Raw genomic sequence first — 128,203 nt, forward strand, 5'->3', positions numbered from 1 at the left:
ATTTCAGCAGAGGGGCCAGCTCCCTCCCTGCCCCACGCTCTGCAGCACCCTAATGCCCTTGGGGGGGGGGGGACAGCCACCCCTCACTGCAGAGGCAACTGGGAAGCTCATCAGATGCATTCACTCAGGCCGCGTAAGGCCACAGCTGAGTTACAACTGGGAGTTGGACTGGGGCTAGAGTGACACAGCAATAAACAGGCCCCTGTCCTGTGACTGGGGGGTGGGTCAGCGGAGGGAGGGCAGCCAGCATGGAACCTGATTGCTAAGTCAAATCCCTCCCATCCTCAGAGCGAGGGCTGCCATCCGTGGTGAAACGAAGGGGTCCTGCTCTGTGGCCTCGTGGCTGGATGCCTAGGGAGAACACCAGGTCTCTGGAGGGGCTTCCGTGGCTTCCACGCGGCAGCATTATCCCAGGGGAGACTCCGCAGGCTCTTCCTGTACCAGCCAGCTGGCTGCCGTGGGGATTGGCCGCCACCTTGATCACCTTTCGCTCCTGCTGTCTGGAGTCAGATTTTTGTTTCTAGTTGGTACATCAGAGACCCTTCCGCCCTGCAGCTCCTACAGGTGGCAAAGTCCTGGTGTGCACTGTTGGTGACAGGCCCATGTGCACACACCTGGGAATGCACACGTCCTCGCAGGGCTGCATCCACGCACAGTGCTCAGCGTGGCGGACCGGGGCCCCGAGACCATCAGCAGGCTTTCCTTTGCTAAGCTACTCAAACTCTGGTAACAAAACTTGCAAAAGGTTCTCCAGCCAGGGCAGCTGGTTCCCGAGGCAGAGAAAGAGGATTTGTGGGGGACAAGGCTAGACATCCATTTTGGGTGCATTCCTCACAAATAACCTTATGCCACAGCCTTTAAAGTCCAGTCGACGTGTTCTGTGAAGACAGAGGCAGATGCAGATGTGACGTGTTCAGGAAGCAATATCCGTGTTGGCACAGCTACAGGGAATGCAGTCTCTAGAACAGGCGAAGTGCAAAACTAGATTGTGAACTAGCTCTTGGATTCATTTCAGCAAGCAGGTCCTGAAGAGTCCCTTTAACCCCTTCCTCTCCCTTCTCGAGTTCTGCCAATGCCTCAGCTCTGGCCTCTCCCTTTGCCCTACACACCCCCCTTTCTCCTTCCATCCCCCAAGGACTCCGGAGACCCCCAGAGCCTTTGCTCAGCTTTCCCCTGGTCCGGCAAAGCCAGGGGACTGAGGGAAGTGAGAGGGTGGTGGCAGTGCTGGCACTGGCCACAGGACAGTCCCAACAGAGAAACTGTCTAAGCTGCCAACACGACCTGTCAGGCCGCCACCTGTGGACCGCGGGGCCAGGCCCTGCCCTGGTTCTTAATGCCCTCAATAACCTGAATCCGGGTAAGCCCTCCACTGTGGGAAAAGGAAAGCCAGGAAAACTGAGACCGTCCTTGTGGGCCGTGCTGGGGGGTGTCGTCCACTGTCCCCGTTGCTCCTGCTGGGGCAGCAGCGCTGGTGCATGGCGGGGGTGGAAGGGGTTACACGTCTGTACTAATAGCCCTTGGATTGGTGAAGGCCTCACGGCCAGAGCCTGGCCACGTCACCGGGTAACTCTGGGGCGCTGCCAGTTGGAGGGATGGGGGTCCCCCCTCCTTGTAGTATGTGGGAGCAAAGGAGAGCCTCTCGCCTCCGCCCCCGTTGGGCAGCATGTCAGCCGTCCGTATGTAAAAGGGAGAGCTGTATAGGGAGCAGGCAGTGCAGTGGCTGGCCGCCACCCCGCACGGCTGGCCGCAGGGCTCTCTGGTGGGAGGCGCCAGGCCGCCTCGGCCGTCCAGGGCCTGGGAGCTGCAGGCATTGCAGGTGGGGCCTCTGCGGTGCGCGGGCAGGTCATGATCCTCCTCCTCCTCCTCGCGTGCATCCTCGGCTCTGCTCCTCTTGCAGCAGTAATACTGAGGGGAGAGTGGGGAGGGCTGCCTGAGGGCTGAATGCCCCCCTCTGGCTGGGCACAGGTGCCCACGGCCCTGCTCTGCTGAGGACCCCACGCCAGGCGCTTGGTTGGCCCCGGAGAGAAAACTCAACACCAGAGGCCCACGGTCCACAGCGATGTCCTCCCAGCCCTGCAAGACCAGTTCCTTCCCTCTTCCTCCCCCTACTTCCTAGTGCATTGACTTCAGGTGGAGGCTGAGAGAGCGGGGAGGCAGAGAGGGAGGGACATACAGATCCTACTAAGCACAGGCTGGGGTGCGGAGAGCTGCTTTCAGAGTCTCCCCACATGGTGCCCTTCCCAGCACTCCAGAAATCTCAGACGCGCGGGAGACACAACACAGTGACCCGGTATTTTCCCAGCTCACTCTCTTGGGTGCCCGAAGTGTGCAGGGCGTGAGGGGAACATAGCTCCCTTCTGACAGCCCCCCAACTCCCAGCCCCCTTGACTTACGCCTCCCACATTCCACGGCTTTGGGCCTTGTCCCGCCCGCAGTGGGCCTCCAGGTTCTGCCCCCATGTTGGGGACGTGGTTTGCTGGTGGCCTCTGGCCACAGGCCCAGGGGACTGACCTGGAGCCTACAGTAGCACAGGACGGCGATGATGCAGAGGAGAATGACCGTAGCTAGGATTCCGCCAGTGATCACAACCGTTCCCGCTGTCATCCGCCCGACGCCCCATCAAACTCTGCAAAGATGTGTGCGGAGAGGTGAGGGGCAGCTGCCCTCCTGGGCATGGGGCCGGGAGCCCTCCTGGAACTTTCTCAGCTGAAGGCATGGGGGACCCGAGAGCAGGGAGGGCCCTGGGCACTGGAACACCAGGGGCTTCCTGAAGACAGAGTGTAGCTGTGGCCTGGGCCAGCCTAACCTGGGGGGCTTATAGCTGCGGAAGGGAAGAGAGGCGGCACAGAGCTAACTGAAGGTGTGATTCTGCTCCCTGTTTCCATCCAGTTTCAAAGGTTCTTGCTGTCTTTCTGCTTTAATTCTCTTCTCCCTCTCCTCTCCCCTCTCCCCTCTGTTCACACCAGGCTTAACCCTCACCCCTTCCCCTACCCCACGGGGCCAAGACACAGAGAATAAAAACTTCTGTTCACGGAGGCCTTAGTCTGTGTGAGGCACTGTGTTAATAAGTACTCCCCTGGTTATCTCAGTTAACCCTCAAAATAACCTTTTGAAAAAAAAATAACCTTTTGAGATAGTTCTTGATTATCCTTATTTCACTCACGATGAACTGGGGCTTTGACTGATGTGGCTGGGAGTCCACCCAGCCTGGTTCACCCCGGTGGCCATGCTCTTAACCACTGCCCTCTGGGGCACAAGAGCTGACGGTCCCTGAGCCCTTGACCCAGGTGGAGGGGACAGGGTTTGAACCTCAGAAGTTCCACCCTGGCTCTAACTCATTTGAGGGGCGTATCTCCTCTCTTTCCAATTCTTGGGGAAAACAAGGGCAAGGCGAGCTCAGAGGGAGACGGCAGGCACATTCTGGCCCCTGGAAGGTTGGGGCGAGGCTGGCCAGACGGGTCCTGCTAATGGGGGCTAACAGGTGGAGGCGCGCTCAGGACATGAGGCTGTCTGAGGGCTGAATCCCCTTTCAGGCCACTGAACGGGGATTCCCGACCCCCAAGGCACACGGGGACCAAGGTGGGCTGTGTCAACGGAGCAGGAACGTGTGAGGAGACTTGGCATCTTGAGGACAGAATGACCGTAAGCACTTACGTTCATAAAGGGAACGGTGACCTGCAAGACAATGAAAGGGACGGAGATGTTGTTAGAAGAGTGTTAGCCTGAAAAAGGCCCCAAGGATTAGATTAATCCCTGAGCTCCACCTCACCTCACCCTGCTCTCTCACCATGGGCTCTATCATCAACAGGCCTAGAGGTCCCAAATCTGCAGCTCCAGCTGTGTCTCCAACTGCTTAGTGGACAGACTTGTCCCTCAGATGCCCACACTGGCACCTTGAACCCAATCATGACAGGCTGTCATCGCCCTCTCTCCAAGTGGGCTCCCCGTCTCCAACCCCTCTGTTAGTGGTTCCACCAGGGCTGCCACAAAGGGTTTTGCAGGCTGTTGGTTACTCGAAGGGTAAGTGAGGGCTGGAACGCCAGCTGCTCAGGAAGCCGGGCGCCCTGCTGCGCTCACCTGGGGAAGGGGCACCTGTCTTCACCCAGACACCATCTGCTCCTCACCATTGTGCTCCTGGAGCCCTGTGTGCACCTGGCTCCGCTTCTAAATCACTCAAAGTGCTCACAGGGCGGTCTGTGGACCACAGCCTGGCAGCACCTGGAAGCTGGTTAGAAATGTAGCATCTCAGGCCCCACCACAGGCCTAATGAGTCAGAACCTGCGTTTTAACAAGGTCCCGGGTGATTATTTGCATATTAGAGTTTGACAAAGCTGTGGCGTGTTCCCCTAGATGCCCAGACTTTCAAATCCTCAAATTCTTCTTTGGTTTCTTCCAGTCTTCTGTTCTTCACACCAATTATGACTCTGCACCGCATACCTGCACTGGTGCAAAGGTTTCCTAACAGATCTCGCTGGTTTTGTCTCTGAGCACCCTTCACATCACCCACAGTTAGCCCTTCGTCATGCCCCTGCACCCCTCTTCCTCTGGAGACTTTGTGGCACCACACTGCCTGCAGGACACATTTATCTGGGCGCAGACTTTTAGACTGAGCTTCAGAGGCTTTGCCCTCTCCCACTTCCCTGCATGCTCACCACCAATTATCTTTTCTTCCTCACCGCCCACTGTCCCCCCTGCATGAATCCTCTGCCCATCAGGTAGTCTCAGTTCTTAAGAAGTTTATAGCCAAGTGATGAAAAGACACTTAATATACCTTATGAACCAGAGATGCACAGACCAGGGGCTGTGGGAACACAGAGGAGGGGGCAGCTAACCACTTGGGGAAAAGTTCCATGGAACATGTTATATTTGAGCTGACTCCTAAAGGCTGAATGGGGGCTTGTCCAGTAGACCAGGTAGAGAGGACGGAATGCACGGTCCAGGAGTGTGAAAGAACACAGAGGCTCCGGGAACTGTAAGGAAGGTGGGAAGGCTGGGGGTAGGAATGAAGCTGGAGAGGCTGTAAGGCAGGCAAGGAATTAGGATTTAACTCTCTTGAAGACAGTGGGGGTTCCTGAAGGGTTTCGGTAGGGGAGAGCATGCTCTCACTGTCTCCATCTATTTAAATTCTGCCCATCCTTCAAGGCTCTGAGAAGCCTTCCCTGACTGCCTCATGGTGATGCACTCTCTCTGGCTGGAATTCTACTGTAAAACGCCTTTCCAGGTGCCACTTTTCAAATCCTGTCTTGGTATGATGCTTGTCAACTTTCATGTGGGAACATCTTGACTCCTGTGCTAAATTATGAGTCCTCTGGGATCAGGAGTTGCATCTTATACTGTAGCCTATCCTCCTGCAGCATAGCGGGTACTTAAAAGTTTGGTAATCATCTCACCATACAGCGTTTCTTTCACAGGCCTGGCAGTAATGACTAGGATCTGCCACCAGAGGGCAGCAAGTTGTATCTCTCCGCTCACATCTGATATGCAGACCAGAGCATCCTTGTTCAAGACCAATTTGACTTTGCCCAAATGCACGGTGAGCCATGCTTCAGGGTTCACTGGGGTATTTGCTGGGGGCGGGCAGGTGAACCTCAGCCTTGGGAGGACTTACACACCATCACAGCCACACCACTCCACCCTCCCCTGCTTCCCCCTGCATGCTCACCCCTGAGGGCTGCTCAGGAGACACAGAGGCCTATGACCTGAAGTTGGAGGAGGCAGCAGTGGTCCACTCTACTGAAAGTCTTGGCCTAGTCCCCTGGGATGTGTCCAGGCTGTTTTAGAGAACGGGGAATTATGAAGCCATACAAGAACAGTGCCCTCCCTTCTTTGCCTTCCATGCCTGGCCTCCCTCTTTCAGTACCATGAAGACTGCACAGCAGAAGTGGTCTGGAAATGGGGAGCACTGAAGTGCAGGCAGAGCCACAGGGCTGAAGGCCCATTCAGGGCCCAACTGTGCCGCTTAGCGGACATCCGATCTTGGAAACTGACCTTCTTTCTCATGGTAAAAGAGAGATTAGCAAAAAACTCAGGAAAAAGATTCGTGTATGTGAGGGCCCCTTGTAACCTCTAAGATATCCTTCAAACATGGCTATTTGTGGGGAGAAGGAAGGCCCAGACATTCTGTGATCACTTAAGTCTGGCCTGACAGTCATAAACCAAGAAGGCACATGTGAAGTGCATGTGGTCAACTAGCCAGGTCCCAGCCAGCTTCCCAGAGGGCCCAGTCCTGGTGGTGCAACTTAGCATTTAAATTCCCACACCCAGTGGCTCTCTATGGTTTCAGGGGTGCTTATTTTCTCTTTGCAACTAGATGCAAATGATCACAATAACTCCCTGAATCTAAACAGCATTCGCCGTACAGTTTACAACGTGTTTCCATTTCTGTCCCCATTTATGATGGGCAGGTGCTAAGATGGCCCCAAATGAGCCTCTCCCCTGGCAGTCATGCCTTGTGTACTCCCCTCCCCTTGAGGACGGGTGCCACCTGTGACCTGCCTCTAACAGAATACAGCAAAGGGGACGGGATGTCACTCTGTGAGTAGATTCTCAAAGATTCTGACTTCCCTCTTGTGAGCCAGCTCTCGCCCTGGCTGGTTTTGATGCAGCAAGTTGGATTCTGGTGAGGCCCATGTTGTAGCAAGGAACTGAGGATGGCCTCTGGCCCTCAGTCCAATGGACAGCAGGGTGTTAAAGCTATCAATCCAATGGCCCAAAAGGAACCGAACGACCACTTACGTGAGAGTGGAAGTGAATCCCTCCCCAGCTGAGCTTTCAGATTAAACTGTAATCCCAGTGGACACCTTGAATGCAGCCTCATGACCAACCCTGAAACGGTGAACCAGCTGGCGATGCTTGGATTCCTAACTCACAGAAACTGTGAGATAATCGACGTGTGTTCTTGCAAGCTGCTAAATTGTGGTAGTTTGTTATACAGCGAAAGGTAACTAACACACCTCCTTTGAACCATACAAAAACGCCACTCACAGGAGGGAAAGCCAGACCTTTATACGATTTGCCTAAAGTCATACAATAGCAAGTGTCTGAGTCAGGACCCAAGGGCCAGTGCTGTGGAGTTTCTGTCACACCAGTTGCCTGATTAATTTCCTGAGGCCTTGAGAACAAGGTCCCTACGTTCCCTCACAGGGCCTAGGAGCTCTGGACAGAATGGATTCAGTAGCGACTAACTCAGGGGCTGAGGACAGCCAACAAGGACAAACCTGTTGCCAACTGCAGACCCCCGGGGCCCGCCCTCTGTGACCAGGACTTTCTGGAGCTCCCTCTCCACCAACACCTCTCTCTACCCAGCATCCGGGCACCTTCTCCTGTGCCTCACACTTACGTGAAACAGCTGGAGCAGCGACGGCCCAGTCACGCAGGCTGTGCCTGAGCAGACAGCAGCTGGGGGCACGTCATGGCCAAGGGTGTCAGTCCCTGACAGAGAAGAGAGGGGAAGGTCAGTGAGAGCTGGAAAGGGAGGCTGAGAGGACAGACGGGCACACGCTGGCACCTGGTTGTGACCCCAAGACTCTGGAGTGGACATCCCCAAGGGGGCTTGTTTCCTGACCTCCACGGCTGCCTTGGTCTGAGGTCCCTGAGCCTAAGAACCTGAGGTCAGGCCTCTAAGGCCACATCGTATCCCGTCCTTGTTTCCCTCCCTCAGTGTCGCTGTCCGGAACGCTTGCCCAATGCACCATCAGGACAAGAGCCTCTCCCTGCTCTGGGAAGCAAGGCTCAATGGCGGAAGGGGGTCCAGCTGCCTCTTTCATACTCCACTGGAGAATGCTGACCTGTTCCCTGGCGGACGTGTCCTTGTTGGCTGCATGGCCGATCCCCCTCTCTCTGGCCCCACACACCTCTTTCCCATCTCCTTCCCCATTCTTTCCTGGGCCCGTCCGTATTCCCAGTGCCCAGAGCTGATCACTCCTTTCTCTTACTCCAATATCCCGACTTCCTCAGGCCAACCCACCAACCAGACAGTTGGATGGGTAAGTTCACGCCGATGTGCTGATGGAGGAGGGGGAGGTGAGACCCTATTGAGGAACCCAGTATAGTCTAATTACTGGGGGGGTCCCTTCAAGCCAAAATTCTTTACCCACTCAACATGGAGCGTCTAGGCCTTACACTGAGAAAGGGGTGAGGGTGGGGTGGAGGAGGGAAGGACACCCCCTGGTGGTGACGCCGGGCCCCTGCTCACTGTCCTGAGAAGGACGTGCCCCACTGGGTGTATTTGTACTGGGGAGGGAACTCAACCATTAACGGGATGCACTGAGCCACCTTCCACAAGGACAGGGCCAACCACTTCCAGGCTCTCTGCCTCAGCCAGAAGCTGGAGGTCAAAGGACAGACATTTTCACGCCTCAAGGACTGGCACCACAACTACTGAACCTGTGCTCTACAGCCCGCGAGCCACAACTACTGAGCCCACGAGCCATAACTACTGAGCCCATGAGCCACAACTACTGAAGCCTGTGTGCCTAGAGCCCGTGCTCTGCAACAAAGAAGCCACCGCAATGAGAAGCCCACACACTGCAACGAAGAGTAGTCCCTGCTCGCCGCAACTAGAGAAAGCCCACATGCAGCAACGAAGACCCAATGCAGCCAAAAATAAATAAATTTTTTAAAAAGCAATGCGGCTGGCACAAGTTTTAATCTAGGGGCAGGGGCAGATTTCTCTCACTAAATACATTTTAAAGTAAAGGGATACTTGGATCATACATCATGATCAAGTGGGATTTATCCCAGGGATGCAAGGATTCTTCAATATATGTAAATCAATCAATGTGATACACCACATTAACAAATTGAAGAATAAAAACCATATGATCATCTCAATAGATTCAGAAAAAGCTTTCGACAAAATTCAACACCCATTTATGATAAAAACTCTCCAGAAAGTGGGCATAGAGGGAACATATCTCAACATAATAAAGGCCATATATGACAAACCCACAGCAAACATCATTCTCAATGGTGAAAAACTGAAAGCATTTCCTCTAAGATCAGGAACAAGACAAGGATGTCCACCCTCGCCGCTTTTATTCAACATAGTTTTGGAAGCCCTAGCCATGGCAATCAGAGAAGAAAAAGAAATAAAAGGAGTCCTAACTGGAAAAGAAGAAGTAAAACTGTCACTGATTGCAAATGACATGATACTATACTTAGAAAATCCTAAAAATGCTAGCAGAAAACTACTAGAGCTCATCAATAAATTCGGTAAAGTTGCAGGATACAAAATTAATACACAGAAATCTCTCGCATTCCTATACACTAACAACAAAAGATCAGAAAGAGAAATTAAGGAAACAATCCCATTTACCATTGCCTCAAAAAGAATAAAATACCTAGGAATAAACCTACCTAAGGAGACAAAAGACCTGTACTTAGAAAACTGTAGGATACTGATGAAAGAAATAAAAGATGACAAAAACACATGGAGAGATATACCATGTCCTTGATTGGAAGAACCAATATTGTGAAAATGACTATACTACCCAAGCAATCTACAGACTGAATGCAATCCCTATCAAATTACCAATAGCATTTTTCACAGAATTAGAACAAAAAATTTTACAATTTGTATGGAAACATGAAAGACCCCAAACAGCCAAAGCAATCTTGAGGAAGAAAAATGGAGCTGGAGGAATCAGGCGCCCTGACTTCAGACTATACTACAAAGCTACAGTAATCAAAACAGTATGGTACTTGCACAAAAACAGAAATATAGATCAATGGAACAGGATAGAAAGTCCAGAGATAAACCCATGCACCTATGGTCATCTAATCTATGACAAAGGAGTCAAGACTATACGGTGGAGAAAAAACAGTCTCTTCAATAAGTGGTGCTGGGAAAACTGGACAGCCACATGTAAAAGAATGAAATTAAAACACTCCCTAACACCATACACAAAAATAAACTCAAAACGGATTAAAGATCTAAATGTAAGGCTGGCTACTATAAAACTCTTAGAGGAAAACATAGGCAGAACACTCTTTGACATAAAGTGCAGAAAGATCTTTTTTGATCCACCTCCTACAGTAATGAAAATAAAAACAAAAATAAACAAATGGGACCTAAGTAAAAGCTTTTGCACAGCAAAGCAAAACATAAACAAAATGAAAAGACAACCCACAGAATGGGAGAAAATATTTGCAAATGAATTGACCAACAAGGGATTAATCTCCAAAATATACAAACAGCTAATGCAGCTCAATATATATTAAAAAAAACCCAATAAAAAAATGGGTGGAAGATCTAAATAGACATTTCTCCAAAGAAGACATACAGATGGCCAAAAAGCACATGATAAGATGCTCAACATCACTAATTATTAGAGAAATGCAAATCAAAACTACAATGAGATATCACCTCACACCGGTCAGAATAGCCATCATCAAAAAATTTACAAACAATAAATGCTGGAGATGGTGCTGAGAAAAGGAAACCCTCCTACACTGTTGGTAGAATGTAAATTGGTACAGCCACTATGGAGAACAGTATGGAGGTTCCTTAAAACATTAAAAACAGAACTACCATATGACCCAGCAATCCCACTCCTGGGCATATACCTGGAGAAAACCATAATTCAAAAAGATACATGCACCCCAATATTCACTGCAGCACTATTTACAATAGCCAGGTCATGGAAGCAACCTAAATGTCCATCAACACAGGAATGGATAAAGAAGATGTGGTACATACATACAATGGAATATTACTCAGCCATAAAAAAGAACAAAATAATGCCATTTGCAGCAACATGGATGAACATAGAGATTGTCATATTGAGTGAAGTCAGTCAGACATAGAAAGACAAATATCATATGATATCACTTATATGTGGAATCTTAAAAAAAAATGGTACAAATGAACTTATTTATAAAACAGAAGTAGAGTCACAAATGTAGAAAACAAACTTATGGTCACCAGGGGATGGGGGGGAGGATAAATTGGGAGATTTGGGATTGACATATACACATTACTATATATAAAATAGGTGACTAATAAGGACCTACTGTATAGCACAGGGAACTTTCCTCCATACTCTGTAATGACCTATATGGGAAAAGAATCTAAAAAAGAGTGGACAGGACTTCCCTGGTGGCACAGTGGTTAAGAATCCGCCTGCCAATGCAGGGGACACAGGTTTGAGCCCCGGTCCGGGAAGATCCCACATGCCGTGGAGCAACTGCGCCCGTGTGCCACAACTACTGAAGCCCACATGCCTAGAGCCCATGCTCTACAACAAGAGAAGCCACCGCAATGAGAAGCCCGCGCACCGCAATGTAGAGTAGCCCCCGCTCGCCGCAACTAGAGAAAGCCTGCACCCAGCAACAAAACCCAACGCAGCCAAAATAAATAAATTTATTTTTTAAAAAAAAGAGTGGATATGTGTGTATGTATAACTTTGGTGTACAGCAGAAGCTAACACAACATTGTAAATCAACTATATGTCAATAAAAAATTTTTAAAAATAAAGTGATAGACCTTCAGTGAAATTCTGATCAATAAAAGTGAGGGAAAACACAACTACAGACTAGGAGAAATGAAAATGGATATTACCACATATGCTGCAAACATAAGGAAACTAAAGGGTATTAAAAACAACCTTATGCCAATAATCTAAAAATACAGATGAAATGAATGCATTTATGGAATAATGTAACCTACTAACACCTCCTCAAGAAGTAAATTACTTGAAACATAATGTGAAGAATCAAATCATCAAAAATTGACTTTCAAAAAAGAAGAAGAAAAAGAGAAAAGAAAACACCTAGGCCCAGAGGGCTTCACCAGAAACACCTACCAAACATTTAATAAAGAAATCATTCTATCTTACACAAAGCATTCCAATAACAGAAAAAGAAGAAATATTCTAAGTCATCTTATTATCATTTTTCACTAGCAAAAAACAGTAAGAAAATGTAATTTTAAAGACATATAAAATGATGATAAAATTATTAGGTCCTAGGTATATACATAACACAAGCTATACAGAGACTTTATGTAGAAATCTATAAAATTTTATTTTTATAAAGACTTTTTTTTTTAACACCTTTATTGGGGTATAATTGCTTTACAATGGTGTGCTAGTTTCTGCTTTATAACAAAGTGAATCAGTTATACATACACATATGTTCCCATATCTCTTCCTTCTTGCGTCTCCCTCCCTCCCACGCTCCCTATCCCACCCCTCCAGGCGGTCACAAAGCACCGAGCCTATAAAGACTTTTAAAGGTTACTAAATAAATGGAGGGGTATACTAAAAAAAATTAAAATTAAAAAATAAAGGGATACTAGAAGAAAAAAAAATCAAAGTTGCTTTTTGAGCATAAACCATGCAATATGCTTGTTTAACAAACCAGTTACTTACACAAAAATGGTCCATGGAAATAGAAGGACTCTAAGAGATCTGGCCCAATATCTTTACTTTTCTAGATGAAGAAACCAAGTTCAGAGAGGACAAGTGACTTGCTTAACCACACACAGCAAGATAGAGATGGAGCTGGAGAGGTGCTGGGAGCAAAGCCTCCTGGCCCCAGTCCAGGGCCTTGCCATTAGGATGCTGTCTCTCCTCCTAGAACATCTGCACTTGTCTCCCCAGGAGCTAAGGTGTCCCCTGAAATAGGGTTTCTCAAATTGGCTTGATGGTAACAATCACCTGAGCCACATGTTAAAGCAGAGACTCCAGACCTACTGAAGCAGCATCTCCAGGGGAGGGGCCCAGAATCTGTGTCTTTAACAGGTTTGAGTCTTACTATCTGGCCCTTTCGGGAAATGATGCAGGAATGAAGGTCTTTGGGAGGATTTCAGGCTGGAGGCAGCAGGGGAGGCGGGTGACCCTGCAGAGTTTGTGGCATCCTCTGCTGCCCATAACAAGGCTGGCTCTGGATTCTGTGTCCTCGGGCCAAGCAGGCCAGAAGGAGGAGGAAGGGAGTGCAAGGAGAACCAAAAGTACATGGTGTGTCTGGGTGGGTTGGAGCCAATAAAGAGGTCAGGATGCGGAACCTTAAGGCCATTCTTCTAGGGGAAGAATGGGGCTGGGGGAGCATTAAAATCCACCCTGATAGAATGTGTTGGAAATGGGTTTCCCATTCCCCATAAGACCAGGGGTCTATGTTCTCTCTGAAGGGCCCCTGCCCTCAGTGACTTCAGCGCCCAGAGGCAGGGTCACCTCCCTCACTGCCTGGACCAACAGTGGCAGAACGCCTGCTGTAGCTGGCCCTAGCACATGTAATTAACGATTGGCTGCCCCCTGCACCCTGCTTGGCCCCCTTAGGAGCACAAGTTAATTGAGTGGGGCCTAAGCACCGGCTGATCTCAATTTCTTCCGATGCAATTAAGCCTTCTCCAGTCATTTATTAACTCATGAAATTGACACAGCAGGTTAGCAGCCCCGGAGAAGAGGAACAGTTTTTTTCCTTGTTCCCTGTCTCGTGGGACATCAATGCTCAGGCATGGCTGGCAGAGGGAATCAGAGGAAGGGGCTCTTTTCACTCTGACTGTACCTATGGCCATCACCAAGCCCTGACCCCGGGGATGAGGGTGGGAAGAGTTGGTGGTCAGATCGGTTCCTTTGCTCCAGATGAGGTACTACAGCAGCAAAGAGAGGCCCGTGCTGTTTGAGAAGAGGCCTAAGAGATACAAGGAACCTCTGCAAATCATCAAGGGAAAAAAAGAGACCCTCAATATAATAATGGGTAATAGACAGGTGGTTTATAAAAAAGGTAATCCAAAAAGCTAACAAGAAAATGAAGAGATGCCCAAACTCATTAGTAATCTGGGAAACGCAAATTGAAACCACAGTGAGCTATCACTCTACACTGGTAGACTGGCAAAAATTAGGATGCTGGATAATGTCACGTGTTGGAGCAGATGTGGGAATTTAAGGGCACTGCTGGTGGAGTGTAGTTACGACAACTGTTGAGGGAGAGACCTGGCACTACTTGGTCACGTTAAGTTCAGACCCCATGAAGCAGCAACTCTGCTCCTGGGTCTGTATCCCCCAAATTTCTCAATATATTCATAAGGGGCCATGTGTGGAGACGTTCATCACTGTGTTTTATGGTGGCAGGGAATTAGAAGCAGGCTCAGTGATCATCACTAGAGAGTGGAGGGGTAAAGTCAGGTAGAGGCACACCTCAGAGGATAATGCAACTGCTGAAAGCCATGGACCAAGTGGACCACAGTAACACAGAGCAACAAGGATAAATCTTAGCAGAAGGCTAAGTGAAAAAAAAACACCCCAGAATTAGATGTATAAAACTGCTTATATAAATTTAAAATACAGGCACACAGACCAACAATTTACATTTTCAAGAACACATACCAAAACAAAAACAACAAAGACAAAAACCCCCCAAGTGCATAGATACAGAGAACAGGTTGGTGGTTGCCAGAGGTAGGGGTGGGGGTGGGAGTGGAGGTGGGAGAAATGGGCGAAGGGGGTCAAAAGATGCAAACTTCCAGTTATAAAATAAGTAAGTCATGGAGAAGTAATGTACAGCATGGCGACTATAGTTAACAATACTCTATTGTATATTTGAAAGTTGCTGCAAGAGTAGATCTGAAAAGTTATCATCACAAGAAAAACATTTTTTGGCAACTACGTGTGGTGACGGATGATAACTAGACTTACTGTGACGATCATTTTGCAATGTATACAAATACGGAACCACTATGTGGTACACCTGAAATTAATACACTGTTATATGTCAATTATACCTCGATAAACAAAACAAAACCGAAAACACATACCCCAAAATGTATACACATTAAATATGCTAGAATGGCTGACTGTGGAAGGAGGAAAATGAGAACAGGAATAAGAATAAAAGAGAAAAAAATAAATAATAGAGGAGAGGGGCCTTGCCAAGACCAACGATGATAAATAATGTGGACTATCTGAGAAGTAACACTGAGGAGTATAATTAACTTAACCTTCTATGTCTGAGGTCCAACTCAAAAAAGAAAGAAGGGGTCTCTCACCACCCCCAGGAGGCCTTCCATGATTGACTTAATGCTGCGCATTTCTATTTGACCTTCCTATTTGTTCTCAGGTAACTGTATTGTTGACACACTGGTGTCAAGTGGCTGTATTTTGCTTTCTTCTTAAATTCCAGACCATTTGAGGGCACAGACTTGGAATCCTGTGTCTTCATAAAGCCCCATTCCCAATGCCTGGTGTTCTGCACATTCTAGACAGTGGGATGGCAGGTCAAATGGGGAAGCTGCTTTGCATGCAGAGTGCTGTCCCAACACACAGCCTTCCATTCTGGTCTCACCTGCTGCATGTAGTGGAAAGAGCACAAGGCTAAGAGTCCCGAGATTTTGGTTTAAATTCTGTTTTCTACGCTCATTGCTTGGGCGATTTTGGACAATGAATGATCTCCTTGACGTTCATCTACAAAATGAAGGTAAATGATATATCTTCCCTTACGGGGTGAGGATTATGGGAAAGGGTGTGGTTATTTAAAATGCTGCAGCCTTATAAGGAGGGTGGGTGTTGTTCCAAGGACTCAGGGTCCCTGAAGTCCTCTGTGCTGCTAACAGGAGAGATGGCCCTTTGTGCTCATTCATCCCTTGATGAATTGGCTATGCCAAGTTTGGGGAGCAGACTCTGGTAAGAGCCGGACCACTCGGTGTAAGAGAGTGAGAAGAATTTATTGGGGTGTAGGGTGGCAGGAAGAGCAGGGAGGGCAGCGTGAGGAAGAGAGAGGAGCCAGAAAGAATGGCCCAGACTGGGGGACCCTGCTGAGCCTCTTGGCCAGATAAAACCCCAGCAGTTAGTTTGAGAGAAAGCCTTGTAAGATTTGGGAGGTCTCTAAGTTTTTTGTATTGTCTTCGCAAACTGTTGGTAACTCACAAATGTGAGGGATATTTTTCTTGTCTGTGGCAATCCAGTGAAGGCACTGAGCTCAGACCTGGGTGCATATCCGTGGAACGCAGATGACACAGGAACTAATTCGGTGTGTGCAGTTTAGACCCAGAGGTCACCGTGAGAACGATGGCCCTTGGGACAGATTCTGGCTTCCTATGAGCCCTGGAACAGGGGTTAGAGCAAGTCCGATCTAGATCCTTAGAACACATGATCCCAGCTGATATATGAGTTATGCCTGAGGTATTGCATGTGAAAATAGATGGTCATGCCTCTTTTGTTCTAGCCTAGACCTAGCTCTCAGATTAAATGTGTCCCTAAGGCCCCTGATCATGACCGTGACTAGCGTTCTGGCTGGGACCTTGTTGTCTCAGCATGATACTCGTGGAAACTGTGCTATTCCCCTCACTTACTCTTTATCTGCTATTTACTGAGCACTAAGTAAGTGCCTGGCGTTGAGCTCTGCTCCAGGGACACAAAGATGAACAGGCAGAGCGCTCTCAAGGAGCTCACAGGTTGGGAGACTAGTAAACAGTAGTGGGCACAGTCTGTCCTCCGGTCCCAGGACCCCCAGATGGAAGGCCTGGGGGTGACTCTGCAGTCCCCATCAGCCTAACACAGTGCGTGAGCCTGCAAACTCCCTGGGGCAGGAAGAGCTGCTCATCCAGTGCTCGGAGTTATCAGCGAGTATCTGCTGCAGAGAAACAGCAAAGAGGAGACAGCCCTGCTCCTCAAAGCCCAGCGTCACCCCAGAGGTGCTGCCTGTGTCCTTGATGCCTCTGTCAGAGGTGAGGCTGAGCTCACCTCCTCCCTGACAAGGGTGTCCCAAAGATGGGCTGCCCTGTGTGGTCCCCCAATAAAAACCATGCCGATCATGGAAGAACAGTGGGTGCATGTGTGTAGGAGCCCTCAAACCTTCAGAGCCTAAGAACCTGGCTATGGGCCCCTCAGGCTGGGGAGGGGGTGTGACTTTGATCTAAAACCCAGTAAGCACGCTGCTTTGTGTCTGCCAGCGAATCCCCAGCCCTAGAATGTAGTAGATGCTCAATACATGCTTGTCAAACAAAGAGACTAGTGAATAGACACATGCCAGGTTTGTGGGAGGTCTTCCTCGCCACTCCCCCCGCTCATCCCCACTGCCCACTGCCCACCGCCCCTGCCACAGAGCATCTCACGGCACCTCCAGCCCCACCTGCCCCACCTCTCAGCCTTCCCTGAGCTCTCTGCCTGCCAACTCCCACTGTGCTAATAGTCTAGAGGGCCCGGAGGGACTTAATTATGCGTCATTTTAGATGGTGTGGGCTATTTTCTGCAGATGACACTTGTCCCTGCAGCTCTTGGGGTCAGGGTTCCTGATCATGGATCTGTTCTCTCTGCTTCAGAAAGACGGGTGCAGAAGCCAGTAAAAGTATCAAGGGCTTTGTTCACCTTGGACTTGGCTCTCTTTCCGTTTTGGCCTTTCAAAACAACGTTCATTACTGCTGATAGTTTTCTTATGTTCATCTTGTTTGATGTTCAGGCATGGCAGTTTTTTGATTTCTCTTATTTCACAGAAAGCAAAAAGTTCAGAAAGGCCAAGTGGCTTGGCCAAGGTCACACAGCTATTTTGGGAAGAGCTGGGCCACCCTGCGCACACCATTCTTCCATGACTAGCATAGTTCTAGCTCTGCAGGGAATATGTGCCCTGTGCCATGGGTCCCATCTCTGTTCCACCCCAGTTCTGACTCCACGTTCTATTTCCTGACCTGACCATTTGCAGGAGGCTCAGGGGCACCATGGCCTGTGTGTTGGGAAGGGGTTCACTTTTCCTTTCCACAAGGTGCATTGCTCTGCACCACACGCTTGGATTTCTCTCCATTTGATCTCTACTATTGTTTGGAAGGTGTTCCAAGATCCCCAGGCAGCAGGCCTCCAGCCTGATGACTACTGAACGGGCTTGTTAGGAAAGGCAGAAGCATCTATGGGGTTTGTTTCTCCTTGCTGGCAAGATGTCAGGATACTGGAAGAGATACAAATAAGAGAACCCAGGCCACTGAAGGGACAGAGAGTTTGATTTCTGAGGCCAGATGGAGATAAGGAAGGGCAAGGCATTAGGCTAATGAGTGGGCCAGAGGGAGCTAGCCTGTGAGGGACTGGTCACAGGACCCTAGAGTCATCTAACTCAGAGTAGCAGGAAGGGAGAGGCTTGCTCAATGTGCTCCAAGGGGACAGGATTTGAAGTAATGGGATAAAAGTAGACCAAGGAAAATTTAGACCAAATCTAAGGCAAATCTCACAGGACACAAACAAATGTAGCAGGAAGATTGGAAAACTGTCAACCCATGTGGTACAGGGAGGTGTGGGAAGCACTACTGAGCTGCCTCCTCTCCTGTCCTCCAGCCCAGAGACCTGGTCCATTCATCCTGCCAGTCGGGTCTGATGGAACCAGGCTGAGGGCAGGATGAGGGTGTGACGAGGCAGCTACAGGGTTTGGGGGCCTTAACAATTGCACCAGGATTTATTCAAGATCCTTAGTCACTTCAATGAAAACATTCTAAAATGGGCAAGAGGGCCCTGAGGAGGACTCTCAAAAGTCCATTTGCAGGTGATGAAGTGATGCAGGCAGCAGACCTTTTGCTACTTGTGCAGGTGGGCGCGGGACTCCACGAAAACCACGGGAGAGCTCCTGGCAGAACCCCATGGGCTTAGTGAGCAGAATGGGAAATTCACATCCAAATATGCCTCCTATTCTTAATAGTTGACGCACACACACACACACTCAAGTCAACTGCATCCCACAATATATATGGTTCCTATTCCACATCCTGGGTTTGCTAATTCTCAACTAATCCCTTGGGTGTCTTCATGAAGTTCCAAGTTAAACTTTTCTAAAAACTGACCTACTTGACTTATCAACATATTGTCGTCCAGAGGGAGCAAAACTAAGCCAACAGTAGTTGTATCTCCATGAATCGTAATTCTCTCTGAATTACATGCTCTATTTTCTCTGGCCATGGGAGGGGCCTGTGATGGCTCTTCCAGCTGAATCTCTCACTTTGCACCCTGTAGATGCGGTGGGGAGGCTTGTGCTGATTCTAAATTGAGCTTCCAACTGCCCCCCAGAAGCGAAGATGGAGACAGGAGTCCCATTTCATCCACTGGCCCCTGAGGGCTGAAGTGGGTGAAAACTGCATGTGGCCAGATTACCCATCAGGGAAGCCTCCACTATTAGGCTGATCCAGATAAGCCATGCTTTCTCAAAAAACAGGTTAAAAAAGCAACTTTACACTTTTTGGTGCAATAGGAAAACATATTGTGTAATAGGGAAACATATAATGTTTATATCCTCTGCTTTCTGCTAAACTCTGCCTACCAGCTCATGTCCTGGACTGGGGAGAATAAAAGATAAGTTGGGAGATACCATGCTGTTTGAACTGATATGACCTGACCTGAATACACTTAGACAATGAAAGGAGAAAAGGAGAAGTTCAAGAGCTGGCATGAAAGGTACTTGAAAAACATTCTGGAGAGACTGCAGGGAGGAGTAGACTCGAGGTGGCTGTTGTGTGCGTGAGATATTGGGAGAGATGGAAATGGGAAAGAGACTTTTTAAGTTTTTTTGTATATTATGAATGAAATTTATCCCATTGGGACTTCCCCAAAATCTTCAATAAAGGTTTAAATTGCTTTCCACATATGTTTTGCATATTGGATTTGAGTTTCTTTAAATAAGACACCTTGAAGAGACTGAGCCCACAGGCAACTTTTCCTGTTCTTTCAAGGGTTATCATCATAAAGGAGGATGACTTGTCCAAAGAAAAATGATTGGTAGGAATTGCCAGTAATTCTCAGAGATGGGAGGATGCCAATTTAGGTAAAGTTGAAAAGAGAGAGATTAGCATTTATGAACTTCCTAAACAGAAAGACACAAAGAAGATAGGGATTTGGTAGGAAACATAAATGATAAACAGTTTCTCAAAATGTTCCTAGTAAGTAGCCCCTCTGGGACCAGCCAACATAAGCCCCAGCCTAGGCCAAGGCACAGCCTGCACCTGGGTCTCTGACCCAGGGGGATCAGGAGGATTTTTTTTTTTTTTTTTTTTTGCGGTACACGGGCCTCTCACTGTTGTGGCCTCTCCCGTTGCAGAGCACAGGCTCCGGACGTGCAGGCTCAGTGGCCATGGCTCACAGGCCCAGCCACTCCGCGGCACGTGGGATCTTCCCGGACCAGGGCACGAACCCATGTCCTCTGCATCGGCAGGCGGACTCTCAACCACTGCACCACCAGGGAAGCCCCCATATAAATTTTAAGATTGTTCTATTTCTGTGAAAAATGCTGCTGGAATTTTGATAGGGATTGCACTGAATCTGTAGATTACTTTGGGTAGTATGGACATATTAACAATATTAATTCTTCCATTCTATGAGCATGAAATATCTTTCCATTTATTTGTGTCTTCAATTTTTTCATTAATGTCTTGTAGTTTTTAATATACAGGTCTTTCACCTCCTTGGTTAAATTTATTTCTAAGTATTTTATTCTTTTTGAAGCAATTATAAATGAGATTGTTTTCTTCATATCTCTTTCGGATAGTTTGTTATTAGTGTACAGAAGCACAACAGATTTTTGTGTATTGATTTTGCCTCCTACAACTTTACTGAATTCATGTATTAGTTCTAACAGTTTTTTTTTATTGATGGAATCTTTAGGGTTTTCTATATATAATATCATGTCATCTGCAGACAGTGAGAGCTTTACTTCTTCCCTTCCAATTTGGATGCCTTATATTTCTTTTTCTTACCAAATTGGTCTGGCTAGGACTTCCAATACTATGTTGAATAAAAGTGGCAAGAATGGGCATTCTTATCTTGTTCCTGATCTTAGAGGAAAGGATTTCAACTTTACACCATTGAGTATGATGTTAGCTGTGGGCTTGCCATATATGGCCTTTTATTATGTTCAGGTATGTGCCCTCTGTACTTGCTTTGTTGAGAGTTTTAAATCATAAATGGATGGTGAAGACTGTCAGATGTTCTGCACCTATTGAGATCGTGATCATATGATTTTTATCCTTAATTTTGTTAATCCTTAATTGACTGATTTGCAGATGTTGGAACTATCCTTGCATCTCTGAAATCCCACTTGATCATGGTGTATAATCCTTTTAATGTACTTTAATTAAATCCTTTAAATGTTGAATTCAGTCTGTCAATATTTTGTTGAGGACATCTATATTCATTAGGGATAGGGCCTGTAATTTTTTTTCTCGTGGCATTCTTGTCTGGTTTGGGTATACGGGTAATGATGGCCTCATAAAATGAGTTCGGGAGAGTTCCTTCCTCTTTTTTTTTTTTTTGGAAGAGTTTGAAGAGGATTGGTACCAATTCTTCTTTGACTGGAAGAATTCACCAATGAAGCTGTCTGGTCTGGGCTTTTGTTTGTTTGGAGGTTTTTGATTACTGGTTCAATCTTCTTACTAGCAATTAGTCTGTTCAGATTCTCTATTTCATCATGATTCAGTCTTGGTAGGTTGTATGTTTCTAGGAATTTATCCATTTCTTCTAGGTCATCTAATTTGTTGGCATATAATTTCACAGTGGTCTCTTACGATCCTTTGTATTTCTGTGGTATCAGTTGTAACATCTCCTCTTTCATTTCTGATTTTATTTATTTGAGTCCTCTCTCTTTTTTTCTTTGTGAATCTAGCTAAAGGTTTGTCAATTTTCTTGATTTCTTTCAAAGAACCAACTCTCAGTTTCATTGATCTTTTCTATTACCTCTTTAGTCACTGTTTCATTTATTTTTGCTCTAATCTTTGTTATTTCCCCCCTTCTACTAACTTTAGGCTTTATTTGTTCCTTTTTTTAGGTCCTTGAGGTGTAAGCCTTCACTGTTTGAGACTTTTCTTGTTTCTTGAGGTAGGCATTTATTGCTATAAACTTCCCTCTTAGAACTGCTTTTGCTGCATCCCACAAATTTGGGTATGTTACATTTACATTTTCATTTGTGTCAAGGTAATTTTTTAATTTATCTTTTGGTTTCTTCTTTGACCCATTGGTTGTTCAGTAGCATGCTGTCTAAATGCCATATATTTATGAGTTTTCCAGTTTTACTTCTGTAATTAATCTCTCATTTCATACCATTGTGGTAGGAAAATATGCTTGATATGATTTCAATCATCTTAAATTTATTAAGACTTGTTTTGTAGTCTAACATGACCTATCTTGGAAAATGTTCCATGTGCACTTGAGAAGAATGTGTATTCTATTGCTTTTGGGTGGAATGTTCTGTAAATATCTGTTAAGTCCCAACTGTTCTAACATGTTGTTTAAAGCTGATGTTTTCGTAGTGATTTTCTGTCTGGATGATCTATCCATTGATGTAAGTCGGGGTATTAAAGTCCCCGACTCCTATTGTATTGCTGTCTATTTCTCCCTTTAGGTCAGTTAATACCTGCTTTATATATCAGTTATTCCTATGTTGGGTGTATAAATATTTACAAATGTTATACCAACCTGTTGGATTGACCCTACATCATTATGTCTGTCATAAATGCCCTTCTTTGTCTCTTATTATAGTCTTGTTTTAAAGTCTATTTTGTCTGATATAAGTATAGCTACTGCAGCTTTCTTTGGTTTCCCAGTTGCATGGAATATCTTTTTCCATTCCTTCACTTTAAGTCTGTGTGTGTCCTCACATCTAAAGTGAGGTAGCATATAGATGAGTCTTGTTTTTAAAAAATTATTCAGCCATTCCATGTCTTTTGAGTGGAGAATTTAGTCCATTTACATTTAAAGTAATTATTGATAAATATGTACTTGTTGCCATTTTGTTAATTGTCTTCTGGCTGTTTTTATAGTTTCTTTCTGTTTCTACTCGCTTTTACCTCACTATGAGAATTTCTTAAAGCATGCGACAGAAACACTGAGTATGCTAGCTTAAAATCCAGATTCCTGGTAACCCCTAGACCTAGTAAACCAGACTCTCTGTGGGTGAGGTCTGGTTATCTGAATTTAAGTAGGGTGATTGTTCAATTTATGGCCCAAACTGGAACGCTTCTGAGTAAAAGGGGGCACTATTAATAACTATGCTGGGACAACTGGCATAAACCAGGATAGTCACACTCATTTCAAGTATTTCCTTTTACAGTGAAGTGTGAGAACCACTGCCCAAGGCTCTAATTCTTTCATGATGGAAACCAGGTGTCTTCCCTCCTTTAATTCCCTAGTAGGCCACAGCAAGGACAAGGCCCCGAACTGACAGGCTGAGCAGGCAGTTACAGTACTACCATTGGGGTAGGCAGAAGCAGAAGACGGCTGAGAGTGTGAGCAAGGACAGCTAGTTTCCTAGGTAGATCTTGTCCCGCAATGGCCTCCTGCTACCTTGAGAGATGCTGGCTGTGGCCACCGTGAATGAAACGGACAGGACTGGTGCCAGTGTACCCCTCCAGCTATCCTTCAAGGACCAGGCTCTTTTCACCCAGAGATGGGGCTTTAAAGGGGACTTCATTTACACAAATAATGCCCCATATTCAACAGTGAGAATGAACACCCATGTTAAGTCAGACAGCCTGGGGCCAACAAGAGCCACCTAGCTTGTGGTGGGGCTCTGTCATCTGCCCGATGCCCAGTGTGATATTTAAGACAGCAGCAGGGCCTCCAGCTCCTGTGGCTGGGCTGTTGTTTCCTTCCAGGGGAACTTTCCTTCTGTTCATTTTGCTTTTCCTTTTAAGTTACAATCATGGAAAAGCACCCAGTTCCATCAAAGCCAATTCTGAGACCTTTGAGCCTAAGAGAGTTTAAAAATGACACCTGACCTAGTCTCTGACCTATTCCACCAAGATCCCTTGAGATTTAATAAGACACCATCTAGAACTGAGGTTTTCATTGTCTCCTAATAGCATTAAGCCAGCAGTCCACATAATCTCTGCATGAGCATGTACACATTCTTTTCCTCTTTTCTATATGCCTTATACTCTCTTCACACACATACTTTTTCTATGTCCATCAATATACCACTATGTGAATAGATGATGAACCTCCTGATTTGTAGTGTAGCTTACAGACTCCTGGAATTTTGGAAAGTATAAATGGCTTTAAAATAAGGTTTTAATTGTTCTGTAGCTAATAAACTGGTTATGGTGATTATGTGATATATGTAGACCTTTAAGTATTCCCTGCCATTGGAGCATATAGGGAATGGACCACGTTCACAGCCAATCAAGTGAACAATGGTTGAAGAAACTGGGCTTGTTGAGCTTGTGTAAGAGAAGATGTTGGAGAAAGGATGGGAGGAGAGGCTATGATAACTTTTGTCAAATATCTGAAGACCTGTCTCATAAAAGAAAGACTTATTTTTGTGCTGTATTTCTGCTCCATTAAATGATGTGACTCCATGCTTTCTTTTTCATAATATTCCCCTCCCCACTGCCTCCACCTCTTTCAAGCGCAACTTCCTCCATGAAACCTTGCCGAGACAGAGCCAATTGTCCCCTCCATCAGGCTGCCAGCATTTATCACACTGTATTCTTTTTTAAAAAATTATTATTATCTCTTTGTCTCATTCACTAGAGTGTAGGGCCCTTGAGGGCAGCAGCTGGGGCACACTTTCCTATTTCAGCACCTAATACAGAGTAGACCTTTCATGCATGTTTACAGAATGAAAAACTGAAAAATGACTGGGTAGGAGCTTTTTAATATAAGAGCTCTGTGAGGTGATGGAGTCATCATCAACTCCATTTCGTTGATGAGGTAAATGAGGCTCAGAGAGAACAGGTGACTCATCTAAGGTCACACAACTAGTAAGTGGTGTTGCAGACTGCTTCTCTGGCCTTCTAGGTCGAATGCCAATTTCTTACCCATGAGGAAAAGTATAAGAGCACCTAGGCAACAATAACAAGCAAGCCACTATTTATTGGCACTAACTATGTCCCTCCTCACTGGGACTGGACCTTCTATTAAGATACCAAGGCTGGATACTGAACAGACTGGTGGTTGCCAGTGGCAGGGGGTTGGGGGGTGGGAGAAATGAGGAAAGGTGGTTAAAAGGTACATACTTCCAGTTACAAAATAAATAAGTTGTGGGGATGTAACATACAGCATGGTGACTACCAGTTAATAATACTGTATTGCATATTCAAAAGTTGCTAAGAGAGAGTGGATTTTTTTTTTAATTGGGGTATAGTTGCTTTACAATGTTGTGTTAGTTTCTGCTGTACAACGAAGTGAATCAGCTATATGTATACATATATCCCCTCCCTCTTGGACTTCCCTCCCACCTTCCCCCATCCCACCCATCTAGGCCACCAGAGAGCACCGAGCTGAGCCCCCTGAGCTGTACAGCAGGTTCCCACTAGCTATGTGTGGTAACGGATGTTAACCAGACTTATTGTGGTGATCATTTCACAATGTATAAAGACATGGAATCATTATGTTGTACACCTGAAACTAATATAATGTTATATGTCAATTTTACCTTAAAAAAAGGAATGAATAGTGTCGATCATAGATATTTATTAACCATGACGATCCTTTGAAGTGGGAATTATTATTTCCATTTCACAAATGAAGGAACTGAACGTGAGAGAGATTAAGAAACTTGCCCGAAGCACACATCTAGTAAGCGGCAGAGTCAGGACTTGGATCCTGGTCTATGTGACACCAAAGCTCATTGACCTCAGCACCCTATTACTTGGCAGAGTAAGCCTTCAGTTAGTACTACTAAATGTTATTTCCGGAACAGGAAGATGGACTTTCACTCAAAAGAAAGGAGCACTTTTTAGAAGTGAGAAGCTGCTGAGACAGAGTAGTCTAGTGACTCGGGGCAGTGAGACCAACGCCAATCATAACTGGAGGTGTTTAAGCATTTAATGGGATCCCAAGCTTGGCTGGGTGATTGAAGCAGATGACTTTTATGGTTGCTTTTATCCAAGTTCTTCCTCCTAACATCTGTGGGGCCCAGGGCAAGATGACAAATGGAGGCCACAGACCGTATGTCTAAATATCTCAAAGTTAAAAATCAAGCTAGCACCCGTAAGATAAAAAGTGTTCTACCCTCCTGCCTTGATAAATATACTTGGACACCTGGACATCCAGTTTCAATTTTAGAATGCCAAGACTACTTGGAGCTCCATGCTGAAATGAGGCAGCATGGGGATAGCTGGCCCAGTTGTTAGCCTGCAGCTCACCCCCCTCCTCTTTCCACTCCAGACTTGCTCCTGTACCCATGAGGGACCTCATGTGCACAGAGTGTGGACACTCCAGCCTAAAAGTCCAGACTCCATTCACTGTCCCCAAAGAATTGCCTCTTGGCCACCCTGCACAGATGTATGCGTACCCGTGGAAGGACAGACAGAGGTCTGAACAGGTCCTGGAAGCAGCTCAGGGCTGTTTGGACAGGGGAAAGGAATGGTTTAAAAGAGAAGGCACAGACACGTGCTTTTGACCCCACAGACTTGTCCTCACAGAGCAGGGGTGTGGCCAAGGAGACCCAGGGCAGAGGCCTCTCTTGCCTGGGTCTAAGGGCTACTTCCAATATGAGAGTCCTATGATGTTAACTTCCTTGGGTCTTTCCTTTCTTTTGGATGTTTATATGATCTGAGTTTAAGAGCAAAATCCTCTGTCTGGGACAAAGACATCTACGGTGGATAATTCTGAGCTGGGCATTAGGGAAGCTTTGCTAGGCTGTCAGACTTTGGGTGCAGTGGCCTAAAAGGGAATATTGCTGGAGAAACCCAGATAAAATAACTGGTGGAAATGAATTCATTTCCTTTTGTTTTTGCTCTTTTCTCCCTGCCTGGCTGCCCATACAAAGCCCTTTACTTAAAAGAATGTTTTGGGCTTTGGGGAATTTTCCTCCTCTATCCCACAACTTTCTTCCACTGATCTCTTCTCTCTCCTTATTCTTTTTTTCTTTTTTTTATTATTGAAGTATAGTTGATTTACAATGCTGTGCCAATCTCTGCTGTACAGCAAAGTGACTCAGTTATACACATATATAGATTCTTCTTTATATTCTTTTCCATTATGGTTTATCACAGGATATTGAATATAGTTCCCTGTGATATACATTAGGACCTTGTTGTTTATCCATCCTATATATAATAGTTTGCATCTACCAACCCCAAACTCCCAGTACATCCCTCCCCCTCGTCCTCTCCCCTTTGGCAACCACAAGTCTGTTCTCCATGTCCACGAGTCTGTTTCTGTTTTGTAGAAAGGTTCATTTGTGCAATATTTTAGATTCCACATGTAAGTGATATCATACGGTATTTGTCTTTCTCTTTCTGACTTACTTCACTTAGTATGATAATCTCTAGCTCCATCCTCTCCTTATTCTCTGATGTTCCAAAGGCCATTATCTTCCCAAGTCTGTCCAGAACCTGAACTGAAGTTGCCTTCTCCCCTCACACCCCCCACCCCCAGTCTACAGTACACCTTTTCTTTAGCAAATATCTTAAACAGAAATCCCAATTTCCATGAGAACTGACTGCCATCTACCCAGGTCAGTGGAAGGGTGAGCTTGGTCTCTTAGGGGTGACAGCAGCTACAGAGGCCAGGTTTGCCTAGCTCACCAAACCAACTCTCCCTTTATCCCAGCTTATATCTGCAGGTGGGTTGAAAGTGCTGTTCAGTGCTGGGTTAAGAATGTGGATTCTAGAGACTGTGAGCCAGACTTGGGTTGAAATACTGGTCCATAGCTCACGAGCTTTGTAATCTTAAGCAAATCATGTAATCACTTTGGGTCTCAATTTTCTACCTCTAAAATCTCTAAAATGGGGATGATAATTTTAGCTATGTTACAGGGCCAATAGGAGGACTTAATGAAAAGATTCACAAAAAGCTCTTAATTTTGCAGTGGCTAGGACATTACAGCTTCTCCAAAAAAAAGTCAGCTGTTATTAATAATACTTCCTACCTCTGTTGTTGTTATTCCTTCCATCCCAAGGCTTGGAGCCTTGGTACTATCTCTGACATCCTTTACTTGTCTCCTGCATTTAATCTGTCTCTTCCTTTCTATGCCTACTGCCACCATCTGCGTTGAGGGTCACATTTCAAATAGTTTGTCCCCATTTGCAGCAACATGGATGGACCTACAGATTATCATACTAAGCAAAGTAAGTCAGAAAGAGAAAGACAAATACCGTATGATATCACTTATATGTGGAATCTAAAATACTCCACAAAGGAACATATCTACGAAACATAAACAGACTCACAGACATACAGAACAGACTTGTGGTTGCCAAGGGGGAGGGAACGGGGGAGGGAAGGATTGGGAGTTTGGGATTAGCAGATGCAAAGTATTATATATAGGATGGATAAACAACAAGGTCTTACTGTATAGCACAGGGAACTATATTCAATATCCTGTGATAAACCATAATGGAAAAGAATATGAAGAAGAATACATATGTGTGTAACTGAGTCACTTTGCTGAACAGCAGAAATTAACACATTGTAAATCAACTATACTTCAATAAATTTTTTTAAAAATAAAGAAATCAAATAGTTTGTCCCTTTCCTACTAATCTCTTCTTTCCAACTTTTTTGTGTGCTGCCTACATTCACCTTCCTAAATCATTTTTTGGTCATGTTCCTTCCCTCCTCTAACACATTCTGGGACTCACCATTGTCCACTGCATAAACACAAACTTGGCTCTTCAGCCCTGCAAAATGTAATCCTCGTCCTCCTTTTCACCACCATTTGAAATGAGTCTTCAGTTCAAGCCAGATTGGTCTATTTGTGAATCCTGCCAGTCAGATATCTTGGGGTGAAATCCAGTATGTGCCATTTATTCGTTGTGTGACCCTGGACAGGGCTCTTAATTGTTTTCAAGTCTGTGTTCTCATCCTGCAGAATGGGGGTGGTAATACTACTTTATTACAGAATGACTTTACCTTCCTCCTAGGGCAGTTGTGTGGACCAACTAAGATAATGTGACAGCACTTTGCAAGCTTAAATCACTCTGCAAATATTAAATTTTTAGTCCTTGCAGGTCTGGTCCAGGATACTCTTTGTCCTTCTCTTTTAAGGGACACCTCAAAGCAAACTTCCTCCTGGCTAGATGATCAAAGCCAGGACTTAACAACATTTTAAAATGAGATAAAGAAGGAGAAAGAAAAAAGAGGATGGTAGAAGAAGAGGAGAGAGAAGAATTTGATCTCTTCTAGGAATGCACTGGAAGATTCTGAGATGAAATAACCAGAAATTTTCACTTATTTTAAATTGATTTGATGACTGACCAGAACCATCTTTGGGCTCACAGAAGGGGGTCTGGTGACAGATGTGTCCACATGGAGACCATACTGTCTGCATGAGCACGGGGCTGGAGGTAGGAGGCTGATATGTACTAACTAAGGAGACTGTTTTAGGGAACATGGGAGGGCAACAAGGCCTGAGGCCTGAACATAGTACCCAGAGAGGGGCAGTTCTCTGTGCCAGGTGAGCACACAGCCTGCTAAGTGAGGCAGGCTGGAGGGTTAGGCCTTGCATGGGAAAGCACTCACAGAGCCAGAGTGCCTTGTTCACAGACTTCTTGAGCCCTTTCACTTTTTGTGACATTTCTCCTCCCAAAAGCTGCAGCTCTGCAACTCAGTATTCTTGCACAATGCCATACCCTGCACATGACATGCATCATTTCATTGCAATCTTATAAGATCCCTGGGATGTAGGTCTTATTTCCCCCATTCTAGAGGTTGTGAAACTGAGGCTCAGAAATTTAAATTACCTGTCCAAACCCATGCAACTGGTAAGAGGCAGAACCAAGGTCAGCACTTAAATGTGCATGCCCCAAAGCATCACACACCACGAGTTTATCTGGACTCAGCCCATTGGAGATCTTGCAAGCTTTGGCCAGTACAAGACGGTAATAGGGTCAGTGTAAGAGCAGGTCTTGGCCAGAGCAGGCTTTGCCTGTGAGGCTGAGGTCGAGGAAGCCCCCCGGGAGGAGGTAAATGGACTCTGGACGGTTAACAAGAGCAGTCTGCGAATAAAATGGTCTTATTTAAAACCAGAGGAATATCATTTGGATTTCCCAAATATATGAACAGGTGAGTGAGTGGTGGGAAAGAGAGAGGATTATTTACTGTCAAAATTATCCCCTTTTTGTTTCCCTTGGCTGAAGAATAATTCTGTTTTGCCTGGACTGTTAGAGGCTGGAGGACCAGAGAAACAGATGCAGAGTGTCAGAGACTGAAGGTCAAGCCTGCCACTGATTACACACTGAGAGAAGTGATCAGGTGGTGTTTGGTAAAATTACTTTCACCCAGAAAATCCTGAGAAACATATCACTCATGTTTGCATAACATTTTACAGCTTACAAAGCCTATATATTAACTCGTCTCCTAGAATATCCAAGCTGGAGGACACATGGGCCAGTAGTTCCCAAGCTGGCACTAGCGTCATCTGGGGAGCTGTGTTACCATGCAGGTCCCCAGATTCCACCCAGACCAATGGAATCAGAATTCTGCAGGTGGAAGCTGTATGGTTAAATGCTCCCATGGGGCTTCCCATGGGGAGCTGGGTTTGAGCCCTGCTGCTCTCAGCCAGGCCAGTGTCCACTGCCACCCATCACTCTCACCTGGGCCCTGCAGTGGGCTCCTCGCTGGGCTCCTGTCCCCAGTAATTTCCCTCCCACTCCCTTCTCCACTCTGCCACCAGACCGAGTTCCCCAACACACATCTGATCCCTCCCCTGCCTCCCTCAGGCTACAGCCTGGAGCTTTGGCGGAGCTATAGAGTGGTGTGCCTAGACCCCACTCTCACCTCCACCCGACTCCTGCAAAGCTCCTCTGGGAAGTGTTTCCTGATTTCGCCCCAGGCCTGTAGCAGGTGCTGTGTGTCTTCTATTAGCACTGCTCTCAGGGATTACAGACCCATTTAACTGCACAAGAATTTGGGGGAGGGAGCCCTCGGTGCAGGGGGCTGTGCCTTTTCATTTCCAAATCCCGCATGCCTGGTTAGGGACCGGCACATGGTAGGGACTCTATAAACGCCAGCTGAATGAATGAATGCATACATGCATGCAGGTACCTCGAGCTGCCATTTATGTTCACTTTAGATCAAGCATGTTTCAAGAATAGATATGTTTATGAGCTCTCCTTGCTCAAAGACCTAATCGCACAGCTAAATAGCTTGGTGTATTTACTACAAATTAAGAGGAGCCTTGGACTAAAGAGATTGCTTAGGAACTGGAAGACTCTGCTTTGGGCTTGATACCACTTGTTCCATGACCACTTAATGTTTCTGATATAATCTCATTTCAAACATTATTAATAATATTGCTTTGTAAGTCAAAGGATGTCAAGGTTTGCCTAATGGACTTTAATCCTACCACAGCCCTGATGGTTAAGGAGATCTCACTCCCTTTTCCTGGCAGCAGGCCTGATGTGGCCGGGATGCAGGCAGAACTGGCAGGGAACGGGGTGCCAGCGACGGCTCAGGCACCCTGCTTTCCCAGCCAGCATGTTCCACAGCCGGACCTTCGAGAAGGAGTTCCTGGGTCCTGAAACTCACACAAGTACGTAAGGATGAGGACAGTACTCCTGGGCTGAGAAATGCCAGGGGCCAGATATGTTACAGGTCACCCTGGAAATGCTTAGTATTGGGGGTCTGAAGTCTAGATTTAAATCCTCGTTTTCCTTCCAACCCTGGGAAAATCACTCAATCTTTCTGAATCTTGATATTTTCATTTGTAAATGGGGATAATATTTGTATCTTCCTTCCTGGGTTGTCTTGAGGATTAAATGACACAATTATGTCAAAGGGCTTAGCAGGTGGTTATGTGCTGCACACACATGTGGCTGAAGAGACTGAGCCCCAAGACCCCTCTTTGTTGCTGAACTGAAGGCTCTGGTAGGGAAGCAGAAAAGCCAGGCCCTGGGCCTGAGCCCACAGTCTAGGTAAGGTTCCCATCCAAATTTGTGCTTCACTTTATACGTGACTCTCAGGCCTGCAGCCCAGGTTGGTGGCTGGCCCTGAAGTGTCCTTCTTCTTTGGGATGATCAGGACTGGGGCCGTTGTGCTGGCTCTGGATCTGTCCTGGGGGAACCTGGGGCCCCAGTGCCGTCACTGCCACCCTCCTGAGGGTGAGGACCTCAGAAGGCCTAGCCAAGGGTGGGAGGAAGGGGCATCCACTCCAGGTCAAGTTCCTGGTGGTTCTGGGAGCCTCTGTGATGTGCTAGTAGATGCTAAGTGGCTTTTAGATTAAAACCATATGAGCTCTTTTTTTCAACCCAACAAAGTGGTCAAGATTTAAAAAAATAAATAACAAGGGTCAGTTTTTGGCAAGGGTGTGGGGAAATGGTCACAAGCATACACTGGTGAACCGGAAATAGGTTCAACCTTTCTAGAAGGCAACTTGGCAACATGTACCAGTCTTAAAAATAAAGGGGTCCAGCAATTCCACTTCACATATATACCCAAAAGAAGTAATTATGGCTATATGCAAACTCTAAGTCAGTAATGTTCACTGCAGCATTATATATGAGAGACAATCTAGAAGCAATTTAAATGCTTAACAGCAGAAGAAGGTTAAATACATTTTGGTACATAGAGAATACTATGGAAAAATAACATTAACATAAATATTGCTGAGTAAGCAGGCTCCAAACAGTATCACTAAATGATACTCTTTAAGCATGTTTTTGTAAAGAAAAACAAATATGGATATATATATATATATATATATATATATATATATATATATAGCCTAGGGAGAAAAAAGCCTGGAATAATATATCCTAAAATGTTACATTTGTTTTAAGGGGTGGAATTATGGGTTCTTATTTCCCCATTATGCTTTGCAGTGTTTTCTAAGTTTTTACCTTGAACTCATATATCTTTTATGCATTGTGAAGAAATGATTGTTATGAAGAAAAACAAAATAAAACGTGGAGTCCGGCTGGGGTGCCCAGGGCCTACAGTCCCACCAGAGTTCAGAATTCGCAGGTACACTATAAACAGCAGGCTGCAGAATGAAAACCCAGGGAATGCCTTTCTGATCCCGGGCTGGGTGTGCTCTCCGTTTATCAAAGGAAAGCCTCAGCTGGAAGACGTGGGTGTGGAGAAGAGAATGGGCTTCAGATAGACTTCCACTCACAGTTTAGAAACGCCTGTATTTATAGCCTGTTTAGTGACCTTTCGAGTCCACCACAATGTATGGTTTTTCAATTGGTTTTCTTGAAACAAGCTGTAGTAACTTACATCCCAGGCAAGGGAGGAGCAAATCTGGTCAGAGGTGGGGGTGAGGGCTGGGGGTGAGTGGAGGGGGATGTGGACGGGGGGGACAGCAGGAGAGGGTGAATCTGTTCTCTTCCCAGCCTCCCTGACACACTGAATTACGGCATCTTGAATTGATCTGGTGAATCACAGCAGGGAGATGTTCGAGGAGCTGGGCTCTAAATGAATAATCCCTTCATGTTCTATATTTATTTGTGCTCCCGCAGTGACGTCCATGGCCAATTTCTAAGGTTGGGCAGCCTTTTTTTCCCACATTTGAGACCACCTGCCTGGTAGCCAAGCAACAGAAGAGTCCAGCTTGCTTGGCAGAATTGAAAGGACAGGAATGGGGAGGATTCAAGTCACTTAAGTCAGTGAAATACAATAATCACAAGGAAAGGTGACTGGAAGGAAGGTCCTAAACCCCTAGCATCTAGCTCTCATACACTGTGAGTATCTCAGTTCTGGGCTATCTTCTATATCAAAGCAATGCAGTATCTTTTTTCTTTCTCTGCATATAACAGGAATTCAGCAAACGTTAGCCTACTTTTCTTTCCAAGTTTCATATGTGCAGGGTTTTTGCCTTCACAAGATGATAAGCCCCTCAAGGGACGATGCCATGTCATGTTTTCTCTGGTTTGGGTATGTAGGTATTTGGGGCAATGCTGGACACAGAACAGGAAGGGAACTGCGGAAGGTTACAGCAGAGGGATAGCCTCGATGTGCCAGGCACTGCGGTAACTGTAAATTTAGCTCATCCTCACCACAAATTCTATAATGCGAAATTGTCTTTATTTTCAGACATTTCAGAGAGATTAAAGTAACTTTTAGCCCAGGTCACTCCACTGGGAAGCGAGCTGGGCTGTGAACTTAGCAGTGTGGCTTGGATCCCACACTCACCTCTTCCACCACTGCTCTCAAAGAGGAGGCACTGGCCCAAGAGGAGGACAGGGACAAGTAAGTGTAGTTGTGGCCAGGTCATTCTTGGAGAGGACAGGAGGTTCTGGAAGGCCCAAGGTTCTGGTAGGTATAGAGCGGGCTTGTCTTCAATTATGACCAACTCTGCCCAACCCTGATCTGTCCCAGCCTTCCAGGAATCCTCCAGCCTGGTCACTGCAGACCAGAGCCAACCTCCGGCTCCTACATAGATGGACAGGCCTTAGTAAGCCCAGAGAAGGAAGGAAGCTCACTTGCACATCTCTCCTTAGGGACTTTTATTCCCAATGTGTCCTTGAGGGTGAAAATGGCCAATGTTTGAGCAAATTCTGGAGTCGGGAGGTATAATCAGAGGGATGTTCCTTACAGCCACCCAGCCTAGCCCATCAGGAAGTACAATTAGGTTTTTTATATGCTCGATTGTAAAAAATCTGGAAAGCATAAAAAAGTACAAAGCATGTGGCAGTCCCTCACAGTGGTTGAGGGTTCATATAGACTTACGATCAGATTCTAGATTTGCTACTTATATTAATACTTAATACCTATGTGACCTTGGGCAAGTTTTAAAACCTTTCTGTGCCCTGCTTTTCTCATATATAAAATAGGATTATCTCTTCCTATTTCTTCTATTATTTCAATGGAATGTTGGGGGATAGGAAAGATAGACTTAGGGAGGCCTGAATTGCAACCCTCCACTGCCTCTGATAGACTAGGTGGCCTCAGGCAAGTTCCTAAACTTCTCTAGGAAACAGTTTCCTCCTCTGCAAAAGGAAGGTGTGGATTCAGGATCTTTAAGGATCTGAATGGTGCTCATGTTCCTTGTTCTCAAAACAGGAGGCTGCCTGACGGGGTGGCCTAGAACTGGAGGTTCTGGAAGGGGGAGGAGGCGGTAGCAGCTGCAGGTCCCTGGGGAGGCAGATGGGCACAAGACACTGTCCTGAACCCTGGCAATGGCCTTTGAGAATCCAGTTCCCCACAAGCAGAGCGCTCCCAGGCAGCTCTATCGGTACCAGAAGAGGCTCCACCCCACACCTGGTTGCAAAGCTTCCTCGCCAAATGAGGAGGCATGGAAAGGCAGCCCCCTGACCACATGGCCAGGCCTTACTTGTGTGTCCCTGCTGACTCACCCTTCGGGTCCCCATCGTCCCTTCCCCGTCTCTGCTCCAGCATCCCTCACACCAGCGCCCGTCTCATCCCCTCTCCACTGGCTAATTCAATGAGTGCGGGTCTGTTAAATTAAGCCCACTGCTGCCCCTGCCAGAATCCTCTAACAATCCTAATTGGAAAAATGCCTCAGCCTCTGCCCATCAAAGCTGATTATATCTGCGAGCAGAGGGGCCTGGTCCTTGTCCGTGATGCCCGCTCGACCCAGAACCGTGAGATCATCCCGCCAGGTTCCCTGGGGCTGTCTGCGGCTGGCAGGAGTCAGCCCAGGAGAGGCGCCTTCTCCACATCAAGGATCAGCAGCTGGCCTCCCAAGCTTTGCCTCTGATGGCATAAACAGATTTGTGCTCATCACAGGGAACTGGAAACAACTTGCTCTCAAAGCAAGAAGTCATCCTTCTCTAACCTGCATTCACTTTTCCCCTCCATGATCCCAGTGGAATCTCTCGAACCAGAGGTGAGGATTTTATTCCAAGAAAAGGTACGCTTGCCTCAGGGACCGCAGTCCAACCATGTTAATCCCCAGGTGCCTGTTCATTTGAACCCCCTTCTCAGGGGTCAGAGCAGTCAGCCAACTAACAGAGAGCTCTAGAGCCCGCATGCCACAACTACTGAAGCCCGTGAGCCTAGAGGCTGTGCTCTGCAACAAGAGAAGCCACCGCAATGAGAAGCCTGTGCACCCCAACAAAGAGTAGCCCCTGCTCACCGCAACTAGAGAAAAGCCCATGCAGCAACAAAGACCCAACGCAGCCAAAAATAAATTTAAAAAAAAAACACTTTTTGAGATAAAATTCCCATAACAAAACTCAAATTTTAACCATTTTAAACTATACAATTCAGCGGTGTTTTAGCATAGTTACAATGTTGTGCAACCATCACTACTTTCTAATTCTAGAACGTTTTCGTCACCCCAAAAAGTAACCCCATACCATTCTCTTCTCTTCCCCTGGCCCTGGAAAACCACTAATCTACTTTCTGTATCAGTTAAATCACTGGATTTAAGAGCCATCCTACACACCTACTTCTCCCCTCCCCAGCTCTACATTTTTTCATAGCTGGGTACCAAGAGACCTTTGCATGAGACACATCAGGTGCTTTTACTCCTGAGATCTCAAAACACTTAAATGCTGCAGGTTCCTGGGTTCCTGCCACACATTGTGATTGACAAGTGCCCTCTGTTCCCACACTACTGCACTCCTGGTTCTTTGGTTTAAGCCTGGGAATATAATTCTAGTCTAGCTGATATAAGTAGTTAGCGTTAGAAGTTTAACCAATGTCAAGAACCTTATTTTAGCATTTAGAATAAGGCATTTTAAGCAAACATGAGAAACCACAAAGATAATTAATGCCATCTGTTTGGGGGGCAAGTACCTGTACAGGAATCATGCAACCTTTAGCCAACATGAGAATCCCCTGGACAGCTTGTTAAAATGCATTGCCGGCCCAGCCCCCGAGTTTCTGATTCAGCAAGCCTGGGGTGGGGCTTGAGACCCTGCATTTCTAATTAGTTCCCAGGTGATGCTGATGCTGCTGGTCCAGGACCACACTTGGAGAACCACTGACACAGTACATGCATGGTTACCAGCCCTGTATTGACTAATGGCCAGAGAAAAGAAGAAGAGTCACCCACCTCATGTATTTGGCTTATTTAGATGTCACTCCTTCAAGCTAATTAAGTTGACATCTTGTCTTGAATATAGTCATTGGTAAATAACATTGCTTGTATCTTCATAAGTGTGTTTTATGGTCAAAGTTTTCCATTTCACACTAGGCATCCAAGGTCAGCAACTCCTTAATGTGCTTGCAAAGGGCATGATCAAATAGTAAATAATTTCTTTCTGAACACAAGCGTGACTGTGAATTTACAGATTATATACTCCTACTAGTTACGGTCACCTTTGAGATGTCTACCCATAACATAAATATACATTCGCGTAGTCCTAGGCCCTTTTGTTCCATCATCTACAGGGTTCTCCTTTGAACATGTGTGTCATGGCTTGTATCATAATATCCATATGAACCTGCTTGGCCCCAGCCCCTCATGTGTTTTGCTTCAGAGATGGAGCCAACATGAGACTTTGGGTCATGGCCAGGCATTCTTAGGGGCATGTACTCTTTGTAAAAACAACCATATCTCTTCCGGGAAGAAACAGTAATATTCATACAGTGACCACACACACACACACACACACACACACACACACACACACACGGCTCTTTATACTTTATATAGTATGTTCACATCATCTACTATAAAGCTCAAGCAACACTATGACACAAGGAATGGCATTATTATTCTATTTAACACACAAATAAACTGCAACTCAGTTTACTGAGGTGATTTTCCCGAGATCCCCAGCCAGAGGTGAAGCCAGCCCTCTAACCAAGGCCATGGCCACATATTACCATTTTATCATTCCCATGGATTCCTAGAGTTAAAAACCCCACCTGTCATTATGAAGGCCTTGGGACCTCCACTTGAAAACAACATAAATTTGTTTATCTACAGGTGGACAGCAAAAACCAATGGGAACAGATAAGCAGGAAATGTGAATGCATATTAGTATTCAGTTTTTAGTCTCAAATGCCCGGAATGAATGACCATGTTCCCTGGAACATTTCAGTCTATTCATTTAGCTGAAACATCATCTCTTCACTGCCTGGGCTTCTTCTCTGAGACCCACTAACCAAGACCCACTGGGGCTTTTAAGGCCTTTGGGAGGAAGCAGCTCTCTGTGTCAGCTAAGAGCCACCACAGTCCCCAACCTCACTAATTCTCATTAAAGTAGCAGGGGAGCAGGGACACTGACGGGCCAGGGGGGCACTTGGGCTCTCCAGGGGCTGCTTGACCACAAAGGAAAGCGTGATCCTGACTGCTCCAGCCCATGTTGAACCCTTTCCTCTCTCTCTCTCTCTGCCTAGGCTAACTCCCACTTCAAAAAAGGCTCACGTTCACCCACGTCTTTCTACCAATGTCCTGGTTACCAATGTCCTGGCTCAGAGCTTTATGACCCCTCGCAGATTACTATCCATATAAAATATTAAATGTTTATTTTGCTATAACTTTTATTGACTCCATTTCTAATCATATAAACATGAGTAAAGACAAAAAGTATAAGGAAAATAAAAACCACCCAGATTCTTAATATCTAGGATAATCACTGTTAATATTTTCTATCATTTTCAACACATGAGTGTATACTGAGAGCACTGTTTTCTTTTTTAAATTTTTATTTATTTATTTTTATACAGCAGGTTCTTATTAGTTATCTGTTTTATACACATTAGTGTATATATGTCAATCCCAATCTCCCAATTCATCCTACCACCCCCGGCCCCTGCTGCGTTCCCCCCTTGGTGTCCATACGTTTGTTCTCTACACCTGTGTCTCTATTTATGCCCTGCAAACTGGTTCATCTATACCATTTTTCTAGATTCCACATATATGTGTTAACATACGATATTTGTTTTCTTTCTTTATGATTTACTTCACTCTGTATGACAGTCTCGAGGTCCATCCATGTCTCTACAAATACCCAATTTCGTTCCTTTTTATGGCTGAGTGTGAGTTACTTTCTAAAATACAACTATATCGTTCTCCTGCCTAAATATTTTGAAGGCTCCTCCTGCTTCTAAGATAAAACCTAAACATTCCCTGAATTCCTGGGTCTATCTAATCTCTCCTTATGAACCTCCTTCCTAAACCCTGTGATCCTAGCCTGCAGCCTGAGTCATGCAGCCATCAGACATGTGTCTGACGGGCTGGTTCATTATGCCCCATAGCGTTTGAAAGGACAGTGTTACAGGTGGGGTGGGTGGTACCTGGCTCCACTACAAGCCTCTTGGCACTTACTACCACACACACACACACACACACACACACGCACACGCACACACACACGCACACACACCCCTTATACATGTATGTTAACTGCACACCCCATGCAGGCCTTTGAGTTTATAGCCTGTGTGTCTAGCTACACTAATCTATGTACCTCCCCCCACATCTGCCTATAAGTCTTTGTTCAAGTGACTCCTGCTGTCTGAAATGCTATTATTCTTCCTACCACCACTTGTCCGAAAACTCAGAACAAATCTTCATTTTTTCAGATCCCATGGTCAGAAAAGTCTCTTTCTCCCCTTGCTCCTGGGGCATGCACTCCACTTCTATGTACTAACCACAGTCATTAATGCCCACACTGTCCTGCCCTCTAGAATCCCTAGTGGCCTGAGATCATCCTTATGTTGTCTTTTATTCCATAAAGTGCTGCTCACAAGCAGGTGCACAGGGGTGGTTGAACTGAAACTGATGATATAAGGCCTTGGGCCCACCCACCTTCACCTGATTTGTCCCAGGGGGCATCTCCTCCTTGGAGTCAGGGCCAGCAGGGTGTGAGGGGGCTGCTCTGGCCGCCTCATGATCTAACCTAGGCCACCTGGGGTTCTAATGATGGGAGGACATTTATACTCATGACTACCAAGATGAAAAAAATGATTCCTTACATCTTACCTTAACCCAAAAAGGACTGGTGCTTCAGAAATGCATACCATCCAGTAGAATAAAAATTGAATAAAGACAGCAAGGAGGGTAGCATAACAATGCCAGGCCAGTCAAAAAGTTGATACACAGAATTGCTGGGTATGTGTGGGCTGCAAGTTTAACTCTAAGCTTCTTAGCAACCAAAGCAAGAAGGGAAATAGGGTCAGTTAAAACAAATCAGAGTTTAGGAGGAGTTCAGCTTTTGTTTCCACTAAGCCTTAAGAGGAGTTTCTTCCAAGGACCCTCTTAAAGGGGAGGATGAGATCTATAGGGGAAACTTGTTACTACATCATTACATATATAAAAAAGCAGCTTCTTACTCTATCTCCCAGGACAGTCTAAGGGCCTAACACCCAGGGACAACTCTCTAAAAGGGAGTGTACCTGAAGGTGGCCGCGTTTAAATCTGCAGCTCTCTGACAGGGCAGCTTGATCTGGGGCTTAGGGTTTTTGGAGCAGAGGTTCTGACGGCTGCTGCCCAGAGCCTAGGAGGTTTGGGGAGCTTCCTCGGGTCTTGGGCAGTGGATGAGGGGGGTGGTGTTGTATGAAGGCTGATCTCACAGGGCTTCTGACCTCCTCACCTGCCTCACCCAGAGCATCTCTGCTTTTCTGTTTTATTAGAGTTGGGGTCAGCTGTTTGACAAAAGGATTTTCCATCAAAAAACTGAGGCTTAAAAACCTGTCACGAGTAATATTTCTCTTCACTGAGCTTTTGATAAGCAATTGCCAGCAGAATTTAAATTCATTTTTAAATTTTGGGGTAAAAACGTAGAGGGTTTCCTTTACTAGGTATATACCCAGAAGAAATAAAAGCAGGTACTCAAACAAATACAAGCGCACGTGTGTTCACAGCAGCACTACTCACAACGGCCAAAAAGTGGAAACAGCCCAAATGTTCATCAACAGATGAATGGATAAAAAACTGTGGTCTATACACAACATGGAATATTATTCAGCCATAAAAAGGAAGGACATTCTGATACATGCTACAATATGGGTGAACCTCAAAAACACTGTAAAGTGAACGAAGCCCGACACAAAAGTTCACATAGCGCATGATTCCATTTATATCAAATTTCCCAAATAGGCAAATCCACAGAGACAGGGTGCAGACTGGGGAGAAACTGCTTAGTGGGTTATTGGGTATTACTTGCTTGATGGAAATGTGGAAGTAGACAGAAGTGGCGATTGCACAATACTGTGAATGTACTAGATGCCACTGAATTTTATACTGCAAAATGGTTATTTTGTGTTAGGTGAATTTCACTCCAGTAAATTAAACAGAAAAGCTTGAAGGGTAGATCATCAGCATTGCCAATTAAAGGCCATTTCACAACCTGACAATTGACTGGGCAGAGGGCAGGGCTGACATCCTTGTGGAAATGAGAGAGCTTCACCAAGGCCAACACTCACCTCCTTATAGGGCAGAGCTGAGGTGACAGTGAATGTGAGGGTGGTAAAGTTGTAGGTTCCTTCTCTTCCACGTTGAGTCCTGCCTCCGGTTTATACTGCTTTTATCTCTTCAGCACCCGGCCCACAATGAGTACTCCTAAAATGCAGACTGCTTAACTAGACCACAAATAAGTAGGCTTTTGTTTTGAATCCATGACTCGCCTATTCCACTCACCCTCAAATGTAACTATTTCCCTAATGTCTCCCCACCCCAGCCTCATCTGCTTTTGAATTTACAGCAAAGAATTAATGAAAATAAATCTTTCCTGCCAAGGACCCCATGGGGTATATCTTGTAGGTAGAATTAGGCTTTACCTCGATGGAGTTACTTCACAAAGTCAGACTCATCTTTCTCCCGTTCTTCCCTGCTGGATTAAAGGTCAGCCTCTGCTGTTTTTCTGAGGGGCCTCAAACTATTCCCTGGGTGTCATGTCCTCACCCGTAAGGCAACATACTCTTTTATATTTTTATCCATCCATCCATCCAATTAATATTTATTGAATATTGAATGTCTATCATATGCCAGGCACCGGGCCAGCCTATTGCAGAGGCTACAGCTGTGAATAAGAGAGGAGGGCCCTACAGACGGAACGACAGACACTGGCCACAGTTACAAGTGCTGGGGCTTGGATGGGGAAACGCAGTGGGGGTTAGGGAGTGTCTTTCAGTGGAACAGACAGGTCTGGGGGATCAAGGAAGTTCTCCCGGAGCCTGAGGGCTTCACTAAGCTGAGACAAAGGATTAGATCAGGTGGAGCCAGCATAGAGAGGGGCTTCCCAGGGCCTGGGAGTGGAAGCAGGCTGTCCTGCTGCCCTGGCCATGACTTCTGCCTGGACTGAGCACAGGTCAGGACATCTGTCCTCACAGGGAACTGGATGTTGCCTGTACCAGCTTGGCCTACAAGCCACAGCTTAGTACTTTCTCACAGGCTTTTCTACTTCCCTGTTCCACCTGGCCCTTACCTACAACTCCCTCACCACTCCTCCCGCCAAAGCTCCCTTCCTTTACATTACTGAGTAGTATTCTCAGCTTTGAGGGGCATATGGAGCTTTCTGAGAGTCTGATGTAAGCCATGGACACTCTTTCTAAAGGAAAAAGCATATACTCACAGAATTCTGCCTACCAGTTCAGGGAATTCATGGGACAGCCAAAGCCCATCCCTGAACCCCCTTGCGAGTCCGTGGCTCAGGGTTGGGAAGCCCTGACCTATAGCCCAGTAGGCCTCTCCATAGCGGGCAGCCTCTGCCACATACTGTGCTTGCCCCTCAGGGCCGAGGACAGCTCTGCCAGGCAGGCCTCCAGGTCCTCATTCCGGGCCCCTTAATGCTGGCTCTGCCTGACTCCATCCTTCCTCCTCGTTCTCCCAGGTCTGTACCTACATCCCTTTATTCTTTCTTCAGATGTCTGTCCCTTCTCTCTCTTCAGCATCTTTCTGCCACCGAGGCACCATTTTTCCATGGTGTGGCTCCATTCCAGGTCCTGTACCCTCCTCCTTCACTCCCTCCTCAGCACCTTCTTTGCCCCTTTTGGAGCAGCTCAGAAAACTGTTGGGAGAAGCCTCTGGGCAGGATTCTGGTTGAGCAGAAGCTCCTAACAAGCAGCTTAATTCCTTTCCGTGGGGGCACAGTCAAGTTCAGCAAAGCTGCCCAGCGGTGAGAAAGCAGCTGGTGCTGGGTAATGCCTTCAGGAAATAGCATCAGAACAGGGAGAAAGATGACAGGATGGAATTCTTTAAAAGTCATTTTAAAATATGCTGCAGTTCTTCCTGCTCTCACTATAGTCACTACAGCAACATATGGATCTAAAACAAAAGTCCCTCTTTGCTCACTGCCCCTTTTGATTGGAAAACAGCCATTTTCATTCTCTTTTAGGTTGGCAACACACCTAGGAATCTTGGTACTTTCTCAGAATGGAAGCTCCTGAAGGGGAGAAAAGTATCTGTTTCATTGGCTCTATTCAGGACCTTGTAAGTGAAAAGATAAATGCTTCATAAATGCCCTTGGAGCCTGCCTTCTAGAGGTTTATGCTTTAACACAAACAACACAGACATGGTGACGGAGTTCAGGACATGTCACCCCAAAATATGCCACTTTGCAAAGCTACAGTCATCAAAACAGTACGGTACCGACCCCAAAACAGACACATAGATCAACGGAACAGAAATAAACCCAAGCACTTACAGTCAATGAATCTATGACAAAGGAGGCAAGAATATACAAGGGAGAAAAGACAGTCTCTTCAATAAGTGATGCTGGGAAAAATGGACAGCTACATGTAAAAGAATGGAATTAGAACATTTCCTCACACCATATACAAAAATAAACTCAAAATGGATTAAAAACCTAAATGCAAGGTCAGAAACCATAAAACTTCTAAAAGAAAACATAGGCGGAACACTCTTTGACATAAATTGTAGCAGTATTATTTCGGCTTGGTCTCCTCAGGCAAAGGAAACAAAAGCAAAAATAAACAAATGGGACTTAATTAAACTTAAAAGCTTTTGCACAGCAAAAGAAACCATCAACAAAATGAGAAGACAAGCTACTGAATGGGAGAAAAATGTTTGCAAATGATATGTCCAATGAAGGTTTAATATCCAAAATATATAAACAGCTCATACAATTCAATATGAAAAAAAAAACACCAAACAACCTGGCTATATTATAGGCAGAAGACCCAAACAGACAATTTTCCAAAGAAGACATACAGGTGGCCAACAGGCACATGAAAAGATGCTCAACATCACATCACTAATCATTAGGGAAATGGAAATCAAGACCCAATGAGATACCACCTCAAACCTGTCCTGTCAGAATGGCTACTGTCAAAAAGACCACAAATAACAAATGCTGGCAAGGATGCAGAGAAAACAGAACCCAAGTACACTGTTGGTGGGAATGTAAACTATGGAAAACATTATGAAGGTTCCTCAAAAAACTAAAAATAGAACTGACATGTGATCCAGCAATTCCACCCCTGGGCATATATCTGAAGAAGAAAAAAAAACACTAATTTGAAAAGGTACATGCAACCCAATGTTCACAGCAGCATTATTTACAACAGCCAAGATATGGAAGCAACCTAAGTGTCCATCAAGAGATAAATCGATAGAGATGTGGTGTATATATACAATGAAATATTAGCCATAAAAAAGAATGAAATTTTGCCATTTGCAACAATATAGATGAACCTGGAGGGTATTATGCTTACTGAAATAAGACAAAGACAAATACTGTATGTTTTCACTTATATGTGGAATCTAAAAAATAAAACAAAGGAATAAATATAACAAAAAAGAAAGAGACTCACAGATATCAAGAACAAACTAGTGGTTACCAGAGGGGAGAGGGAAGGAGAGAAGGGCAAGGTAGGGATAGGGAATTAACAGGTAGAAACTACCATGCATAAAATAAATAAGCTACAAGGATATGTTGTACATCACAGGAACCATAGCCAATATTTTATAATAACTTTAAATGGAATACAATCTATAAAAATACTGAATCACTATGTTGTAAACCTGAAACTGATATATTGTAAATCAACTATAATTTTTTAAAATGCCATTTAAAAAAATGCCACTTTGGCATATTGATTATTTTGAGTTGAAGGCACTTGAAAAACAGTAAATGCATGGAGAGGCTTTCTCTTAACTCCCCTTATCTGCCTAAGGACAGTTCCTCCAAAAGGAACTCAATGGTCATAAATCCCCAGAGAGTTTCTTCACAGAGACTGACTCCTATCACAAGAGAGGAAACTAGAAGTCAATACCACATGCAGACAAACTTTGTCACAAACTGTCATATCTTCCATCTATTCTCCTAAGGGCCCATTCATCCTTCCTAAAAATCATTTACTGTCCCCTAAGTTCCTACATTCCCTCTCCCCTTCCCCTGTTAAGACCATATACAAGCTCTTAAATCTCACGACCTTTTTTTTTTTCTAATTTATTTATTTATTTATTTATTTTTGGCTGTGTTGGGTCTTCATTGCTGCGTGCAGGCCTTCTCTAGTTGCAGTGAGCAGGGGCTACTCTTCATTGCGGTGCGTGGGCTTCTCATTGCGGTGGCTTCTCTTTGTTGCGGAGCACAGGCTCTAGGCACGTGGGCTCAGTAGTTGAGACTCGCGGGCTCTAGAGCACAGGCTCAGTAGTTGTGGCGCACGGGCTTAGTTGCTCCGTGGCATGTGGGATTTTCCCGGACCAGGGCTCGAACCCGTGTCCCCTGCATTGGCAGGCAGATTCTTAACCACTGCGCCACCAGGGAAGTCCCTCACTGCTTTTTTGGATAGTCATCTTTTTTCCCCTGTGATGCCCCCATACACATAATATTAAAAATTAATAAATTTGTATGTGTTTTATCCTGTTAATCTGAATATTGTCAATTTATTTCATAGACCCAGATATTGAACCTAGGACTGTACAGGGAGTTTTCCCTCCCCTACAGTGATAAGGTATGGGCTGCTTGGGAGGTTCCTTACTGCTAGATTATAAAGGTCTTGATTATGCTAACAAGCTTGCACTGATTACAACGGGAGAATGGGTGAGGTTTATGGCAGAAACTGCTAGTTGCTTATAGCATCTCCCCTTTCTCATCAGAAACAGAACCTCAATTTTTTTTGTTTCTTCAATTTTTAATTTTGAGATAATTGTGATTTATATACAGTTTACAATAAATAATAAAGAGATATCCCATATGCCCTTCACCTAGTTTCCACCAATGATCACTGCAAAACTATAGTGAAGCATCACACCAGGAAATTGACACTGATACAGATTTCACCAGCTTTATATGAACACATGCATGTCTGCACATGTATATTTAGCTCTATACAATTTTATCACACGTATAGATTCGTGTGACCACCACCACAGTCAGGACACAGAACTGCTCCATCACAAGGACGGGCTCTTGTGGCCCTTTGATAGCTAGAGTCAACTCCCTTCCTCCCCATTCTCCAACCCCTGGCAACCATTAATCTGTTATCCACTTCTATAATTCGGCCATTTTGAGAATTTATATAAATTGAATCATACAGTATGTAACTTTTTGAGAGAACCTCAATTTTTAGCTGGGCATTTTGCCGCCCAGAACAAAAACTGTATTTCCCAGCTTCTTTTGTATCCAATACGGCCATGTGACCAAATTCTGACCAACTGGATTTAAGTGGAAGTGTTACTTGGGTCTTTTGAGGTGGCTGCTTAAAGGGACTCATCTGGAAGAGTCCATCTTTTGGCTCTTTTGCTTAACCTCTTGGTCTGTATTAGGATGTGAGATACTGAGGTATTTATAATAAGAAATACATAATTGTCCCATTCCTGGCACAGAGCTCCTAAAACCCTTGGGATTTCCTAAGTGATGAGAGCATAAATGTGTCTTTGGTTCTGTTAATTGGGTGGCTTTTGGAAAACCCCTACGTAACCAAACCAAAAACCCCCAGGATGGGGGCTGGTTGCCAGGGGTACCAACCCTGTGATTAGAGGATTGGAACTTTCAGTCCCACCCTCCAACTTCCTGGGAAGGGAGAGAGGCCGAAGATTGACTTCAGTCGTCAATGGCCAATGATTTAATCAATCGTGCCTATGAAATGAAGCCTCCATTAAAAACCCAAAAAGAGAGAGTTAGGAGTGCTTCTGGGTTGAGGAACATGTGGCGATTGGGGGAGTGTGGCGCACTTGGAGAGGGCATGGAAGCTCTATGCCCTTTCCCCATACACTGCCTTAGGCATCTCTTACATCTGGCTTTCCTGAGTTATATTCTTTTATGATAAACTGGTGATCTAGTAAGCAAAACATTTCTCTGAGCTCTGTGAGCCACTGTAGCAAATTAATTGAACCCAAGGAAGGGGGTCATTGGAACCTCTAACCTACAGCCAATCAGTCAGAAGTACAGGTAACAACCTGGACTTGCTATTGGCATCTGAAGAATGGGGGGGTGGCGGCAGTCTTGTGAGACTAAGCCCTTACCCTGTGGGATCTGATGCTATCTCTGGACAGACAGTGTCAGAGCTGGGTCGAATTGCAGGACACCTAGCTGGTGTCTGAGAATTGCTTGGTGTGGCAAAAAAAAAAAAAACCAAAACAAACAAATCCTAAATGTTGGAATTGGAGCAAAAATGACAGATGTGATAGCTAGAGCTCTAGCAGCCATCTTGGACCACTGCAGCCATGCTCCAGGAGTTGAAATAGAAAGCTAGGTTCTTGGTGATACCATGGAGCTGCTATATCCCTGCACTATCTATGGCCTGACATTTTTTAAGTGAGAGAGATATAAATTTCTATCTTGTTTAAGCCACTTTTTAAAGTTATATCCAGCTGAACTGAGTCCTAACTAAACAAAATGTTTAGGTTCTTCAGCAGAGGAGAAATTTACTTATTGCTATGTTTTAGGTCAGTGGTTCTCCAACTTTTGTATACATCAGAATCACCCCACACAGATTTCTGGGCCCCTCTCAGAGAGTTTCTGAACCAGTAGAAACTGGACTGGAGCCTGAGAGTATGCGATGCTGAAGCTGCTGGTCCAGGGACCGCACCTTGAGAACGACTTCTTCAAGCGCATGGACTTGGCAGCATGGTGTACAATGGACTGGAGGCATAAAGGCCAGAATAAAAGGATCTAGGGGAGGAGGAAAGAGGGCAAACGGTTTCTGCCAGTGGCAGTGAGACCTAAACTAAGGGTGGGGTAGGAAAAACTCAAAGGAGATAGATGTGAGAACCTTGGGGAGAGCATAAGTGACAGACCTAGAGGCTGAGTGGATGTGGCCAGAGGAAGGTGCCAAAGGTGGCTGTGGGTTTTGAGCCTGGAGGAGCAGAGAATGACAGTACTGCCGACAGAAAGAGAAAGTCCAGAAGAGTTGCCATTTAGAGGAGAGCAGTTTGAGTTTAGCCTTATTCAGCAAAGTTGAAATGCAAAACAAGAGCAGGAGAGATGCTTGGCCTGGATACTGTGTCCACTTAGAGGGGTCTTTCGGAGCAGCTGGGTAGCTGGTGTAGGCAGAGGTCAGAATCTCAACAAAACTTATATTCAGAGGTTGGTAAGATGGGGATGTGCCAGCAGATGAGTCAGAAAGTGTGGACAAGGACAGAAGCCAAGGCAGGCTTGTGCTGTGCCAGGGAACCTGAAGAGAGTGCCCGAGAGAAGAGGATGTCATTGGCATCCAAGGCAGCAGAGAGGTCACGGAGACCACTTAGGATTTGAGACTAAATGGGCACGGGTGGCTTTGGTGACAGTGGTGGGGCAATATGGGGTGAGGAGCTGTGATGACAGAGGTGGCGAGATGCCTCTGGTGAGAAGAGGGAGCAGAGAGCCAGGATGTTCACTTATGGGGGTCAGAAGGGTGGGGGGGGGGATTTTATAAGAGATGGATGTCCAAGCACAGGTGTAGACAGAAGGAAAGAACACAGGGAAGAGGGGGACAGATTAGATACTAGAAAAAAGGGGGCAATGATGGCACAAGGTCCTGAATGAGGAAGGGGAGGATGGGGTTGGAAGTACAGGTCAGAGGGACACTTCAGAGACAAGATGAGAGAAGGAGGGAAGGACAGAAACTTTGCAAAGGGGAGATTAACAGTGATAGCAGCTCTCACAGAAGCAGCACAGAAAGGCCCAGAGATTAGAGAGTGAAGGCTGATGGATTCTGAGCATCTACAGGGCAGGAGAGGACCCACTGCTGGGTAAGGCTCTGTGGGTGCAGAGGTGGCAGGGCTGCAAGCACAGGAGATGCATCTGGGCAGGAACGTCCACTAGCTGGGAATGCCCAGCTCCCCTGATGAAAGGGGGCGTGGCCAGAGGGTGTTGTGCTGGTCCTGCATGGTGGTGGGGTGGAAGTGAGGGGAGTGACAAGTTCAGTAGAATGAATGTCAGAAGAGGGTGAGATCACACCATGAGCAAGCAGGTTCCTACAGCAGGGGGCGGCACAACTGACTCAGCAGCAATTGGAAAACTTCTTTCAGTGACCAGGGAATATTTGTGGGCTGATTGACAGATCAGGGGGTATCTGGGGACTGAGATGCTGTAAACCTGCTTGTTGGAATATACATTTTTATATTTTCCCTTTCTTTCAAACCAAATTTACTCTGTCAATTCAAAAAATATTTACAGAACACCTCCGAATGGGTGTAAGTGCTGTGATGGGAGAATTACGTGATGAGCTCAGAGCAGGAACACCAAGTGACTGGGTCAAGGAACACTTCTAGGAGGCAGTGAGGTTTCGCTGACACCTGTGGGATGAGAAAGAGTTACCCAGAGAAGGGGGTGGGGAGGGAGAGTATCCCAGGCAGAAAGAACAGCTTGTGCAAAGACCTGGAAATGAGAACGTGCATGGTGTCTTGAGGAGCTGAAAGAATTTCAGGGAGGCTGGGGCACTGGGAACGACGGGGTGGAAATGAGAAATGAGACTGGAGAGGCAATTAGAGTCAGGTTCCCAAGGACTCTGTAAGGCACCGCCAGAGTTTGGACTTCATCACAAGGGCAGTAGGAAGATCTTCTGGGTTTTAATTAAGCAGGGATGAGTGAAAAGATCAGAAGAATGGATGGAAAGGAGTAGAAGAGAGTAAGAGTGGTGATAAGGAGAGCAATTAGGAGGTGTTAGAATAACAGAGCTAAGGATGACAGTGGGGTGGACTAGGGTAGCGGCCACGGCTATGGGTTAAAGTGAGCAGATACAAGATATTTAGAAGCCGAATTCAATCACAGATAGTGTTGCTTGGATGTGGGTGGTTAGAAAATGGGATGAATTGGGCATGGGCAGATGAATGAATATGTAAACAAATGAACAACAAACTGACATATTTGCTTCGCACTGTGGCCAAATATTTGAAAGCTGGGAAGCTGGTGACTGCTGACAGGAGGGTCTGGTGGAGAAGCTCCCCAGGTTCAGGATGAAAGAACTGAACCCAGAGCCTGTGATGCTCCAGTAGAGAAATCTGAGCCCTTCATGCCACTGACCCTCTGCCAAAGGGATGCTGGTGTCATCCCCACAACCTGCAGGGGTTTTTTTGTTTGTTTGCTTGTTTTTACACTATTTGCCCATTGGTGGCAGTATTTTATTCTCTATAATATACCATTGATAACTGTCAAAAGTGCTCCAATTTCAGCAAGAATTTAAGTTCCTGGAAAGTGGGCATGTGTCACCCTAACCAAATGTAAGGTTAAGAAAATTTTTTTAAAGAATAAAATCTTGGGCTTCCCTGGTGGCGCAGTGGTTGAAAGTCCGCCTGCCGATGCAGGGGACACGGGTTCGTGCCCTGGTCCAGGAAGATCCCACATGCCGCAGAGCGGCTAGGCCCGTGAGCCATGGCCGCTGAGCCTGCGCGTCCGGAGCCTGTGCTCTGCAACGGGAGGGGCCACAACAGTGAGAGGCCCACGTACCGCAAAAAAAAAAAAAGACTAAAATCTTTTTACTAGATAAAACTTTAAACATACATATACAAAAGTAGAGAGAATGGTATAATGAGCCCCCAGCCTGTTCCATCCATACCTTCTGCTGATTATTTTGCAGCACACCCGAAGGCACCACACATTTAATTTATAAACATTTTGGTATGTATTTCTAAAAGTGGTTCTTTTTAAAACATATAACACAATACCATTAGCACCCCTAAACAAATGAATAATAATTGCCTAATATCATAAAAATCCAGTGTCCATACACATAGGGCATTTGACCACACCAAAGCCGAAGCTGGATGTTCTCACAGGCTCATAGTCATCAGGACTTGCCTGGATGCCACCATTTGCCTCTGAAGCCTGCAAAAATCCTGGAGGGCCTATCCCAATAACTTCAGGTTGAACCAGATCTCCCCAAATGCTGATGCCGGAACCCAGGAGACAACAATAAAATCCTAAAAAAACTGACATCTGATTGGCTGTGTGGTCTTAGACAAGTCATTTAGTTTAAGTGGGTGACCAGTTGCAAATTAAGGGGTTAAAAACCTGAGGAAGAAGCTCAAATGTCTATCAACAGATGAACAGATAAAGTATGGTGGATACACCCAATGGAATATTTTGTAGCCTTAGAAATCATTCACATACCACAACATGGATGAACCTCAAGGAAATTATGCTAAGAGAATTAAGCCAGTCACAAAAGGGCAAATACTGCATGATTCCACTCTTATGAAGTATCCAAAGGAGTCAAAATCATAGAAAGTAGAAAGGTGGTCGTCAAGGGCTGGGGGTAGGGAGAAGGGGAATTAGTGTTTAGTGGGTATAGAATTTGAGTCTTGCAAGATGAAAAAGCTCTACAGAGATCTGTTGCACAACAATGTGAATATACTCAACACTACTGAACTGTACACTTAAAACCGGCTAAGACGGTAAATTTTATGTTATGTTTTTTACCACAATAAAAAACAACAAAAAAAACCAACTTCCGAGGTCCATTCTGCTTGCAGGAAATGGAGGCGCGTAATACAGTTCTAGGATGCTGTTAGTTTGATCTGTGTTGGGAGGCGCCTCAGAACACCACTACCTCAGAGAGCCACTCAGGAAAATGGGGCGCGAAGGAAGCTGTATGCGGAACCTTCTCAACTTCCGCCAAATCCATCGGGAGGCAGGCTGCCGGTAGGGGGCGCCAGGGGGCTGGGCAGGTCCTGTATGGCTGGAGTTGGGGGCTGGGGTTCAGCAAAGTAAGAGAAACAAAAGAAAGTGGAAGCCTTTATCACGGGCTGGGCTGTCCTCGGGGAACATTATGGGAATAAAGGAGAAAGCCCAGCTGGCCGGGAGCAGCCATGCGGGGGGGGGGGGGGGGATCTGAAGTGACAGATACAAATGTGTAGTACACTCGGCAGACGTGTGGGAGATGAAACGTGCGCTGAGAGCGGGCTGTGCAGGGAAGGGAGCTGGGAAGACTGAGTCCCCCAGTCTCTTCCCAGGGTACCAGGGTCTGCAGAGTGCTTTTAGCGCTCAATATCATAAGGCCATTTTTCAAATTAGCACAAGTCTGGCCTCAGGGAATCCAGGAAGCAGCAGGCAGAATTGGTCTTCCAGCTCCTTTTCTTTGACCTCTCTTGCAAAGTTTCCTCCCGCATCTGTACAGGCCAGAGAGCAGAGAACAGATTCACTGCACTAGACGGTGATATTATCTTGGTGCCTGATAGGGTCTTGGAGGGAAGACGGATGGCAAGAGAACTCCTGTTCAAGGTTTTGGAAAAGAAGTAAAGACTCCTCAAATGTGAGGAGTCTGCTCTTTATGCTTATTTTGGTACTCAGATTGTTTGGGAGAATTGGGTCCATAGATCCAGAGCAGAGGTATAAGATCTGGACTCATGTTCTGAGGTGGCTGAGGAAGTGTTAGACGTCTCCCACCGGCAAGGTCACTGAGGGAGTATGGGGTGGGACACCAGAGTCCTAGGTTTGGGGGCTCCTGTCTCTTCAGGCCAGTAGCTCTGAACCTTCCTGCAGCCCTACTCACCATGTGTGATTCCTGGGCACTGGTGGGGCACTGCACCCCTCTGTGTACCATTCAAGAGAGCAAAGCCATGGACAGAAGCAAGCTAGGAGGTCGGATTAAAGCAATAGTCTTGAACCAGCTCTGAGGCTGAAAATAAGCAAAAATTCCTACCCCAGCCCCCAGGACTAATTCTCTAATCTCAGGAACTTGTTGGGCATGAATTTCACAGGCTTTTGCTCAGACCCACACAGGCTGACATACGATGTGGCCTTGGTCTCACAGTGTGGGCCTTGGACCGGCAACATCACCTGGGACCTTGTTAGAAATACAGAATCTTGGGACTTCCCTGGCAGTCCAGTGGTTAAGACTTCACCTTCCAATGCAGGGGGTGCGGGTTCGATCCCTGGTCAGGGAGCTAAGATCCCACATGCCTCGTGGCCAAAAAACCAAAACATAAAACAGAAGCAATATTGTAACAAATTCAACAAAGACTTTAAAAATGGTCCACATCAAAATAATCTTTAAAAAAAAAAAACAGAATCTTGCACCTCACCCACAACCTGCTGAATCAGAATTCACATTTAACAAGCTTTAACAAGATCCCTAGGTCATTTGTGTACACGTTCACGTCTGAGAGGTACCACACTTAGCCATCACACCCCACTCCCCTGCCACCAGGTGAAGTGGAGTAGCATCCACACAGGGGCCAATCAGACTAACCTCCACCAGCCGCAGACGTCACCACTGTGGGGAGACACAGAAAAGGGGGAAGGTAGACACAGAAGGGGTTCACTACAATGTGTGAACTGCATTTAATAACAGATGAAATCTAAGAAGGCATCCCATCAATTCTGAGATCCTGCGATCTTTGTAATTTATTAACAAAATAATAACTATAGCTAACAGTCACTTTTAAAAGTGCTTTACAAGTATTGATTTACATGATTTCACATAGCAACGTCTTGAGATACAGATTATCATTATCCCCATTTTACAGATGAGGCAACTGAGGCACAGAGAGGTCAAGTGACTTGCCCCAGGTCTGGCAGGGACGCCTGCCAGAGCCAGGATGTGCACCCTAGCCATGTGCCCAGAGCCCATACTTTAGCTACCATGTGCGACCACCTCCAGAAAAAACTTGGGGAAACAATCTCACTCCACAGGAGTTTCTTTTGAAGCAGTGACATACCTTTAGAGTGACCAACCATCTGGGTTTGCCCGGGACTGAGAGGGTTCCCTGGATGTGAGACTTTCAGTGCTAAAACTGGGAGTCTTGGGCAAGTTGGTTGCCATACTGATACCTGATACCTCACCTCCCACAGAAGAGTAACAGAAGAGAAATAGAAGGAAAGGAAATTAAATGTAATAGGAAATACTTGAGATTATAGAATTCGAGCTGTTAGAGCACTGAATCAGAGTGTGTGTAACCTGTTTCTAGTTGAGGAACCCGAAATCCTGTCCACAGGAATTTAAACAAGGCTCGTTCTCCATCTATGGCTCAGTTTCGCTACTCCTCCCTACTCCGCACATGAGTATACGCTGTCTTCCCCATCCCTTCTGCCCAGATGTTCTGAGAACAAACAGGAGTTTGTTACTGGTGCATTCAGTAGTGTCAGTGTCCTGAGAAAAAGAAGGCAGATAAAAATACCAGCTAGTACTTTCCTTGTCAAGGTCACCCCACACCCACATGGGGGTCTCCATCAGCTCTATTTTCTGCAGTACTGCCAGCCAGTTCTGTGAATCTTGTTTCTTTTGAGCCCCTGGGAAACTCATTTGATTGGTTCAGGTTTCTATTTAGCCTGAGAGCCATTTATGATTTCCCGAATAAAATACAAAGCAAGAGCTCACTCAGTGTGTATGTGTGTGTGTGATCGTTTAGAAATAACTTTGAAAAGCTGTTCCCCAATCCAAATTGGATGGGGCTGGTGAGGAAGCACCAGGGAAAAAGTGTGCAGGAAGATCAAGGAGAGGAATTCAGACCCCTCCACACACCTGGCTGAGGCCTCTGGGAAAGTACCTCTTCTTCTCATACAAGGGAAAGCATTTGTTCTGCAGCCATTGCACAAGTCCAAGCATTAGGATTTCTCTGCCACTTTCAGGGGGTATGGGGGATGTCTGGTCTTCAGCTTCCACATCTGTAAAGTGGGACTTGCCACAGCCTACCACCAGAGACCATGTGTCTCCTCCCAGGATGAGATGCAGTTCTCCAAGTGTCCCATGCCCTTTCTCAGAAGTTAACTTCTTCAGGTCTTCCCTGATTAACCTCATTAGGCTTGTGATTAAAGAAGTACACATTCTTGGGCTTCCCTGGTGGCGCAGTGGTTGGGAGTCTGCCTGCCGATGCAGGGGACACGGGTTCGTGCCCCGGTCCGGGAAAATCCCACATGCCGCGGAGCGGCTGGGCCTGTGAGCCATGGCCGCTGAGCCTGTGCGTCCAGAGCCTGTGCTCTGCAGCAGGAGAGGCCACAACAGTGAGAGGCCCGCGTACGGAAAAAAAAAAAAAAAAAAAAAAAAAAAGAAGTACACATTCTTAAAGCAGAAAGAGAATAGGAAAAAGTAGAGTCCATCCAAACTGCCCTCATTTTTTCATAAGAAGAAACTGGTCAGTCCAGTGTTCTGCAGCCCCTTCACTCAGAGACTTTTCATCATTGCTTCAGTGGCATTGCTCTGTGATCTAAAGTTGGTGTACACTCTCTTTTCAAGGAAGCTATGAACCCCTAGAAGACAAGGACCATCACGTCGCCCGAAGTATTTCTCTTCTAGGCTCCCACAGTGGTCTGGACACAATGGCCTTCATTCCTGTTGCTGGCTGACTAAGGCAGAGCTGGAAAAAGGAATATGTGAACCTCTTGTATGCAGAGCAAGGAAGATGACTCAGGAGATAACAGATGTGAACCAACGCTTCCTTCATTTTCTACTTGCTGACCCAATAACCAATCTCCTGCATTCCTAAAGTTGACAGCACACACGTAGAAAAACAGCTCTTCATTTGAGCCAACAGAAAGCTGTCAGTTTGATACAACCTTCAAAAATAAAATGAAATAAAGCATTTCTCTCACAAGTAGCCCAGGAAGCAGCACTGTTTAGGTCTCCTTGCTACTTTGTGTCCCAGGACCACGAGAATAGAGCAATGCAGGCAAACTGGTAGGACCTGGTAGGACCTTGGTAACCAGTTTGCAAAGAACAGGAGACATCTAAGCTTTGTGCATGGGAACTCCACCAAGCTAACATCTCTCCTCCCCAGACCGTGATAGAACTGATTGACCCACATACCCCACATGATCCCAATTCTCTCCAGCACTCGAAAAATGACTCTCCTGATGTTTACTCCCATTACAGGCACACACTTGTCAGTCTTTGGTAGGGAACAATCCTGCCCACATCCATTTGTAGGACTGTCTATGAGACACGTTTATAATGTGATTATTTCTCTGTGCCTTTGTATGATTGTAAGACATTTTTGGGGGGGGCTGTGTTGGGTCTTCGTTGAGGTGCGCAGGCTTCTCACTGTGGTGGCTTCTCTTGTCGCGGAGCATGGGCTCTAGGTACGCGGGCTTCAGTAGTTGTGACGCGCAGGCTCTAGATCACAGGCTCAGTAGCTGTGGCGCACGGGCTTACTAAGCTCCGCGGCATGTGGGGTCTTCCCGGACCAGGGCTTGAACCCGTGTCCCCTGCATTGGCAGGCAGATTCTTAACCACTGCACCACCAGGGAAGCCCTATAAGGGCTTTTAAAAATCATTCTTGGGCTTCCCTGGTGGCGCAGTGGTTGGGAGTCCGTCTGCCAATGCAGGGGACACGGGTTCGTGCCCCGTTCCGGGAAGATCCCACATGCCGTGGAGCGGCTGGGCCCGTGAGCTATGGACGCTGAGCCTGCGCGTCCAGAGCCTGTGCTCCGCAGCGGGAGAGGCCACAGCAGGGAGAGGCCCGTGTACCGCAAAAAAAAAAAAAAATCATTCTTTCTTTGTTCATCCATCCATCCATCCAACCAGTCATTCAACAAGAGCATTTGGCATCTACTCCATGCTGAGTAACTTCTAGGCCAAAATCAATAGGGCATTTTCCAAGCCTTAAAATTCCCTTCCTTTAGGCCACATCCATTAAGTAGGGAGGGGTATGTGTGGGGAGGTATGTTTCGTTGAAGAAACAGCTGTGTTAAAACCTAAGCTCTTATTAACTAATTCTTCATCCTCTCTGAGTCTCAGTTTCAACAGCTCTAAAATGGGAGTAATTCCTCACAGAACTGTTGCAAAGTTTAAAGGGAGAGAAGTGTATACAGAACTACACTCGATGCCTGCCATGATAAAGGCATTCAATAATTGTTAGCTTAAAGAAAGTGACCCAAGAATCCAGTTTGCTCCTCAACATGCTATTCTCCTAACACCTCACCAGCCCTAGTCAAAATCTTGCAAGTTCATTTTGCTTCCTAGGACCGTGTTCTTGTTGTTTTAATTCTCTGGTGAGCCGGCCTTGTCTTTCTTCTGACTGGATGGGCTGTACCATTTTGAGAATGTGATCTGTATCAAAGTCAGCTGTGAAGCTCCTGGAACTGGTGGGAGGATGGATACATAAAGTCCTGTTAATAAATAAACACACAGACATCAAGGCTACCAGCTGTCGTAGTAACAAGACTTTATGCTTTCCTGGCTCCTGTCATCTTCAGGACTGAAAGAACTTAATGAATTAGTCTTGCTTGCAGTCCTCCTGGAGAAAAATACTGCTGTGTCTACAACGAGCAGTCAGGGTAGCCAGCCAGAGGTCAGTCACTCTTGGGAACTTTGCCAGCCAGATCTCTAGAGCAGCTTTGTTCGTTGTTTGTTTCTCATCATGAAAGTAATAATTGTGTATTAGAAAAATTTTAAAATACGTAAGTCAAAAGATAAAAATTAAAATCACCTGTAACTGTTCACTTGGAGATAAGCCCTGTTAATGTTTTATTATACTCTCATACACATACCCACATATACACACATGCTTATTACTGGATTACACTATGTAGATGTACTGGATTACACTATGTAGATGTACTGGATTACACTATGTAGATGCCACTTTATAATTTAGCTACAGATCATGTAAGTCTTTTCATGTAAGGTGTGTTTCTACATCATTTTAAGTGGCTGCTAGTTTACTAAAGAAATCCCTGAGCAGTAAACATTTCCATCGATACTAGTTATCTTAAGTGTGAGAACAATCTTGTGCCTTCTCTTTCTGTTTTTTTTGGGGGGGAGTTAGGGAGCCGCATGAGAGAGGGCACACGGCATGGAAGAGAGTGGCGGGTTTGTAAAGGTAAATGTCACTCGGTGTGGCAGGAGCTGAGTGCGATGGGGACAACTGTGAGCCATTGTGGGGAACTCTGTGGGACATACAAGATGAGGGGAACCCTGAGAGGCCTTAAGTAGTTCTAGACCTTAGACAGAACCCTCTGGTAGCAAGAGGGGGATGCACTGGAGGAGACCAGACTGGGAGCTGGAGACCCCACACCTCTCATCTGCTCCTGTTTTCCCCTCGCTGTCAGTTGCCCCTTGAGACCCAAAGGTTGCATTTGCCATCATGGTCAGGCCCTTGCCGACCCCTGCAGCCTCCTCTCTCATCTGCCCATGCCCTGGTTTTTATGCTTCTGCCCTGCTATGCTCTTTGTATCCTCTGGGTCTCCACTGGGTTGTGCTAGGCCTGGCATGCCCGTTCTCCTCCACTTCACTTGGTTAACTTTTTTATAAATCAGTTTAAGTGCCACCTCCTCCAGTCCTCCCCTGACTCTTCTCCTCCCCCCAGGCTGGGTTAGCTTCCCCTCCACAGACTTCCACAACACTTCATGCTTACAGAGTCATGGCACCTCCACGCTCTGGCATCATATCGTATTTGTTCCCCTACTAGACTTTGAGCCGCCTGGATCAGTGTCTTACTCATTGGGCATGCAGTGGGCACTCAATAAATGCTACTGAATAAAGTAAAGGTAGTCCCCAAACCAGTACTGCCAACCCTTGGATATGACCAAAATGTGTGAGGCATCAGGAACAAGCAAGGCAAATCCCAAATCCATCCATATCGCTCCATCTCCACTGCCCTGACCCAGGCTACCCTCAATCTCTTGCCTGGACCACTGTAATCATTTCCCAACTGGCTGCCACTCAGCAGACAGATGTTCTTCTTCCAACATCAACCTGTGCATATTGCTTGCCTACTTAAAACACTGTATTTGGATTACTCTTAGAATACCATGGTTTACAAGGCCCTGCATAATCTAGCCCCTCTCTACCTCTCCACACTCATCTTGCACCACGTTCTTCCCTTTGGTCCCTAGGCCCCAGTAGTCTTTTTTTCTGTCCTCAAACAGCAAAAGCCCTTTGTTCAGCCCCTCATTCCTCATGTGACTGGCTCCTTCTCTTCCCCTGGGCCTCTGCTTAAGTGTTACTTCATCAATGAGGCCTTGCTTCATAATCAAACCTAAAGTAAGTCTCCTTTCACTTTATCATGGTATCTGCTCATTTTTTTTCAGAGCATCTTTATACTTGGTCCTTGTATTTTTATCTTTGTGATCAATTGTTTGATAATACTTTTTATCCTTTCAATGGGGAAGGGGCGGTATTTTGCCCTCAAGGGGACATTTGGCAATGTCTGGACATATTTTTGGTTGTCACGATGGGGGGGCGGGGGGCGGGGAGAGGTTGCTACGAGCCATCTAGTAGGTAGAGGCCAGGGATGCTGCTAAACAACCTACAATGCACAGGACAGCCCCACAACAAAGGATTATCAGGCCTAAGTTTGTCAAGTGATGAGACTGAGAAACACTGGTCTAGACTATGGGTTTCACAAAGGCAGGGGCCTTGCCTGCCTTGTTTACTGTTGTATCTCCAGCACCTGGCCCGGTATCTGATACACAGTAAGCCTCAGTATGGAAAAATAACTGGTAGGGCCCATCATGACCAGTCAGTACTGATGTCCACCACAGCACTGGGGCTATGAAGAGGAGGCCCCCCACTGTGCCAGGCATTAATTACCCTTTTGGTTGCTGGACAATGGGGAAATCTGGGAGTCTTAAGCAAGGGGCTAGAGCAGCCCCAGGGGTAGGAGACTCAAAGAACTCCAGAAAGTGACCATTTACCATCCAACAGGAAAGTATATAAAAATTGTAATAACCTGCATGGCCCTACCAATACATAACTGCTAAAAGTCAGATGGATGGGTGGACAAAAGGCCAGGAACACCAGTGAAGTAGCTAGTGAGCTGAAGAAAGGAAAGGGACTAGAGGAACTATTTATAGCATCTACATAGTCATACCTTCCTGTACCCTTCACACTTACTCGAGCTCACCCAGTAAGAGGAGGCATGCAGACTGGTGGAAGCATGAGCAGACAGGAAGACGGGGTGGAGAGAAGGGGTGATAGGGTTAGGGGAAACATTAGCTTTTTTTTCTTCTGTTGTTTTTCTCCTAAACCATTAAAAGCCTGTTTTGGAGAAACAGCAGCCTTTTGTCCTCAAATATTGTACGTAGTAAAATACCTTCTTTTAGATTCTGAAAGATCCAGAAGATACAGTTACCATTTGTCTGCCAGTAGGGAATCATTTGGGAAGATGATCTGGATTGAGGAACGCTCTGGCATCCAGATAAGCATTTTCTCCCAAGGCAGAACTGCATGTTCTCTGATTCAGACTTTGTTGATAGAGACAGAAGAAAAGAAAAAGCTACAAGAAGAGTTCTCGCCCAACCTATCTTTCCCCACATGACCTTTCAATTAACAAGGCATCAAGAATCCAATAACAATACCAACATCTATGAGCCCATATCACTTGGTGCTCAGAGACGCTCTCATAGCATGTTACTGAACATCTCACTGGTTTCATCACTTCCTCTGTCTGAGGGGAGATTCTGTGCAGCGGCTGGGCTAAACAGCTCTGTTAGCAGAGCCTGGAGGCTGGAGAGGATGCTGCTGGCTTTTAGTAGTCATGTACCCTGAGATAGTCTCATCTCCCGTAGGACTTGTTCTTGTGGATTTCCTGCCACCACCCTGAATTTAACATGCTCAGAAGACCCTTAGCATTCTCCTCCCCATTTTCCCTTGAACAACTCCAATTTCTGTCAACGTGATCATCATTGTTCAGTTGTCTGGGCTTAATAACCGGAAGCCTTTACTCCATAGTACTTCCATTCCCCTTAGGGATTGTTCTAAACCTTCACCCTCCTTCTCATGCTCCCACCAGACCCCCATTCTCTTCACCCTCAGCACACAACCCTGTCTCCATCATGGAGGGTACTGACTCCATCATGGGTGAACTACTTGCTCTTGTTTTCCCCATCCCTAGCCTAACACAAAATCTTACCCAGGCTGACCCCAACCTTCATCCTCTTTCCTGACTCTACAAAGACTGAAAGACTCCTCCTGTTGGTCAGCCCAGCCTCCTACCTGTGATCTAGATCCCACCTCCTCCCTCTCCTCCCAGTCCAGGCTCCACTGAATACCCTCTCTGACTGGACCTTCCCCTTTTCTCCTCTTGGCTTTATCCCCTCAGCCCATGGGCCTGATCAAGTTTCTTCCACTCTTAAAAACAACCCATTGCTTCTTCTCATATCCCCCTGTAGTTACTGTCCCAACAATCTTGCTTCTTCCCAACAAAGCTACTAGGAATAAAAATCTACACTTGCTGTCTCTACATCCTCATAATATTCATCCAGCTACTGCTGCCTGGCTCTGCCTGTTTGCAGCAAAACTTCTCAAATATTTGTTTCTCTACTTTCTCACAACAAGTTCCTTCTGAACTCACTGGTTCCCAACTCCCACCACTACTCTGAAATTGCTCTGACATAGGTCATCAATGACCCCATTTGCCCCTCCCAAGCAATCTACTGTTGGCTACTCACTGCTACTTGAAAGTACTCCTACTCCTCACTCTTTAGCCCTTAACTTTTCTCCTCTTCAACCATCATGATCCTACCTCTCCTGGTTCAACTCACACCATCCAGACTATTCCTTCCTTGACTGTCTCCTCTAGACCAGCGGTCCCCAACCTTTTTAGCACCAGGGACCAGTTTCGGGAAGACAATTTTTCCATGGGAGTGGGGGGCGAAGGGGGAATGGTGCGGGCGGTAATGCAGGCGATGGGGAGCAATGGGGAGCCACAGATGAAGTTTCACCCACTCGCCTGCTGCTCACCTCCTGCTGTGCGGCCCCGTTCCTAGCAGGCCACAGACCGCTACCGGTCTGAGGCCCGGGGGTTGGGGACCCCTCTCTAGACCATTCCCCTCATAAACATGAGTATTTCCCAAGGTTCCCTCCTTACTCCACCATGCCTGCCTCAGGTACTCACCTGTTTATGGATGATTCCCAAAGCTATGTATCTGGGCTGAATACTCCTTGAGTTTCAGACTTGCACCACCAAGTGGCTCCTAGACACTGTATACTTAGTTATCCCACAGTAATGTCCGATTCGAATGTTCCAAAACAGGCCTTATTATTTTACCTGCTCTTCTCTGCAAAGTGCTTTCCCTCTTCTTAATTAGTGGTACCACCATCCACCCAGTCCCCATGCCCAGTAACTTGGAGTCATCCCAGTCTCTCCCCTCACATCTGATCAATTACCAAATCTTACCCATTTTTCTCATGACTGTTTCTAGAATATGTGCTTTCTCCATCCTTTTACTACCATTGTCTTCATCTGGCTCCTCATTAACTCTTTTTTCCTTTTGTTAAGACATTTAGTCTTAATGCACGCTCAGAACTTTCCATTGCATCAACATAGAAAAATGAGTCCCACATCCACCTAAATAAGCCTACAAACTCTCCATTTCCAAATCAGAGGTCTTCACCTCCCCTCCAAGTACCTCTTCTATTGTACTTCCTGTCTCTCCAAATGGCACCACCACTTCCCACGCCTCCTCCCCCCATCCAAGAATCTGAAGGTCTTTTCAGATTCCTTACGCTCTCTCTTCCATCTCCCTGAACTCTTGACTTAGATAGTAGGAATACACGTACCTCCTTTCCTGACTGTCTGTACCCAACACCTACCCCTTAAACTGGACAAGGCCTCTTACTATTGCCTCTTACTATTCCAGGTGTACCAGTCTAGCTTTTCTAATTAGACAATGTGATCCTTGAGGGCATGGACCATGTCTGGTAGTTTTCTGAATCCTCCAGTGTGCCCAGAACAGCACTGGGTACAGAGTGGATGACCAACAGAGAAGTGAGTCGGCAATGAGACACATCTGCCAAGAGAAGACAGGTGTTGAACAGCCAGTGCCCTGAGATGATGGCTGCTGTTTGCCCAACTCCTTTGCCATAGTGAGAGGACAAGACCTCAGCAAAGAAGCTGGAAATGGTTCTTTGACGGACTGGGAAAAGGACTCCACCAAGGACAACATCATGGCTTGTGGAGTTATCATGACGACTCAGCTGAATCTTGAATCTGTGGGTACCCATCTGTCATGTTGTAGGGTGTCCTCAAGCAGTACTCAGTGGCCTGAGATCTTGGAAATATGTGCTGTTTTATGGTGGCTGCCTCACCTTGGACATAAGCAACAGTTAAAGTCTTTCATGTGTCTATTCTGCTTTCCAGAAGTCGAGTCTAGAGTGTTTTATTTCCATTATCTAGCAGAAATCCTTAGTCCTTTGAGGTCCATGCTATTTGAGTATTCTTCACTCTACCTCTTGCCCCACAACTGTTGCTCCCTCGCTCACTGAGGATTTAGCAATTGTCTCCCCATCACCTAAGCTTCTGCCATCATCCCAGAAAGTTTCAACATGTACAAAGATGACCTCTCTAACAGCCTAGCCTCAAACTTCCACGACTTCCTTAACACCAATGGCTTTTAATTTCATTTTACTCATCTACTACCATGGCCATGCTTCGACCCACATCACTGAAACTGTGCTCTGGTCAACCCTCACTTAGACTAACACCACTGTCTTCTGACCCATCACTCTGCCTCTATTCAAAAGTCTGCAGTGGCTCCATATCTCCTACAGGGTCAAGTCAGGGTCCTTAGCCAGGGAGGCAGCATGCCACGCTCTGCCCAGTCTCTCATTTCTTCTCCATAATCTAACATTTCCTATTCTGACATTACTGATTATATGCAGTTTCCAGTTCCTCCTGCCATTTCTTGAGCCTCCTAGGCCTCCCTCTGACTGCAAGATCCAGGAGACTTCCCTCCTTGTCTGCAAAGATGTTCCCTTCTTGTCTGCAAAGACTTTCATCTTCACGTTCCAGCTCAAACACTACCTGCTCTGGAAAGCCTTCCCTGCCTTGTCTGGGCACAGCCAGGGGCTCTTTCTCCCGTGCTACTAGCATGTGATACAGTCATTACAACATTTATCTGATCAGATTAATACCACGAGAGTAGGAACCATTCCTACTCATCTCTGTATCTCAGCCCCGGATGCAGGCCTGGTGCTAAGTTGGCTTCAACTAACATGAAAGGAATGAAGAAATGAGTTCCTCTGTATATGAATGAGGTCAGAGGAGATCGGGCTCTCGAATTAATTGAACCTCTTCTCTTTTCACCCTGGCCCAGTGCCCTGCCCGTATGATTAAATCCCCTAATAGAATCTGCCCTGGCTAAGCACCATGTACAAATCCCTCAGCACTAAGTAGTAGAAAAGCTTCCAAGCGCTTGGAGAAAAAAGAGATTGGTGCTTCAGAGATGGGACATGAGACAAGTGGCAGATGGAGAGTTAGCTACTAACTTCCGGGGAGTATTGATGACTATTTCATACTAAAACCAATTATGTGTTCAACAGCTAGCCACTGACGGTGACGATAAAAGTTAAAAGAGGAGCCTGCATTTGTTGATCACTTTCTATGTGCCAGGCATAACTCTTTAGAGTAGGCATCATGGGTATTATTCTCATCTTACAGGTAAGAAAACGGGCTCAACGTCACACACCTAATAACTGCCTCAAAATCATCTTTCTCTAGCTTCTTCACTCTTTCTCTCCTCACTGTCCTCACCACGCCCATTCTAAGATAATGCCCTTCCTCCTGTCTCCCCTCTATTCACCCTTCCTTTTCTTCATCAATGGCAACACCCTCATCTTGCCACCACCGCTTACAAGCATCACTTACAAGCATACTGACATCCGCCCTAACCCTACCCTCCTCCTCTCCAGTTAGCCCCACGAGTGGTCCCTCTCCACCCTAAGGCCAGTCCCTCCACCTGCACGTTTGATGCTGTCCTCCCATCTTCTTAGGAATCTCACATTGTGAATTATCCTTCCTTTAACCTATAACTTCGCCATTCAACTGGATCCTTTCCATTGGCATTTAAATGTGCTCAGCTGTCTCCCATTAAAACAATTAAACCACCCTATCTCTCTATCACAGCCAAACCTCTGGAAAGATTTATACATGCAGTGTCCATTTCCTCACTTTCCACTTTCTCCTCCACCGACTACAATCTGACTTTTGCCTATCACATCGCTGAAGCTTTTGCTTAAATCACTTGTGATCTCCATGTTGTGAAAGCCAATGGACTTTTATTGGTCCTTGTTTTCACTGACCTCTCAGCAGCACCTATGCTCTCTCTTCTCTTCTTCAGGAAACCCTCTGCTCTTGGCTTTCATGAAGTTTTCGCCTTCTGGTTTTTCTCTTATCTCCCTGGATCATCCTTCTCTGGTTACTTTTCATCCTCCTCTACTTGAAGTTAGTGCCAGGCCTTCTCTTCTAAGCCCATCCTTGCTCCATAGGCAGCCTCATCCATGTCATGGCTTCAATTACCCCTAGATGTTGATGACTTACAGTGGTATATTTCCTGCCCAGACTTCTCAAAACTCCTGCCTTTTTTTCCACCGGCCCTCCTGATCTCCCCATTCAGATGGCTCAAAGGCTCCTCAAGTACAACATGGCTGAGGTTGAACTCATGATGTTTGCCCTAAAGTCTTTTTTTTTTTGCGGTACGCGGGCCTCTCACTGCTGTGGCCTCTCCCGTTGCAGAGCACAGGCTCCGGACGCGCAGGCTCAGTGGCCATGGCTCACGGGCCCAACCGCTCCGCGGCATGTGGGATCCTCCCGGACCGGGGCACAAACCCGTGTCCCCTGCATCGGCAGGCGGACCCCCAACCACTGCGCCACCAGGGAAGCCCCTGCCCTAAAGTCTTGTTCTCCCTATTTCCTGCCTCAGGGAATGGTACCACCATCCACCACACAAAGCTGGAAGCCTAGGACTTATCCTCAATACTTCCTTCTCAACTCTCACATCCAAGCCATCACATCCTGTCCATTTTATCCTCTAAACCTCTCAAATCTGCCTACTTCTTTCCATCTCCACTATACACGTCCAAGCCTAAACAACTGTCATCTTTCACCTGGACTCACTTGAAGTATCAAGTGAGTCTCCTAACAGGTCTCCCTGGATATACTCTTGACCACCTCAAATAGACCGTCCACACTATACGACCAGAGTGATCTCTTTGAAATGGAAAATTTGACTATGTCACTCTCCTGCTTAATACTTTAGTGGCTACCCACTGCTTTAGAATCAACATCAGATCCTTACTGTGGCTGATAAGACTCTGCACGTTCTAACTCCTTTCTACCTCTCCTGCTCATCTCGTGTGTTTCTCCCTCTCACTCTCTGCACCCCAGTCCACTGCGAGGCCTTTGGCATCTCAAAATGCCATGCTCCCTGTAGCCAGGGACTTTCCCCATTCCTGGAATATCCTCTTCCAGCTCCCCAAGTCCCCTCACCTCCTTAGCTCCTGCTCACTCTTCAGGTTTCAGCTCAATCATCACTCCCTCAGGATGACTTCCCAAGTCCTCCCTGGATGGCCCCAGACCTCCCATTAAACCCTCTTATAATGTACCACATTCTCCACTTTAGAGCTTTTTTTCACAGTGTCACTTTACATTTCCCTCGCGTCAAATTTGTTTCCCGCAAGCGACTTCAAGCTCCATGAAGGCTGCGGCTTTGACTGTTTTGGTTTTTGTCCCCCTCAGCATTGTATCCCCTGTGATACTCAATAAGTACTTGTTGACATGTTGAAAATGCAATCCTCACTTTTCAACCCGACTCTAACTAGCTTCTGGCCTCGTTACTTCTCTGAAATTGCCCTTCTTAAAGTCAACAACCTTCAACCTGCCAAAACTGTACTCCTGTGGAGTCCTGATGTTCTACCAGCTGGACTGAGGGTTTCCTGCACTAAAACAGACACCTGGCAGTCTTTCCCAATGCTTAGGGGAAAAAATGAGCTGACAGATCATTCTCAATTTAAAGATTTTGTTTCAGAAAGTTTTCTTAATACGTGACACCTACTCTTCTATGTCTGTGGTAGAATCTGGCACAGGATGCTCTCTGATTTAGTTCAAAATTATAATTCATCCATTTTAATATATAAATATATCATGGTGTTCTCCAAAGAACACCATGATTCCCATGGGTTTCATGACATGGACAAGTGTTTGAGACTTACTGGCCAAATCCAAAGAAAAGTTTTTAGTTTTCTGATTTGTTCTCTTGGTGGTGTCTCATACAATTTATCATATTGGTTATTCATAGCAACCGGCATTTTTAAAAAATTATTTTTAATATTATTTATTTATTAAAAATTTTTTTTGCTGAGTTGGGTCTTCATTGCTGCATGCAGGCTTTCTCTAGTTGCAGCAAGCAGGGGCTCTAGGTGTGCGGGCTTCTGTAGTTGTGGCACACGGGCTCAGTAGTTGTGGCTCGTAGGCTCTAGAGCGCAGGCTCAGTAGTTGTGGCACATGGGCTTAGTTGCTCCAAGGCATGTGGGATCCTCCCAGACCAGGGCTCGAACCTGTGTCCCCTGAATTGGCAGGCGGATTCTTAACCACTGCGCCACCAGGTAACTCCCTAGCAACCAGCATTTATTGAGAAAATATTACGTTTTCCCATTGCCCTTTGTCCCTATTTTTACTATAGCATTTAACACCTTCTCCTGTGATCTCTTTCATGTACTGCAAGTTCCTGGAGGGTACGGGGACTGTGGCTTTTCCTTCTCTCCCTCTCCCTCTCCCTAGTGAGCACAGCACATGGCCCAGGCACATGGATCACGTTTGTTGAATGCAGGAATAAATGTATGAGTGAATAAAAGACCGAATAAAATAGGAAGACAGAACGTAAATCCTCAGGCTCAGTACTCTTCCTCCTATTCTCTGCTGCCTCCCAACTGGAAAACTCAGCGACACAGTGGTTTGATACAACAGAAACGTAGATTTTACATATGAAAATACCATCCACTGTTTTTTTGGTTTTTTTTTTTTGCGGTACGCGGGCCTCTCACTGTTGTGGCTTCTCCCGTTGCGGAGCACAGGCTCTGGATGCGCAGGCTCAGCAGCCATGGCTCACGGGCCCAGCCGCTCCGCGGCATGTGGGATCTTCCCAGATCGGAGCACGAACCCGCGTCCCCTGCATCGGCAGGCGGACTCTCAACCACTGCGCCACCAGGGGAGCCCCACTGTTATTTTTTAAAGTAAAATGAATCCAATATAAACCTATTATAACTTTACAGGTCTAGCCCTTGTGAGCTTCACTTCTAATATCTAATCCATTATTAAGCCCTGTTGATTTTACCACACAAAAAAAAAATCATAGTGACTGCCTACTTAATGGGGAGAGAAAGTTTTATTCTGCATCTAAAAATGCTATGTATTATGTCTGTAGCTGAAGTTGGGTAAATCATGACATTTTACTGATACAAGTATATCTTTAAACACTCCATATTCTCTCGTAACCCTGTGCCTTTGCCCAAGCTGTTCTCTTAGCCACCTCTGCCCTTTCTCCTGAGCTTGTCTAACAAAATCGTACTTAACCTTCAAGGCTCAGTTCAAAAATCACCTCCTCCAAAAATACCTTCATGAACTACCAGAATTACTGGGGCCAGCCTGATTCACTTTAGCCCCTCTGCATGTGACAGCACGTTGCCTGTTCCTCTACTTGGCATTTACTTCTTTAGTCTGCAGAGTCCTGCTGATGTTATGACTGTTCCTCTCCCACACCACCTTGCAGGCAACTCAAACCCAGGGACCAGGCCTTGCTCATCTTTCTGTCTTTCCAGTGCCTTGGACAATAGGCATTTTCTGAATTGAAGTGTGTTAGGCTGATCATCCACTACTAGCATATATGTAAATACCATTTGTGTGTGTGTCATAAGGTGACTTTTTAAAAAATAGCTGTGGTATCTGGCTTTCCCCCTTCTGGCTAGGTTCTGACAGCCTTAGCTGAGAGCCCAGTCCAGCTTCTTGCTCTCACCCCTACTGGCAACAGAGCATATAGAAGGAGCAGCTGCCTGTGTGCTCCAGAATCTATTTGGAGAAAAATTCAAGCTGTTTTTTTCTGAAGTGGAATGGGAGTCAGAGGTGAGTCCTAGCCAGTGAGCTGCATGGGAGAAGAAAGGTTTGCAGTGAGCAAGGCTCTCAGTTCTCAGGATGTTTTGTTTCAAACAGCAGACAGACTCCCAGCACAGACCTGGCGTTCAGGGACCACCCTGCTCATCTTCCCCCTTGGCGGCAGACATTGGGCCTCCCGAGCACATCCTCACAGCCCTCCACACCACTGGCGTCTGGACCAAAGCAGAGACAACCCCTCCTCCCTCTGTCCCTGGGGAACATCACACTTGCAGTCCACTCAACCCAGCCCTAATGCACACACAGAGGCAGAAGCAAGAGAGATGGAAATCCAAGCCAAAAGCACTGACTGCTTTGTCCCTGAACCATGCCTTATACAAACCTATCCAGCCTGCAAAGATTCCAGCTCAGCCACATGCTGTTATAACCCAAACTGAGTATGCGAGCACCTCTGTGATGCTGCTGTGGCTGTGTTGCAGGTTACTGTGCAGAGATTGGAAAAGTCATTGAAAGGAGAGCATAAAGGTGTCGTTGCTTGCTGGCAAAGAGCCTGGGTTTTCACATGTACCTGATCAAGTGGTTAAATGAGATAATGTAGGCAGAGTGCTTAGCAGAGTAATGGGAACAGAGAAAGCTCTCAGTGAAGGCTTCCTACCTAACAGTGCTGGAGGACCCCTTCTCGTGTGATTAGAAGCAAGTCCTTCTTCCACTGCTTCTGCTATTCAACAGCTGCCCTACATGAAGCAGGGAAGGCAGTGCCTAATACCTGTCCCCACACCCTTCGTGCATCTGGTGGCTTCCAAGCTGCACGGGGGGAAAAAACTGAACTGGGCATCTGTGCAGATGGGAAGCAGCCAAAGGGGCATCTAGGGACATACTGATTGATGCAGGTGACAACTGCATCAATAACCTACCTTCCTTCCTTCTCTGGGGCAATATAGCCCAAGAGACTCCAAAGCAATTTTCAAACCTTTTCTTTCAAGCGTATCTCCCTTCCTCTCCTTTCTGAGGACCAAATGCAACGCCAGAAATAGACCTTCCTCTGCCCTCTCTGATGTCCAGCCAGTGCTCCTCCTGCGCCCTCACCTAGCGCTGTCCAGGCACTGATACTTTATTCTGTATAGGGAAACAGCAGGGCGGTAAAAATAAGGACAGTTTCTATTTCTTCATGTTGTTTTCAAGATTAGAGGTTCATATCTTGCCTACCCAGCTCAGAGAGGCTAAAGACACCTCTCTCCCCAGCTTTCCAAGAAAACTTGCACAGTTAAATTTAAAGGAATTTTAGATGGCTCAGAGCCTATGAGCCCTGTGTGGTCTCACAGCCCTTTGGCTTTTATCCCAAAGGGAACCTCTCAAGCAACCTGAGGAGCAGTATTGCCCCACACTGTTCAGCTGGAGAAGAGCTTAAGGGAATATGTCAGACACAGGGCAAGAAAAGAGGGTTTTTAAAAAATAGTTAATGGGGGATAGCTTCAAGATGGCGGAGGAGTTAAGACATGGGAGATCACCTTCCTCCCCACAAATACATCAAAAATACATGTACATGTGGAACACCTACTAACGCTGGCAGAAGACCTCAGACCTCCCAAAATGCAAGAAACTCCCCACGTACCTGGGTAGGGCAAAAGAAAAAAGGAAAAACAGAGACTAAAGAATAGGGACGGGACCTGCACCAGTGGGAGGGAGCTGTGAAGGAGGAAAAGCTTCCACACACTAGGAAGCCCCTTCACTGGCAGAGACTGGGGGTGGGGGGGGGGAGCTTCGGAGCCACAGAGGAGAGTGCAGCAACAGGGGCGCAGAGGGCAAAGCGGAGAGATTCCCGCACAGAGGATCGGTGCCGACCGGCACTCACCAGCCCGAGAGGCTTGTCTGCTCACCCGCCGGGGCGGGCGGGTTTGGGAGCTGAGGCTCGGGCTTCGGTCAGAGCCAGAGCACAGGGAGAGGACTGGGGTTGGCGGCATGAACACAGCCTGAACGGGGCTAGTGCGCCACAGCTAGACAGGAGGGAGTCTGGGAAAAAGTCTGGACCTGCCTAAGAGGCAAGAGACCATTGTTTCGGGGTGCATGAGGAGAGGGGATTCAGAGCACCACCTAAATGACCTCTAGAGATGGGCGTGAGCCGCAGCTATCAGCGCGGACCCCAGAGATGGGCATGAGACGCTAAGGCTGCTCCTGCAGCCACCAAGAAGCCTGTGTGCGAGCACAGGTCACTATCCACACCTCCGCTCCCGGGAGCCTGTGCAGCCTGCCACTGCCAGGGTCCCGTAATCCAGGGACAAGTTCCCGGGGAGAACACACGCCGCGCCTCAGGCTGTTGCAACGTCACGCCAGCCTCTGCCGCTGCAGGCTCACCTCGCATTCCGTACCCCTCCCTACCCCCAGCCTGAGTGAGCCAGAGCCCCCTGATCAGCTGCTACTTTAAGCCCATCCTGTCTGGGTGGGGAACAGATGCCCTCAGGCGACCTACATGCAGAGGTGGGGGCCAAATCCAAAGCTGAACCCCAGGAGCTGTGCGAACAAAGAAGAGAAAGGGAAACCTCTCCATGCAGCCTCAGGAGCAGTGGATTAAATCTCCACAATCAAACTGATGTACCCTGCATCTGTGGAATACCTGAATAGCCAACAAATCATCACAAAATTGAGGTGGACTTTGGGAGCAACTGTAGACTTGGGGTTTGCTTTCTGCATCTAACTTGCTTCTGGTTTTATGTTTATCTTAGTTTAGTATTTAGAGCTTATTATCATTGGTAGATTTGTTTATTGACTTGGTTGCTCTCGTCCTTTTTCTTTAATATATATATAATTTTCCCTTTTTCTCCTTTTGTGAGTGTGTATGTGTATGCTTCTTTGTGTGATTTTGTCTGTATAGCTTTGCTTTTACAATTTGTCCTAGGGTTCTGTCTGTCCATTTTTTTTAATACAGTTTTTAGTGCTTGTTATCATTGGTGGATTTGTTCTTTGCTTTGGTTGCTGTTTATTTTTTTAATTACTTTTTTATTTTTAATAATTTAAAAAATTTTTTTATTTCAATAACTTTATTTTATTTTTCTTTCTTTCTTTCTTTTTTCTTTCCCTTTTCTTCTGAGCTAGGTGACTGACAGAGTCTTGGTGCTCCAGCCGGGTGTCAGGCCTGAGCCTCTGAGGTGGGAAAGCCAAGTTCAGGACATTAGACCAACAGAGACCTCCCGGCCCCACGTAATATCAAACAGTGAAAGCTCTCTCAGAGATCTCCATCTCAACACTAGGACCCAACTCCACTCAACGACCAGCAAGTTACAGTGCTGGACATCCTATGCCAAACAACTAGCAGAACAGGAACACAACCCCACCCATTAGCAGAGAGGCTGCCTAAAATCATAATAAGGTCACAGACACCCCAAAACACACCACTGGATGTGGTCCTGCCCACCAGAAAGACATGATCCAGCCTCATCCACCAGAACACAGGCACCAGTCCCCTCCACCAGGAAGCCTACACACAACCCACTGAACCAACCTTACCCACTGGGGGCAGACACCAAAAACAACGGGAATTACGAACATGCAGCCTGCAGAAAGGAGACCCCAAACACAGTAAGTTACGAAAAATGAGAAGACAGAGAAATACACAGCAGATGAAGGAGCAAGGTAAAAACCCACCAGACCAAACAAATGAAGAGGAAATAGGCAGTCTACCTGAAAAAGAATTCAGAGTAATGATAGTAAACATGATCGGATGGAGAAATTAAAACATTTACAGACAAGCAAAAGCTAAGAGAATTCAGCACCACCAAACCAGCTTCACAACAAATCCTAAAGGAACTTCTCTAGGCAGGAAACACAAGAGAAGGAAAAGACCTACAATAACAAACCCAAAACAATTAAGAAAATGGTAACAGGAAAACACATATCAATAACTACCTTAACTGTAAATGGATTAAATGCTCCAACCAAAAGACACAGACTGGCTGAATGGATACAAAAACAAGACTTGTATATATGCTGCCTACAAGAGACCCACTTCAGACTTAGGGACACGTACAGACTAAAAGTGAGGGGATGGAAAAAGATATTCCATGCAATTGGAAATCAAAAGAAAGCTGGAGTAGCAATTCTCATAACAGACAAAATAGACTTTAAAATAAAGACTATTACAAGAGACAAAGAAGGACACTACATAATGATCAAGGGATCAGTCCAAGAAGAAGATATAACAATTGTAAATATTTATGCACCCAACACAGGAGCACCTCAAAACATAAGGCAAATGCTAACAGCCATAAAAGGGGAAGTCAACAGTAACATAATCATAGTAGGGGACTTTAACACCCCACTTTCACCAATGGACAGATCAACCAAAATGAAAATAAATAAGGAAACACAAGCTTTAAATGATACATTAAACAAGGTGGACTTAATTGATATTTATGGGACATTCCATCCAAAAACAACAGAAAACACTTTCTTCTCAAGTGCTCATGTAACATTCTTCAGGATAAATCATATCTTGGGTCACAAATCAAGCCGTGGTAAATTTAAGAAAACTGAAATCGTATCAAGCATCTTTTCCGACAGCAACGCTATGAGACTAGATATCAATTACAGGAAAAAAATCTGTAAAAAATATAAACATATGGAGGCTAAACAATACACTACTAAATAACCAAGAGATCACTGAAGAAATCAAAGAGGAAATCAAAAAATACCTAGAAACAAATGACAATGAAAACACGACGACCCAAAGACTATGGGATGCAGCAAAAAGCATTTCTAAGAGGGAAGTTTATAGCAATACAATCCTACCTCAAGAAACAAGAAACATCTCAAATAGACAACCTAACCTTACACCAGAGCAATTAGAGAAAAAAGAACAAAAAAAAAACCAAAGTTAGCAGAAGGAAAGAAATCATAAAGGTCAGATCAGAAATAAATGAAAAAGAAATGAAGGAAACCATAGCTAAGATCAATAAAACTAAAAGCTGATTCTTTGAGAAGATATACAAAATTGATACACCATTAGCCAGACTCATCAAGAAAAAAAGGGAGAAGACTCAAATCAATGGAATTAGAAATGAAAAAGAAGTAGCAACTGACACTGCAGAAATACAAAAGATCATGAGAGATTACTACAAGCAACTTTATGCCAATAAAATGGACAACCTGGAAGATGTGGACAATTTCTTAGAAAAGCACAACCTCCCAAGACTGAACCAGGAAGAAATAGAAAATATAAACAGACCAATCACAAGCACTGAAATTGAAACTGTGATTAAAAGTCTCCCAACAAGCAAAAGCCCAGGACCAGATGGATTTACAGGCGAATTCTATCAAACATTTAGAGCAGAGCTAACATCTATCCTTCTCAAACTCTTCCAAAATATAGCAGAGGGAGGAACACTCCCAAAGTCATTCTACAAGGCCACCATCACCCTGATACCAAAACCAGACAAAAATGTCACAAAAAAAGAAAACTACAGGCCAATATCACTGATGAACACAGATGTAAAAATCCTCAACAAAATACTAGCAAACAGAATCCAACAGCACATTAAAAGGATCATACACCACGATCAAGTGGGGTTTATTCCAGGAATGCAAGGATTCTTCAATATATGCAAGTCAATGTGATACACCATATTAACAGATTGAAGGAGAAAAACCATATGATCATCTCAATAGATGCAGAAAAAGCTTTCGACAAAATTCAACACCTATTTATGATAAAAACTCTCCAGAAAGTAGCCATAGGGGGACTTACAGTCCCCTCTTAACCAGTCATGTACCACAATGTTCATTGCAGCTCTATTTACAAAAGCCAGGACATGAAATCAACCTAAGTGTCCACCGACAGATGAATGGATAAAGAAGATGTGGCACATAATGGAATATTACTCTGTCATACAGAGTGAAGTAAGTCAGAAAGAGAAAAACAAATACTGTATGCTAACATATATATATGGAATCTAAAAAAAAGGTTCTGAAGAACCTAGGGGCAGGACAGGAATAAAGACGCAGACGTAAAGAATGGACTTGACAACACAGGGAGGGGGAAGGGTAAGCGGGGACGAAGTGAGAGACTGGCATGGACATGTATACACTACCAAATGTAAAATAGATAGCTAGTGGGAAGCAGCCGTATAGCACAGGGAGATCAGCTCGGTGCTTTGTGTCCACCTAGGGGGGTGGGATAGGGAGGGTGGGAGGGAGACGCAAGAGGGAGGAGATATGGGGACATATCTGATTCACTGTTATACAGCAGAAACTAACACAGCATTGTAAAGCAATTATATTCCAATAAAGATGTTACGAAATGTACAAAAGAGTTTACAGGTCTGCTCTCCCTGGAGGCAACAGGTATTATTAGGTTTTGTTTATATGGTTATGCAAATGCAAGCAAATATCTTGGACCGCTCATTCTTCCTCCTCTTTTATAGCATGAAGAGTAGCATATTATAAACACCCTATATAACACTCAGCCCTATATCTTGAAAACTGTCATAGATCAGTTATATAGTAAGCTTCCTAAATCTTTTTTTATGGATGAACAGAACAGTATTCAGCTATCTGGAAGTACCACAAGTCCCCCTTTGATGAGCATGTAGGTTGTTCTTTCATAGTTCAAACAATGCTATAATATACACATGTCTTTGTGGCCACATGCAAGAACAATGGCAAATCGGATTCCTAAAAATGAAATCACTGAGTCAGATGGCATGGGCATTTCTAATTTTGATATACTTTTCTAAAATGCTCTCCAAAGGAGTTGTACCAGTTTACTCTCCAACCAGCAATATATGAAACTGCCTATTTTTCCAGAACCTCATCAACAGTTCATCAATCTTTTTGATGTTTGCTAACTGAAAGGTAAATAAATACATCACTGCAGCTTACACTTTACATATTAAAGAAATTAATCCATTGTGTATGAATTAAATGCCTGAGTCCTACTGGGAAAAAAAAAGCATCCAGTTTTACTAGGCCAGCACTTTTCTCTGAAATCTAATGGGGTCACAAACATCTCTCGGACCTACAAATAACAGTCTTTATTCACAATGTTCTAGATTTTCAGCTACCACATGTGCGTCTATTCTTAGTGGGAGAAGTGTTGTGCTGTGGAAGGAGCAGAGACTTTGGAATTAGACAGACCTGGGTTCCAGGCACAGCTTTGCTACTGACTAGCTTTATGACCTTAGCAAATTACTTAGCCTTTCCCAAACTCAGTCTCCTCACATGAAATATGGGGATCATAATACTGATTTTGCAAAGCTTTATCTCTGGTACATAGAAGGTACCTAACAAATAGTAGCAGCTTTCATTAGTGTTAATAATCATCAGGCCAGATTCTAAACCTCAGGGCACTTTTCACAATTGACAGGACCTGGAACAGCCCAGCCAGGGCCGAATGGCTCTTTTGTTAAGTGGCCACCCAGAGGATTCCCAGCTCCTGGAAGTCACCACACCCTCCTTCCAAAGTTAGCAGGAGAGCTCACTAAAATCCCACCCAAGGCCTCTGGGTGAGGGGTGGGCTGTTTCTGTGCCAGCCTCCACTGCTGCCAGATGATGTTTGTATTCAGCCTAAGGGCACTCTGGTCTAAGTAGAGCTCATTTCCAATTTCAGATGGGCAAGTCAGAGGCAAAACAGAGATCCTTGGGCAAAACATGAAGGACTTGCTCTCATCGGCACCAGAGCCCATCTTTCCTTTCCCAAGCACTATTTTTGATGATGTCACTAAATGCAGATTTCTAGTTTTGGCAGGAATGCCAGTGGTGCTAGGGCTTCTATCTAGGTATGTAACACTCCCTCCTCCCAAAGAACTTGAGGCTTTTCCCATTTACACATGGTCCTGTCTCATTTCATCCCCCAGGATGGCAGAAATTATGATAGTGAGGGAGGGCACTGCTGCCGATCAAATGCCCTGGCTGAACCTCAGGAAGCCACATTTCAGTTCCTCCCTGAGTGCCAACACGACCCCCATCTCTATATTCTATATGTGGGTTTGGATCCTCTCAGGCACGGGAGCTGGAACCCTCCTGGGAGAGGTCTGAGAAATTATAATTGCTTTCAGAGAATGTTCCTTTGCTCTTTCTTCCCCTTAGTCCACCTCTGTCAGTTTGAAGGAAACGGGCAAGATCTGAACATAATTTCAAGTACTTCATTAGTACAGAAAGAAAGTGGCCTTTCCCCCCCCAAGACTCCAGATCCCAGCCAATCGCAGGCAAAGTGAACATGCAGGATCTGAAGTCCCCCATCGTTAGTCTTTCACAAGGTATAAAACGTGGGTCTGCCTCAGACACGGGCGGGCCGGGCAGGGCACAGATACCAGACTGCGTAGACGTCGACCCCTGCCAGTTACACGGCTGCCTCCTCAGAATCCGACCCCTAGCCCTGCCGGTGAGAACCACCCTCCCCGCAACCGGGGTCCTCCAGCCAGGCCGCAAGCGTGACCTGGGGCTAGGGGAGGGTCCGCAGCTGGGCAGACTGGAAAGGACGAGAGAAAGTGCCTCAACTGACTGCGGGGCCCCAGCCTGCGGGTTGGCTACATCCCCGCCACATCAAACTAGTTAGAGCGAACTTCCAGAGCCCCACAGTTTCACCGGAGGAAAGCAATGCCCACGTGAGACACAAGAACACGGGTGGTGTAAATAGCCATGGGGCACTGACTGAGAAGACAGCCTCCACCCCGCCCTCCTTCGCTGCCTTCGGAGGCGCAGAGCAGCGAGGAAGCCCCCCTGCAGGCGGTCTCCCGGGCGCCGCGTTGGGCACTCCACCCGCCCATCCCAGCCAGACTCCGAGCGAAGGGGACTCGAGCAGCAGAATGCGGGTTTCACCCCGACACTGCTTTCCGCTCACCTCCCGATCTCTCTACCCCGGCCAAACCCTCCTCCGGGTCGCTGAGCGGAGCTTCGATGTGCCCGGCGCCTCGAGACAAGCCCGCCGCGCCCGCCCGTCAGCGCACGGCCCTGGGGGATGGGGTGCGGGACGCCCGCCCCGGGGCCTCAGGAGGAAGCGGACAGCGGCCCAGGTGAGAGTCCGGTTTCTCTGTCCCTGAGGCAGACGGTCAGCCCCCGGTTGTCCTGGACCTGAGAGGCCGACCCGGCGCCGCGAACGCACCTCCGCCCGCCTTATTTTGTAAAACTTCAGGAAAACCACCAGCACACCCAGCTCAGATTGCAAGGCTGGCCCGGGGGCGCCCGCGCGCTCGGATCCACCCTGCCGCACAGTCCGACCGCTCCCACCCACCCCGGGTCTGCCCGGCGCCCCGCTCACTCACTCGCGCCCGGCCAGCCCTCGCAGCCCGCCGTGTCGCGGGCCCAGGCAGCTGCATGGTCCCCGGGAGCTTGCGGGCGCCGAGGCGCAGCAGCCGCGTCCGTGTGGGGTCCCGCCGGGCGGAAGGCACCGGGGAGCACGTCGGCAACGTGGGGCTGAGGCGGCGGCGGCGGCAGCAGCAGCAACAGCGGTGCGGCCGGGGGCAGGGGCCCGGCAAGGCCCGCCCCGGGGCGGGGACGGCGCGACCCGCGGCCTGGCCTTGAGGCCCAAGACGTCCACCCCCTGCCCCTCGGAGCGAACGGCTCGGGGGCCGAGCAGGAGAGGCGAGCGCGGACACTGAGCCAGCCGGGCACGGCCACGGCCAAGATAGGGGTGGGCAGAGGGCGGCGGCCCCGGGGAGCGCTTACCCGGTTGCAGAGGCGCCCTCGAAAGTACACGCTGGCCCGACACATCCCCGTCCCAGCGCGGAGGCAGGCGCCCCCCGAGGGCCCCGGGCCCCCCCCCCCCCCCCCCCCCCCCCCGCGCCCCCCCCGGCCCGCCCCTCCCCTCCCCTCCGCTCCCCCGCCCCTCCCCTCCCCACCCTCCCTCCCCCCACCTCCCTCCCCTCCTCTCCCCTCCCCCTCCTCCTGGGAACCTCGGCGCGGAGCAGCGCCTTACACGTTACCTCAGCTGAGCGGCTCAGCTCCGGCGGCGACTCCCGCGTTCGGTTCCCACGGGGTCTGCGCGCGTCCTTCCGGGCGCCCCGGTTGGGGAGGCCCACGTGAGGCTCCTCCGCCCTCCCCGACGCTCAGAGGGCTGGCTTTGCACCGAGCCAAGAAGCTCATCGCCCCTCCAGGTGCCGGGGCTGGGGGCAGGTGCCGAGCGTCCTGATTGGCGCTGGCCCCAGTCCTGGGAGAATCCCCTGCTAGAGAGGCTGCCTGCTCCAGGGAGAAGGGAAGGGATAAAACAGCGCAGGTTGTTGCCTTCCAAAGAGGCTTCCGTTAGCTCCACTGCCTTTTTGCCTAAGAAATGTAACCTTGGAGTCGAGCGCCCTAGGAACGCTCGCGCGGGGTACTTGGCTTGCTACATACGGATTGGGTCCAGCACGGACGCTCCCAGGAAAATGAGAGTCTTAAGGACCAGGGTGTGTCGCTATCCACTGGACGTTGTCTTGACAGCAGCCTGAAAGGCTCATCTGTTTTCCCGTTTCCGGCCCGCAGTGGTCCCTGGAAGTCCAGTGACACCTGATGTTCCCGCCGTCGAGGGGTACCCGGTCCTCGTGGCGGGGCAGGGAGTCAGTGTAAGATCAGAGTTGTGATGGCAAGATCTGGCAGGAAAAAGCAGGAAAGAAGAAGCAATGCTCTTCCCCACCCCACAACACAAGAAGAAAACGTTAACGGTGCTCTAGGTTTCTTGTTAAATCATCCTCTTGTAAAGTCTTTTAAAAGTTTTAAAAGTTGCTTATGTGCTGTACCCCAAACAATAGTTCTGACATCAATAGTTCAGAAGATCTGCTCGAAAAACTTGACATGATGAGGTGGAAACTCATCTTTCTGTCACTTTCTAGCACTTGCAAACTTTTGGAACTTTTACCTGTTTTGGCCTGTTTATCTTTCTCCTGACCCTGCTCTCCAGTCTTGGTTGGACTGACGACTGGGGAGGAAGGAGGGATGGAGTCACCCAGGTTAATGCTCAAGGAGGGAGGGTTCTCCTCCACATCAAATGTTTTCCTCTTCATACCCCGGACAGTCTGGAGGATTCAAAGCAAAGGTGAATGAAGTATCTATTTGAAAAACAAACAAACAAACAACAACAACAAAAGAAACCTGAAAAACCATAGTCCCTCAGCTCAGGTCCTAATTGTAAAGGAAGGGGAGTAAGAAATTTAGTACTTGAAGCAAACTTTATTATTCCTAAAGCACTTAAAAAAAAAAAACCCATCCATAGGCACACCTAATCATGCCAGCAGGTTTGCCATTCCCTCAAGACTCCACTTTTTTTTCTCTCTCTCTCTTCACAAGTTTTAAATTTTGACCTCAGATTTTCCTGTGCTGCCTTTTCTCACACAAAACCTCACACCTACATTCTTCCCTCCTCATTTCTTCTTGAAGACAAGGCAGTGAAATATGAAGAGATGCGTTATTTTGTTATAAACAATTATACACAGAGAAAATGAAGACAACATACAGTCTAAGAAATCATGATTTACTAAACCTTGTAATAACCACCCAGCTCATTGCCATCAATCCAGATCCCATTCCCTTTCATAAGTGCTTCCCCGTAAAGCAACAACTATCCTAATTTTATGGTAATTATTTCCTTATACATCTTTATAGTTTTATCATCTTGTTATACATCTCTAAACGCTATAGTTTTTGAACTTTCTATAAATGGAGTAGTGTAGCATGAATATGTTGTTGTGTGTCTGGCCTCTTCTTTCACTTGGTTATGTTTGTGAGGTCATCTATTTTTGTTGCATGTAGTTGTAGTTGGGGTTATTACAAATAATACTGCTAATAACATTCTTGTATATACATATATTTCCTGGTGTGCAAGGGCAAGCTCTTCTTTAGTGTATATACCTTGGAGGGGAATTGCTAAGCTATAGGGTATACTTATATTTAACTTTATCAGATATTGCCAGATAGTTCTCCAAAGTGGTCATAAAGTTTACACTCCCACCAGAGATGTATGATAGTTCCACTTGTTCCACATCCTTTCCAAAACATAATATTGTTAGACTTCTTAATTTTTGTCAATCTGATGGCTGTGGAATGGTATCAAAATTGTGATCTTCTTTTTATATCCCTAATGACTAATGAGGTTGTGCACTTTTACCTGTGTTTATAGGCTAATCGAATTTTCTGTTTTGTGAAATGCCTCTTCAGAACTTTATGTGAATCACAAGAATCCCTCAGGTTTCCCTTTTATAGCCACACCTGCTTCCCCCTTGGCACCCCTTCCCATCCCTAACCCTTGGAAACCACTTGTCTGTTTATCATTTCTACAATTGTGTAATTTCAAAAATGTTATACAAATGAAATCATACAGTGTATAACCTTTTGGATTTTTTTCCTACTCAGCATAATTCTTTGGAGATTCATCCAGGTTTATTTATTGGGTGGTATGGATGTACAGGTTTTTGTGTAAATGTTAAGTTTTCATGTTGCTGACATAAATACCCAGGAGAGCAATCACTAGATTGTGTGGTAGTTGCATGCTTAGTTTTTTTGGGTTTTTTAAACATTTTTATTGGAGTATAATTGCTTTACAATGGTGTGTTAGTTTCTGCTTTATAACAAAGTGAATCAGTTATACATATACATATGTTCCCATATCTCTTCCCTCTTGTGTCTCCCTCCCTCCCACCCTCCCTATCCCACCCCTCCAGGCGGTCATGCTTAGTTTTTTAAGAGACTGCCAACTTGTTTTGCAGAGTAGCTGTACCATTTTTCCATTCCACTACCAATGTATAAGTGATCCCATTTCTCCACGTCCTTGCCAACATTTGGTGTTGTCGCTGTTTTTAAGATTTTAGCCATTTTGATTGATCTGTAATGATAGCTCATGGTGGTTTTAATTTACATTCCCCTAGTGGCTAATGATGTTGAACATCTTTTCACATACTTATATGCCATCTATATTTCCATCTACATGTTCTCTTTGGTGAAATATCTATTTATATCTTTTGGGCATTTTCTAAATGGATTGTTTGTTTTTTTACTGTTGAGTTTTGAGAGTTCTTTATATATTCTAGTTCCTAGTCTTTTTGTGCATGTGTGGTTTGAAAATATTTTCCCCAGTCTGTAGCTTGTCTTTTCATCCTCTTTACATGAATACTTCTTCTTTTCTTCCTTTGCAGAGGAAGTTTTAAATTTTGATAAGGTCTGATTTTTCAGTTTTTCCTATTATGGGTCTTGATTACTGTAGCTATATAATAAATCTTGAAATTGGGCAGGCTGATTCTGCCCACATTATTCTTCCTATTCAAAATCGTTTTAGATCTTCTAGTTCCTTTGACTTCCATTTAAACTTTAGAATAATCTTCTCTGTATCTACAAAGAACCTTGCGATATTTTGATAAGAATTAGGGAGAGAGCATTCAGTCTTTTCATCATTAAGTATAAATTAGCTGTAGTTATCAACTTGACATATTTGCCTTCTGTTCCTATTTTTGTGAAAGTTTTTGTCATAAATTGGTGTTGAACTTGGTCAAATACTTTTATATTGGTTTATATAACCATGTGATTTTTCTTTTTAGCCTATTAATGTGGTGACTTATATTGATTGATTTTTAAAATTTGAACCAGCCTTGTGTCCCTGGAATAAAACCCACTTGGTTATGGTATATAATTCTCCTTATGTGTTGCTAAATTCTATTTGCTAATATTTTCTTAAGCACATTTGTGTCTATATTCATGAGAGGTATTGGTCTGTAGTTTTCTTTCTTTATACTGTCTTTGTCTGATTTTGGTATCAGGGTAATACTGGCTTCATAAAATGAATTGGGAAGTGTTTCCTCCTATTCTGTTTTCTGGAAGCGGTGATGTAGGTTTGATGTTGAGTCTTCTTCAAATGCTTGTAGAATTCTCTGGTGAAACTATCTGAGGCTGGAGATTTCTTTTTTGGAAGTTTTTAAATTACAGATTTAATTTTCTTATAGGGCTGTTAAAATTGTCTACTTCAGATTGGATGAGATGTACTTTGCATTTTTCAAAGAACTGACATTTCATCAAGGTTGTCAAATTTATGTGTGTAGAGTTGTTCATTGTGTTCCCTTGGTATCTTTTTGATGTCTGCAGGGTCTGTAGTATATTCCCTGTTTCATTCTTGAAACACTGGTAATTTGTGTCATCTCGTTTTTTGTCAGTCTTACTAAAGGTTTGTTGATTTTATTGATTCTTTCAAAGAAACAGCTCTTCATTTACTGATTTTCTCTATTGTTTTTCTGTTTTCAGTTTTATTTAGTTCTAATCTTGTCTCCCTTCTTCTTCCTTTAGGTTTATTTTGCTCTTTTTTCTTAGGTTCTTGAGGTGGAAACTTAGATTATTGATTGGAGACTTTCTTCTTTTCTAATACATGCATTTAGTGAAATGAATTTCTTCTCAGCACAGCTTTCACAGGGTCCCACAAATTTTGATATGTTGTATTTTCACTTTCATTTGATTCAATGTGTTTTTTTTTTAACTTCCCTTAAGACTTCCTTTTTGATCAAATGGTTATTTAGCAGTGTGTTGTTTGGTTTACACATGTTTGGAGATTTCCTGTTATCTTTCTGTTATTGATTTCTACTTTGAGTCCATTGTGGTCAGCCTTCTTCTCTCCAGTTTTTCTGTCCTTGCTAGAACCTCTAGTGAAATTTTTAATAGCAGTGGAAATAGCAGACCTCCTTGTCTTGTTCTTGATCTTAAGAGGGAAAGCATTCAGTCTTTCACCATTAAGTATGTTAGCTGTGGGTTTTTCCATAAATGTCCTTTATCAGGTTGAAGAAGGTACATTTTAATCCTCGTTTGTTGAGTGTTTTTTATTTTTAAAAAGGGTGTTGGATTTTATCAAATGCTTTCTACATCTATTGACGTGATCAAGTGGTTTCAGCTTTCATTCTGTTCAAATGGTGTATTATATTCATTGATTTTTGGATTTTAAAACAACCTTGCATTCCTAGACTAAATCTCACTTGGTCCTGGTGTATGATCCATTTTGTATGTTGCTGGATTTGATTTGCTAGTATTTTGTTGCAGAGTTTTGCATCTATATTCATAAGGGATATTTGTCTGTAGTTTTCTTTTCTTGTAATGTCTTTGTCGGATTTTGGTATCAGGGTAATATTGATCTCATAGAATGAACTGAGAAGTGTTCCCTCCTCTCCCACTATTTTGGAAGAGTTTGTGAAGGATTAGTATTAATTCATCTTTAAACAATATGATTCATCAGTGAGGCTATCTGAGTCTAGGCTTTTCTTTGTGAGTAGTTTTCTAATTACTAATTAAAGCATTTTATTTGTTATAGGTGTATTCAGATTTTTCTGTTTCTTCTGGAATCAGTTTCAGTAGTTAGCGTCTTTCAAGGAATTTGTCCATTTTTTTCAAGGTTATCTAATTTGTTGTCATACAATTGTTCATAGTACTCCTTTATAATCCTTTTTATTTCTGTAATGTCAGTAGTGATTAGCTTTTATTCTTGAGCTTAGTAACTTGAGTTTTCTCTTTTTTCTTGATCAGTCTAGCTAAAGGTTTGTCAATTTTGTTGATCTTTTTCAAGACACAGTTTTTGGTTTCGTTGATCCTCTATTGTTTTTCTATTTTACATCACACTTACTTCCACCCTAATCTCTATTATTTCCTTCTTCTTGCTTTGAATTTAGTTTGCTCTTTCTAGTTTCTTAAGGTAGAAGTTTAAGTAAATTGATTTGAGATCTTTCTTTCTTTTTTTCTTTCTTCTTTTTTAATATAGCTGTTTATAGGTATACATTTCTCCCTAAGCACTGCTTTCACTACACTCCATAAGTTTTGGTGTGTTGTGTTTTCATTTTCATTCATCTCAACTTGTTAATTTTCCATTTGATTTCTTCCTTGACCCATTGGTAATCTGGGAGTATGTTGTTTAATTTGTGCATATTTGTGAATTTCCCAAATTTATTTGTTATTATTATCTAATTTTATTCCATTCTGGTAAGAGAACATGGTTTCTATGATGTCAAATCTTTAGAATGTATTGAGACTTATTTTATGACCTAACGTATGGTCTATCCTAGAGAACATTTCATGTGCACCAGAGAAGAATGCTGTTGTTGGGTGAAGCATCCTATAGGTGTATGTTATATCGAGCTCTTTTATAGTTTGTTCAAGTCTTCCATATCCTTGTTGATCTTCAGTTTAGAGAATATAATGCTTAATGAAATAAGTCAGACAGAGGAAGACAAATACTATATAATATCACTTATATGTGGAATCTAAAAAATAATACAAATGAATGTATATACAAAACAGAAATAGACTCACAGATACAGAACAAACTTGGGGTTACCAAAAGGGAGAGAAAAGAGGGGAGGGACAAATTAGGGGTATGGGATTAACAGATACAAACTACTATATGTAAAATAGATAAGCAACAAGAACATACTGTATAGCATAGGGAATTATACCCATTATCTTACAATAACCTATAATGGAATATAATCTGAAAAAATACTGAATCAGTACGCTGTACACCTAAAACTAACACAATATATAAATCAACTATTCTACCAATTTAAATAAAACTTGAAAAAAAGAAACCCAGGATGAAGGATCATGTGGAGAAAAAGCATCACTTTTGCCATATACTATTCATGAGAAATGAGTCACTAAATCCAGCCCACACCCAAGTACAAGTGCACTTCCATTCACCCTACCCTAGGGTGTAACTCCTTTAGGATCTCAACCCAAAGCAGAGGGTGGTTTATCAGCATCCCTACCTTTGGTGAACAATGGGCTCCAACTTTTGACCTCTAACCAGGATTATCAAATGCCCCCCAGTGTCCCAAATGTAAGGTTCATCTCTTTGGATTTCTATCCTCTCTTGGGGCTTTAACGCTAGTAATTCCTTATTAACTTGTTAGCTCTTTGATGCTTTTAAGATTTTAAACATGTTTTATCCAACCTTTTAGTTATCCTCAACTTACCCTTCAGGAGTATGGGTCTGTCACTATCAGAAGCAGAAGATCTCCAGTTGCATGTGTGAAGGTATTCTTTTTGTTTTAATCTAGGAGGACTTATTTTTGGGTAAAAATTCCGCCATTTGGCTAGAGATCTATAAGACTACATCAAGGAAAAAAGCAATTATCTATATCCCTTGCTCTCTTAGATGCATTCTAGTAAAATAAGTTGTAACGTCAATAATATTTTTCTATTGACTTTCGTCATAAAATAAAAGGACCCAGGACCTCCCTGGTGCTCCAGTGCAGGGGACACAGGTTAGATCCCTGGTCGGGGAACTAAGATCCCACCTACTGTGTGGTGCGGCCAAATTAAAAAAATAATAATAGGGCTTCCCTGGTGGCACGGTGGTTGGGAGTCCGCCTGCCGATGCAGGGGACACGGGTTCGTGCCCCGGTCCGGGAAGATCCCACATGCCGTGGAGCGGCTGGGCCCGTGAGCCATGGCCGCCGAGCCTGCGCGTCCGGAGCCTGTGCTCCACAACGGGAGAGGCCACAGCAGTGAGAGGCCCGCGTACCGCAAATAAATAAATAAATAAATAAATAAATAAATAAAATAATAATAGGGCTTCCCTGGTGGCACAGTGCTTGAGAATTTGCCTGCTAATGCAGGGGACACGGGTCCAAACCCTGGGCTGGGAGGATCCCACATGCCATGGAGCAACTAGGCCTGTGAGCCACAACTACTGAGCCTGCGCGTCTGGAGCCTGTGCTCCGCAACAAGAGAGGCCGTGATAGTGAGAGGCCCGCGCGCCACGATGAAGAGTGGCCCCCGCTTGCCACAACTAGAGAAAGCCGTCGCACAGAAACAAAGACCCAACACAGCAAAAATAAATAAATAAACTAAAGGATTTCATTTCTTTCTTTAAAAAAAAAAAAAAGAGTCCACCTGCCGATGCAGGGGACACAGGTTCGTGCCCTGGTCTGGAAAGATCCCACATGCCGCGGAGCGACTAAGCCCGTGCGCCACAACTACTGAGCCTGCGCTCTAGAGCCCGTGGGCCACAACTACTGAGACCGCCTGCCACAACTACTGAAGCCCGCGTGCCTAGAGCCTGTGCTCCGCAACAAGAGAAGCCGCCGCAATGAGAAAGCCTGCGCACCGCAACTAAGAGTAGCCCCCGCTCGCTGCAACTAGAGAAAGCCCGCGCACAGCAGTGAAGACCCAACGCAGCCAAAAATAAATAAATTTATTTTAAAAAATAATAATAAAATAAAAGGACCCTTTAGACAGGGACTACATCACCTCAACCTAGTCTCTTTGGCCAGTGGAAACATCTCTTCCTCCCTTATCTGAGAAGGCTGTTCCTGTCTTTCCAATGCTGTCTTGGTGTTGTCAGTATAATTGGGTAAATAAAAATTATTTTTATCTAAAGACAGGTTTTGCTGGTGGAAGCTTCAAAAAGGAGTGTTAGTTAGTTTAATTTCTTCCATATGACCAACTCTGCCGTCTGACATTCAAGCCACATTTTAAATCAGAGCTAGGATTTAAGTTTTTCTTTTTAAAGATGTCAAATACTGTTTAATCAGTGATTAAGACCACAGATGTCTCTAGAGAGGGGTTAGATTATAAAACCCAGCTCAGTGGTTTTCTCTTATACAGTTCTAGAATCCCTTATCCACAATTTGAAATTCAAAAACCTCTGAACATCAGTATAGAAAAGATCTCATTTGAGAAAGAACCTGAGCCGATCTGACCTGATTTGGTGGCAAATCTCAAGCAACAGTGAGGCTATTTAAAATCTTTATTTATCTCGGTTGGTGCCAGTATTTATTAATTCTGCAAAAACATTGATGTATTTGAATGCCACTCCAGTCTCTGTAAGGGTTATGTTATGTTAATAGACAGGATTTTCTAAATTTAGGGGGGAAATTTGATTTTCAAAAACTGTTCTCCATGAGGCAAGGGGAAGACTTTGTTGCTCCTGGGGTGTAAAGAACAAGGAGGAAGAGAGGAGGACAGTGGACACAGGCACATGTCACCCCTTCCTGTGAACTTCTTCCCCCAAATCTTCAGCAAAGTTTCTAAACTGACAATATGCATTTCTGTGAGTGAATTTGTGGGTGTGTAGGAACAAGTGAAGGGGGTTGGCTTTGTGCCTGTTGCAGTGCAGGTCAGGAAGGAAGAGCATGTGTGAATATACATGAGACAGAGAGAAATGTGAGAAAATGAGTTCTGAAAACTCCCAGAAATAATGCGGGTGTGGTCTTCTCTCACAAGTCCTTGGAAATGAGACTCTGGTAAGGTGTAATGAATTATCCAACAAAAAGAGATGTGCTACCTCTGTGAAGGTCTGAATTTTATCTTGCATTTAAATTTATTCAACTTTGCGTTTTCTTCTGTCTCCCTTTCTTGGTCTCCCCAATACAAGTGAAGCATCTATCCTCTCTTAAGATAAAGTCTTTTATTTTATAGTTGCTTCTTGGGAATCAGGAATTTTTAAAAATATTTATTTATTTATTTGGCTGTGCCAGGTCTTAGTTGCCGCACACAGGATCTTTGTTGTGGCATGCGGGATCTTTAGTTGCAGCAGGCAGGATCTTTAGTTGTGGCATGCAGGATCTTTTAGTTGTGGCATGTGGGCTCTTAGTTGCAGCATGCAGGATCTAGTTCCCTGACCAGGGATTGAACCCAGGCCCCCCGCATTGGGAGTACGAAGTCTTAACCACTGGACCACCAGGGAAGTCCAGGAATCACGAGTTACTGGCTTGAATTTTAAATAATCATACTGCAAAAACAAATAGTATAGTCAATAGTCAAACGATTAACAGCATGAAACTTTTAATCAAACAAACTGAGTCTGGATCTTTTCACAGCCAGAGTAACCTTGGGAAAGTTACTTAATCTTTCTTAACCTTAGTTCCTCAGCTGCAAAATGGGAGATAAATACTCTCTACCCCTTAAGGCTACACATACGGAGATTGCCTAGCCCAGTGCTCATGCAGAGTTAGTGTACAATAAAGACAGCTTTAAAAAACAGAGAGTTGCTAGGGCCCCTGACTCATCTCTGTGTGCTTCATGTTCATATCACTATCGAGCAACCCTTTTTACTTTCACACTCTAGGAAGCCTCTCTGAACAGGTTTGTGTTCACATCCTCTCCTCTGGCTCCTCTCACCTGCCCTGGTGGTCAGGACAGGCCCATGCACGAGACTAAGCAACCACTTTACAGCCAGTGTAGCTGCTTTTAGAGTTGAATGTGGTCAGTCTCTTTTCTTGGGTGGGCGGCGGGCTGGTGGTGGTGGTACAAATAAAACTCACTAAAACAATGTGCTGAAATGTATTATAATCATAGTAAAGTACTTTCTCACCACTGAGTTAAGGTAACTGGTACAGCAAACTGAGGGTAAAAAAGTGTGTGGCTGTATGGGAATACAGTACCAACGCCCATACCCTGAAAGCTCCACCCAGCACCAAAGAGCTTTAGGGCATCTATGTTTCCATATGAAGCAAAATTGACATCCAATTTCCATTTGGCATGGGCCACCAGAATATATTGAAGGATGAATCCGTTTCTGAATAAAAATTCACAAAAGAGCTATGGGATAATTCAGTAAATAAGTAAAGAGCAATTTCTTATTCAGACTTGTAACCTATTTAAGTGGTTCCTGCAATTGCTTAAATCAAAGGAGAGTGATTTAAAGAAATAGAGGGACTTCCCTGGTGTTGCAGTGGTTAAGAATCCGCCTGCCAATGCAGGGGACACAGGTTTGAGACCTGGAAGATCCCACATGCCGCAGAGCAACTAAGCCTGTGTGCCACAACTACTGAGCCTGTGCTCTAGAGTCCGTGAGCCACAACTACTGAGCCTGTGTGCCACAACTACTGAAGCCCACACGCCTAGGGCCTGTGCTCCCCAACAACAGAAGCCACTGCGATGAGAAGCCCGTGCACCGCAACGAAGAGCAGCCCCCGCTCGCCACAACTAGAGAAAGCCTGCACACAGCAGTGAAGACCCAACACAGCCAAAATTAAAAAATAATAAGAAGAAAGAAAGAAAGAAAAATAGAATTCGTTTGCCTTGGTCTGTTTTTAGCCACCTAAAACATAGACAGGATATTAACTTACCTTTCTCAACACAATCATATATTTGGCAATTAATTCACATGGTTGGGAACCTCTCCAGGCCCATGTGAACTGGGATCATTAGCCTATCTTCACATGGGTATAGAATATATAAGTGATTTACTCAAGTTATGCAAAAGATCTGAATAGACCTAGGAACATCGTTGGCACTATAGTCTTTCTTTGCCATCAAGGATGTAGCATTTGTCTTGTTCCTAGAGGAAAAGTTTTCAGCTTCTCACCATTAAGTATGACGTTAGCTGTGGGCTTGTCATATATGGACTTTATTATGTTGAGGTACATTCCTTCTATACCTAATTTGCTGAAAGTTTTTATCATGAAAGGATGTTGACTCTGTCAAATGATCTCTGTTGAGATGATCATACAATTTTTAATCTTTCATTTTATTAATGTGGTGTATCACATTTATTGATTTGCATATGTTGAACCATCCTTGCATCCTGGGGATAAATCTAACTTAATCATGACATATGATGCTTTTAATGTGCTATTGAATTCTGCTTACTAGTATTTTGTTGAGTATTTTGCATGTATGTTCATCAGGGATGCTGGTCTGTAATTTTCTTCTTTTGTAGTATCCTTGTCTGGCTTTGGTATCAGGGTAATGCTGGCCTCAGTAACAAGATAAGGATGCCTACTCTTGCCACTTTCATTCAGCATAGTACTGGAAGTCCTAACCAGAGCAATTAGAAAATAAAAAGAGACAAAGGTATCCAAATTGGAAAGGAAGGAGTAAAATTGTCTCACTTTGTAGATGATATAACTGTATATATATATATAAAACCCTGGAATCCACCAAAAAACTGTAGAATTGATTAAAAAAATGTAGTAAAATTGCAGACTATAAAATCAGCATACAAAAATCAGTTGTATTCTATTCATTAACAACAAACTATCAGAAAGAGAAATTAAGAAAGCAATCCTATCTATAATAGCATGAGAAACAATAAAATAATTAGAAATAAATTTAACTAAGGAGGTGAAACATCTGTATGCAGAAAACTATAAGACACTGATAAAAGAAATTGAAGAAGACACAAATAAATGGAAAGATATCCCATGTTTATGGATTGGAAGACTTAAAATTGTTAAAATGTCCATACTAACTACCCAAGGTGATCTACAGATTCAATACAATACCTATAAAAATCCCAGTGGCATTTTTCACAGAAATAGAACAAGCAATCCTAAAATGTGTATAGAACCACAAAAGACCCTGAACAGTCAAAGCAATCTTGAGAAAGAAGAACAAAACCGGAGGCATCACTCTCCCAGATTTCAAACTATATTACAAATCAGTAGTAATCAAAACAGTATGGTATTGGCATAAAAACAGACGCATAGATCAACGGAACAGAATAGAGCACCCAGAAATAACACATGCAGGTATGGTTAACTAATCGTTGACAAGGGCTCCAAGAACACACAATAGGGGGAAAGGAAAGGATAGTTCCTTTAATAAATGGTGTTGAGAAAACTGGATATCCACGTGTAAAAGAATGAAACTGGATCCCTATCTTACACTGCTCACACACACACAAAAATAACTTGAAATGGATCAAAGACTTAAATGTAAGACCTGAAACTGTAAAACTCCTAGAAGAAAACACATAGGGAAAAAGCTCCTTGACATTGGCCGTGGCAATGATTTTTTGGATATGTCATCAAAAGCATAAGCAACAAGTGCAAATATAAGTAGAACTACATAAAACTAAAACATTTCTGCCTAACAAAGGAAATAATAAACATAATGAAAAGGCAACCTATGGGATGGTAGAATATATTTACAAGCCATATATTTGTTAAAGGGTTAATATATAAAAAATATAAGGAACTTATACAACTCAATAGCAAAAACAAAATAATCTGATTAAAAATGGGCAAAGGACTTGAATAGACACTTTTCCAAAGAAGACATACAAATGGACAACAGGTAACATTAAAAGGTGTCCAACTTCACTAATCATCAGAAAAATGCAAATCAAAACCACAGATAGCACCTCAGGCCTGTTAGGACAGCTTTTATCCAAAAGACAAGAGGTACCAAGTGTTGGTGAGGATGTGAAGAAAAGGGAATTCTTGTATACTATTGATGGGGATGTAAATTGGTACAGCCATTATCAAAAACAGTGTAAAGTTTCCTCAAAAAATTAAAAATAGAACACAGTATGATCCAGCAATCCCACTTCTGGATACGTAGCCAAAAGAAACAAAATCAGTATCTCTAAGGTATCTACACTCCCATGTTCACTGCAGCATTAGTCACAATATCCAAGAGATGGAAACAACCTAAGTGTCCATCGACAGATGAATGGATAAAGAAGGTGTGAGATATATATATGAATAATATGAATACAAATATGACTCAGCCATGAGAAAGAAGGAAATCCTGCCATTGTGACAACATGGATGGGCCTTGAGGGCATTGTGCTAAGTGAAGTAAGTCAGAGAGAGAGACAAATGCTGCATAATATCACTTATATGTGGAATCTACAAAAGCTGAACTCATAGAAACAGAGGGTAGAATGGTGGTTAACAGGGGCCGGGGTGTGGGGGAAATGGGGAGACACTGGTCAAAGAGTACAAGCCTTCAGTTGTAAGATGAATAAGTTCTGAGGAACTAACGTACAGCACAGTGAAGACAGGTAATAATACTGTATTGTATACTTAGAATTTGCTGTGAGGGTGGACCTTAAATTTTCTTATTACACACACACACAAAGGTAACTATGGGAGGTGATGGATGTGTTAATTAACTTGATTTGTGGTCATCATTTCACAAAGTATACGTATATTAAACTATCACTTTAAAATACGTACAATTTTATTTGTCAATTATAGCTCAATAAAGCTGGAAAAAAAGAAAAAATGGAGGACAGCAACATCACAACAACAAAAAGAGGAGGCAATATTTGCCCTCTAAAAAGACTTTATATAGCATATCCAGGCACAAGGGAAAAGAATGGTGTTCTCCTAATTAGCAAGCTGCTTGAAGACACAGGGGAATCATGATGAGGTCATTCTAAACACCACAGTTTGGGCAATGCTGAGTCTGGCCAGAATGGCCTAAGTCCAGAGCATTATTTATTCAGGCCAAGGTGAGCACCACAAGTCAATATTTTCTTCTTATATCAGAAGTTATCATTAAAAATCTACCATATAAATTGTTTTCTCATATGTCACGTCTTATAGAGGAAACTGTCCTATTTCCTGTGGAAATTTCTTTGAGACCACTCTCCTACTATTATCATTGCTGTCCAAAGGAGAGCCCTAAATCTTTGTATTTAGCTCAGTATTGCTCTCCCAGGCTCTCACATCAGAAGTGACTTGCTCATTGTCATCTGGACATTTGCTGCTGCTTCAGTCTCTCCTTTGCTACTTCACATCCAAACTCACATTTATAGTTTTTCATGGCATATCACCTCATAAATCTATATTCCCCTTTCTTCTGAGGCCATTCTGTCTGAACTTACCTTGACCCTCCAATCCTAAATATATTCGTCTCACTGATTATACTAGAAAAATTTTTGCTTCAACCTAATGAAGGATAAATAACCATTTCAAAAAACAAGTGTGTTGGGGCTTCCCTGGTGGCGCAGTGGTTGAGAGTCCGCCTGCCGATGCAGGGGACACGGGTTCGTGCCCCGGTCCGGGAGGATCCCACATGCCGTGGAGCGGCTGGGCCCGTGAGCCATGGCCGCTGAGCCTGCGTATCTGGAGCCTGTGCTCTGCAACGGGAGAAGCCACAACAGTGAGAGGCCAGTGTACCACACACACAAAAAAGCACACGAGTGTGTTGGACTTGTATCACTAAAACTAATTGTAGGCATTAATATACAACTTTTTCTTTTGCAAATTCAAATTTTAATTCCAAGTTAAATTTTAACAAATAAATTAAAATTCCAAATTAAATGCCTGGCTCAGCAAATAAATTTCTATGTAAACTTTTGAGCTTTCCTCAAAAAAAGAAGCATTTATTTCAATAATCAGCTGTGGAACCAAGATAGGGATAAACACTCATAATCTTTCCATTTATTTTCCCTACTAACAATGATCTTGAGCTTTATATTCCATCTATTTTTTTCATATATTTTCTGAGTGCAAATCAGTGCTTTTTTACACTAAGGGCTCACAAAAAATATACAGATTCTGGTTTGAGATCCAGCATAATAACCTACATAGATGGGCTCTTAATATTTTCTGCTGATGTCAACAAAGGTGTTAATTTCAGCTTGAAAAACAAACATCCCCATGGATTCTTTCTATGGCACTGGTTCCTATTTTATATCAGATGCAAAGAAAAGGGAAACCAAGGGACCTTTTCCTTCCCAGAAACTTGCTGCCAGTGGTCTGAGGCAAGAGTCCAAGTATTGCTTTGACCCACTAAAATCACATCAGAGGCCAGATGTGAAGGCTGTCTGGCTGTACCATCTGTCACCCCGTGATTACCAGGATTGTTTTGCCTACTTTGGAGGAAAAGGAGGCCCTGCTCCTCCAGCACTGTTCCATGTTCCTAGAAAGAGGAAATCCATTCCTTTTCAAAAGTATACGAGGGTTACAGAAGCTTAGCCTTGATTCTCTACTACTGTTTTTGTTTTTGTTTTTTTGCGGTATGCGGGCCTCTCACTGTTGTGGCCTCTCCCGTTGCAGAGCACAGGCTCCGGACGCACAGGCTCAGTGGCCATGGCTCACAGGCCCAGCCGCTCTGAGGCATGTGGTATCTTCCCAGACCGGGGCACAAACCCGTGTCACCTGCATCGGCAGGCGGACTCTCAACCACTGCACCACCAGGGAAGCCCTCTACTACTGTTTTAAAATCACTTTATGGAAGCCAGCACATGGCATCTTGATGGCTTCCCTAATGGCAGTCAGTGCTTATAACTGGGAGGATAAATGCCCCCGTGTGATATGAAAGGTGATTGGGCTGTAAGGATGGTAGGGGCTCCTTGCAAATACCCAGGCTGTCTTTCTTCTTGATTACCATTCTCAAACACTGTCCTCATTTCAGCCAGGGCTGATGGGAGGCCAGGCCCCAAAGGTAGGAGGCTGATGCTCAAATCTCCTAATGGAGCTTGACAGCAGCAGGATTAAAAGCACAAGTGCAGCACCCAGAAAACAGCACAGGAAAGCGTATGCATCCTTTCTATGCCCATGCTCCTGCTATGGGCTCTTTCTTTTAGAGAGCTGAACCATAAGATAAATCTTTTCATAGAAACAGAGGTTTAAAAAAATAGTGATGAAAGGGCTTTGGAAAGTGGGAAAAGAGGACAGAAGTAAACTTTGCTGGGAGATTTCTAGGGGCCAGGATCTAGGCTTGTCTATAGAACAAATTCCTTTTGGGAAGCAGAGAGATCTGTGTACAAAAGACAAAATGACAGTTGCAGTAATACTATTATGCTAGGTAGATTCATTTGTAAAACCAACTATTGACTTATTCTCCCAGGGCAAGTAAGAGCCTTCTCAGACTGGCCCAGCCTTGTGACTTTTTCTCTCCTGGCATCCTTGGCACTGTACCTCCTCGGTCTACATTTCCACTTTGGCATTGAATTGTTGCTTTGCCTTGTTATTGAACTATTTCACCTGAGTATCCCTTGCCTCCCCAGTGAAACGCTAAGATCCTCGAGGGTAAAGTAATGCATTAGAACTAATTCAAAAGTATTTACAGTGTCTACACTATATACTCAGCTGAAGGGAATTCAAAAAAATTTAAGGGGCTCACAGTTATAGTTGGAAAAATAAGACACACAGAACAACTATATGTCAATGCAAGGCAATGACTGAAGTCACAAATACATGTGGTTATATAATGAATATCCATCAAATTGCTTTCAAAAAGGAGACAATGCTAAAGAGACATCAAGGGAGCGATTTAAGAAGCTACAACTCCAAGAGGAGAAGCTTCAGGATGGTGCCTTTCAGCTGGCAGAAGGAGAAACAGAAGGGTCCATTCTGACTTTATCCCCTTGAAGATAAGAAGGAATGTTCTTCTCTTTCCAGAACAATAGCTATCCAGCTAGCTACAAACACATTCATTTACTGAGAATCTGGGATTAACTGATGCTTTAACAGGATTGACATGCTGCACATATGCCCAGGTTTTGAAACGAATATGGAGCTACTGCTTGGGACATGAGCTGGTGCCTTAAGGAAAAGGACTAGAGTGACTTAGGATAGACACCATTAGCGCTCTTCCCCTTCTGCTAGGGTAGTTTACCTTGGTTGTAAGTTGTCCAAGTTGCTTTGTCTTTCTATCCTTATGGCCATTTACGTGATCATAGACAGTGACAACTGGGAAATACGTCTATGTGGCAGACATTTCTCGAATAAAAGACCAAAAGCAAACAAATCACAAACCCGCCACCACCCAACAATTGTCATAGGAAAATATGCAAATGCCAGAAAACCTGTCTAGAGACAATGAACGTGGGTGCTCTCACATCTGTACTATGATTGAGCTGAAGGTGGGACCCAGCAGCAGAGAGAAAAAGGAGAAAAATCACTTCCTGCCTGGAATCTGGTATTTGGCAGCCCCTTCAAAGCACTCTTTCAGGCTGAAATGACTTGTCATCTGACCTCACCCGGCCAGCACCAAATGCACTCTGACAGGCCACTTTAAGCACAAAGCCTTTCCTTTTACAATTCCTGGAACAGTAACTTTTGTCTATAGTCGCCAGAGATACAATCATTCATAACTGTGGATGATTCTGAGTCACTGTACATTCCCAGGACTCAAGACAATCAGAGATTGAAAATACTTTTAGAAGAAAATGTGCTTTGAAGAGACATAGAAAGGACTAGGGATAGGAAAGATAATACTAAAAATAGTTATGTGCTCATTCTGTGCCAGGTGTTGCTTTCAGCCCTTTATATGTGCTGTTTCATTTCACTTGGGCAACAACATGCCAGCTACTGTCCCATTTCTCTGCCCACTCACAGCAAGTCTCTGGAGTGAGTTAATATTGTCCCCACTGTCTCACTTCTCATTCATTCTTCCACCCATCGTAATCAAGCTCCTATCCCTACCCTCCACTGTCAAGGTCACCAACCATCTTCATGCTGGGAAACGCGGTAGACACATTACATGTAGCTCCACACTCAACCTTTTGGCAACATTTGGCAAAGCTGACCAAGCTCTCCTTGAAAGCCTCAAAGGCTGGTCTTTCTCAGGCTATTTTTATGTTTCTCATAGGGTTTATCAGGACCCAAAGCTATTTTGTGTCTCTCCATACTAGAATGTAAGCTCATTGAGAACAGGGACTCTGTTTCGTTCGCTGCTCTATCCCCAGGACCTAAAACGATGCCTGGCACCATTACCCCTGGGATAAGATACTGGAGGATTAAGGGAAATGGATGGGAGACCTTTTTCTGTAGACCCTTCTGAATCTTTTCAAAGACTCAAGTTAGGGCTTCGCTGGTGGCGCAGTGGTTAAGAATCCACCTGCCAAAGCAGGGGACACAGGTTCAATCCTTGGTCTGGGAAGATCCCATATGCCACGGAGCAACTAAGCCCATGCGCCACAACTACTGAGCCTGCGCTCTAGAGCCTGTGAGCCACAACTACTGAGCCCATGTGCCACAACTACTGAAGTGCGCACACCTAGAACCTGTGCTCCACAAAAAGAGAAGCCACCTCACTGAGAAGCCTGAGCACTCCAACGAAGAGTAGCCCCTGCTCGCCGCAACTAGAGAAAGCCCGTGAGCAGCATCGAAGACCCAAACAAATAAAATAAATAAATTTATATTAAAAAAAGCAACAACAAAGACTCAAGTTAAAGAAGTTAAAGAATCTTGAAAAGTCATTCATTTCTCTCCCCTACCTTTTTGGGGCCATACCAAAGTGCCCTGAATGTTGTTTTAGAGGAAGAGGAATGGAGACCTACGGGAAGTGATTTTTGTAGGTCACCTTGATAGTTTTGGTTTTCTTGCCATCTCACTCAAACCCAGATGTATTAGCAGTTGTTTTATTAGACATTGTCAGTAGCCATTTATGAATCTGAGAAAACATTATACTTGGGAAGACGGGCATTTTTCATCACCCTTATAGTCCTGGGCAAGTGTGCAGTGGGATTCCTTGATGTTGATTGTCCTTGGAAACTGGGAGCCAGTTCAGGCTTTATTAAACCTGGCCCTGGTTTCTGGCCACAGATGCAAACTTCTCATCTATAATTAAACAGCTGATAACTTTGCAGGAAAGAAAGGTGTGAGCCCAAGATAGATTCAAGATGGTACATGCCCCTCTCTCTGCCAAAATGTCAGACATGGCCTCTGTAGGTCTGGACCAAATAGTGGAAGTCACCACTGAGGTAAGGGGATTGTAAATCATGGAAACAGATTGAAGCACTCCACGGGGTTCTTTTCATGAGTCATTCTTCTTTCTCTGGGACCCACTGTGTTTGGGACAACCCTACAGAGTTCGTGTTTTAATACTTGCCAAGGCTGAGGTTGTGAGCAACAGATTTACATACATAATGCCATTCAGTGATGAAGGAGATTTCTAATCTTCACTAGAATTCATATTTACTTTTAGACTAACCAATATTAATCCTTATCTAAATTCTTTTTATTCCCAAAATACTCCAAGTATTATTACAAAAGCTACTATTCCAAATTTCAAAGTTACTATTAGAGAAAGCTATTCATTCCTAAGGCTTTAGGGGCTCAGACATAAGTAGATATAAAGAAGGGAGGAGACTTCCCTGGTGGCGTAGTGGTTGAGAATCTGCCTGCCAATGTGGCGGACAGGGGTTCGAGCCCTGGTCTGGGGAGATTCCACATGCCGCAGAGCAACTAGGCCCGTGACCCACAACTACTGAGCCTGTGCTCTAGAGCCTGCGAGCCACAACTACTGAGCCCGTGTGCCACAACTACTGAAGGCCATGTGCCTAGAGCCCATGCTCTGCAACAAGAGAAGCCATCGCAATGAGAAGCTCACTCACTGCAACGAAGAGTAGCCCCCACTCTCCACAACTACAGAAAGCCCGCATGCAGCAACGAAGACCCAACGCACCCAAAAATAAATAATAAATAAATAAATTCATTTTAAAAAAAGGGAAAATAAATTACATTTATTGAGTACCTCTTACATACCTAACACAGCTGAGATATTGGCATGAATTTGGGAAAATAAGTGTAAGTGACCAATATGCTTTGTAAATACTCTTCATGAAACATGAGTTATGGACAGCAACTGCTCTTAGAGTAGAGAAACCCTGGTATAGAACCAGAATGACTTAGAATGAGAGGAATCTGGATTTCTTGATTCTAATTTCTCATGCTGTCCTCTAATAACTGGGCAGTCCTCAACACCTAAATCAGGAATATATAAAATCATAGCTTTGGTCTTATCCACACTTTAAGAGACAGGATGGGAATTGGGGCATGGAAACACTCATAATTCCACTGCAGATGCACTAAATCAGAAAACTTAAAAGTGGGCCTATTGTCTGTATGTTCTAAAAGCTCCACAAGTGATTCTGACCCATGTCTCTGATTAAGATCCCATACAGCACTGTGTCCTGAGCCTCCTTTGTAGTCTGTGAAGTCAACAGCCCCGCTTGATCAGATATAGGCTTTTGCTCCAATCAAAAGACTTTTTTTAATTAACTTTTTTTTAAACTGAGACATAATTCACATGCCATAAAATTCACCCCTTTAAAGTGCACAATTCAGTGGCTTATTCATAAAGCTCAGAAACCATTTCCAGTATCTAATTTCAGAATATTTTCATCACTCCAAAAAGAAACTCCATACCCATTAACAGTTACTCCCTATTCTCCCCTCCCCCCTAGCCATTGGCAATCACTAATCTACTTTCTCTCTCTATGGATTTGCTATTCTAGAAATTTCATATAAATAGAATCATACAATATTTGGCCTTTTGTGTCTGGCTTCTTTCACTTACCATAGTGTTTTCAAGGTTGATCTATGTTGTAGCATGAATCATTGCTCCATTCCTTTTATGGCTGAGTAATATTCCATTGTATGGATATACCACATTTTGTTTATGCATTCATCCATTTGTTGTCATGAGTCATTGGGTTGTTTCCACTTCTTTCACTATCATGAATAATGCTTCTATGAACATTTATGTCCAAGTTTTTGTAAGGACATCACTTATCATTACTCTTGGGTAAACAGCTAGGAGCAGAACTGTCAGGTCATATGGTAATTCTGTATTTAGCCAGACTGTTTTTCAAAGCAGCCGCATCATTTTATATTCTTGCCAGAAATGTATGAGGGTTCCAATTTCTCCACATCCCCATAACACTTGTTATTTTCTGTCTTTTTTATTATAGCCACGGTAGTGATTGTGAAGTATTACTTTGTGGTTTTGCTTTACATTTCCCTAATTGCTAATGATGTTTAGCACCTTTTAGTGTGTTTATTGGCCATTTGTTTATCTTCTTTGGAGAAATATCTATTAAGATCCTTTGACCATTTTAATTGGGCTGGTTGCCTTTTTGTTACTGAGTTGTAAGATTTCTTTATGTATTCTGGACACAAGTCCCTTATATATTTGCAAAAATTCTCTCCCATTCTTTGGGCTATATTTTCATTTTCCTGATGTATCCTTTGAAGTACAAAATTATTTTGATGAAATCCAATTTGTCTGTTTTTTCTTTCGTTGCCTGTGTTTTTGGTGTCATATCCAAGAAATCATTGCTAATCCAAGGTCACTGAGATTTATGCCTGTATTTTCTTAGGTCTTTGATCCATTTTGAGTTAATTTTGTGTATAATGTGCTGTAGGGGTCCAAGTTCCTTCTTTCCAGAGCATATGCACAGCCTCAAACAGCTTTCTGGAATCTCAGGAATACGTACATCAGAGCTTTTCAAAGTTCTAGGTATATCTCATGCCCTACTTTTCTTTTAAGACTTTTGGTTCAGCTACTGTCCCACCTATTATCTACTGCCTCAGGCATTCATGATGTAAAATAATTGTCTCTGATTATTTTCAATAAATATCCCCAGGGAATAGGTTGTTTGCACTGGTTGAACTCTGCCTCAAGTCAAATAAAGATATACTTGCTAGTGGAGTCTTCCAGGGAACTGCTAGACAGGTCAAAAAATAAAAGTTCTCTGGTAATGGGACTGTGAAGAAGCTCCAGTCCTACTGCGCCCCTACAGTAGCTGCCACGCTGCTGATTTTCACTGTGATTGTTGGTTTCAAGACCACCATGATGCTGGGGAAAGGGGGAATGGAAATAGGACAAGTTAAAATGCCACAATGTGTGCTCTTCTCACCAAGTTTTTCTTGAACATTCCTCGGATTGCTGCAAGCCTTTGGTTAATTTCCAGAGTTCTGAACAAGTTGATTCTCACAATGTTGCCAATGTCTTCTTTGCTTTTATGAAAGAGAGAATTTTTGGAGATCTTTACTCCAACAATTTCCCAGATGGCTTTAGGTCTTGGACTCCTCAGCTGTCTCCTTCTCATTCTTAAATGACCAGTTGGGATCCTAGTCCCCTCTAAGAGATCAACTTATCTATCTTTCCACTACATGCCAAAGAAAATACCAACTTTAGCAAAAGAAAATCATGCATTTTTTTAAGAAAAGGAGCTTTGATTAGTTATAAGTGATTCATTGGAATTGTAAAAATTTCTGTTTCCAAAAGACTTGAAGGGAGATAACTGTAGTTCAAGGTTTCTGCCACATGACCAGTTCCTCTCAGGGTGCTCTTCTTAGGAACATGGGGAAAGTTTCATAGACTTTGAGTTCTTAAATGTATGTACAGCAAAAGATAACAGCTGGAGACACCAAATGTGAAACAATATTATTCCCTGAACAGATTCAAGACACATAGATAAAATTCCTGCTTGGAATGTTATTGTTCTCTCTTTGCTTTCATACAAATAGATGTGGAGACAAGACATGGGAAAGAGTTATACTTTCTCTCTTTTTTTTTTTTTGCCGTTCGCTGGCCGCTCACTGTTTTGGCCTCTCCCGTTGCAGAGCACAGGCTCCGGACGTGCAGGCTCAGCGGCCATGGCTCACGGGCCTAGCTGCTCCGCGGCATGTGGGATCTTCCCGAACGGGGCACGAACCCATGTCCCCTGCATCGGCAGGCAGACTCTCAACCACTGCGCCACCAGTGAAGCCCCAAGAGTTATACTTTCTCATAAGATCTTTGGACAGTTTCCTTTTCAAGGGGAGGTAATCTGATCCTCCCTATCCCCTATGTCCTCCTTTAGGCCTTCACTACTTCTACATGAATTATGGACTATTGCAATAACCTCTTAACGAGTGACCCTGTTTTCAATCTTGCCTCCTTCAGTCTATGCTTCATATTTGCTATCAAAGTGATCTTTACAAAGTGCATTTGAAATCCTTCAATGACTCTTTATTGCCCTCAGAAATCTCCACTCCTTTGTATGGCCTGCAAGGCCCATTTTCATTTGGCTTCTGTCTGTTTGGGGCAGCTTTATTGCTTCATTACCTTATCTGCTCAGTGATCCAGTCGTACTGATCTACTTGGAGTTCCTCAAATACACTCTTCCCTTGCTCCCCACATCTCTATACCTCTGCACGTGGTCTCTTTGCTTGGTGCATACTCACTCTCCACCTTATTCATCTATACACTTGTCTCTCAATTTATATGCAATTAATTAAGTGAAGAAGAAATGAACTCCTTTAAAAATAACCATGAACTAATTTAAAAATTACTCAGTTTAAACTCATGTCAAAAGTTTTGGATCTTGGGATGGCCAAGCTCAGAAGAAAGTGTCCTAATCACAGTACTGCACCACTTCCAGCAGGATGTAAGCTTGTTTCCTAGCAGGTATACACTTTCTTAATTTCTACATGGTACTATATGGTTCTGGTGTTCTCAAAGTAATCTCTGTAAATGTACATGTTTTTTAAAGCACAAGGAAAAAACCCCACAAATTAACATTTCCATAGGCCCCTAGATGAAGCAGTGAAAAAAGGTCCCTATTAGTTCACATAGGTGACAGATCAATAGTTGAGATTGCTGCCTAGACGAAAGTGCTGAGGCTAGCTCATTACTGAATATCCCTATTTTTCTTATGATGGAAAAACAAAGGAGGACATAGCTAATAAGGGTTGGGTAATATCACTAAATTCAAGACCTTTATTTAATAAACACTTTGCATACCATATATGCTTTTATAATGAGCTATTAGTTTCTGGTCATACTTATCTATCAAAGGGTAATTCCCAAAATGTTACAAGCCTGATTTTTAAACAAAAAATAGTGAGCTCATTTCAAAGTTTTATTAACTCTAGTGATGAAACCAGCAGGATGGCAAAGTTGTTTTTAAAGGCAATGTGAAAACTTGGGATTTTTATAATTAATGAAGAAAAGAAAAAAGAATGGTGAAATAAATTTGCTAAGTTAGTTTCAAATTGGTTAATGTCCTACAGGACAATAAACTACAAACCTCAGAGTTATCTTCTTTAAATTGGCAAAAAAGAAAATCACCTTATAAATTTTACAGACTTGTAAAATGTTTGGTCCATGATCAGTTGGGCAAATAAAGTTAGGTAGGCTCTTTAGAAAATGTCCTTAGCTTGACATAAAAGGTCATAAGATCATCTTTTAGCTTCTTTAGAGGTTCTGGGTATTTTCCTTAAACTTATTTTTTAAACTCCCCATCTCTCCCGCAACTGGAATACGTCTCCCATACTTCCTTTCTTCCTTTTGTGCTTCTGAAATACCTTTCCAGTGGTTTTTAAATACCTTCTATGCACTAAAACCAGAGACAGGTAATATGAAATTCAAAACCTAGCATAGGCGAAAACTTCAAAGAAGTCTTCCCTGCAATGTATCCTGCTCTCCAGCCCTAGGCTGGGTCAGGCCTTCTCTGCTGCCGAGGATCCCTAAACATGCTCCACAGAGCATTTATCAAGCCTACAGTGGTTGCTCATCGGCAAGTTCCCGCCATCCTGCCCATCCTCTCACCAAACTGTGGAATCCTTAAAGACAGGAACGACACCTGTCTTTAGCATCTAGCACAATGCCTGACACATGGTAGGTTCCTGGCAAATTTGTTGATTGAATGAAGAAGCTGGGCTCTAGCCATCCAGGACCAGTGGGCTAGTCATTTATTCACACTTGGCTTTAGTGTTTCCTCTTAGAGCCTATTCCTCAGTTTAAAATGGGTCCTTTGAGTTGGGGGAGGTGGAGACTTAGTTATCTTGGAGGAAATCTTTAACAGCCATCTTTCATTTTGTATGTGACTGGATCACACATTTTTGGACAAAGTGATGAAGAAATTTAACATCTTTTCATAGTTAAAATAATACCACTTCATGTTGCCACAGGTGAGGAATTAGAAACAAGGAAAACTGGCATCTGTCTGGAGAAGGGGAGGGTTGATTAGGAACTAAAAGTTGTCTCAGTTATGATGAGCGTCAATGGAATGGTTTCTTCTTGGCATAGTTGCAGAACTTAAGTTAATTCTTGTATTACTTTGAGGTATAGCAGCTAAGAAGGGCCTATTTGGTCCTGAACATTTAAAGCCTCATTTTCTTGATTCATTCACTGCTTCTCCAAAAGACAAGCACTCCAAGAAAGGTCATCCAAATGCTTATAGTCATTAGCTATTCCTTTTGACTTGGTTTTATCACATTCCCTTCCTAGATGGCTAAGTTCCCTGGGAAGAAGATTGGGGTTCGGGATAAAGTTGTAAGTGGATCCCATCAGATCCTAGTTTTTGCAGCAGCGGAAATTTTATTAATCTTTAACATGAAAGTAATGGTGCTGAACATTCAGCCTGAATGTTCCCAATGGTTGTGGACAGTCTGCTGGGCCTGCCCAGAGCATTTTGTTCTTGGGACATGATCTACTAAAATGATTGAAAATAGTGCTCTTACTCTGGTGCTCAAGGTGTAATTTTTTTCAAGTAAAATTATTTAATTAATTAAAAAAATTATTTTTACAATTTGAATCTTATTTATTCCAAGATTCCCACCTCATCAAGGTGATAGGAAGGATAAATGTCCAGTGTCAAAACAAGTTTAAGATACTTCCTCCTAAAAAAAAAAAAAAAAAAAAAAAAGATACTTCCTCCTAGGACATTACCAAGAAAAAGAAAAACATTATGTTAAGCCAAAGATAAAGGACTGATGGGGAAATCTTCAAGCTGTTGAAGCAAATATGCAGAGAGCATAGATTCTCTCCCCTTTATATGTGCAATTGTTAAAAAAAAAAAGAGGGAAGATTTAGTCAGGGGACTAGATTTCACTATAAGACACTAATAGTTACTAAGAGTGATGGGTAAAGTTTTAAACTGGATAGCCCAATCCTGCCTCTAAAAAGTGAAACAAGGGTCATGCTGCCTAACAGGGCCTGCATGTGCTGTGATGGGGGAGGGCAGGGCAGGGCCCCTCATGGGGCGCAGCAAACAAAGGTCAGAGAGAGAAGAGTTGAAAATGAAAATCTAAGAATGTTGAGGATCAGTATGGCTCCTCCCCAGTTTGGCTGGGCCAGTTCTGCCTTACAAGATCTGGCAGGTCTAGGATTTCCCTCTAGAGCCCTGGGCTGTCATCTAAGGTGTCCTGAGTTCCAGCGAGCATCTGGTCAGTTTTCACGAGAAGAAAGAATAAGTTCTTGCTACTGGCATTTAGTTGATCCCAAGGCCTCCTTTTTTTTTTTTTTTTTTAACCCTCTCTCTGCCTGGTCAGTTGCACTAGGGAACTGTCTTCTTTTAGTAAAGGATGAGCTCTTTTGGTAAATTTAATACCATGGAAACAGGAAGTTTTACAGCCTGTGTCAAATAGGCCATAGTAACTTTTCAATGAATTAGAAAATGATAGCCCTCTCATTGAGTGACCAGTACAAGCTGAAGGTCCACCCGAAATGAAGGGGGAGAGAGAGAAGAGAAAACCATCCTCCCCCAAAGCTACTTCTTGCTCCATCTTCTAGTTTATGCATTTTAGCCATATTACTACTACATTTCTGCAAACCGCTGTAGAGTTTTCTAGTTAGCAACTGCATACTGAGATGGTGATTTCTCTAATCAGTAATTCAGGATCATAACAGTGCAGAAATAAGGTGGGTTGCAAATTTACACAAAGTTATTGAGTAAACATTGTTATTCTAGTTGTTAACGATTATTTTTCCTACTGGGACATTCTAGGAGGAAATGATTTTCAGCAGCAAGTCTGCTTCTCGGGGCCCATGTGTGCACTCTCTCATCCTCCCTCTCCTGCTCCAACTTCCTGTTGGCGTCATTCGAGACTGACGCCAACAGGCTTCCTGTGCTTGCTTTAATTTATCTCTGCCCAGTGCATCGGGGTCACAGTGAGGTTAGAGCAGATGTTCTTCTCACTGCTGCTGCTTAATATTCACCCTGGGGATTACCAGAGTAGGAAAAAACCTGGGGGAGATGATTGGATACAGAAGGTGTTTGGAAGCTGTGGTGCTTTCTTTGGAAAGGGGGCAAATGTGGTCAGTCAGGCCCAATTCCCAATTTTGTTTTATCAGACAGGCAGGAACCTCAACCCCACTATAAGGTCCTTCTAGGTAGGAAGTATCTTTTTTTTTTGGAAGTATCTTGTTTATTCTCATATCCTTGGAGTTTAGCATGGGGCCTGGCATATAGAAAATAAACAACTTTTTGTTAAATAGGGTGCTGAGGGACTTGGTGATTGCCTGGGCAGAGAGACATGGACAGTCCCCATGCCTTGACCCAGAATGTCCCAGGACAGAAGGACCATCACAGCTGGGATATACGTGCATTCCCCGCCTCAGCCAATAACCTCCTCTCCAAACCACACACTCTCCGGTTCTTCAAATATTTTTCATAAGACAAGCTGAAACAGAGGGGATATAACGCAACGGAAAGGAGTGTAGTCTTTTGAAATCATTCATTCATTCAACAAATATTTATCAGGTACCTATGTGCTGTTGTTTTAGCCCCTTGGGATATAAAGTGAACAAAATAGGTAAAAATACCTGCTTGTGGAGTTCATATTCTGGTTGCTGGAGACAGACAATACACAATAAGAAGTTACATCATATGTTAGATGTTAGGTGCTATGGAAGAAAGTAGGGCAGGGTAGGAGGCATTGGGAGTGCGGGGTCAAGTAGTAATTTTCAAAATGACCTCTTTGAGAAGATGCAGATAATAGAGGGAGAAGAGCCAAGGCAAAGCCAATGGTGGGAGCTGCCTGTTTTACTCGAGGAAAGCAAGGTCAGTGTGGGAGGAATGGAGTGAGCAAGGGGGAGGTTGTGGGGATAAGGGCAGAAGGTAATGGGGGGCACACGTCAGCTAGGGCCTTGTGGGTAGGGTTGGCAGAGTTAGCAAATAAAAATATGGATTCCAGTTACATTTGAATTTCAGATAAACAATGAATATTTTTAAGTATAACTATGTCCCAAATATTGCATGAGACATACTTACACTAAAAAATTATTTGCTGCTTATCTGAAATCCAAGGTTAACTGGGCATCCTGCATTTTATCTGGCAATGCCACTGAGGGCCACTGTAAGGACTCTGAGTAGAACTGGGAGCCCTTGGAGGGTCTCAAGCAGAGGAGAGATTCCTTCCAACTTATGGTTTGAAAGTTTCTCTCTGACTGCTTTGTGGAAAACAGAGTGAAAGAGCAACGCAGGACGCAGGGAAGCCAGATTAGGCTGCTGAAGAAACCTGGGCTACACACCGTGATTCAGACCGGGTGGTAGGAGTAGGCGTGGTGCGGAAGGGGTCGGATGCCAGATACATTTTGAAGGTAAAGCCGGTAGGACTCCCCCGCTGATTGGGTGCAGGATGTGAGAGAAAGATAACCCTGGTGATAACTCCCAGGGTTTTGGCCTGCGTAGTTAGATGGAGGGAGTTGCAATCACGTGGCTTACAGAAGACTCTGTACAAGGCATGGTTTTGGTTGCAGACAGGGCAAAGACCATGAGTTCTATTTTGGACCTGCTAAGTTTCAGATGTTGTTTGGGTATCTGCGTGTAGAGGTCAAGCGGGCATTTGAGTATATAGTTCAGGAGAGAGGTCTGGGCTGGAGATAAATATGTGGGAACATATAGATGATAATTAAAAGCCATGGGACTGGAGGAACTCAGCAAGAAAGTGAAGGCTGGTGTCCTCCAGCATTAAGAGGTCAGGGGGAAATAGGAGGAGCCAGGAAAGGAGATGCCAAGCATTAACCAACAAGTAGGAGGGAACCCTAGAGAATGTGGCACCCTGAAGGAGAGAAAGGGCGTCAAATGCTACCGATGGGTCAGGCAAGATGAGGACTGAGGGCTGACTCTTAGCATCAGCAATGTGGAGGTTATCCGTGACCTCTACAGGAGCACTTTTGATACAGTGGTGTGGGTGGAAGTGGAGGGGGTTTAAGAGGGAATAGAAGAAGCATGGTGTGAGACAATGTAGACAACTCTTTGGAGGAGTCAGACATTTAGTTCCTGCCACTTACTAGATGTGACTTTGGGTAACTTAATTTTCTGAGCCTCAAGTTCCTCCTCTTGTAAAACAGGAATAGTAATAGGGATGCTGTGAAAATTAAATAAAGTATGTAGAAGGTATAGCATATAATAAGTACTTAGTAAGTTAATATTAACATTCTTATGACACAATATTAATTTCTGTCAGTGTGGGCAAGATACTTAACCTTTCTGTGCCTCAATTCTCTTATCTGTAAAACAGGAGTAATAGTACCTACTCCACAGTGGTGCTGAAAGGATTAAATGAGGTAATCTGTATAAAGCAGATAATCTGTGACAAGCAGCTTGTGGCACCTTACATAAACTCGATAAAGCTCTTATTATTCAAGCAATACTCTTGGGAATGATGGTCTACCTCTTCTGTAAATGCGGTGTTGCCCAGAAGTGAACAGGGTGCTGAACTTATATACGATCCTTGTGCTAATGTGACCCAAACTCATTAGCTTTTGATGGCAGCTGTCTCTGCTGCTTTGTGATGTGTACAGCCCTATGAAGTGACGGTTATTAGAACTGATTCAAGATCTTGTTGTGAGTCAAACCCATTCTCTGCACCATAGAAGTTGCTTGTCTTCATCAGAGAGTGAAGTCACAAGGGTTAACAGTTGATTTCCATTTCCTCTATAGTCTTTTAACACAGGCTGCAAGATTCCTGAAGGCATTCTTAATCATTCTTGATGATCCAAGGAAGCCATGGACCTTCCCCCAAGAAAACACAAACACACACAATTTAATGCCCTGGGATAAGAAAATCCTTTTAAAGACTCAAAATGTGCTTAAATTGTAAGAATTTTGCATTTTTTTTTACAACAGAAGTTTATAAAAGAGGGTAAAAACATATCTGCTTGGAAAGTGCAAAATAAAGATGGAAAGGTGATTTTTTTTTTCCTTAGAACTTTTTCAATGGAGCAAGGTAGCATTAGTAGTTGTAGCTTCCAAATATGGTTATGTTGGTGTTTCCCCTCCACCTTCACGTAATAAAGATGGACATAGAGTGTTAAAGTCTAAGTTCTGTAAAGAGAGCTCTGTGACAGCTTCTTGTAGGGTCAAATTAGAAGAAATTTTAAAGTGTGGTAAGAGCATCCTATGAGAATTACTCCAAGACCCTTACTTCCCAAAGAAGTCACTTATGTCACTTTGTTTTTTTCAAGTAAAAAGAGAGGTTGGATGAAGTGAGCTCCAGAATCCATCCATTTCCACCACTGAAACTCTACAGTGCTGTGAAACAAAGTATTTCAAGGAAAAGATTTTTAGCACCAGGCTTGGCAACGGAATTCCTGTCCTAGAGCGCCACCTAGCAGTGAGGAGACAGCAAAACCCAATCTCGGAAGAACCACGTACTTCAATTAATTTAGAACACAACAGATTTTTTTAAATGCAGCTTTGTTGAAATATTCCTTTCACCAAATGTACTCTGAGAGGTAATTCAGGTAGAGAAAGTCTGGGTTTATAATCCCCAAGTTAAAACTCCCACGAGGTTTTCACACACTACTTTCACTCTTACTGTCTGTCCCGTATTAGCAGCTGTTTCTCAAAGCTCAGCTGTGACTGGTCTTGAAGAAAAGCCCAGGAAGTATCACCAACAAACCCTCAGCTAACGCCCTTTGTGACACCAGATCACCCCAACACTCCTACAGACTCCTTCCAAAGACAGCAGGAAATTCAATTTCCTTAACGTTTCATATCAAGTTTCCAACTGTACCCGTTTATCTTGTTGAATCAACTGGTTAACAAAGAATAAAAGAAAAGAGTTACTGCTGACTTCATGGTTGGTCATGTCCTTCCCACACTCGTCATGCTGCCGTAACACTTAGTCCTTTTTGAGAGAGGAGAGAAAAGCCACAACTCAGGCATATAACACCACCCACATTAATCTTTTTTTTTTTTTAACATCTTTATTGGAGTATAATTGCTTTACATTGTTGTGTTAGTTGCTGCTGTATAACAAAGTGAATCAGCTATACGTATACATATATCCCCATATCCCCTCCCTCTTGTGTCTCCCTCCCACCCTCCCTATCCCACCCCTCTAGGCGGTCACAAAGCACCGAGCTGATCTCCCTGTGCTATGCAGCTGCTTCCCACCAGCTATTTGGTAGTGTATATATGTCCATGCCACTCTCTCACTTCGTCTCAGCTTATCCTTCCCCCTCTCCGTGTCCTCAAGTGCATTCTCTACGTCTGCGTCTTTATTCCTGTCCTGCCCCTAGGTTCTTCAGAACTTTTTTTTTTTTGATTCCATATGTATGTGTTAGCATATGGTATTTGTTTTTCTCTTTCTGACTTACTTCACTCTGTATGACAGACTCTAGGTCCATCCACCTCACTACAAATAACTCAATTTCGTTTCTTTTTATGGCTGAGTAATATTCCATTGTATATATGTGCCACACCTTCTTCATCCATTCATCTGTCGATGGACACTTAGGCTGCTTCCATGACCTGGCTATTGTAAATAATGATGCAATGAACATTGGGGTGCATGTGTCTTTTTGAATTATGGTTTTCTCAGGGTATATGCCCAGTAGTGGGATTGCTGGGTCATATGGTAGTTCTATTTTTAGTTTTTTAAGGAACCTCCATACTGTTCTCCATAGTGGCTGTATCAATTTACATTCCCACCAACAGTGCAAGAGTGTTCCCTTTTATCCACACCCTCTCCAGCATTTATTGTTTGTAGATTTTTTGACGATGGCCATTCTGACTGGTGTGAGGTGATACCTCATTGTAGTTTTGATTTGCATTTCTCTAATGATTAGTGATGTTGAGCATCCTTTCATGTGTTTGTTGGCAATCTGTATATCTTCTTTGGAGAAATGTCTATTTAGGTCGTCTGCCCCCTTTTGGTTTGGGTTCTTTGTTTTTTTGATATTGAGCTGCATGAGCCGCTTGTATATTTTGGAGATTATCCTTTGTCAGTTGCTTTGTTTGCAAATATTTTCTCCCATTCTGAGGGTTGTCTTTTCATCTTGCTTATAGTTTCCTTTGCTGTGCAAAAGCTTTTAAGTTTCATTGGGTCCCATTTGTTTATTTTTGTTTTTATTTCCATTTCTTTTACCCATAGGAGGTGGGTCAAAAAGGATCTTGCTGTGATTTATGGTATAGAGTGTCTGCCTATGTTTTCCTCTGAGAGTTTTATAGTGTCTGGCCTTACATTTAGGTCTTTAATCATTTTGAGTTTCTTTTTGTGTATGGTGTTAGGAAGTGTTCTAATTTCATTCTTTTACATGTAGCTGTCCAGTTTTCCCAGCACCGCTTATTGAAGAGGCTGTCTTTGTATATTCTTGCCTCCTTTATCAAAGATAAGTTGACCATATGTGCGTGGGTTTATCTCTGGGCTTTCTATCCTGTTCCATTGCTCTAGGTTTCTGTTTTGGTTCCAGTACCATACTGTCTTGATTACTGTAGCTTTGTAGTATAGTCTGAAGTCAGGAAGCCTGATTCCTCCAGCTCTGTTTTTCGTTCTCAAGATTGCTTTGGCTATTCGGGGTCTTTTGTGTTTCCATACAAACTGTGAAATTTTTTGTTCTAGTTCTGTGAAAAATGCCAGTGGTAGTTTGATAGGGATTGCATTGAATCTGTAGATTGCTTTGGGTAGTAGAGTCATTTTCACAATGTTGATTCTTCCAATCCAAGAACATGGTATATCTTTCCATCTGTTTGTATCATCTTTCATTTCTTTCATCAGTGTCTTATAGCTTTCTGCATACAGGTCTTTTGTCTCCTTAGGTAGGTTTATTCCTAGATAGTTTATTCTTTTTGTTGCAGTGGTAAATGGGAGTGCTTTCTTAATTTCTCTTTCAAATTTTTCGTCATTAGTGTATAGGAATGCAAGAGATTTCTGTGCATTAATTTTGTATCCTGCTACTTTACTGAATTCATTGATTAGTTCTAGTAGTTTTCTGGTGGCATCTTTAGGACTCTCTATGTATAGTATCATGACATCTGTAAACAGTGACAGTTTTACTTCTTTTCCAATTTGGATTCCTTTCATTTCTTTTTATTCTCTAATTGCTGTGGCTAAAACTTCCAAAACTATGTTGAATAATATTGATGAGAGTGGGCAACCTTGTCTTGTTTCTGATCTTAGTGGAAATGGTTTCAGTTTTTCACCATTGAGAACAATGTTGGCTGTGGGTTTGTCATACATGGCCTTTATTATGCTGAGGTAAGTTCCCTCTATGCCTACTTTCTGGAGAGTTTTTATCATAAATGGGTGTTGAATTTTGTCAAAAGCTTTTTCTGCATCTATTAAGATGATCATATGGTTTTTCTCCTTCAGTTTGTTAATATGGTGTATCAATCACATTGGTTGATTTGCATATATTGAAGAATCCTTGCATTCCTGGGATAAACCCCATTTGATCATTGTGTATGATCCTTTGAATGTGCTGTTGGATTCTAGTTTGCTAGTATTTTGTTGAGGATTTTTGCATCTATGTTCATCAGTGATACTGGCCTGTAATTTTCTTTTTTCTTGTAACATCTTTGTCTGGTTTTGGTATCAGGGTGATGGTGGCCTTTTAGAAGGAGTTTGGGAGTGTTCCTCCCTCTGCTATATTTTGGAAGAGTGTGAGAAGGATGTGTGTTAGCTCTTCTCTAAATGTTTGATAGAATTCACCTGTAAATCCATCTGGTCCTTGGCTTTTGTTTGTTGGAAGATTTTTAATCACAGTTTCAATTTCAGTGCTTCTGATTGGTCTGTTTATATTTTCTATTTCTTCCTGGTTCAGTCTCAGAAGGTTGTGCTTTTCTAAGAAATTGTCCATTTCTTCCAGGTTGTCCATTTTATTGGCCTATAGTTGCTTGTAGTAATCTCTCATGATCCTTTGTATCTGCAGTGTCAGTTGTTACTTCTCCTTTTTCATTTCTAATTCTGTTGATTTGAGTCTTCTCCCTTTTTTTCTTGATGAGTCTGGCTAATGGTGTATCAATTTTGTTTATCTTCTCAAAGACCAGCTTTTAGTTTTACTGATCTTTGCTATCATTTCCGCCATTTCTTTTTATTTCTGATCTGATCTTTATGATTTCTTTCCTTCTGCTAACTTTGGGGGTTTTTTGCTCTTCTTTCTCTAATTGCTTTAGGTTGTTTATTTGAGATTTTTCTTGTTTCTTGAGGTAGGCTTGTATTGCTATAAACGTCCCCCTTAGAACTGCATCTGCTGCATCCCATAGGTTTTGGGTCATCGTGTTTTCATTGTCATCTGTTTCTAGGTATTTTTTGATTTCCTCTTTGATTTCTTCAGTGATCTCTTGGTTATTTAGTAGTGTACTGTTTAGCCTCCATGTGTTTGTATTTTTTACAGGTTTTTTCCTGTAACTGATATCTAGTCTCATAGCATTGTAGTCAGAAAAGATACTGGATACGATTTAAATTTTCTTAAATTTACCACGGCTTGATTTGTGACCCAAGATATGATCTGTCCTGGAGAATGTTCCATGAGCACTTGAGAAAAATGTGTATTCTGTTGTTTTTGGATGGAATGTCCTATAAATATCAATTAAGTCCATCTTGTTTAATGTATCATTTAAAGCTTCTGTTTCCTTATTTATTTTCATTTTGGTTGATCTGTCCATTGGTGAAAGTGGGGTGTTAAAGTCCCCTATTATGATTGTGTTACTGTTGATTTCCCTTTTATAGCTCTTAGCATTTGCTCTATGTATTGAGGTGCTCCTATGTTGGGTGCATAAATATTTACAATTGCTGTATCTTCTTCTTGGATTGATCCCTTGATCATTATGTAGTGTCCTTCTTTGTCTCTTCTAATAGTCTTTATTTTAAAGTCTATTTTTTCTGACATGAGAATTGCTACTCCAGCTTTCTTCTGATTTCCATTTGCATGGAATATCTTTTTCCATCCCCTCACTTTCAGTCCATATGCGTCCCTAGGTCTGAAGTGGGTCTCTTGTAGACAACATATATACAGGTCTTGTTTTTGTATCCATTCAGCCAGTCTATGTCTTTTGGCTGGAGCATTTAATCCATTTACATTTAAGGTAGTTATCGATATGTACGTTCCTATTACCATTTTCTTAATTGTTTTGGGTTTGTTATTGTAGGTCTTTTCCTTCTCTTGTGTTTCCTGCCTAGAGAAGTTCCTTTAGGATTTGTTGTAAAGCTGGTTTGGTGGTGCTGAACTCTCTTAGCTTTTGCTTGTCTGTAAAGGTTTTAATTTCTCCGTTGAATCTGAATGAGATCCTTGCTGGGTAGAGTAATCTTGGTTGAAGGTTTTTCCCTTTCATCACTTTAAGTATGTCCTGCCACTCCCTTCTGGCTTGCAGAGTTTCTGCTGAAAGATCAGCTGTTAACCTTATGGTGATTCCCTTGTATGTTATTTGCTGCTTTTCCCTTGCTGCTTTTAATATTTTTTCTTTGTATTTAATTTTTGATAGCTTGATTAATATGTGTCTTGGCATGTTTCTCCTTGGATTTATCCTGTATTGGACTCTCTGCACTTCCTGGACTTGATTGACTACTTCTTCTCCCATATTAAGGAAGTTTTCCTTTCCCATATTAAGAGATTTTCCCATATAATCTCTTCAAATATTTTCTCAGTCCCTTTCTTTTTCTCTTCTTCTTCTGGGACCCCTATAATTCGAATGTTGGTAAGTTTAATGTTGTCCCAGAGGTCTCTGAGACTGTCCTCAGTTCTTTTCATTCTTTTTTTTAATCTTGCTCTGTGGTAGTTATTTTCACTATTTTATCTTCCAGGTCACTTATACGTTCTTCTGTGTCAGTTATTCTGCTATTGATTCCTTCTAGAGAATTTTTAATTTCATTTATTGTGTTGTTCATTGCTTGTTTGTTTGCTCTTTAGTTCTTCAAGGTCCTTTTTAAACATTTCTTGTATTTTCTCCATTGTATTTCCAAGATTTTGGATCATTTTTACTATCATTACTCTGAATTCTTTTTCAGGTAGACTGCCTATTTCTTCTTCATTTGTTTGGTCAGGTGGGTTTTTACCTTGCTCCTTCATCTGCTGCATATTTCTTTGTCTTCTCGTTTTGCTTAACTTACTGTGTTTGGGGTCTCCTTTTCAGAGGCTGCAGGTTCATAGTTCCCGTTGTTTTTGGTGTCTGCCCCCAGCGGGTAAGGTTGGTTCAGTGGGTTGTGTAGGCTTCCTGGTGGAGGGGACTGGTGCCTGTGTTCTGGTGATGAGGCTGGATCTTGTCTTTCTGGTGGGCAGGACCGCATCTGGTGGTGTGTTTTGGGGTGTCTGTGGACTTAGTATGATTTTGGTCAGCCTCTCTGCTAATGGGTGGGGTTGTGTTCCTGTCCTGCTATTTGTCATGGGGTGTCCAGCACTGTAGCTTGCTGGTCATTGAGTGGAGCTGGGTCTTAGCATTGAGACGGAGATCTCTGAGAGAGCTTTCGCCGACTGGTATTATGTGAGGCCAGGAGGTCTCTGGTGGTCTAATGTCCTGAACTCGGCTCTCCCACCTCAGAGGGTCAGGCCTGACATCCGGCCGGAACACCAAGACCCTGTCAGCCACATGGCTGGAGTGCCGTCAGAGTTGGAGAAGCTGGCCTGCAGTAGCCGTTCTTCTGCGCTGAACATTAGAATCACCTGCTTCTTCCTTGTTTTGCTCCAAAGGCAGTGTTCCACAGAGAAAAACAGTAGCCTTGAAAATAGTCACAGCTCTGAGATGGCTTTTTTTTTTCCTTTGTGCTTAGTTGGGTTTCACTTGCTCACAGGGGGCTACGTGCAGAGGCCTTGCACCTGGCTCTTCCAACAGGAGTTCCTAGTGTGGAATGGCTGCCGCCAGCACCTCAGCTCAGGCGGGCGTGTGCAGAAGTTGGATGAAGGACACTTCATCCAAGATGGCATCTGGGGGCCGTGTCCCACATTAAATCTTTACAATATTTAGTGGGAAAATGCCACCATGCGAGATCAAAGAACCTGGGATTTAGATATCAGATGACCAAAATAAGATCATTTTCAGGGACATGGGGAGTTGCTAATCCACGGGGTTAAAACCTCAGTAACACAGCTAAGTTCTAGGGATCTGCTGTACAACATGGTGCCTATAGTTAACAATGTGGTATTGTCCACTTGAAAAATCTGTTTAGAGGGTAGACCTCCTGTTAAGTGTTCTTACTACAATTAAAATTTTAAATTCAGTTGCAGTAGTCAATCAGCACCCTATTTTTTTTTTTTTGGCAGTACGCGGGCCTCTCACTGTTGTGGCCTCTCCCGTTGCGGAGCACAGGCTCCAGACGCGCAGGCCCAGCGGCCATGGCTCACGGGCCCAGCTGCTCCGCGGCATGTGGGATCCTCCCGGACCAGGGCATGAACCCGCGTCCCCTGCATCGGCAGGCAGACTCTCAACCACCGTGCCACCAGGGAAGCCCGAGCACCCTACTTATTTAAAATAAAAATGATTTTCTAACACAATGGTTCTCATCTCCTCATTCCCAGGCCAGTGTTTCCGAGGGATAAAACGCTCCAGTCTGTCACAGTGGCTCACGTATCTGTGCGTGGGAGGGAAAGTGGGGGGTGGGGATGGTGGGCTCTGTCAGATGAGGCAAAGGACGAGGAGATGGGCAGGCAGGACGGGGCAGCAGGAGTAGTTTGAACAAGTTGGACAGCAGCCTCCTCTAACCCCTCCCTGAAGAACCATCACTTTAAACTTTAAAGCTTATGGTGAGAAAGGTCAGGGCACGGTGTGTAGTTTTTCTTGTAGTTGGGATTATCCTCCTGCACAGTAGTTCTCGGCCCTTTCTGCTCATTGGAACACGTGGGACCAATAAAACCAGAACCTTTGGAGGATGATGTGGTCCAAGCTGGGGACGTTTTTGAAAACTCCTCCAGGTGATTAAAACACAGGGCCAGGATGGCAAGCTGCTGCCCTTCCTGGGGGCTCTGTAATGTCGGTAACAGTCAGTCACGAGCATTTTATATTTCAGTGTGAATCTTTAATTTAACCTTTGTCATCTAACAAGTTGAAAGCTGGTGGCAGTTTCCCTGCTTGCTTCTTTAGGTGCAAATCACTACACTGAATTCAAAACAGGAAAACCTCACAATATTAATCTTCCAAGCCAATATATTCTTAAAAAGTATTAATGGCATAAAAGTCACCAAAAACTAAAAAGGAGGTTCTTGGTAAGAAGAGTAGACTCTCTGGTGTCTTTCATTTTGCTCTTGCCCCTGGAGGCCATTATTTGGCACCATACATAGCGCTGTCACAAGCCTGTCCCCCTCTCTCCCTCTCTCTCATTACACAACTCAATTTAGCCCCAACTGAGAGGCTACCAGAAAGTCCACAAAAGCAATTTATGTCCAAATTAATATATTAACCCTAAAGAACACTTTTAAATCAATTTCTTTTGTTTGAACACTGAACTGGAGTCTGTGGTGCTGAAAGAATTTTCTGGAAAATAAGAAGGGAAGTCAGAGGTGAGGCTCCAAGAATAAAGAACGATAAACTAAAAGTAGCCAATTTGGTAAATCAAATTTTTCTGAGAGACGGCTAAGAGGCTGGTTGCTGAGAAGCTGCAAATGTTGAACTTAAAAAAATATTTTTTTTATTTTGGCACTTTCTTGCACAAGCCAAACCAGGAAAATAACCAAATATGGTTTGTGCAGAAGAGTGACCTGGACAAAATATCTCTGGTCCTTCTACTACTCAGTTGTCTTATCTGTCTTATCTGCTCTTTATTCAATTCGAAATGCAAAGTTTAAATGGGCTGTTTGCTCGTATTTGATTAGACTCTTCCCAGTAATGCCTTCTTTTTTTTTAATAGATATTCAGAACATAACCTTGTAGAAAATAGATCAAGATTTCAATTGACCTTAATTATATCTTATTCTCTGTCCTGTGTATTCATTCACTCAATAAAATGTACTGAACATCTACCATCTGACAGAAAACACATGAAGGTGGCTTGGCCTAAGGTGGTGGCAGTAGCTCCACAGAGAAATAGAAGGACTGGTGAGATATTTAGGGGTAGAATTTGACAGCCCTTTATGATGGGCTGGATGTGGGACGAAGGGCAGGGAGCAGTCAAGAATGATTCTACTCCTAGGTTTATATCTGAGGCAACTAGGGGATGGTGGCAGGGACACCAGGGGTGGAAGTGGCGGGCAGGGAGGAGGGCAATTTTCCTGTTCAAGAATGTGTAGGGTGGGTTTGAGTCACAGACTCCTAAAAAATAGGGAACAATTTTGTACGAACATGCACTTTCTGGGGAGACAGTCCTCAGTGTTTGACATTTATTTAAAATAAAGTTAATGACCCCATAAATGGTTAGGGATCACTGATCCATAGCATATAGAACTTGGAAATTCTTAAACATTACATTCAGGTCAAACAGATGGTTCTGCCAAGTTGTTCAAGCAAATGGTCTTTTTTTTTTTTTTTTTTAATGTAAATCTCATGTACCACAATCACATTCTTGGTAATGACAGGGAATATTTAAAAAAATTTTTTTTTAATTTTTTGGCTGTGTTGGGTCTTCACTACTGCGCACAGGCTTTCTCTAGTTGCAGCGAGTGGGGGCTACTCTTCGTTGTGGTGCGGGGATTCTCATTGCGATAGCTTCTCTGTTGCGGGGCACGGGCTCTACAGTGCAGGCTCAGTAGCTGCGGTGCACGGGCTTAGCTGCTCCACGGCATGTGGGATCGTCCTGAACCAGGGATCGAACCCGTGTCCCCTGCATTGGCAGGTGGATTCTTAACCACTGCACCACCAGGGAAGTCCAAGCAAATGGTCTTTAATAAGACTATGTCTCAAGAGTACTCTATGCTTATGATCTGGTACAAGAACAAGGTAACATCAGTGAGCGTTAATTTCATTCAACTTAGCCAAGAGAATTGATAAAAATTCTGCAGAACTCTAGAATTTATATCAAAAACTAATTTCCACAATAAGTTGAATGACTTTGTAAATCTGAAAAGATTCTAAGCAAAGCCAGTACAGAATGCTGGTTTATTGATAATTACATGTTTGCTAGAATTGATTTGGCTTTTATTGTAAAACTCACCGTTTTTCTCTTAACGCAAGTTTTGAGGCAACTTTGCTGAGCCTCATCAATCTGGGTAAAGTCAACTGTTGGGTCAATTCCATGTAGAAACCAAATAAAGACCAAAAAGTTTTGGTGGAGTTATATTTCTGAATCCAAACAGTTTAGCCAAGATAAATCTGCATCAGCTGCAGAAAAAGTTGTTGAAAAACACAGTCTACCTGATCATAAACAGTTGTTGCACTGCCTAAAATGTGAGATGTAAGAAGGATGTTATCACTTAACTATAGCCAAATGTTCTACCCCTCTCCTCTCAATTCGATTAAGGTGGCGGCAGCAGCTCTACAGAGAAAGAGGTGGACTAATGAGACATTTAGGAGGTAGAATTTGACAGGTCTCTGCCCCACTCCAGATGAAAACAGGAATGTTATTACTTTTAAAATTCAGAAAAGAAAGGATAAACTTGTGGCTCTGGCCCATATCATGTATGTCTACTTAAGTTTCATCCTTCTAAGCAAAAGGAAAGACCAGTATCTGTTAAGGAGGAAGGTAGTGTGAGGAGGAAATATGGAACATCCTATGGGGATATATTTTGCCTAACAGTATTCTAAATGGTTCATACACAGTCTTATTTAATTGACAGGTATTGTCATATACATGGTATGAGAAGAGATTTTTCACCAGAACATATGAGTAACAGCACTGTAGTAACAGGATGCTTTTGTCAAGGAGTCATTTGCTGTAGTAAGAAATGAACTGAGCTCAGTCTTTGGTTTCTACCTGTGGTCCCGTGGAATGACAGATTAAGGAAGAGTTTGTACCAAACGTCACTTAAATGGAGTTGAGAACCACCTGGAAATACTCTGCTCGAGGCAGAAGAGCTACTGCAGCAGACTCTGAATGTGGAACCAGGAAATCAAGGAAGTGACTGAAAGAGCACTGAATTACAGTCACAGCAAGATGGGCCTAGGTTTGGAATTCATGTGTGGAATAGTCTCAAAAGAGAATTTAAGAAACTGGAAGATGGTTTAGAAGGGTTTGATCCGTTGCTGTGAAGGAGAGAAAGAAAACAAGTCTTTGAAATGTGGCTGCCAGGTACTTAAGAAAAGGCTCCAGTGTGAATGAATCTCCAATTTCATGGAATAAAAGTATTTACAGTACAGCAAAGGTTTACAAAGGCCGAAGTACTTGAAGAATAAAGAGGTCATGCCAAAAATGAAGACATATATTTTGGTCAAGAAGAATGTCAAATATTTGTTTTCACAACTACACAAGAGATTTTGTATTTTACTCAACTAAGCTCTTTGGGTCACATATTTAAGTGACATTTTCGTTCCTGCAGAATTATCACAACAAAAACTATAAAAAAACCATCTAGACATTTTTGACAAAACAAATTCCAACTTCATAAATATTTAAACAAATCAAACAAAATGCTGTTACAAACTCCAAAGATTAGGCTAATCGTAATTCTTTGAGCCCAATAACTTCCCATTAGTTCCATAACATAAGTTTAGAAGGCAGAAATAGAGTAATATTTTGGTTTCCTCATCAAATTATTTATCTAAATTGCACCAAGAAGCAATAATCAAGTAAACATTGTCTCCTATATAACCATTTTTCCATAAACTAAAAAACATTTTAAAAATTTAACAGAAATATAAAACAAACTTTACACCAAACAGAAAGATAAAAGCATTTCCTGAAATCTATGCTTATAATCAAGAAAATTTAGCTATGAATAAATTCTCTACTCAGTTTTCGGGTATGTCAAACACTCAATTTCATGTGAAAAGTGGCACACAATGATACTTCTAAAGTTACAGAAGTCCTTGCCTGAGAAGTTAAAACAATTTCTGTATAAGTGGTTAAGAATGGCAGAGTTTGGGGCTTCCGGGAAGATGGCGGAAGAGTAAGACGCAGAGATCACCTTCCTCTCCACAGATACACCAGAAATACATCTACACGTGGAACAACTCCTACAGAACACCTACTGAACGCTGGCAGAAGCCCTCAGACCTCCCAGAAGCAAGAAACTCCCCACGTACCTGGGTAGGGCAAAAGGAAAAAGAATAAACAGAGACAAAAGGATAGGGATGGGACCCGCACCAGTGGGAGGGAGCTGTGAAGGAGGAAAGGTTTCCACACAGTAGGAAGCCCCTTCGCGGGCAGAGACTGCGGGTGGCGGAGGGGGAAAGCTTCGGAGCCGCGGAGGAAAGCACAGCAACAGGGTGTGGAGGGCAAAGCGGAGAGATTCCCGCACAGAGGGTCAGGGCCGACCGGCACTCACCTGCCCGAGAGGTTTGTCTGCTCACCCGCTGGGGCGGGCGGGGCTGGGAGTTGAGGCTTGGGCTTCGGTCGGAGCGCCGGGAGAGGACTGAGGTTGGCGCCGTGAACACAGCCTGCAGGGGGTTAGTGCGCCACGGCTAGCCGGGAGGGAGTCCGGGAAAGAGACTGGAGCTGCCGAAGAGGCAAGAGACTTTTTCTTCCCTCTTTGCTTCCTGGTGCGCGAGGAGAGGGGATTAAGAGCGCTGCTTAAAGGAGCTCCAGAGACGGGCGCGAGCCGCGGCTAAAAGCGCGGACCCCAGAGCCGGGCGTGAGACGCTAAGGCTCCTGCTGCCGCCACCAAGAAGCCTGTGTGCGAGCACAGGTCACTATCCACACCCCCCTTCCAGGGAGCCTGTGCAGCCCGCCACTGCCAGGGTCCCGGGCAGGATCCAGGGACAACTCCCCCGGGAGAACGCACGGCGCGCTTCAGGCTGGTGCAATGTCACGCTGGCCGCTGCCGCCGCAGGCTCGCCCCGCACTCCGTGCCCCTCCCTCTCCCTGGCCTGAGTGAGCCAGAGCCCCCGAATCAGCGGCTCCATTAACCCCGTCCTGTCTGAGCGAAGAACAGACGCCCTCCAGCGACCTACATGCAGAGGCGGGGCCAAATCCAAATCTGAGCCCCTGGGAGCTGTGAGAACAAAGAAGAGAAAGGGAAATCTCTCCCAGCAGCCTCAGAAGCAGCGGATTAAAGCTCCACAATCAACTTGATGTACCCTGCATCTGTGGAATACATGAATACACAACGAATCAGCCCAAATTGAGGAGGTGGACGTTGAGAGCAAGATTTATGATTTTTTCCCCTTTTCCTCTTTTTGTGAGTGTGTATGTGTATGCTTCTGTGTGAGATTTTGTCTGTATAGCTTTTCTTCCACCATTTGTCCTAGGGCTCTATCCGTCTGTTTTTTTTTCTCTTGATAATTATTTTTTATTTTAATAACTTTATTATATTTTATCTTACTTTATTTTACTTTACTTTATCTTCTTTCTTTTTTTTCCTTCCTTCCCTCCTTCCTTCCTTCCTTCCTTCCTCCCTCCCTTCCTCCCTCCTTTCTTTCTTTTTTCTTTCTTTCTTTCTACTTTTACTAATTCTTTCTTTCTACTTTTTCTCCCTTTTATTCTGAGCCGTGTGGATGAAAGGCTCTTGGTGTTGCAGCCAGGAGTCAGTGCTGTGCCTCTGAGGTGGGAGAGCCAACTTCAGGACACTGGTCAACAAGAGACCTCCCAGCTCCACATAATATCAAACGGCGAAAATCTCCCATAGATCTCCATCTTAACACCAGCACCCAGCTTCACTCAACGACCAGCAAGCTACAGTGCTGGACATCCTATGCTAAACAACTAGCAAGACAGGAACACAACCCCACCCATTAGCAGAGAGGCTTCCTAAAATCATAATAAGTCCACAGACACCCCAAAACACACCTCCAGACGTGGACCTGTCCACGAAAAAGACAAGATCCAGCCTTATCCACTAGAACACAGGCACTAGTCCCCTCCACCAGGAAGCCTACACAACCCACTGAACCAACTTTAGCCACTGGGGACAGACACCAAAAACAACGGGAACTACGAACCTGCAGCCTGCAAAAAGGAGACCCCAAACACAGTAAGATAAGCAAAATGAGAAGACAAAGAAATACACAGCAGATGAAGCAAGGTAAAAAACCACCAGACCTAACAAATGAAGAAGAAATAGGCAGTTTACCTGAAAAAGAGTTCAGAATAATGATAGTAAAGATGATCCAAAATCTTGGAAATAGAATAGAAAAAATGCAAGAAACATTTAACAAGGACCTAGAAGAACTAACAATGAAACAAACAATGATGAACAACACAATAAATGAAATTAAAAATACTCTAGATGGGATCAATAGCAGAATAACTGAGGCAGAAGGACAGATAAGTGACCTGGAAGATAAAATAGTGGAAATAACTACTGCAGAGCAGAATAAAGAAAAAAGAATGAAAAGAACTGAGGACAGTCTCAGAGACCTCTGGGACAACATTAAACTCACCAACATTCGAATTATAGGGGTCCCAGAAGAAGAAGACAAAAAGAAAGGGACTGAGAAAATATTTGAAGAGATTATAGTTGAAAACTTCCCTAATATGGGAAAGGAAATAGTTAATCAAGTCCAGGAAGCACAGAGAGTCCCATACAGGATAAATCCAAGGAGAAATATGCCAAGACACATATTAATCAAACTGTCAAAAATTAAATACAAAGAAAACATATTAAAAGCAGCAAGGGAAAAATAACACACAAGGGAATCCCCATAAGGTTAACAGCCGATCTTTCAGCAGAAACTCTGCAAGCCAGAAGGGACTGGCAGGACATATTTAAAGTGATGAAGGAGAAAAACCTGCAACCAAGATTACTCTACCCAGCAAGGATCTCATTCAGATTTGATGGAGAAATTAAAACCTTTACAGACAAGCAAAAGCTGAGAGAGTTCAGCACCACCAAACCAGCTTTACAACAACTGCTAAAGGAACTTCTCTAGACTAGAAATACAAGAGAAGGAAAAGACCTACAATAACAAACCCAAAACAATTAAGAAAATGGAAATAGGAACATACATATCGATAATTACCTTAAATGTAAATGGACTAAATGCTCCCACCAAAAGACACAGATTGGCTGAATGGATACAAAAACAAGACCCATATATATGCTGTCTACAAGAGACCCACTTCAGACCTAGAAACACATACAGACTGAAAGTAAGGGGATGGAAAAAGATATTCCATGCAAATGGAAACCAAAAGAAAGCTGGAGTAGCAATTCTCATATCAGACAAAATAGACTTTAAAATAAAGACTATTACAAGAGACAAAGAAGGACACTACATAATGATCAAGGGATCGATCCAAGAAGAAGATATAACAATTGTAAATATTTATACACCCAACATAGGAGCACCTCAATACATAAGGCAAATACTAACAGCCATAAAAGGGGAAATCGACAGTAACACATTCATAGTAGGGAACTTTAACACCCCACTTTCACCAATGGACAGATCATCCAAAATGAAAATAAATAAGGAAACAGAAGCTTTAAATGATACATTAAACAAGATGGACTTAATTGATATTTATAGGACATTCCATCCAAAAATAACAGAATACACATTTTTCTCAAGTGCTCATGGAACATTCTCCAGGATAGATCGTATCTTGGGTCACAAATCAAGCCTTGGTAAATTTAAGAAAACTGAAATTGTTTCAAGTATCTTTTCTGACCACAACGCTATGAGACTAGGTATCAATTACAGGAAAAGATCTGTAAAAAATACAAACACATGGAGGCTAAACAATACACTACTTAATAACGAAGTTATCACTGAAGAAATCAAAGAGGAAATCAAAAAATACCTAGAAACAAATGACAATGGAGACACGATGACCCAAAACCTATGGGATGCAGCAGAAGCAGTTCTAAGAGGGAAGTTTATAGCAATACAATCCTACCTTAAGAAACAGGAAACATCTCGAATAAACAACCTAACCTTGCGGCTAAAGCAATTAGAGAAAGAAGAACAAAAAACCCCCAACGTTACCAGAAGGAAAGAAATCATAAAAATCAGATCAGAAATAAATGAAAAAGAAATGAAGGAAACGATAGCAAAGATCAATAAAACTAAAAGCTGGTTCTTTCAGAAGATAAACAAAATTGATAAACCATTAGCCAGACTCATCAAGAAAAAAAGGGAGAAGACTTAAATCAATAGAATTAGAAATGAAAAAGGAGAAGTAACAACTGATACTGCAGAAATAAAAAAGATCATGACAGATTACTACAAGCAACTCTATGCCAATAAAATGGACAACCTGGAAGAAATGGACAAATTCTTAGAAATGCACAACCTGCCAAGACTGAATCAGGAAGTAATAGAAAATATGAACAGATCAATCACAAGCACTGAAATTGAAACGGTGATTAAAAATCTTCCAAAAAACAAAAGCCCAGGACCAGATGGCTTCACAGGCGATTTCTAACAAACATTTAGAGAAGAGCTAACACCTATCCTTCTCACACTCTTCCAAAATATAGCAGAGGGAGGAACACTCCAAAACTCATTCTACGAGGCCACCATCACCCTGATACCAAAACCAGACAAGGATGTCACAAAGAAAGAAAACTACAGGCCAATATCACTGATGAACATAGATGCAAAAATCCTCAACAAAATATTAGCAAACAGAATCCAACGGCACATTAAACGGATCATACACCATGATCAAGTGAGGTTTCTTCCAGGAATGCAAGGATTCTTCAATATACGCAAATCAATCAACGTGATACACCATATTAACAAATTGAAGGAGAACAACCATATGATCATCTCAATAGATGCAGAGAAAGCTTCTGACGAAATTCAACACCCATTTATGATAAAAACCCTACAGAAAGTAGGCATAGAGGGAACTTTCCTCTACATAATAAAGGCCATGTATGACAAACCCACAGCCAACATCGTTCTTAATGGTGAAAAACTGAAAGCATTTCCACTAACATCAGGAACAAGACAAGGTTGCCCACTCTCACCATTCTTATTCAACATAGTTTTGGAAGTTTTAGCCACAGCAATCAGAGAAGAAAAGGAAATAAAAGGAATCCAAATCGGAAAAGAAGAAGTAAAGCTGTCACTGTTTGCAGATGACATGATACTATACATAGAGAATCCTAAAGTTGCTACCAGAAAACTACTAGAGCTAATCAATGAATTTGGTAAAGTAGCAGGATACAAAATTAATGCACAGAAATCTCTGGCATTCCTATACACTAATGATGAAAAATCTGAAAGTGAAATCAAGAAAACACTCCCATTTACCATTGCAACAAAAAGAATAAAATATCTAGGAATAAACCTACCTAAGGAGACAAAAGACCTGTATGCAGAAAATTATAAGACGCTGATGAAAGAAATTAAAGATGATACAAACAGATGGAAAGATATACCATGTTCTTGGATTGGAAGAATCAACATTGTGAAAATGACTCTACTACCCAAAGCAATCTACAGATTCAATGCAATCCTTATCAAACTACCACTGGCATTTTTCACAGAACTAGAACAAAAAATTTCACAATTTGTATGGAAACACAAAAGACCCCGAATAGCCAAAGCAATCTTGAGAACGAAAAATGGAGCTGGAGGAATCAGGCTCCCTGACTTCAGACTATACTACAAAGCTACAGTAATCAAGACAGTATGGTACTGGCACAAAAACAGAAAGATAGATCAATGGAACAGGATAGAAAGCCCAGAGATAAACCCACGCACATATGGTCACCTTATCTTTGATAAAGGAGGCAGGAATGTACAGTGGAGAAAGGACAGCCTCTTCAATAAGCGGTGCTGGGAAAACTGGACAGGTACACGCAAAAGTATGAGATTAGATCACTCCCTAACACCATACACAAAAATAAGCTCAAAATGGATTAAAGACCTAAATGTAAGGCCAGAAACTATCAAACTCTTAGAGGAAAACATAGGCAGAACACTCTATGACATAAATCACAGCAAGATCCTTTTTGAACCACCTCCTAGAGGAATGGAAATAAAAACAAAAATAAACAAGTGGGACCTAATGAAACTTCAAAGCTTTTGCACAGCAAAGGAAACCATAAACAAGACCAAAAGACAACCCTCAGAATGGGAGAAAATATTTGCAAATGAAGCGACTGACAAAGGATTAATCTCCAAAATTTATAAGCAGCTCATGCAGCTCAATAACCAAAAGACAAACAACCCAATCCAAAAATGGGCAGAAGACCTAAATAGACATTTCTCCAAAGAAGATACACAGACTGCCAACAAACACATGAAAGAATGCTCAACATCATTAATCATTAGAGAAATGCAAATCAAAACTACAATGAGATGTCATCTCACACCAGTCAGAATGGCCATCATCAAAAAATCTAGAAACAATAAATGCTGGAGAGGGTGTGGAGAAAAGGGAAACCTCTTGCACTGTTGGTGGGAATGTGAATTGATACAGCCACTGTGGAGAACAGTATGGAGGCTCCTTAAAAAACTACAAATAGAACTACCATATGACCCAGCCATACCACTACTGGGCATATACCCTGAGAAAACCATAATTCAAAAAGAGTCATGTACCAAAATGTTCATTGCAGCTCTATTTACAATAGCCTGGAGATGGAAACAACCTAAGTGTCCATCATCGGATGAATGGATAAAGAAGATGTGGCACATATATACAATGGAATATTACTCAGCCATAAAAAGAAACGAAATTGAGCTATTTGTAATGAGGTGGATAGACCTAGAGTCTGTCATACAGAGTGAGGTAAGTCAGAAAAAGAAAGACAAATACCATATGCTAACACATATATATGGAATTTAAGAAAAAAAAAATGTCATGAAGAACCTAGGGGTAAGACAGGAATAAAGACACAGACGTTCTAGAGAATGGACTTGAGGATATGGGGAGGGGGAAGGGTAAGCTGTGACAAAGCGCGAGAGAGTGGCATGGACATATATACACTACCAAACGTAAGGTAGCTAGCTAGTGGGAAGCAGCCGCATAGCACAGGGAGATCATTTCGGTGCTTTGTGACCACCTGGAGGGGTGGGATAGGGAGGGTGGGAGGGAGGGAGACGCAAGAG

At 44.0% G+C, this 128,203-nt stretch overlaps 1 protein-coding gene across 1 annotated transcript; it reads right to left on the reverse strand.

Annotated features, from left to right (window-relative positions):
• Positions 1-1,327: 1,327 nt before the first annotated feature.
• On the reverse strand, positions 1,328-78,826 carry FAM163A (family with sequence similarity 163 member A). Its single transcript, XM_029227169.1, has 5 exons — positions 78,759-78,826; positions 7,340-7,431; positions 3,655-3,675; positions 2,512-2,626; positions 1,328-1,905 (listed from the first exon to the last, which is right to left on the reverse strand). Exons 4-5 carry the CDS (start codon positions 2,602-2,604, stop codon positions 1,495-1,497), a joined length of 504 nt encoding a protein of 167 aa, XP_029083002.1. The 5' UTR covers positions 2,605-2,626; positions 3,655-3,675; positions 7,340-7,431; positions 78,759-78,826; the 3' UTR covers positions 1,328-1,494.
• Between the last annotated feature and the right edge of the window lie 49,377 nt (positions 78,827-128,203).

This window comes from Monodon monoceros, unplaced genomic scaffold (genome assembly GCF_005190385.1).
Source record: "Monodon monoceros isolate NGI ecotype Baffin Bay Population unplaced genomic scaffold, NGI_Narwhal_1 Super_Scaffold_18, whole genome shotgun sequence".
Lineage (NCBI taxonomy): Eukaryota > Metazoa > Chordata > Mammalia > Artiodactyla > Monodontidae > Monodon > Monodon monoceros.

Excerpts from the sequence above, each read along its gene's own strand:
- FAM163A (XM_029227169.1), bottom strand. The coding sequence starts at position 2,604 with ATGACAGCGGGAACGGTTGTGATCACTGGCGGAATCCTAGCTACGGTC. Across the intron at positions 1,906-2,511 it reads TGTGCTACTGTAGGCTCCAG|TATTACTGCTGCAAGAGGAG; the intron begins GTCAGTCCCCTG and ends CTCTCCCCTCAG.